The following is a 120,726-nucleotide window of genomic DNA, read 5'->3' on the forward strand; positions in this document are numbered from 1 at the left end:
TAATACAAAATTTAAATACACTGTCAATAGAAAAAAAAACAAGTTGGTGCCTTTGTTTTGTTTTTTGTGTTGTTAGGAGTAGGTAGTAGAAGCGCCGCCCATAATATCTCAGCATTGTTTTAAGATTGACTGGTAGAGAAAAACCTAAGAAAAACTTCCATTACAGAAGGTCGTTTCTCAAAAAGTTGGCACCGCCAGGTTATAATTTATGTTTTTCAAAAATTATGCATTTTCGCATTTTTTTTTATTGAGATCGTTAAAAGGCAACTTAAAGTATTAGAAAATGTGGAAGGGAAGCAATTCCTTCAATTAGTTTAGAAGATATAGGCGTTTGAAAATTCAGGTGAATGACATCAAGGACAGGTGAAAGATATTTTTATTTTTCAGGTTATCGATAGTAGAAGCAGGTTATCGAGAAATAAGTACAAATTCCACTGAAAATAGTGACAGGTTATCGAGAGGCTCCATTAACCTGTGTCTGTTGCAGTTTACCTGGTTTCTTGTCATCATTCACCTGAACTGAGTGTCATTCACCTGTCCATCACATCATTTTCAATGCCTTCTAAAAATAATCGAAAAATGTGTCATTTTCTATAAAAAGGGACCTTATTGTCCACTGTGAATAAGTAAACATTCAAACTTGCTGTCACCCTGGCAGTACCTAGTGGAACTCAGGTTTGGTGCAACGTAGGCACATGCTGTTTTGGTCATCCAACTCGTCTTGATGAGCACTTGGGAGAGCAGTACCCAAGATAGCGCTGATGCTGGACCATCGCAGTACCTAGTGGAACTCAGGTTTGGTATAACTTAGGCACACGCTATTTTGGTAATCCAACACGTCTTGATGAGCACTTGGAAGAGCAGTACCCAAGATAGAGCTGATGCTGAACCCTCGCAGTACCTAGTGGAACTCAGGTTTGGTGCAACATAGACACACGCTGTTTTGGTCATCCAACACGTCTTGATGAGCACTTGGAAGAGCAGTACCCAAGATAGAGCTGATGATGAACCCTCGCAGTACCTAGTGGAACTCAGGTTTAGTGCAACATAGACACACGCTGTTTTGGTCATTCGACACGTCTTGATGAGCACTTGGGAGAGCAGTACCCAAGATAGAGCTGATGCTGAACCCTCACAGTACCTACTGGAACTTAGGTTTGATGCAACATAGACACACGCTGTTTTGGTTATTCGACACGTCTTGATGAGGACTTGGGAGGGCAGTACCCAAGATAGAGCTGATGCTGAACCCTCGCAGTACCTAGTGGAACTCAGGTTTGGTGCAACATAGACACACGCTGTTTTGGTCATTCGACACGTCTTGATGAGCACTCGGGAGAGCAGTACCCAAGATAGAGCTGATGCTGAACCCTCACAGTACCTACTGGAACTTAGGTTTGATGCAACATAGACACACGCTGTTTTGGTCATTCGACACGTCTTGATGAGGACTTGGGAGGACAGTACCCAAAATAGAGCTGATGCTGAACTCTCGCAGTACCTAGTGGAACTCAGGTTTGGTGCAACATAGACACACGCTGTTTTGGTCATCCAACATGTCTTCATGAGCACTTGGAAAAGCGGTACCCAAGATAGAGCTGATGCTGAACCCTCGCAGTACCTAGTGGAACTCAGGTTTGGTGCAACATAGACACACGCTGTTTTGGTCATCCAATACGTCTTGATGAGCACTTGGAAGAGCAGTACCCAAGATAGAGCTGATGATGAACCCTCGCAGTACCTAGTGGAACTCAGGTTTGGTGCAACATAGACACACGCTGTTTTGGTCATTCGACACGTCTTGATGAGGACTTGGGAGGGCAGTACCCAAGATAGAGCTGATGCTGAACGAGCGCAGTACAAGTGGAATAGACTTGGTGCATCATAGGCATACGCTGTTTGGTCATACAACACGTCCTTGGAGAGCAGTAGGTACCCTAGATAGAGAAATTATATTCTTGCGGATCGTGTAGTTTCTGATTTAATACAAAATTGAAGAAACTTGATCTTAAAATTCTTCCCGCCGTGTACCGATATGTGTATGTGGGTCCGGGTCCCAGCCCCAGTCCCAGTCCAAGTCGAAATCGTAATCGCCAAACGTGTACTATGCGTCATTGAAGAGTTCTGTTCTGATCATCATCAGCAGTTCCACTTCATCAAATGCGACAGTTTTTAATGAAAATGCTTGATTTTCTAATGAAAATCCAAAAGTCTCTATACGCATGCCTTTAAGATTTGAGGAGTTCCCTCGATTCCTCATGGATCCCATCATCAGAACTCGAGATTGACAAAAATGTGGCTTAAAAACTTAACTTGCTTAACAAACATAACGAAGATGACAAATCTACAAACGTGAACTATGCGTCGTTGAAGAGTTACGTTCTGATCTTCATCAGCAGTTCCACTTCATCAAATGTCACTTTTCTGAATGTATATGCTTGATTTGTAAATGAAAACACAAAAATCACTATATGTATGCCTTTAAGATTTGAGGAGTTCCCTCGATTCTTCATGGATCCCATTATCAGAACTGACCTCTCTCTCTCATCTCAACACACAATAAAAGAATTGAGCATGTTTTCACCTTTGTACAAAATATTTTAATAGATCTAAAACTAAAAACCCTCATAAGGTACCTTTTCCCATGGGATGTCACAAATCTACTTAATCACTGTTTGAGTATATGTAACGTGGATTTAAAATAGTTATCGTTCACCTGTCATATGGCAAGTGAATGACGCTTCATTCACCTGCTATTGCATCATTCACCTGACTTTTTTGGACAGGTTAACGAGACGTAAGACAAAAGTACACAAATTTGAATAATATACAGCTTTAACAGACAGGATAGTTTTTATTCCTAAATTAACACACAAAAGCGATATTACCGCTATACAATTATATAGATACGAGTATTAGTTGTGGTATCAGTGACATTAACCTGACGCAAAATCTCATCCACCTGGCAGTTTTAGCCAGGTGAACGATATGCAGGTGATGGGGAAAATGGCAGTTATATCGCGAATACACAAAATGTATTAGCTTGATGAACTCCATACTTAGGCATATAAAACTAAACTATTGATTACGTTACATATCTTAATAGTAATGCGATAGGTTACCCAATTAGCAAGATATCCACGCCAGGATAAAGAGTACTTACCCATTACAAACTCCAATTTCCGATACTTTGTCGTCTGTGTTTTATTTGCGGAGCACAATAACCACGTCTTCGTCCTACCAGGAGATAGCTGATGACTGACGCCTTCGGTTCGTGCGGAGTGAGACGGGAAAGGTGCGGTGGGGGTTATACAATCGTCGTGAACGTGACGCGACAGATTAATGTCAAAAATTGCCTTGGACAAACTTTGAAGCCGAATAACTTAAAATATAAGCATAATATTGTTATGCGATAGTAATACTTTAAAACTTAAGGATATATGTTAATAAAATCCGGCAATGACGTTAAATTAAGTCAATAATTTATGTGGTTTTCATAGCTCGAAACATCAGTACCTCGCGTTGGGACACGACAGGTTAGCGGATAAACGTAGTTACAATATTTTTTTTTGTAATCAATATTTATTAAATCTTTTTCAAAGTATTAGGCCTTTGTGTAAAAAGTCTCTCTAAATATGTGTTTTAAATTTTATATATAAAAATTATACATAATGAAAAAAAAGTTCTAACATAAACCTATTGACAGGTGGCGGTGCCAACTTTTTGAGAAACGACCAGAAAAACTTATCGTCCAAAAGGCGGATTTAATGTCAAACGGCATTCTCAACCAGTCAATCTTAAAAGCAATGCTGAGAGATTCTAGGCAGCGCTACTACCTACGCCTAACAACATAGAAAACAAAACAAAGCTTGAATAGAATAGAATAGAACAGATTTATTTGTATTAATTGTTGTTGTTGTGTTGTGTTTGTGTTGTTGTCGATCTTCTCTATTTACTAGCCACTGGTTCTATCCATGTTTACCTGCAGAACCGATTGTAAGTTATAATTTATAATCTACATTGTACCTACAGACTTTAATGAGACTTGTAAAAGACTTGCGAAGTGAATCGTTTCAGTCTTGGGCACAGAGTAAAGAAAATAGCGGAACTACCAAATTAGGTTTTGTGGAGTGAGTGGAGACCATTTCAGGAAGGCTTTATAACCAATCTATGTCAGTGTTGTTATTAGTTAAGTTTAAATTAAGCGTTTTTGAATAAACCATCTTCTATTCTATTCTAGGTACCTACTTACCACGCTAGACCGGGCCGTATCCGAGCCGAGGCATCCGACATTCATTTTCTATGATGGCTGATCGCTGATCACGTGGTGCTTTCCATAGAAAAAGAAGCGTTGAAACTATCCTTAAGGCGTACAGCTATAGTTCGGTAAACGTACTGGTGCTCGACCCGGTCCAGGGTCCAGAGTCTGAGGGGCTAGCGCGAAAACCGAACTTCACAAATTGTGACATCTTTCTCTGTCACTCTAATTACGCCTTCATTGGAGTAAAAGAGAAAAATAGCCCCTCTGCACATGTCATCTTGAAACTTGAGGCATTGTCAATAGAGGTGACAGCAGGGTGTCATCTATTGGGCATGTCGAGCACTATAGTTTGTTTTTTTGTGCATTAGAAAGAAGGTAAACAATCTTGACGTCTCTTTTTGTTAAAAAATATAGGAAAACGCTTTAAAAATTAGTTTATATTACTTATGAAAGCAAAATAATGTAAAAGATCGTAGGTATATGATTTATATTTCTAGCATATTTGCTGTGCTAATTTTTCAATAGTGGTTTATAATAAAAAGACATGTCAACATCGCTTACCTTCATTCTAATGCTAAAAAAACAAAGTATAGTAAGTACGTCTACCTTAAATGGATATAAATAAAAGTCAACTCCGCCCCCATCAGTACCCCGTGGTGCTGACCACAGGTAAACTTAACAAAGAAGTAACTTTTGAACACTCTCGTAAAATTAGAGAAGACAAACAAAGCTATTCGCTGACTATGGAGTTTTGAGATTTGTGAGATCTGTTTTTATATAACTTTAAAAATGGAAATTGCTGTCCATCCAACGAGAGCCCGTACCATGAATCACTGACAGTGTCAACACTGACATAAACGCCATCGAGAACGTAATTTACTTTCTATACATCTCGTTCGCACTAATATGCGAGTACGAGCGAGATGCATAGAAAGTAAATTACGTTCTCGATGGCGTTTATGTCAGTGCCAAACTGATGGTAGCCGTAGAGGTAACGCTGCCAGTCTTCTGGGCACCATGTACCACATGACAGCGACCTGGGAAGCATTTTTTGTTTATAAGTTTATTTATAAGATTATTTTAAGTTTTATAATACATGTAGTTTAGTTTTATTGTTTATTATAGTTTGTCGTTTTAATAAATATACATATTTTTGTACTTTAACTTTTCTGTTATAAAGTTCTACCTAATCGTAAAGGTACCCTGACTTTGGTACCGTGAAAACCGAAATTCGTTCCAATTTTACACAGTATTGGAAAGGAGGCGAATTATTTAGGCCTTTTATGAGATTGATATTGACATATCGGTTCTGTGTATAAAATATCTCTTGACATTTATCAAGGAATTACCGATTTATTACATGATTTCACGAGCAATTTATGCATAAAATATAACCGGCTTCGTTAAGCGTGGATTTCAATCATGGATTCCATTGAACTTTTATTACTATAGTTTGTCAAAGGACTGTCTCATTTCAAACATAGGCAGAGAGAATCATATTATCTTTGTCTTACACTAGTACTAGCACCCAAAAGAAAAGGATGAGTATAGTTTTTTGAAGTGAACACTTCTTTAGCGGCGATGTGCACTTTTTGAGGTGGGGAAAAATGTTAAACTCGCGACAGATCACGTGACCGTAAGACGGACACGTGACCTGATCTAAAGTTACATATAATTGAGTTTTTCTTTATTGATTTAAATGCCATCTAGTGAGTTTCCCTCTAACTGGTATGAATATAACTCGAGTACTAACAGTGATGTGCTTAGGGGTTTCAAGTAATGCGACGAAATAACGCTAGATGGCGTTAACCTCAATTATACAGACATTTTGCACTAGTCATTGAGTTTTCACTTCTGCCGGCACTCCCGGAGTGCAACCCGTTGTTTTTTTTGTTTTTGGTTTGACCAACTATATTTTGCGCCATGAGTTATTGTTGATTTGACAGCAAACCATAGAAGCGGAGCGTGAGTCTCGCGACCTAAACGCGTAAGAGCCACGAATTTTACGGCGCTTACGACGTTTTGATCGCGCGGTACAGGTTGCGATTGCGACAATTTCATTGATTAGTAATTTAATTATTAATTATAGCAAAGACATTATGTAAACGTAACTCCGTATAATATTAATAAAGTCTAAGGAAAAACGTGACCCGGAAATCAAGAAAAAGTCATTCTTGGATAGATGGCGCCACACCTATGGCGTTGACCGTTTGATATTTAACAATTTTAACACATACCTAGGTATCAGTGAAAGAACAACAACAACATTATATAAAAATAATAAAATCATTTATCCATATTTTATACGTTTTCATTTTGAGTTTTAGTCGTGTTTCGATAGATGGCAGTAAATTTACTGTGACTACAAAATTTACTATGACAGGACCCCTCTATATACTATCTATTCTCTTTATCTATAGTAATGGCTAATTCCGTCATAGTGTTCCGGACGTTTGTATTTTAGTTTGGCTAGTTCCATTTCATAACTTTGACGATAAACAGGAAATTCCACCTCACCCCGTAGTCCCTCGTAATTGGGGTGAGATGGGATTTCATACAAAGGTAATTTTGGAAGATTGGGTGATAGATTTTTTTTATATGATGAGTATTATAGCCTGACCAGTAATATATGATAATTGTCAAGAGGGCGCTGTTATTCTCATGTATAGGGTGACAATTCAGTGTAGTATGAAAAAATTAGTTCCAGTGAAATTCCGCAACATGGCGCACCCTCAATAGATCCTGGTTCACCTATACTATAGCTCCATTTTAAATTAGAATACATTATTTTTGTAGCAGTAGCCTTAAAATCCCTTCTCACCCCCTTTCATCCCTTCTCTCCCCATTCATAACCCAGTTAACTCTCCCCGCGAACCCTACTCACCCCATTTTACGGTACTTTGCAAAGTAAAGGATGATGTGTCCGGGCCGGGCCGGAGCTTACGGAGCTTCGTTTTCTTTCAAGCATCACATAATCACTTGTCATATTTTGTCTAAGAAAAGTAAGCGCCGGATCCCGGAAGCTCCGGCCCGGACACGGCCCGGTCTAATGTGAGTCATCCTTAAAGAGTAAGGTACAACGAAAAGGAAGTGGTGAATATTAAATTATGTTCCATATTAAATGAATTTCGGGAAAACTCATTGGTAAGATTCCGGAATCCACCGGTATCCGGTTTGAAAAGTTTCAATATTACGAGTACGACCACATTCGGTTACCCCAACTTCGCTTTATTTTTCAGACCCGCTAGCACAGGGCAGACACGCCATAGGTACATCAAAAATCATTTGCGTTTATATGTGTGCACGGCACGTCTGTACACGCGTCATTGTGTATGTGTGGGTAAGTCGCAGTACCGTAAAATGGGGTGAGTAGGTGCAAAACTGACATTCAAACCTCGATAACATTTTATTTTTACATATGCAAACTGAATGGTGTATATAATAAGTGTTCCGGAAGTTTGTATTTTCGTTTTTATTTTATTTTGGGTAGTTCCATTTCATAACTTTGACGATAAACAGGAAAACCCACCTCACCCCGTAGTCCCTCGTATTTGGGGTGAGTTGGGTTTTCATACAAAGGTGATTTTGGAAGATTGTTGGATCGATTTTTTTTTATTATGAGTATTACTATACCTCCAATTTAAATTGGAATGCATTGTTTTTGTGGCAGTAGACTTAAAAAACCATCTCACCCCCCTTTCAAACCTTCTCTCCCCATTCATAACCCAACTGTCCCCGCGAAGCCTACTCACCTCATTTTACGGTACTGAGAGCACGCCATAAGTCCGGCAGATTCATGTCGCGGGGCGAGGTAATGCGAGTCGGGGCGGGGCGGTGCGTGGCCGTTCTGTATGATAATACTATTACTTATTCTGTGCCCCTAGTGTAAATTTTATTCGATAGCGTGACGAGCGCTCGCTTTTGCGTGTGTCTATTTTGGTATGGGATTTTTAACAGCGCGCAAGCGGGACGTTTTGGAATCAAACTCCCATACTAAATGACACCTAACGCAAACGCGTACGTCACATCACGCTATCTAGTGAAATTTACACTAGGGGTATAAATGACCGTTCCAACTGAACATCTAGCGACCTTCACCAAGGAGGAGTTTTGGCCGAAGGGTGTCAAGTTTCGGCGGTTCCGCGGCCGGTTCCCTGACACTGCGGGGTTGCGTAATGCATCGCAATCATAATGTGATTTGTTAGTGTTTAGTTATATTTTTATAATATGTATGCTAGTTTTAAGGTATTTATGTATCGGCCACTAGTTGCCTGAAATAAAGATTTCATTCATTCATTCATAAATTCAAATTCAAAGTGTATTAAGACGGAAGTGGAGGACTCGCGCAAAATCGCCTTTTCATACAAACGTAGTCCTCATTTCCCTCTCTGGATATTAAAATAATTGATAATATTTTGACACTATTGGACCACAGCTATGCTCAACTACGTTTGATTTTTTTTCGAATTTTCAATCATTATAACAGTCAGGAGCATTAAAAGACAATTAAAAATTGTATGAAATCTGAAATAGATGTCATATATTAAAGAAAAAGTGACGAAGCCCTCCAGTGGTGAAGGCCGGATTCGAACCAGCGTCTTTAGCAATCCGGGCTAACGCCTTGAACCCCTTGGCCACCCCGCCACGGTGGAACCCGTCCCAATTTCTCGACTATATGCCATCTTACTAAGACTAGGCGTCTTTGACTCTAAGGGCAGATTTGTATGAAATCTGTTTTTCGCTCCTAATGTTTACAATTAAAAATCTAAACAACAACCAAAAGCGACCTTATGCCTTTAAGCGATCTCTTCCAATACTACTATACCATACATATATAGTTAATTACAATAAAGCATAATGAGCGTATGTAGAGGGTGTTGTGTCAAGAAGCATTCGGTCCGCGCCGCGGGGCGCCATGGGAAGTGGCGGCGGCACAGGGGAGGCGTGGAGTCGGCAAAAATATCACTACATAGTTTAAAACAAAGTCGCTTCCCGCTGTTTGTCTATCTGTATGTATGCTTAGATCTTTTAAACTACGCAACGGATTTTCATGCGGTTTAAAATAGATAGAGTGATTCAAGAGGAAGGTTTACGTATAATTTGTTAACCCGTGCACAGCCGGGGCTGGTCGCTAGTAATAAATAAAAGTTAAAAAATATAGGCGCGAAGCGTTATCGTCCCATAGAAAATTTGAATTTCGCGCTTCTTTTTAGTAACAAACTTGTTTTACCGGCTATAAATACAATTTAGAGAACAAATCAAATTGTTTTTATTAAATATTTTGATTTGTATTTCTAAAATTTTAATACTCGTTGCAACCGATAGGTTGTTTGAACTTGTTTATATGTGTATCAGTATGTTATAGCTTCCAAACCTATAAACAATTTGTACTTTTATAGTGCCGTCATATGACACAAACAAATGCATCATCATCATCTTTCTCGTGTCGCGTTAAAAAGACGCCAATGAGTGACGTAAAAATGTTAAATGAAACATTCGTCAACAGTTCAGAACCTTGAGTAATCCCTAATTAAACGGGAATTTCCTAGGTGGACAGTTGCGTGAGAATTTTCTTATGAAAGTTTCCAGAAATTTTCAGAAATTTGGACAATGTTTCGCAGCTGGCACATTGCTATCTGCAAGCCGGAAACGGCCCATAGAGCCACATTACCGCGTAGCCCTGCAAAGAAAATCTGTCTACTATTATGACTATAGTTCATTTTTTATAGCATTAGAAAAAAGGTAAACAATCTGGACATGTCTTTTTATTGAAAAATGCTTTTTAAAAATCAGTAACTATTGCTTATGAAAGCAAAAGATTGTAAATGATCGTATATATGATTTATAATTGTCACATATTTGCCGTAATTATTTTACAAAAGTTGTTTTTCAATAAAAACACACGTCAAGATCGCGTAGTCTTTTTCCACTGCTAAAATAACGAACTATAGCCGTGGTCAGGGGCCCGTTTCTCAATAGTTTGTAACTTCTAATACGAGTGGAAGTCCCGTTCTAACAAAAGCTGTCAAAAAGTGACATCCGCGTATTACAAGTTACAAACTTTTGAGAAACGGGCCCCAAGTCAAAAAGTCTGGCACATTTCCTAAAAGGTCAACTAATATTGAATTACGTTTCATTAATCCCACGCATGACGTAAACTAAGTCGTCTCCGTGCCTTCCCTGTTCCTCCAGCCCTATATAACGGCGGGCAGGCGTCCGCGCTGCATTCGGTCGCAGTCACTCTGGTAAGCGTCACTCCTTATAATAACTTAGCCTTAGTTTTTCGTAGAATAAGTCGTCTCCGTGCCTTCCCTGTTCCCCGAGCCCTATATAACGGCGGGCAGGCGTCCGCGCTGCATTCGGTCGCAGTCGCTCGGGTAAGTACGCTTCTTATACTTTGTTTTTTTTTTAGCAAAGGCGTATACAGCCGTGTTAGATTTTATAGATAAGGATTTTGGATTTTTGCGATATATTCCTTTATATTTATAATTAATTTTGAATTTATTGAGCAAATTTCGTTAATAATACTCGTACCCCCTTAAAAAAATGTCTAAATTAATTAATAGACTACAAATGAACTAATCAAAAAGATCTCCGCGAGCTGTACCGGGTGCAAATGTGTCCATCACACTGGCCGCGTTGCCACGTTGGATAGCGATGGCAGCAGAGGTCCTCTTCCTAATCCGATAATAAGAATTATATAGGTCTAATAAACGCATTTAATTTCATTTCAAGAAATGGTCAAGTGTCAAAATGGAAAAATAATTTCTAAATGCATTTATTTAATTAAAAACTAAATTAATATTAAATAAAACTACTTGAAAATCAAATTCATATTTAATTTAAACTATATATATTAAAACTAGCAGTCTAAATGAAATAAAATAGGAAAACTAGGTACCTACCTCCTACACTTACGAATATAGGTTTGATTTTTGGCCTTTTTGTTTTATCATTAAAATTAAATAATTAAAAATTATATTGTGTAATAAAAATTGTAATTAATATAGATATGAAACGCAGAGTGACGTGGTTTCAAACGTATTGAAAAATCCGATAATAAGTATATTTAAAAAAAATATTGCGTTTTAAAAAATCTGTCATTCATACATTTTGGTAAATCTCATTCCAATGTTTGCTGATGTTTTTTTGCGATTTCGGGGTTGGCCCATAGTAAAAGTTGTTTAGTATGACCCACATATTCACCCCGCAGTTTATTGTGAATCATAACAGTTACACCCTGTATAAAAACTATATCACAAGTATTACAACTGAAAAATCAAAAGTGAAATTTGCAATCGCGTATTTTACGCAGTATTTTAAAGTTCTACAAAGTTCATTATAATTGCCCCACAAGTGTTGTTATTTATCGCCTACAAATTCTATAAAAACTATTTTATTCTCATTGGAATCCTAGATAACATTACTCGTAACTTTGCCCATACACGATGTCAGAATAATTCAAAATGGCGCGGAAGTTACAGAGATATCAAACTAACTTTTCCATTTTTCTGTAACGAATGTAGTTAGGAATTCCGTGAAATGTATGCGCTATTCATTAAAATATCGTCGAAATATACATATACAGAGTGTTGCCTAGTAACACGAGCAAATAATTAAAACATATATTATAGGTACTCCTCAAACTATAAAACGGTTGTTAAACTACTTTTAAAAATGATGAGTTACTAATGTGTTGCAGAAAGTTTTTTGACATATATTTGTATTGCATAATGTTACTTGGCAAAAATGTCGTTTGGCAGAATTACTTCGCATAGTATCATTTAGCATACAATCACTTCGCAGAGTTTTATAATCCAGAACCATATTATGGCATAGGTACTGTTGATAATCATAATAGTATTTTTTAAGAATATTGATTTCGCAGATAAATGTATTGCATACTATTTTGGTGGCATAAAGCTATCAAGTTTAATTAAAGGTGATGTTATAAATGGTTTTAATTGACTTACCAATGTGCTGCAGTACCTAGTAATCTAATAATATAATCTATATATAATCTGTTTTTATGGCAGTTGATCTTACTTTTCTGGTAGCCGTTCGTTATAGTAGGAGGTTGCAGCTCTAACCTAACCTAACCTATTTTTCTGACAGCCATTCGTTTTTGTAGGAAGTCGCAGCTCTAACCTAACCTAATCTATTTTTCTGACAGCCATTCGTTTTTGTAGGAGGTCGCAGCTCTAACCTAACCCAACCAATTTTTCTGACAGCCATTCGTTTTTGTAGGAGGTCGCAATTCTAACATAACCTAACCTTCTTTTCTGGCACACGACCAATTTTGTTGGAGTCGCAGTTCTTACTTAACTTAACTTAAAAACTTAACTAAGTGGGTTAACACGTCAAAAAATCATTATACCATAATAAGTTTAATAAGAGTATGCTGCAGGATGGTTATGGACCATAACCATCCTGCAGCAGTTATGGTACATAAAATTATGCTAAATGAAAGTCGGCAACAGTAATCTTCTGCTTAATGATACGCTGCAAAATGTATTGTATGCGTAATGTATGCGTAGTAAATAGTAATGCCAAGTAATAGTTATGCGAAATTATCATTCGGCTAAAAGTGTTTCTGCGATACATGTTATGCGAGATGTATTTCTGACAAACAATATTATGCCAGATGAGGGGAACCCAAAAATTATGAATCCTTCGGACTTCCTCTTTTTCATACAAAATAAATATTGCCTTGAATGTACGCTAACATGACATCAGTGTGTTTGACATTGCTTGTCACGCTTCAAACATAATAAAATTTGCAATACATTGCGTCTTAGAATAAACTTTAAAGTGTAATAAAAATCAAAACAAAGTTATTTTTAAAAGTTGCTGAACAAATGTTGGTCAGTTTGAGGAGTACAGCCTACAGTTTAATCTATTGCTCCTGTTACAGGAAGCAGCCTGTATAACTAGCCAATGCCCGCGTCTTCGTGTGCGTGTAATTAGTGTTAAGAGATAATTTCGAGCATAATATATTATGATTAATTGCTTACACCAATTAACAAGCAATTCATAAATTTTCTCATTTCCACCGCCATTCCGACATAAAAACTATCCTATGTCCCTCCCCGGGACTGAAACTATATATATGTACGTATCAAATTTATGCTAAATCCGTTCAGCGATTTAAGTGTGAAGAGGTAACACGCCGACAGACAGACAGACAGACATACACATTTTCGCGTTAATAATTTTATTTTCACCTCAGCAGCTCGAACAAGGGTACTTTGATTCTTAAAAACAGTGAGCAAAATCGCATTTTGCTCACTGAGTGAGACAAAATGACATTCAAGTGACCTTTATTGTCAAATGTCATTTCAACATGCGGGGTCTAATAAAAGTTCGAAATACTTGGGTTCTATTATCTCTGTCCCTTTCACACTGTTAGCAAAGAAACAGACAAAAAAAAGTTAAAACGACATTCAACGGTATATTCACGGTTTATAATAGACCCCTGAAAAACTTCAGACCGCATCGTTCCAAACCACGTACGAGTATGAATTCTTAATAATTAATAAATAAAAATAATGTTTAAGATTTCATAAAACCTGATAAAATACTATATTTTAGGTATTTTATTGTACAATTAAAATAACGAACTCAAAAAATACACAGATCATCACGCAAAATTAATTATTTTACTTTTAAGAATTTCTACCATAGTTGACAAATAGTACGTATCCGCAATTCGGACCGTATCTTACAAAGATTTTTTTTGTTGTCAAAGTTGGCGATTGAAGTGTCAGTTAATGTTTGTTATTTCTATATTATTTTACTGGAATTTATTATTACGTTTTGTTTTTGTGTTCCATTGCGGTAATTAAACTTAATTGTTTGTATATCTTAAGAAAACATGAGTGCAGGTATTAAGTGATGAAGAAGGATTACATTTTTCAAGTTGTCTAATAGGTATGTTCTCACTGCGCTGAGGTGAAAAATGTTGTGTACTACACGAGATCAAAGTTATTTACATCTCGTGCGCTTTTGAGTCCCTTACTACGCTCAAGATTCTAAATTAGATTCACTCGCTACGCTCGTGAATCTATTATAGAATCTTTCGCTTGCACGGGACTCAAAATAAGCACTCGAAGAAATATCAAACTTTGATCACTTGTTGTACAAATAACTATATGGATGTAGACCAAAGTCTCTGGATATTTCTGACTTCGAAAACGGACCGTATGAATATGACTAACACTTATCTAAATTCTAAAACCTTTATAAATTTTCGATAAATCGCTACTTATTTCTATGCAGGCCGCGTAGCCAACGTGCCAATAGCTTACGCTCCGTAGCGATCGAAACGTAACTGTCACTGTCACACTAATAAGGAAGAGTGATCGAGAGACACAAAGCGTTTCGTTATCGAAGCGATAGCTTTTGTCAACTTGGCTAGGCCGGTAGTTTATCAAGTTTATGGCAGAGAATGAGTAAAATTTATTAATTTAAAATATACCTATTAGGGGTTTCATGATACGTTTATAATTATTTTTTATCATTTTACCTCATTTTTCCCTTTTACTGTATTTTTCAATGAAATAAATTATCATATTTTTACCTCATAAACTCTGAAATAAAACTTGTTTAAAATGTTGCTTGTCAAATACCTATTTTATACTAAAATTATATTGCCGTGGTTTATTATTATATGCCTAAAACTTTTAAAGCCTACGTAAGCTTAGAAAGTTTTTGAAGGATTACTATAGAAATCCCTGTTTGGAGTGACCTATGTCCTTCTTAAATAACTAGTAAATAAATAAATAAATATGGGGACATCTTACACAGATCAACCTAGCCCCAAACTAAGCAAAGCTTGTACTATGGGTGCTAGGCGACGATATACATACTTATATACATAGAAAACACCATAACTCAGGAACAAATTATTATTATTATTATTATTTATTCAGGTAATTACAACACAATATCTAATCTTAATTACAAAAGTATCGGTAAACCAGTAAGGTTTGTCTCGATACTCCATCCGCGGTAGATTTTATACAACAATAGAATATCATATCTTTTAACTTAAGAAACTACTTACATTCATAACATGCTCAACTTAATCTATCATTTAAATTACAACAACCGACACCACTGCACTGAGCGCTAAATAAATAACATTTTTCCTTATCCTATTGTTCTGCCGACCGGCCGCTCTGGCCGGACCGGACTGCACTCGCCTGGGCACAGGATGCTCCAATTTTGTTTGAGTATTTAATTATTTTATTACGTACCTATAGTTAACTAATAACCCTACCAATGATTTCAAATTTTGTAGTTTAATATTTGAAATTAATTACTATTATTACTTATACAATAATATAAATACCTATAAGTGCGAAGTTGACTCTGCCTGTCGGTCTGTCTGTCAAGTCATCACGCTCTAACCACTGAACCGATTTTGATGAAATTTGATATGGAAGCTATAATTCTTAGGAAGCGAAGGGTGGGGGGGGGGGGATGCAATACGAAAGTACTAATTCTAATTCTACAACTAATTTTCTTACAGCTGATTCAATAATGCTCTTTTAAGGTAGTTTGTAATATTGTTAGGTGCTGTAAATATCTGTGCTCATCACACAAATAAATGCCCTTACCGGGATTCGAACCCGGGACCATCGCCTTCACAGGCAGGTTCACTACCCACTAGGCCAGACTGATGGTCGTGGCTCTGTGAGCTGTTGATCCCGAGAGCATAGTTTACACTGTATGACTCCGCCATTTTGAAAAAAAAATCGGTAAAATATACCAAAGCTTTACGTTTCATGTTGAATTAGCTTTACTTTATCCCCGTGCGTCAAGCCTTTAGACAGCTAACATGTCTGACATGTTAGTTCTTTTGAGGTTTCATCGTAAACTTGTCAAGACTTGTCTGTCTTGTCACTACATGTCACAGGGAAAAATACGTTGAGAAAATTTTTACTGCGGCATTCGTTGATAGTTTTAACAAACGTTTGCGCGGTTTGCGTTTTTTTATTTATTTAAACTTTATTGCACGATAAAAATTGTACAAATGGCGGACTTAATGCCTTCAGGCATTCTCTACCAGTCAACCAATATGAGTCAAACAGATTGTATCACAGCAAGGAGAGTACCTATTTTGAAGATTAGTTAAAACTACAGATGTAGTGCATAATTATTTTCTATCGTATTTTCACGGAAATTGTATGTGCAAAGTTTCATTACAATCCAACACGTAGTTTTAAAATGAGAACGAAGCTCTGTTTGTATGGGAAGGTGAAATTCGGCCGAGCTTGCTGCGGACTCTTAACAAAACATCCAAAATACAAAAGGTACTTAATAAATAAATATTTAAAAGGTCCCCGTGATCTTTAATATTCACTTACGAGACCTTAGGGGAAAATGGGAAATGCATCTCATATAGTATGCTGTTTCAAGTCAAACGTCAAACAGAATAGAAAGATGCTAATTTAAGCCGATTATACAGGGTGATACAAATGGGTCAGTAAGGGAAACTATCATAAGTATCAATCCATCAAATATTCTTTGTGTTGTCGAAATACAAGGATACCGGACAAGTGCGAGTCGGACTCGCCCACCGGGTTACGTACTTTTTAGTATTTGTTGTTATAGCGGCAACAGAAATACATCATCTGTGACAATTTCAACTGTCTAACTATCACGATATATCACTGGCGACAGACAGATAAACGGACGGACAGACAGACGGAGAGAGGAGTCTTATTAATAGGGCACCCTTTGGGTACGGAACCCTAAAAACTACAGACAGTTTGCGTCATTAAGACGATAGTGGACAACAGCTTTTCCACATAAACATATAGCCCTCATTTTGCTCTATGGATATTAATATCATGGAAAATATTATTATGAGTATTTATTATATTTATGTTTTATTTTATTACATGTTTTCTCTAAATTGTATTGTATTTAGGTCGGTACATTTGTTATTTAAATGTTTCTTTAATTTATTCAGAGACCATACTTTTATATCCGCAACGCAGGCTTCGTCAGGTAAACACAATGTTTCTTTGTAAATTATATTTAAGGTATATTTTTTAATAAGCAACTTTTAAATTGGGTACTTTCCTATACTAAAATAAATTATTTCAGACCGTGCACGAAATAAAGCACCCGATAATTATTAGAAAAACATAGATAGCAGTTATTTTTAAACACAATTTCTATTTAATAAATCGGATGGAAGTATAAAAAGTTGGTGAGTTGACCGTGACGTCACTACACACGTTTTCATATAAATTCCATATTAGCAAATCGTTTTGACAGTTCTAAAAAAGAAGCTGATTTGACTAGTAGGGAAAAGTAGCCAATTACTTATTTACATTTTGACTGCATTTCACTGGTTTAAAACTGGGTTTTAAAAAAACACTATAACATAACTTTAAACAATAGAAGAATACAATAGTGAACTTTGGCATCGCTTTTCAAAGGAAAATAGTTAAACTAATTCAAATAGGCATTTAGTCGTCTTACTTAAAACGGCAGAAACGATCCAAAGGGACAAACGGTCTATTTATTCACAAAACACATGTCCTTTATATATTAACTTACCACAATTTGACCCCTATATTCATTGTATATCTGCTTGATCAGAGGCCAGACTATGCTGGTTTTTATAGTTTAAAGATAATATTTAGAGACCAAAAGGTTGGGCACTCGTAATATGTCTGAAACTTACATCTTACATTAGCATAGTGTTAGTGTAACCTGCCTTCATATTTAGTTACATACATTAAATAATTAATTATGTAGTTTTTAGGATAAGCATATTGTAATTTGAATTAATAAATAAATTAATAATCAATTATTTCAGGCATAAATGGCATAACCCATGTAATTAATGTTTTAGTAACAGAAATGGTATGTATTTCATTTTCATGCGGTTTTCACGTATCAATAGAGTGATCCTTGAAAAGGTTTAGTTGTAAAATTTGTAGCAACAAATTATACACCTAAACCTTTTTGAAGTGAAAACTTCTTTAGCGCCGCTGGGCACTTTTTGAGGTGGTGAAAAAATGATTAAACTCGAGACAGCGTAAGGCGATCACGTGGCCGTAAGGGGCGTAAGGTTTAGATGGCCACTCATAATATAGATGGCATTTAAATCAATAAAGAAAAACTCAATGTTATTTGACATTTATGTTGCGGACTCCTTTTCAAGACTCTTTACCTATGTTCAAATAATTTGACGTTGTCATGGCAGTATGTAAATAAACATGTCAATGAAAAAGTGTGATCTTATTTGAGAATGATAATAATATATAATAAATAAATATAATATACCTCCGCTAAACGTATGTATCGTGTTACCGGGCGTCGGTAACATAGTGAGGTGAGTTTTCACTTCTATCGGCACTCCTGGAGCTTTGCTTTGGTTGCTTGTTTTGTCTAACCCGTGCGAAGCCGGGGCGGGTCGCTAGTTTCACATATTCCACACACAGAATTTACGTCAATGTTGTTTAACATTTAAAAAGCACAATTTTCCATCTTCGTCCCGTTGTTGGTTTTCCATTCTCTCATTTTTACCGAGATTTAAATTAAAAGATCGAGACATAATAACATTATCATAACATACCTACATATGTGAGATTTCTGTGTACTTAGTAGAATAGTGTATTATTATACTTAGTATAGAGGCTGTTTTTGTCGCCTGCAATATTTTCGGGCAGAATACTGGTCGGAGTGGTCGGGTTAATACTGAGCAACTTTTACTATAGGACCGACTCCAAAATTGCGAAAAAAAAACAGCATTAGACCAGCCGAGAAAATTTCAACTAAGAGCTATCACGGTTCATGAGATACAGCCTGGTGACAGACAGATGGACAGACGACAGTGGAGCCCTCTTACAAGGGTCCCGTTTTTGTGACCTTAAAGGTCACTTAAGGTAATAAGCTAGTAGGAATTACCAGTGTCATCGCGTCACATCATTGCGTCATAAACCCACAATAAACGAATTTTGGGAGGCGGGCGCGGTTTATTACTATTGTCAGGACTGATTAGTATTACATTACGAGTAGTAGAAATGAGAATTCTGCGTAGGGCAATAAAATGATGGTTTTTTCATTGACAATCATGATATACTTCCTCCGTGTCTTAAATAAATAAATAATACATACATACATACATATAATCACGCCTATTTCCCGGAGGGGTAGGCAGAGACCACGGATTTCCACTTGCTACGATCCTGACATACCTCTTTCGCTTCCGTTACTTTCATAACATTCCTCATACACGCTCGCCGGTTTAGGATGCTCTTGACCTGGCCTTTCTTCAGGATTTCCCCGATCTGATCGGAGAAAGTCCGCCGAGGTCTGCCCCTTCCAATAAATAATATATAAATACTTAAATAAATATTATAGGACATTCTTACACACTGACTAATTGTAAGTCCCACAGTAAGCTCAAGAAGGCTTGTGTTGTGGGTACACAGACAACGATATATATAATATACAAATACATAAATAATTAAATACATAAGATAACACCCAAGACTCGGGAACAAATATATGTGGTCAACACACAAATAAATGCCCTTACCGGGATTCGAACCCAGGACCGCAGCTTCACAGGCAGTCGTCTAAAGTCGTCCAGTGTCTTTGGTTTTATAAAGGATGACTCACGCTAGACCGAGCCGGGTCCGGGCCGGAGCTTTCGGCGCTTCTTTTTATATGGAAAGCACCACGTGATCACCGATTAGCCGTCATAGAAAATGACATGTCGGACGCCTCGGCCCGGGCCCGGTCCGGTCTAGCGTGTCATCCTTGGTGGTGCAGAATGCCTTAAGGCATTAAGTCTGCCATTTGTAAAATTTGAATATCGTGCAATCTATATATATAAAACAAAGTCGTGTCTGTTCCAGCATCCATAACTCGAGAACGGCTGGACCGATTTTCATGGTTTTTGATTTGTTGGATTAGTCTCGGCCATGTCTCGGTCCAGAATAGCAGAATAACTATTAAAAACATCGAAAACATTTACGAAAACAAAATAATTAATGCATGCCTTAAGGCATTAAGTCTGCCATTTATAAAATTTTATATCGTCCAATAAACTATAAAAATAAATAAATAAATCACGGTTCGTGCACGAGTCCGACTCGCACTTGGCCGGTATTTACCATTCTGGCTACGGAACCCTTAAAATTGGCGATTTCTTTGCAGTATCTCCCTTATTGACAACTTGACGGGGGGACAATCATATCGGACCTCACGTAATCGCTATATCTTTTCATTTGTCTTCTGATTTCTAAACGCTTATGAGATTTTTTATTGTGTATAATAAACACAGATCTGTAATGTACAGTCGCCATCAGATACATCGGAGCGGCCGAGGCGCTCAAAAATATCTGAACATGCACTCTAACGCCTAACAACGTAACTTACTTTCCATGCATAGCTCTTACTCGCATATTAGTGCGAGCGAAAAGTATAGAAAGTAAATTACGTTAGCGTATGTCAGTTTTGACACTGTCAGTGACTCATGGTACGGGTACAGATATAAGGTTAAAGGTCATAAAGGATATATATAAGGTTCTAAGTTCCCAGCCTATCTTTCCACAAAAATCAAAATTTTACCGAACATTCTCGTCTCTAACCAAACATTTAAACAATAATCGCGTATCTAAGTTTTAAGTTTACCTCCGAAGTTTCGAGGACGCATTTAAGTCCCGTGTTATTTAAACAATAATCTCCAAAGAATAATTTTAAATAACTTCTTAACGCAATAAAAAACCTACCCAAGCGTTTAATTGTCTAATTTTCAAGACAAAACAAAAAACGTCAAAACTTTCATTAATTCCTAAGTTCATTAGTGCTGGGCCAAACTTGCCCACGGCCCTTAGGGGCCAAATTAACTTGTAAGGTAAATAAGTTAAATACTTAATTAACGTTCTTTATTTGTAAGTTAACTATGCGTTAACTTTTGTAAGTCAATTAGCAAAGGTCGCTTGGACGGTAGTTAAGTTATTTTGAATTGATGAATTTAAGAGTCGTGTTTTCTATATTCTAATTCTATCTACATAGAATAGGGTAATTGACTGTATTTAAAAAATAGTTTTTTGTACAACAAGAGATCAAAGTTTGATATTTCTTCGAGTGCTTATTTTGAGTCCCGTGCAAGCGAAAGATTCTATACTAGATTCTATCAGCAGTGAGAACATATTAGAGAACCCGAAAAATGTATTCCTTCTTCATCACTTACCTCTATTCACTCATGTTTTCTTAAGATATACCAACAATTAAGTTTTCACCTCAGCAGCTAGAACAAGGGTACTTTGCTACTTAAAAACAGTGAGCAAAATCGCATTTTGCTCACTGAGTGAGCAAAGCCGCATTTTGCTCATTTTGTCTCACTTAGTGAGCAAAATGCGATTTTGCTCACTGTTTTTAAGTAGCAAAGTACCCTTGTTCGAGCTGCGGAGGTGAAAAATATTTTACACCAATAAAGCACCAGCAGATTCATTATCATAGAAAAACGTAGACAGCAGTAATTTTTAGACACTATTTCTATTTTACCCGTATAAAATTATAAAGAGTAGGTTATTTGTTGGTGACGTCACATGCTAGTGTTTCATATAAATTCCATAATATCTGGGAGACCGAGATTTGCTCGGAAAACATATAAAAACTCAAAAACCAGCGTTTTCCCTGAGATAAGACCTAGCTAAATCGATTTTTCGCCCCCGAAAACCCCCATATACCAAATTTCATCGAAATCGTTAGAGCCGTTTCCGAGATCGCCGAAATATATATATAAATAAATAAATAAATCAATAAACAAGAATTGCTCGTTTAAAGGTATTAGATAGATTAGATTAGCAAAATCGACTAAAGAAACTGATTTGACTAGTAGTCAAATACCCTTACTACACAGCCTTCTGGGCACACTACCGAGCGACTACGACTTAGGCCAAATGTTTTATTTATAAGTTTTTAATTTAAGTGTTATTATATTTTACAAAAATATTTATAATTCAGTCAACATTTTACTTTTAAGTAGCAATTGTCTGGCGTAGTGGGTAGTGACTGCCTGTGAAGCCGATGTTTCTGGATTCGAATTCCGGTAAGGTCATTTATTTGACTGATCGCTTACGCTCCGTAGCGATCGAAACGCAACTGTCACTGCCGCTTAACAACTAATCCCAAGAATTGGCGAAGGCACTAGGTTTTATGGAAGCGACTGCGACCTTCCTACCCAGAGGGTAAACTAATAGGCCTTATTGATGGGATTAGTCCGGTTTCCTCACGATGTTTTCCTCCACCGAAAAGCGACTGGTAAATATCAAATGATATTTCGTACATAAGTTCCGAATAACTCATTGGTACGAGCCAGGGTTTGACCCCCAACCTCCGGATTGCAAGTCGCACGCTCTTACCGCTACGCTACCAGCGCTTGGCCTTTAAGGTCCACTTGCACCATTCACTAACCCGGGGTTAACCGGTAAACCTAGAGTTATGGTTACCAGTACAATTTGACACTGGGTTAACGGTTTAACCGGTTAACTCCGGGTTAGTGGAATGGTCCAAGTGGCGCTAAGTATTTATACAGGGTGCAATCTTTTACGTGATACAAAATTAGTGTTTCATATACTTCTTCCCACAACTAAGAGGTCTTACAAAAGTCTGGATTGCTAAGTTGCAAGATATCCTCTTTTTTTTCCATATGAATGGTCATCCTACTTCTTTACAAATGAACAAAAAGTTTAGTATCAGTTTTACAGTAAATACTCTAGAGTGATAGGTACCATAATAATTTTAAACAAGTAATTTCGACAACTGTCGACGTGACATGACTTGCCAAAATAATCATCTAACTCAAAAAAATTACCAAGTTTTAAAAATGTCTCCTCCCTATTCTTTTACGCATATTGAGCGTTCGGATATGGTGTCGTTTTATTTTACGACCCATAGTAGGGTGCAAACTCAGATATTGTTCCATGAAAAATATCCGGAACTTCCAATCCCGACACGTCGTCTTATAAACAGTACTGTACATAATTTAAGGACTTATGGCCAGTTTACGGTCCCAGAACAGGTAGAGGACAACGAGCACTGTACGCGGAACCGTTCCGTACTCGAGTACTGGAGTACTTTCACCGCCACCCACAAGCCAGCACAAGGCAAGCCGCGGCTCGATTTGGAACATCCCATTTTTTTATGTGGAAACTGTTGAATGCCCAAGGGAAACATCCCTTCCACTTTCAGCGTGTACAGGATATTGTTCTCGCGGATTACGGCAAAAGGACACAGTTTTGACAATGGCTACTAGGTCACTTACATCTCAACATCTTGTGGTCAGATGAAGCGACCTTTACAAGAATATGATTGTTCAACGTCCACAATGAACACTGGTGGAGTGATGTAAACCCACATGTCACACGCAGAGATGCATTCCAAACTCGCTTTTCGCTTAATGTGTGGGCAGGCATTCTAAATAACTGCGTAATAGGGCCGCATTTTATTGAAGGTACACTAAATGGGCCTAAATACGAGGATCTGCTAAGAAACGTTTTACCAAGATTATTGATGGGAGTTCCTGATGAAAATCTAGAGAACTTACACTTTCAGCAAGACGGAGCTCCTGCACACTTTTCACTACGGGTTCGAAACTACTTAAATCAGGAGTTCCCCGATCGATGGATTGGACGCAATGGCCCCATCGCTTGGCCACCTCGTAGCCCTGATCTCACCCCACTAGACTTCTTTTTATGGGGTGAGATTAAAAGGCAAGTTTACGAGCGAGAATCGCATACTGTCGCAGAGCTTCGCCAAAAAATTATACAGGCGTTTGATGTTGTGAGAGCCAAGGAGTATGTACTTCGCAAACTTAGAGACAATTTAAGACGACGTGCGGAGTTATGCCAGCAGGAAGGTGGTGGACATTTTGAACAGTTATTAAAATACGTTTGAAGTAAACTAGTTTTCATTTTGTAAATAAATGTTGTCTACTTACTTCGTTTATTATTAACAGTCTTTATGTAGAAGTACAATCACCACACGGTAATGTAGATCCACTCGCAAATGTTGATAACTTGGCCGTGTAATGCAATCAGGCATTATCGGTAACGTTTGTGTGTAATCGAGAACGACCGATGGTCCCATGATGTGAAATTTTGACGCTGAAAAACTGATTTACGTAAAAAAATGTCTTTCTCTACGTGAATCCATTTAGGTGACAGATTTGTTTGTTAAACGCTAGATGTCGCTGTCCCCAGTGGAAACTGGGTAACGCTAGTCCCTCCAAGATTTCTTAAGAGAAAATTATTCAAATTGATAAGGCTTTCTTCGAATCGGTAATTAGGTACGGAACTTATCAATCATCAATAACAGTGATAAGATAATTGATAAAACTCGTGAAGTGTCATTGTCATAGAATGTAGGGTGTCCATACTTTGAGTTTGTGATTAAATTATTTGTTAGAAAAATATGAAGTTTTAAATAAGACTAATTTAAACAATTGAATAAATGCATTATATTCTCCAGCATGAGCGGAACTAGATACACTATTTTTGTATCACGTAAAAGATTGCACCCTGTATACTAAAGCTTTCTTCACTTTTCTGAAAGGTTATCCCAGCACCTCCACCACTTTTGTTGCACAAATGGTGGAGCTGCTGGGATATTTTTTATTTAGTTTATTAGGGTTCCATACCAAAGGGTAAAAACTTACTATTACTAAGACTCCGCTGTCCGTCTGTCCATCTGTCCGTCCGTCTATCTGTCAACAGGCTGTATCTCATGAACCGTGATAGCTAGGCAGTTGAAATTTTCACAGATGTATTTCTGTTGCCGTATCTGTTGAGTAATAAAATTCATTGAATTCCACAGATAATCACAGAATTCGCCATGGCTCGCCCTTCGCTGCTCCTGCCTGTGCTCGCACTGCTGCTCATCGACGCCTGCTATTCCGCCAGCGTAAGTTTTTTTATACCACGTCGGTGGCAAACAAGCATACGGCCCAGAAATCCACTCAGCGTTGAAAGCATACACACCTAAATCTTCCTCAAGAATCACTCTATTGATAGATGAAAGCCACATGAAAATCCGTTCAGTAGTTTTTGATTTTATTGCGAACATACAACCACACAAACAGATAGACGCGCCGGGGACTTTGTTTTATAAATAAGGTGTATTGATGACATAGTATTAAATACTATATTAAATTTTAATATGGCAGTGTCTCACGGAAGTTTTACTACAATTTTTTTTATATAAATTTCCTACGATTGCAGATTCCCCGGGGCTTCGACCCTCGGCTGTCTGAGGAGGTGGTGATGGCGCCAAGGAAGAGGCCGTTCTGCAACGCGTTCACTGGTAAGACCCTGGCCTGGAAGGACCCTGTAGACAGTCAAAAAGTAGACGAAAACACCTCGCGTGATTTGTGCACAACCGCCTTGTGCTTAGGGTTGCAAATAGAAAAAAAAACCTGGCACCATGGTTTTTTTTTCTAAATTAGGTTTTTTTTTCAGATGAAGAAAAATATGCCTCAATAATGGTTTTTCGTGATTTATTTATATAAGTAACTTAAAACTAAGTACATTAAAGTATGTCAGTACAGTATCCGGAATCCCTGAATTCCCCGAAGCGGCGACGAGAGGCGTTGGTGTTGCCAACAGTAAATTGCGATAACTACCACTACAGATTTCATTTATGTTGTTATTAATCAAAGTTGTTAAATTAAATTAGTTTAATGGTTAACATAAAGTCTAAAACAAGTAAAACAATCGTATAAAAGTATTAACTGCCTTGCAAATTTTGAGTTTTCATACTTTTGAAAAAAACGTTCTCCAGAAAAAAAAAACGGTTTTTTTTTCATGTTTTTTTTTTCAAGTCAGAAAAAAAACCGTTTTTTTACAACCCTACTTGTGCTTATGAAACACTGGCATATTGTAGCCTAAATACATCAATAAACTATGCACCTACTTCTGTACTGCCCTCTACACTACTCTTACAGTTCAATTCAGCTCCTGTCCTGCCCAAAATCACATACGGTGTCGGGCTATAGACCTAAGGAGGCTGTGCATAAAATCTGAGAGCCAATGAAGCGCGCCATGCTCTGCATCAAGCTTCAAGATCGAATGAGGAATGTTGAGATCCGAAGCACCAAGCCACAAGATTCACACACACACACCACACACACGTCATTGCCAAGCTAAATTCCTGGCTCTTTGGGTGGACAACAATCTCATCGTTGCGAGTCACGTTCTGGATGAGATTAGCTCAGGACCGGGATAAGTGGCGTACTCGAAGACTGGCCACTGGCCTATGCTCAGCAGTGGGCGATAAAAGATTAATTTACTTAATTGAGAAAACAAATTAAAACTATTTTGTTTCGTTTTGTTTTCAGGGTGCGGTCGCAAGAGGTCCCAAGGCTCCCCCGGCATGCCCGTTCAAGAACTGATGAGACAACGACAGGTAGGCTATCCTGCTTTTTTATAGGAGACAAACGAGCGGACGAAGCGCCTGATGGTAAGCAAGTAACGTCACCCATGGACACCTGTAATAGCAGAGGTGCTAGCTAAGTTCTTGATGTTTGTATGGAACAGAGGAAGGATGTGGAGCAGATAAAGATGTGTTCCGCCGAGTTTGTTGCCAGTCCCATATTGGGATATCCTCCTCCAATTGTGGGGGGATTTAAATTTTAAATCTTCTCTAGGCCTCTGCCTAGAGAAGATTTAAAATTTAAATTTAAAGCTACACCGGCTCCAACCCTACACCTCTGTGTAGGGTTGGAGCCGGTGTAGCTTTATTTGACGTTCATAAGCGCATTGTAATAACTTGAATAAACTATCTTTTATCTATCTTCACAAAATGATGTTCATCATATTGCTACATAGAAAGTATATCATGATGAAGTGGTTGTACCACAGAATAACTAATAGTACTACCGTACAGAAAATTCACTCCTTCACAAAAGTCAGGTTTAGGTATAAAATTACACCTATATCGCCGCCTGCAAGCAAAATTGAAACTTATAACCGCGCACGAACCGTGAATCTCCTTTGTGCGCCGCAGTTTTATGACCGAGCTGTGAGTGTCGGCACGGGGTTATCACTTGACAAGTTTTTATACCTATACCCACTGATTTATTGTTTTTAAGATAAATATGTAGGAATTACAAACGTTGATTACGTAAACATACATTTTTTATCCGAAGATAGCATGTCTGATTCTCGCGGAAGTAAGTTTCGAAGCCATTGTGTATTTTCAATTTTGCGCGAGCGCCATGTGACACGACTATCGTGCGCGCCGAGCGGCAGCCCACTACCATACGCCTGTACGATGGGCGCGCCGGCCAAATGTACCTAAACTGCGGAGTGACACCCCCCTGGTTGTACTTACAATAAAAATGTTTGAAAAACTAGTACCGCCTCTTTCTTACAGCCACCACACACTAGCGTATCACCGACGCTCAAAATATGCTAGTGTGGGGTGGACCTTAAAAGTCGATTAATAATTGCTTTGCTACTCGAACCACGAAGACGAATTAATAGACTTGCTCATTAGTGCCCCATCACACGACCGCTTTTTCAACGCGCGTTAAAAAAGCGCTTGAATGTCTGCACGCTAAATTCAATTTAATGACCAAGGCTTAAAGTCGAAAATCCAACACCGCTTCGTAAAAAGCGCCAACGCCATCGTGTGAATAAATACACATGTATCCATTTGTGTCATTCAAACGCTTTTTAACGCGCGTTGGTAAAGCGCTCGTGCGAATGAGGCCTTACAAAACTTTCTACTTTAGCTGTCAAAATTAACATGTATCAAAGCGCCATCTGTTTTCTTGTAGGTTAAATCTTACTTTACTTCCCAAGTATTTAATTCCTGAGGGAACACAGTGAGCTGTGGCGTGTGATTAACTAGATGTCGCTATAGACAACTATAGATAGCTGCCCAACGCCTCATCGTTGTTGTAGATAATGTAGATGGCGCTGTTTATACGTGCTACCCTCACTCACGTATTTGGTTTCATAAACCCACACTCGAATTTTAATACCATTAATTATGTAGCAGTCACATAAACTACTTACTATTAAATACTGTCAAATACCTTATTTTATACATGATCTAGCGACCCGCCCCGGCTTCGCACGGGTTAACAAATTATACATAAACCTTCCTCTTGAATCACTCTATCTATTAAAAAAACCTAATTTTAAAGATCTTTAAGCATACATAGGGACATACAGCGGGAAGCGACTTAGTTTTATACTTATAGTAGTGATACTTACTTTACTCTTTGATGTAGTGATTCGTTTTTTTTTTTTCAGTTTGTCGACGATGAAGCCCTCCCGATACTGGAAACCGAGAACGGGATTGACGACCTGTCCCGCCAGATTGTGTCTGAGGCCAAACTCTGGGAGGCGATCCAAGAGGCCAGCGCAGAAATAGCCAGAAGGAAACAGAAGGAGTTCCAGTAAAGAAGGAAAAATGAGGCGGTTACTGGTATTTTGTGGATTTAGGGGAACTTTGCGCAAATTTATGTAAATTATTATAAAAATTGAATTCGATGCTTTATATTGTGTTTTTGGGTTTGAATGATTAATTTTAGGCATTGAACTATTAATACTTACGTATAGAACCAACCGGCCTAGCCAAGGTGACAATCGCTATCGCTTCGACAACGAAACGCTTTGTGTCTCTTTATCACTCTTCCATATTAGTGCGACAGTGACAGTTGCGTTTCGATCGCTACGCAGCGTAAGCGATTGGCATCTTGGCTACGCGGCCAGCATTCTGAGTTGATGATGTTTGGCAACAAACCATAGAAGCGGAGCGTGAATTTCGCGACCTAAATGCGTAAGCGCCATGAATTTTTCGGCGCTTACGACGTTTTAGTCGCGTGGTACATTGTGATAGCGACAATTTAATTGTTTGGAATAGCATCTCTTTAGTAATAATAACTCAATCATTTTAGGTTGCATTTATAGCCCCCTCCACACTCGTGCGCGAATCGCGAGTATGGAGTCGATTTCGCATATCTGAGACCTTGACTCCACACTCGCGTTAGCGGCTTCGCGCCGCGATTAACGCACGAGTGTACAGGGGGCTTATAGAGTCCGTTGTAAACACTTCACACACCTTACTTAGTTCAGTCCTAACTATTAGTCCTAAATATTAATAAAGTTAGTTCCTAGTTACTGCAGCTGCATTCTGACTGCACTAAGAGAAACCTCACACTAGCGTCTCTCGAGCGTCGGCGTCTAGCCAACTCTGTGGCTGCGGCTCGACGCAACGTTGGTGCAACTGCGCAGCGACGCCATTTTCCATAGCGCTGACTAGACGCCAACGCTCAAAAGACGCTAGTGTGGGAACTCTCAAATTGAGTCTCTTTTTTTATATTTGACTATCGAATTCGACTCAAATAGTACTTGTTGGTCCTAACCCAGTCCGGTTAGGACTAAAAAATAGAATTATTTTTTGGGCATTGGACCAGCGTGGGGACTATATTCCATGAGAGGCCTGTGTCCAGCAGTGGGACATATATAGGCTGGATTATATAATATTATTTTTTAACTCCAGTAGCCGTCTTTTATACGCATGATATAATAATTAACGACTTGGCTGAATGGTTCAAGCAGTGCCGTAGCGTCTTGGCTAGATTTAAAACTATTTGCTATTTTGTTTATGGCAACATTGCTAGCGTTTTTTAAGAGAGATCACACACTCTCGAGCGTCGGCGTCTAGTGAACTCTATGGCTGCTACTCGACGCAACATTGGCGTCTGCGACGCTCAAAAAACGCTAGTGTGGGGGTCCCTCCAAAGATCTCAAAATAGAATAGGTCCTTTTTCTAAGCGTTACATTTTTTTATGTTGGTATTTTTAAGTAAGTTATAATGTATTAAATAAGGCCTAGGAGGTGACATGTTAATTAATTTATCTAAAAGAGTAAGTTTTTCTTCACTTGTAATTACACGGATATAATTATGTATTTGTAATTAAGTCATAAATATTCAGCCAGTAAAACTATAGCAACTTTTAACCTTTTAACCGCCAGCAATTTTTGATCGAGCGTGCTCGTGTCGCCACCGACAGTAATTGTACCATGCAGAGTAAGGTTGGCATAGTTACGGGAGTTATAAATGTGCTGTAAAAACCAAATCAGATCTTTGTCTTATTTATCAGACTGTGGCGAAATGAGCTGGATATGTAATGTCTTATATATCAGACCCTGGCGGTTAAAGGGTTAAAAAATAATTCATAATAAAATATATTTTTTGTGATATTTATTTTAAATAAACCGAGAGCTATATTTGTCCAAAATACCAGTCGTAAGTTAAGAAATATATTAATGTTTGAATTTATAATGAAGAAATAAAAGAATTCTTCTCGACGCAGACTTTTATTTATTTTAAATATTTTTTATTTATTTAGAAGCTGGTTGTAAAGTTATTAAATATATATAAAGACAGGAATATTATTAATTAAAACGGGATCGGGTAGAAATAAGCTTTAAAATTATCACCGCATGTACAATATAATCTTCGAAACGTCGGAGGTAGTTTTAAAGCTTATTTATACGCGATTATGTCCCTATTTAAATTCTATTTTTTTATTCGGTGGACTGAAATGATTTCATACTATGAAATGTCATTTTAATCTACCGAATAAAAAAATAGATTTTAGTTAATATGATAAATCGAAAAAGTTTTAGTTTCAGTATTATGGAATATGTTCATATTTTAAAATCAGAACATTTGTGTATGGCTAACAATGAAAAAATTCTGGTGCAAATTTTCTATTAGAAAGTTCCCATTTAGGTAGGATTATTAGCCAATGTTCTCAACTGTTGATTACGTCATCCTTTAGCGTCTTTTACAAATGTCATAGAAATCGAAACTAACTGTAAGTGTAAGGCCTGAGTGGACGCTCGAAGCGGAGCGTTCGGCGGGGCGTGCAGCGTGGCGTCGGGCTCACAAGTGATTTGAGCAGCGTGCACTAAGGCCGCTACTATACGTTTGCATTTGTTTAAGTGCACGCCGCACGCCCCGCCCCGCTGCACGCCCAACTTGAGCGTCCACTCAGGCCTTACACTAAGAAGGTTTGACAATAAACGTAGAAAAAAATACCGAGAACATTTCATGGGTACCTTGCAATTTTTGAAAATTCTCTTCGGCACATTGCTAGTTTCAGCGTGAAATTGTTTATATTTTTAAATCACATTTAACATTTGTGTATATGGCCAAAAATACAAAGGTTTTTATGTCCATCTATTCCAGCCGTAAATAGACATAAATACCATCAGTTTTATTTACGTCGATTTTAAATTTAAGTATTAGATAGTTAATTGAGCTTTAATTGTAGGTATGATAAAATACATTTTTTACAGAATATTAATATCTTAATATTTAGTAAAATTTCTGTCAAAAATTATAATTGAAATATTAACTAAGTATATACTTTTTTCAAGATAACCTAAAGCATACAAGATTTTAATTAAAAAGATGTCAAAATAAGATCTACAAAAAGTACCTTTTTGACAGAAACTTCATGTACCTATTATAAATTGACAGGGATCTTCCGCCGCCCAAAAATTTTTTGTAAAAAAATTTAAAAAACGAAATTATTAAAAAAAGTTCTTGCTTGCCTGAACAGATTTTGACCAAAATAGGCCAACAATATTAGAGGTATTAGAGGTAATATTATTTATTCACTTATTCAAAAAGTAAATATCTATTCGTTTGTAATATTTTTTATTTAATTTTATGAATTACGATCGTTTAACACCGCTAACAATTTAAGTTATCCAGTTGTGCTTTTTTGTGTTTTTTTACGACGAACTTAAATCATTTTTTGGGCAGCAGAGTATTGCAGCCTAATCAAAACAGCTTAAACCTCATACATTCTAGTATCAACCATATCTTCGAAGGGGTTAGGTTCAAAATCCTTGGACAGCTCTCCGAAGAAGTCGGGTAACGTTTCGACGGCTATGATAGGTAGTTTGGTCTTGTAGGGCGAGTCCATTTTCACCTCCATTCCGCTTGGGGTCCAGAACTGGAAACAAAGTATTTTTTACACACAGAAATAAAAGCCTATGTAGGTATACAATATATATGGGCAACTTTAATAACAAAACTTCCGTGAGACAAAAACATATTTAATATATTAAAAACGGGTCACTCACGTATTTTAAGTCGAAAAACGCTCGACATGTTTCGACTGTTTTGGGTACTACGTCGGTGGACAGTGTGGACGACCCATTAGCGAGTGACGTAGTGAATGTTGTGTGCAACCCATCGTTTGACAATAATGCCATAAATGAGGGTAGTTTCTCGCCCCCCCCTGCCGCCACCGGCGCCTGCGCCGAGTCATCGGGCGCGAAGAGCTGCGGCCCGCAGTCTGCGCCGGTCCGTCACCGTAAACGCAAGCTCCTGATGACACTTCTCGGTACGAAGTGAAACATGTCGAGCGTTTTTCGACTTAAAATACGTGAGTGACCCGTTTTTAATATATTTAATATCTGGGCAACACTGAAAATTCTGAGATAATTGAAGCAGCAAGTCCCAAAATGATTGATTCCGCTTACCTCTGCCTATCTGTCAACTTTGTGATAAGAAGGAACTGGCCGCGTAGACAACATGTCAATCGCTTACGCTCCGTAGCGATCGAAACGCAACTGTCACTGTCGCACTAATAAGAGTGATAGAGAGACACAACGCGTTTCGTTTTCAAAGCGATAGCGATTGTAACCTTGGCTAGGCCGGCTGGGTTGTAATCATTTCAGGGCCGTTAAACTATGCTGGGGCCTCTGGGCACATAAGAATTTGGGGCCCTTTTGGAAAGTAAAGGAAGCTTATTTTTAAACTTATTCTATTTTTTACTTCGATTTATTATGGGTAATCAAATATACTGTTACTTTCTGTCCTTGGGGGCCCCCTGAGGATGGGGGCCCCGTGTGCCCTTATAATAAAGACGGTACTGGTTCAACTGGTTGTAATTACTAATTACCTTGACATGTTCGGGTCCCCGTTTCTTCCTGAGATAATTGAAGCAGCATGCCCTAAAGTGTTTGGTACCGCACGCCTTCACGCATTCGTTGCCGCAAGAGTCGCACGAAAATGTACCCCATACCGTGCTTCCTGGAATAGTAATAGATATTGCACGAAATTCTGTGTAGAGGGCGCCACTTCCACAATCCGTCACAATCTAAGTGTAAGGTCTGAGTGGACGCTCGAAGCGGAGCGTTCGGCGGGGCGTGCAGCGTGGCGTCGGTCTCACAAGTGATTTGAGCAGCGTGCAGCGTGCACTAAGGCCGCTACTATACGCTTGCATTTGTTTAACATGCACGCCGCACGCCCCGCCCCGCTGCACGCCCAACTCGAGCGTCCACTCAGGCCTTACACTAAGGTCTACCGCAAACGAGAGAGTCGAAATATTTTTATCTAACCTAACTCTTGCATATTCGAGCGATAAAGAGGCAGAATTTCATATATATGTCATAAGAATCGAAACTAACTGTATGAAAGTTTGGCAATAAACGTGCGTAAAAGCATACGATTTAAAAACGCTAGTAGGCTACTTCTACTCTACAGCATGCTGTTTTTTGAGTCTAGGCAAGTCTAGGGTACCTGAGGAAGAGGTGGCCTCCTTTTTGTACCTCCTAGAGTCCGCGTGAGACCACGTGGCTAACAGAAAAATACCAAAACTTGAATGATCCATACTTCCATACTAATATTATAAACTAGCAACCCGCCCCGGCTTCGCACGGGTTAACAAATTATGCATAAACCTTCCTCATGAATCACTATTGATAGGTGAAAACCAAAAAAACCGCTTCAAAAAACCGCTTCAAAATCCTAGTTAGTTTAGCTAGTTTTAAAGATACATACATAGGGACAGACAGACAGCGGGAAGTGACTTTGTTTTATACTATGTAGTGATGCGAAAGCCCGGATTTAGAGACCCTAGGACCTTAACACGATGTCTTAATTGCAATTCTGTTGAGGACCTAAACTGAACTGCTAAGGGACGGAGTTATGCGACTTATGTAGCTCCGTCCTTTAGCAATTCAGTTTAGGTCCTAAACAATAAGACATCATGGTAAGGCCCCTGGGCCCCTAAGCACTTGGAATGGCACTTAAAATTTAGGGGGGCCCTTTCTTCCATCTCAAAACGATTGCTAGGTTGCCGAACCTTGGGACCTAGGCGGAAAACCGAAAATGTGACCCGAAAATATTTATAAATACCTATAAACAACTTGCATAGAATAATCCACTCACCGATAAGCATCAAAGACACTATAGCCGTTATTTTAAACATTTTACACTTCCAAGATGGCGTCCGAATTTCAAGATGGCGTCCGAAGCACAGCTGATCGACGAATGATGGCAGGATGTTTACTACCCCTTTTATATGGGGAAAGTTTTTGTTTGAGATGCGTAGGTTGACACAGTAATGGGATTTTGTGGTACTGATGCAAATAATATTTTTATTTGTTGGCATTTGACACTATTTGTGGATTACCTTCGAGTAGCAAAAAGTTATTGGCCGAGCGTTAGCGAAGGTCTCCGTTTCTGGGCAAAAGTGCTTTCGTATGTCCGGATGTTCTCATCCACAGGTCGCAATTCTCAACTGATACCTACTCGTAGAATTTACATTTATGTATCGAATGGTGTAGGGACTGTAGGGTGTAGGCAGTAATTTATTTTCTAATTACAAGATATTGTAATTCGAAAAAAGGGTGTTTAACTGATGAACAGAACGGCTACCCAAGTTTGACACTGACATACGCTAGCGTGTGCGTAACTTACTTTCTATGCATCTCGCTCGTACTCGCATATTAGTACGAGCAAGATGTATAGAAAGTAAGTTACGCAGACGTTATCGAATGTGTCAGTTTGACAATGCTTAGGCAGTCGTGGGTAGTCGTGGTAAGGCGAGTCACCCTACTTAATCAAAAACGTAATTTTTTTATGCACAGATTTTTTGATTGGATTTCGTTTTTATTTATTTGTTTTAAATTATGCTATGTCAATTTAAACGCATGTTATATTTAACCAAAAATATCTGGAAGACCGCTGCTCGCAAAACATATAGAAACTCAAAAATGCGCGTTTTCCCAGAGTTTTCGGGGATCTCGGAAACGGCTCTAACGATTTCGATGAAATTTGCTATATGGGGGTTTTGGGGGGCGAAAAATCGGTCTAGCTAGGTCTTATCTCTGGAAAAACGCGCATTTTTGAGTTTTCAAGAATTACTCGTTTAAAATAAGAGCGTTTTCCAAAAAAAAATACATTTCATTCATGTCTTCAAAATATTGACTTCTTGGGCTCATTTTACTCAGAAGCATTTGTACATTCACGCCTCATACATGAAAAAATGTGTCCCAAAATTTTGTATGAAAAAATATTTTTCCAGTGCGTCACGTTCATACAAATAAAAAAAAATCCATATAAAATGTGACGATCTGGAAAGGAAATCTTGGGACACATTTTTTCATGTAGTCGTATGAGGCGTGAATGTACAAATGATTCTGAGTAAAATGAGCCCAAGAAGTCAATATATTTTGTAGACATGAATGAAATGTACATTTTTTTGGAAAACGCTCATAAGATAAGAGACATGTCCCATCCACAACATCGCAAGGCCACCCTAATAACCTAAGACTATCAATAAATTATAATGTTTTAAAACTTATCCTATAAAAATTTAAATTCAATTTACAAACGCGTGTTCCGAGTTCTTAACGTTAGTCTATTTATGGAGAAAAGCACAGTTTATGATAGTCTATAAGGTATCTTCTTCTTCCTCGCGTTGTCCCGGCATTTTGCCACGGCTCATGGGAGCCTGGGGTCCGCTTGGCAACTAATCCCAGTAATTGGCGTGGGCACTAGTTTTTACAAAAGCGACTGCCATCTGACCTTCCAACCCAGAGGGTAAACTAGGCCCGTATTGGGATTAATCCGGTTTCCTCACGATGTTTTCCTTCACCGAAAAGCGACTGGTAAATATCAAATGATATATCGTACATAAGTTCCGAAAAACTAATTGGTACGAGCCGGGGTTCGAACCCGCGACCTCCGGATTGCAAGTCGCACGCTCTTACCGCTAGGCCACCAGCGCCAGTCTATAAGGTATATGTAAGGTAAACGTACTAGTGCTCGACATACTAATGCCCAATAGATGACACCCTGCTGTCACCTCTATTGACAATTACTTAAGTTCCAAGATGACATGTATTGGGACCGCGTCGAGCACCGGTACGTTTACCTTAATACGGGCCTTGTTGCCTAAATTAAATTTTTAAATAAATAAATAAATTATATTGTGACTGGAACTGAAAAATTATATAGTCTGACAAGAAATTGTAGAAAATAAATGAGGGCGCCACTTGCTGACGTAACTGTCACATTTTTGACGTAAATTGCTTAAACAAGGCAACAATTTGTTTTTTTTAAATACCCATAGCAAATTATTATTATTTTTAAGCAAAAACTATGCTCACACGAGGCTCACACACTTCACAGTCATTTTACAATTTACAGTTGAATTCTTTAAACAGTGCATTTTAAATGCCATTTTGTCTACCCATAATACTTTACCATTGAAAGCACTTTTGTACTTGACAGTGCTGTAATATGACACTGAGATAGCGAGATGGAAATCATGTGTAAATAATGAGAATAGGTACACTTAGGATGTTAAGTGGCTTCTTCGATATTATTTGTTCTAAGTACCTACGTCATTTCTTTATAGGGGTATAAAGAAATGACATAGGTTTTTTTTTATATTAGACTTTTCTAACCTCAAAACGTGCCTTTGGGAAATAACATTAAGTATATAACTTACTAGCGACCCGCCCCGGCTTCGCACGCGTTAACAATGGTGAAAACCGCATGAAAATATGTTCAGTAGTTTTTGAGTTTATCCCGAACAAACATACACACAGACACACGCGGCGAGGACTTTGTTTTATAAGGTGTAGGTAGTGATAATTCGTAAAAGTAGATTTTTTAAATAAAAGTAAGTTTTTTTTAATAAAATAAGTAAGTTTAAGCGGGATCTATATCTGAATCCTTAAAGTCTTTTCTCCTATCTTTGCATTCCCTAATATTGTTTGTCATAATGATCAGTTGTCCTAACACTAAAAACCCTAATTTTGGTTTCCCTGTGGGTTTCCCTAATGATTGATTGCTTATCCTGATGTTATTAAGCATATTTTCTTTTTTGCGAGGGTCGCAGTTCTAACCCTAATCTAACCCACTTTTGTGGCAGCAAGTTCTAAAACCTAACTATTTTTCAGAACCTTTACATTATGGAAAATAATCGTTATGACAATTGATCGTTAGGGCATGTGCCCATTAGGACAAACCAGTTAGGGAAAGTGACTTTAGTTTAAGACCCCCCCCCCCCCAACCCAAAGACTGAACCCGTATGTTCTTAGCCGGATTTCTTAAAAAAAATAGTATTTTAAACATGAATATTTGAGTATTAGATTGGAACTCTTAAACCATGCAATTAATTAATAAGATGCGTTTCCTTAATCCGCACTACTTATACTTACCTACTAAATATACATTAGTAGCTATAGCTAATGACCAAGTCCAATAATACCCATATTACCAGTCGAGGCAGAACCTGTTTGGCCTGCAGACGCCTTGTTTTCATTAACTTTGCAAACAAAACAGTTTTGACCATTTTAAAATCATATTTATCAAAATATGAACGTGTTTATTAAATGTGTTGTGTGTGTTTTGTGTGTGAAATGTGTTTTTGGCTTGAACGAAGGTGAATATGATATTTTTTGTTGTTTTTCCTGTTTTTGTTTGTTTTAATGTGGTTTGTTTAGCGGGATAAACACATAGGTAACTACTTAACATGTTGAAAACATTTAACTATAAGGGTCAAAAACATTTATAGCATGAGGTAAGGTCTTTCCTGTGGACATCATAAAATAAACGAAATTGAAAGCCTAATTTTCTTACTTTGTCCTTATAAGAGTTATAAGCAATGAATCAATGATCCAAATGGTTAACTTTTGTATAACTTTTTTATTATAATAATTATTAGTTATATTACACAGAAAAGCTGAACGTTTTTGACCCATCACTACATAGTATAAAACAAAGTCGCTTCCCGCTGTCTGTCTGTCTGTCTGTGTGTTTAGATCTTTAAAACTACGCAACGGATTTTGATGCGGTTTTTTTAATAGATAGAGTGATTCAAGAGGAAGGTTTATGTATAATTTGTTAACCCGTGCGAAGCCGGGGCGGGTCGCTAGTAAGTAATAGCTAAAGTTGTGAATTCACAAAAAGAAATCGAAAATGTCTAATTAATAAACCATTTACAACAAACAACAATAAACAATAACTGTACTCACTTAAAGTTATAGAAACCTTAAAAAAAGTCCTCCTTAAAAACATCTTTAAACTAAAATATGATTATTTCTTCTCTTTTCCCTATTTTGTAGACTTAAGGCTCATTTAGACGGTGCGAGAACTCGCATGCGAGTTTCATTACATTGCGTCGTTTGATCGGTCGGCTAAATTGATGTAACCTCAATGGTCCGCAATGTAACTAAAATCGTATACGAGTTCGCGCGCCGTCTAAATGAGCCCTTACACGGGTGTGTATAGTCCTTTCGGTTTGATTTATTTATAACCTGTGCATTCTACTTTAAATTGGTTTACTGATGTCAGTAAACAGGAAAACGCTGCAAATAATCTAAAGTGGTGGTACCACTTTAATTAGTACATTTACCTCAAACACAGAAAACTTTAAGATGTCGTGTTGTAAGTACCAAAATAAAAAACCCTACTAATATTTAAAATGCGAAAGTAAACCCTGTCTGTCTGTTTAAGTTTGTTACTTCTTCACGCTGACACGATTAGTAAATATGTTATGGAGCTAGTTTGGAGGAAAGATATATAGGATAGTTTTTACCAATTATCATCTTCGTCATCTCACGCAGACGTAGTCGGGAGCAGAAGCTATGTATTTTTTTACACTCTTTTATTTAGCTTCACTGCGTTATACCTGTTAGATATCTCTTTTGTACCTATCTATGGTGCTTCAAATCTTGTAACTTAAATTTGAACCACTTCCCGGTGTCTGATTGAGCTGAAATTTCCATACCTAAGTATCTGGACTATCTGGAGTGTAAAAACAGAGCTAATACTAATATGCAGACTTTGCTGTGAAATTATTATTTTATTCAGGGCACAGGGCGGAATGATTTTTGATGTATGGCGTCATCAAAAATCATTTGCGTTTATATATGTATGCGCGGCACGTCTGTACACGCGTCATTGTGTATGTGTGGGTAGTCGCTTTACTGAGAGCACGCCAGAAGTCCGCCAGATTCGTGTCGCGGGGCGAGGTAATGCGAGTCGGGGCGGGGCGGTGCGTGGCCGTTCTATATGATAATACTATTACTTATTCTGTGTTCAGGGGATCCCTGCATGGCCAACAATGATGCTGGCGTGTGCAAAATATTAGAGGATTGCGACTACGCCGTCAAGCTGCTAACAATTGACGAAAAGAAACCACCAGTAAGTAATAGTTATTTGTTTTAAAAGAACCCGTACCATTGAGTCACTGACAGTGTCAAAACTGATATATACGCTATCGAGAACGTAATTTACTTTCTATAAATCTCGTTCGCACTAATATGCGGGTACAAGCGAGATGTATAGAAAGTAAATTACGTTCTCGATAGCGTTTATGTCAGTGCCAAACTGTACGGCTACCATCAATTTGGCACTGACATAAACGCCATCGAGAACGTAATTTACTTTCTATACATCTCGCTCGTACTCGCATATTAGTGCGAACGAGATGTGTAGAAAGTAAATTACGTTCTCGATAGCGTATATGTCAGTTTTGACACTGTCAGTGACTCATGGTACGGGCTCTTATGGTAGCCGTAAAGCGGGCAAAGTAGTTGTTTAATCGCTCGTGCTAATATTGATACCCAAGCAAGCGAAAGATTCCAAAATTGAACCACGAGCGTAGCCAATGGGTTTCAAAGCACGAGGGTTAAACAAATTTGCCCCAGAGTGAAACACAAATTTTTTCACCACACTAACTCGAAGAAAATATTAACTGTAACATATCAAACAAAATCAAATCCAAATGAATGTTATTAAACATTTATCATTCAAAATCATAATTTAAAAGTCAATTCTACCAGCGAACGTAAGAAAACAACTAAAAATTTGCATTTGGCTCACATGTGAATAAAATGCAACTTTGCTATCAGTTTTTGAAGTGCAAAGTAAGCCATTCCGAGTGAAAAAATATTTATCATTGAAAATCATAATTTTAAAAGTCATTTCTACCGGCGAACATAAGAAAACAACTCAAAATTTGCATTTGATTACTTTGGCTCACATGTGAAGTAATCAACTTTGCTTTCAGTTTTTGAACAATCAATAATGAAACAAATATTTTTCTCTCAGATGTGCAGATGGAAAGGCAGTACCAGAATCGTGTGCTGCCCCCTCGAAGACCGCTCGTACACCGTCGGGGCATTTCGGAGCTACTTCGGGGGGTCGAACAACGGGGTACTACGGTCGCAGGACATGGTAAAATAGTTTAAATTTAAGCTTAGAATAAATTTAAAACTGGAAAACTTACTGTCTTGGGTGAGACTTGAACTCACGGCCTCTGGATCGATACTCCAGCGCTCTGCCATCTGAGCCACCAAGACCTCATCCATAGCCAGCAAATCTTTCCACCGTCAAATCAGATCAAATTCAAAAATCAAACTCGATCGCAGACGTTTCTGCTTGTTAAAAATAAAAATAAAATAGTTTAAATTTAGCTGCACTCACCAGAACGGCTACTTAAACATCGGGGCATTTCGGAGCTATTTCGAGGGCTCCATACAACGGGGTACTCTGTCACCGAGGACATGTCCCACAACACAAGCCCCCCAACACAAGCATTTTAGTGCTTAATGTGGGTCCTAGTCAATCTGTGTAAGAATGTCCTATACTATTTATTTATTTAAGTATTATTTATTAAGATGCGCTGGTGGTCTAGCGGTAAGAGCGTGCGACTTGCAATCCGGAGGTCGCAGGTTTAAACCCCGGCTCGTACCAATGAGTTTTTCGGAACTTATGTACGAAATATCATTTGATATTTACCAGTCGCTTTACGGTGAAGGAAAACATCGTGAGGAAACCGTACTAATGCCAATAAGGACCTAGTTTACCCTCTGGGTTGGAAGGTCAGATGGCAGTCGCTTTCGTAAAAACTAGTGCCCACGCCGATTCCTGGGATTAGTTGCCAAGCGGACCCCAGGCTCCCATGAGCCGTGGCAAAATGCCGGGACAACGCGCGGAAGATGAAGTATTATTTATTTATAATAATTATCATTAGCTTTCGTTAGCTCAATGCATGCGACATCCTGTATCAGATTGTGTTCCCAGACTTGCCGGTACGACGGGAGCCTGCCCATCCTGTGCTGCCAGAACGTGCCCGAAGCCCCTCCCCCCGCGGAACCAGTTGGCTGCCCCCCCTTGCAACTGCCGCCGGGGGACAGAAACGATATCGCTTTTAAAAGTAAGTTGTCACGGCACGTATATGAGTAGAACACAGAACAAGTAGAATGGCGATGCGAGCAGGGTACGTGTCGCCGCGGGGTTTTGAGCAAACGCTTGCATGCTACTCGCCCGCGCTGACCGAAAATGAAGTAAACATGCCTTTTTGCGCCACAATAACGTTCAGATTAAGAAGCCAGACGTCAAATCTGTCTAAAGGAGGCGTATCCATTCACCACGCACGCAAGTTTTTACTACCGTTGCGCGAGTGTTAGTAAATGTGGAGAGGAACGAGCGGCGACACCGGTTCCGATACTAACTGTGCGCGATAGCCATTCTAACCGCTTTAATGTGTTCTGTGGAATAGAAGCTGAGTAGAAGTCGGCTGGCGGCAATCTACGCTGTGCAGTCCATATGGCTTATGACTGCACATCAACAGGAAACGAGAAAGAAGAAATTAAAAATAAGTTCAACTAAAGTAACGGCTCATTTAGACGGCGCGCGAACTCGTATACGATTTTAGTTACAGTGCGGACCACTGAGGTTACATCAATTCAGCCGACCGATCAAATGACGCAATGTAATGAAACTCGCATGCGAGTTCTCGCACTGTCTAAATGAGCCCTAAGGCTAACGTACCGAAATAAAGAATACAAAGAAACTTTCAAGTGTCAATCAATATGAAAGTCGCTAGGGACCTACTGCCTACACAGAGTACACGGTTATCATCAGTGTTACCTCTCTATCACCCCTATACATCAGTGCGAGCGAGATGTACTGCGATCGAGTTTACGCAGTCGCTAACGTAATCTTCAAGTGTCAACTCATGGTACGGCTCACACTATTGTCACTGTGACAAGGTACGAAATGGTACTGAAATGAAATTCCTTGACCACAGACCACATCACAGTATTCTTTTTCAGAATGCCTAGAGTACCAGCGCTACGTGAACGTGTGTGTGTCGAGCGATTCGAACCCGGACGCGTACGTGAGGGAAGACACGTGTGGCGTTGAGGCATTCGGCGATAGGATCACTGGTGGAACGCCGGCGCAGAGAAACGAATTCCCACACATGGTTAGTAATTAATGAAACTATGCGATATAATCATTTAAAGCAGGGGTCTCCAAACCGCGTGAGGCGTTTCAATCCAGCCCGCGGACAGCTAACGCGGCAGCTCACTCATACATTGCTCACTCCATACATCAGTTTTAGTACCAAAAAGACTATTAGCATCTTATGCTGTTGAGATAAGACTTTCCGGTCGGTGCTACATCTATTGTCAAGTAGCAGTACTGATAGTTCCGCTACTCGATGCTAGATGTAGACACTGAAATTAATAGTCTAACTGATGTATGGAGTGAGCACTCTTGTCTTACTATATTTCTCTATGCCCGCGAGAAAGTTTTTGGAGGTGCAATAGATGTCGCCTACGAAATAACTCTCGTTTTGGTAAGAAAACTGATGTATTGAGTTACCACTTTTTAGGGTTCCGTACCCAAAGGGTAAAAACGGGACCCTATTACTAAGACTCCGCTGTCCGTCCGTCCGTCCGTCCGTCCGTCTGTCACCAGGCTGTATCTCACGAACCGTGATAGCTAGACAGTTGAAATTTTCACAGATGATGTATTTATGTTGCCGCTATAACAACAAATACTAAAAACAGAATAAAATAAAGATTTAAGTGGGGCTCCCATACAACAAACGTGATTATTGACCGAAGTTAAGCAACGTCGGGCGGGGTCAGTATACTTGGATGGGTGACCATTTTTTTTTGCTTGTTTTGCTCTATTTTTTGTTGATGGTGCGGAACCCTCCGTGCGCGAGTCCGACTCGCATTTGGCCGCTTTTTCTTTACTTATATTTCTCTATGATCATATTGTATCTCAATGTTTCTTGTTACAGGCGCTGTTAGGTTGCAGAAACACTGTTAACACCAAGCTGGGACCCGTGGTGTGGGTGGCCGGAGGGACCCTTATTAGTGACAAGTTCATCTTGACCGCGGGACATGTACTCTCACACATAGAATAGTAAGTCACTAAGCGCCGCTGGCACCATCCCACTAACCCGGTATAGGACGGTTCACTAAATGTCAAATGTCGGGAAGTCACCAGTTATAGGAATTAACTATCTGGGAGTATATAAATGATAATCAGGAATACTTAATTAGAACGTGTATTTCTCAGTACACGCCCGGGGAACAACTGAGGAGCAAGTCGCGCGGCGGGCATTCCGTATAGCGCGAGGAAATGCTGACCACGTAATCTGTCCCTATACCCGGGGTTAACAATGGTGTGGAAAGTGGGGTAGGAAAAAATGTACTACTATAACAATTTATTTATTTATTTATTAGTTATTACTATTCGGAGATCCAACAGCTGTTAACATGTTAATAGGTTTTAATAAATGTGATACAATAAGCCAATTACAGGTTCTCACCAGTAAATACAGATTAAGAAAAACAATTGGTGGTTAGCACTATTGCACTACACATTCATTTCAACGCCAAAGGCAGAGTAGTTAATTTTGAATTCGTATTACTATTTATTTACAACAAATAAGCAGGAGTTGAAAATAGAGTTCCGGCAGGCGTGTCTCACTCCGCGATTTCGTCGCTTTGCTACAGGTAGCTAAAAGTACATCCGTTCGGCCCCACTTTTGGGGAAAGCCATAAGCCGCGCGTGGCGCTGTCGCCACCTAGCGGCCATATCTGTGCTGATCGTAACAGACGCGTTTTGTTAGAGAGTGAGTCTTCTGTACTTAGTATTATTATTTATTCTGTGGTTCCGGTTAATCCGGTTGAGCATTAGAGTTTTCGTTTGTCGCGACATCTATTGTCAACTAGCAGTACTGATAAATACCGCTACTTGACGCTAGATGTCGACTACGAAATAATACGCGTTATGGTAAGAAAAATGATGTATGGAGTTACCGCTCTTTCTTTACTTATATTTCTATATGCTATAAGGGGCTACCTGCGATTTTCATCGATTTTTGGCAAGTTTTGAATCGTATCTCCTACTTTTGCACCACAAATAGAATTATAAGACAAACGGCTATCGAGGGCTATGATGCTTTGTCACCAAATCATTAATCATTTATTGCGTGATATGTGAAATACCTGATAAGTGATTAAATTTGGTAAAAAGACGCGAGGATAAAGAGTACAAGTGACTAATGATAGCGTGACATGATTTGAGCTTTTGAAAAATCAATTTTAATCTCGATGACTTAAGGCCTATTTTAAAGAATAGATTACTTAATCACATTCCACCACTTATCTACTTTTGCCATTGACTGATAAAAATCATCCGTGGTTTGAGCTTTTGAAAAATCAATTCTAAACAAGTTTACTTAAAGCGTATTTTAATGAATGACATCCTATCACCACTTATCCACATGTGACGTTGATAGTTAAAAGTTATCCACGGTTAAAGCTTTTGAAGCTTTATTTCTAAGTACTTAGAGTTTATAGTCTTTGAAATAAGCTACATTATCGAATTAAGGTAGAACCGGCTGCAATACTTAATTAACGAAGGCTCATATTTGCTTGTAAATTCATACAAAATTTTAAGGACAGTAGACCTTATTAACCTCAAATACGGTGAATTTTATACGTCAAACCATCTGTCAAAATCAACTAAATTGTAGGCCCTCCCCAAACTTAGCCACCTTACTAAGACAACTGCCAGCCTATTATGGATAGCTTTATCCATCTTTATCCACGTGATAAAATAACTGTCACTGTTTAACACCGTGGGAAAGAAAGTGACGGACACCGTTTTATCACGCTGTCACGTAGACAAGAACGACCATCATATCCGTACTGCTCGATGCGAGTGGCCGTTGCTCTCCGCCTAATAGGTTGCCATGGGTATGCCAACCCCACCACGGTTTCACTGTGGGGAGCAACGGCCACCATGTCTTGAGCTGCTGCCGTTGCGCTGGGAGGTTCCCACGGCACCATGTTCTTAATGACATCGTTAGGAGAGCCTTATTGTCAGAGTTACCTAATATCCCATGTATGCTTGAGCCGCCAGGCTTTAGCCGATCGGACGGCATAAGGCCTGACGGCTAGACCCTGGTGCCGTGTGAAAGAGGTAAGTGCTTACTGTGGGACGCCACGTGCGTCAGTACTTTTGCCGCCCCGCATCTTAGTCGTACAATGCGGTCGGCAGGAGCGGCTGCTGAGCATGCGGCGTCTCTTAAAAACCGGCCAAGTGCGAGTCGGACTCGCGCACGAAGGGTTCCGTACCATTACGGTACGGAACCCTTCGGAACTAAAGGGTTACGGTACGCAAAAAACGGCAACAAAATCACGTTTGTTGTATGGGAGCTCCACTTAAATATTTATTTTATTTTGTTGTTAGTTCTTATTATTTGTTGTTGGCAACAGAAATATATCATCTAAATAGACAGACAGACCGACGGACAGCGGAGTCTTAGTAGTAGGGTCCCGTTTTTCCTGAAACCCTAAAAATATAAATACTCGGCGCTGACCGGGTATTTATTCGTCTCCCTCGGTGTCGAGACTTCGGGATGCTCCGGGAGCTGGGACCTCGCCTGTTTGAAAGGGGCCTTGACCCCCGCTCCGGATTTTTCCTGATGCAAAGACTGTCCATCGCAATCTAAGGCGGTCCTAGGTCCTTGCTACTCGTAAAGTCTGCAGCGATATTGATAGCCCACGCAGTGCAAGTGTTATACTTGGTCAACCAGATAGAGAGAGAACAACAGTAGAAAAAGGCGGCAAATTTGAAAAATGTAGGCGCGAAGGGATATCGTTCCATAGAAAATTTGAATTTCGCGCCTTTTTCTACTGACAAGGTTTGGTTGACCATCTATAGAAAAAAAAATCAGCGATGTCAAATCTGTGACATGATAGATTTTCATTGTCAGTCAGGCTAAAAGTACAATGTAATATTAATTTAAAAATTCATTGCGTAACCTATACCTATAGGAAGAAAACAAACAAATAAATTGCATTAAATATATGCAGAACATGTGAACTATGAGAGTATGGATCACTCCATACGCAGAAGTGATTGATGGCTGAACATATATTCTGAAATTCGGCAACGCTATGAAGAAAAAATCCTTGATCGCCTATTCTCCACAGGTGACACGAGAGGAAATATTGTCTGAAAAAAACTGCAAGAGCTGATTTTATACGCAGATAAAAAAGACGTTAGAGTTTATGGAGACATGACAGAAGACGCGATATGCTGAAGAATATGTTGTCACAAAAGGAGCGACAGTCCGTTTAAATGTAAATATGTTGGAATGACCTTCAACTGGTGTCAGCGAGCTTGCCGTGATACCTTCACGAGCTAATCACAGCGGCGTATGATAAAATCATGGTTGCTACTGTGCGAAACATTTAGGGCGCGTGTACACGGTGCCGCCTCCGCGCCGCTGCCGCGCCGCCGCCGCACCTTCGCGCTATTTACACGAGACGCGTAAAGCCCGCTGCCGCGCCGCCGCTGCGCCGCCGCTGCACCTTCGCGCTATGTACACGAGACAAGTATAGTCCGCCACCGCGCCGCCGCCGCGGGTTTTACGCGTCTCGTGTACATAGCGCGAAGGTGCGGCGGCGGCGCGGAGGCGGCACCGTGTACACGCGCCCTTATGTGTATGGAATCGAAGCTGTTTCCGGCCTAACTCCAATCTGTGGCTAAATGTTTTGGTGCTTGTAGTTTTTAAGTATTCTGAATTAAATAATCTGATTTAAACATAATTAGATTGTTTTTTTAATATTATTAATCTCTCTATTTTCACTTTATTGCACGAAACATAGGACGTTTTGCCAAATGGAATTCTCTACCAGTCAGGCGTAAGGCAAACAGAGATTGGTGTTGGTATGTAGGATATAAAAGCGACCGTATGTCGAACAGGTAATCTGGTTGCTGGCATTACATACATCTTTCGTGCTGGTATTTTATACTGTTAAATCGTACCTATGCTAAAAAAGTGACGAACTCCAAATGTGACGTGAACTCCAAACTCCTCGTTGGGCATATTAAAAGGGTTCCATGTATCCCTTATGGCACGTCGTTGAATTTTTCTTTGTTGATGCTTTTCTTCCATGGCAGCAGCTGCCAAGAAGAAATGATATCTTTGCCATCCCTACAAATAATGTAATGATATTCTTATATAAATACAAATGGAGTTCAAATAGTATATATTATATTTGAAAAAAAAAAAACTATACCGGCCAAGTGCGAGTCCAAAATTGTAGACCCAGTAATTTCGGATATAAAGGTGGGAGGGAGGGACTAATTTTTTGGCTATTTTCTTAAATAACTTCTAACCTATTTATTGTACTTAAAACAATCGCTGGTAGCCTAGCGGTAAGAGCGTGCGACTTGCAATCCAGAGGTCGCGGTTTCAAACCCCGGCTCGTACCAATGAGTTTTTCGGAACTTATGTACGAAATATCATTTGATATTTACCAGTCCCTTTTCGGAGAAGGAAAACATCGTGAGGAAACCGGACTAATCCCAATACGGGCCTAGTTTACCCTCTGGGTTAGAAGGTCAGATGGCAGTCGCTTTCGTAAAAACTAATGCCCACGCCAGTTCCTGGGATTAGCTGCCCAGGCTCCCATGAGCTGTGGCAAAATTCCGGGACAACGCGAGGAAGCCATGTCCGTCTTTGGGTGAGGGGTCACTAATTTACATATGTGTACTAAATTTCAACTTAATTGGTCTAGTCGTTTCCGTGAAAATAGGCTGTGACAGACGGACAGACAGACGCACGAGTGAACCCTAAAAATTGTATTTTTCACCACTTCTATACCATGAGAGCACCTTATCGTGCTCAGTGAGCACCACGATAAATTAATCAAAGGCTAGCCGTCAAAAATCGACTATATGTCTAACTATCCAACAAACGCAGCCATTTACCGTCTATCGCTGTCAAAGTGGACAAAACGGTATGAATGTTATAAAAATGTATAAATCTGGATAAGTGTCTTTTATATCATTTAACTTATCCACTTATCAACTAAGTTTAAGTTGGAAAAGTAGACAAATGACATATTATCCAACGAGCATGTTATGCAGTTAATCGTTTAACGACTATCGCTGTCAAAAGTGGAAAAGACGTCAAATCAATAAAAACTGGATTAAATGTCAGTTTTATCATCATTTATACAACTATATCATTTATACAGTCGACCATCATAGCCCTACAGTTCTTCAATCTTTTATCTCCATTTTTGTCGACCGCATTTTGAACGAAATGAATGCTTATTTTTTTTTTTTTTTTCTTTAAACATTGTCTAAAAAACACTTTTGTTCGTATCTAGTTTGCTATGAAGGATCTTAGATATACGAAATCTACATATTTGGGTTCGTCTTTGAAGTCTCAAAAAACGTGTCGAGGATTTTAATTTTAAACTAATTAACACAAAAGTTATGGCCAGAAAACCAGTTTAATGTTTAATGGCATAAAATTGTTCAACTTTGATGCCAAATATCTCGAAGACTGAACTTTGAAATAAATATGGGATACTATATTGCTTAAAGCTGTTGCTATTAATATGATAAGCTACAAAAACATTAGAAAACTAAAGGATTCAGATCGAAGGTCATTGGCGTGGGGGATCCCCTTAATGAGCTTTACTAATTACTTTAATACTGTTGCAGTGGCCTCCTCCGCTACGCGCTGCTCGGAGCAACCAACAAGTCGGAAGCCCGGGATGGTCTAGTGTTCAACATCATTAGGTTCATACCACACAAACTATATCAGAAGAATGAGAAGCAACATGACATCGCCCTGCTAGAACTTGATAGAAGGTAAACGTGTTTCTATAGGGAATATTATGCGAAAGTCTGCGTAGGGGGGCGCCACTTCCACAATAAGTTACAATCTAAGGGTCTACCGCAAACGAGAGTCGAAATTTTGTTATCTAACCTATCTCTATCACTCTTGCATATTCGAGCGATAAAGAGTTCCGATTTCGCGTTTCCCGGTAGGTCCTTTGTCATCCCTTTGTAAACAAATCGACTTGATGTATCAATATGTCATATTTTATTGTCTGTGAAAACTTGTTTAAAGTACAGTGTGTATAAGTTACTCCGTGGTATACTTACGTCACTAGTGCTGCACTCTGGCGGCGAAACATTGCACTAATACTCCCTATTATTACCTCTGATAATAGCATAGAGAAATAACTAAGCATAGAGTGCTCACTGCATACACCAGTGTTCTTAACAAAACGCGGGTTATTTCGTAGTCGACATCTAGCGTCTGCTACTTGTAGCAGTGCTGATAAATCCGAACGAAAGAAGATTTTCTGCTAATATCATAACCGGATTAACCGGAAATCTATTTTCAACTCCTTCTGCTTGTAATATTAGATGTGAATTGTTGATCAAATTATTCGTCAGTCGCGACATCTAGTGTCAAGTAGCGGTACTGATAAATCCGCTACTTGACGCTAGATGTCGACTACGTAATAACCCACGTTTTAGTAAGAAAACAGATGTATAGAGTGACCACTTTATGCTTACTTATTCCTCTATTCTGTGTTATTGCTTAGACTCCTAGTCTTGCTAAAATATGGTGCTTTTTTCAGGGTAGAGTTCTCAGAGTTCATTCGGCCCGCGTGTCTACCTTCCCCAGCTATACCTATAACTACGGACAGGATCCTAGCTGGATGGGGAAAGACCGGAGAACAGGCTAGCGAGTCACAAGTACTTATGAAGGTACGTACTTAATACGAGTGTCGCGACTGATGAAAAATATATTGCTAATCCAATTTACAACTAATATTACAAGCAGGGGCCTATTTCTCGAACGGTATTAGACTAATATTATTAGTCCACGAACTGTCAAATCGTATGGGTTGCCATGACAACACGCTAATAATATTAGACTAATATCGTTCGAGAAATGGGCCCCAGAAGGAGTTGAAAATAAGAGCCACCCCACATCTAGCGTCTTTCGAGCGTCGGCGTCTACAACTATGGCCGCTGCTCGACGCAACGTTGATGCAACTGCGCAGCGACGTCATTTTCCATAGCGCTGATCAGACGCCGACGCTCGAAAGACGCTAGATGTGGGGTGGCCCTAAGAGTTCCGGTTAATCCAGTTATAATAGCAGCGGAAAATTGTTGAGCATTAGTCTTTTCGTTCGCCGCGACCTCTATTGCCAAGTAGCAGTACTGATAAATCCACTACTTGACGCTAGATGTCGATTACGAAACTAACCCGCGTTTTTGTAAGAAATCTGATTATGGACTATAGCACTCTATGCTTCCTTATTTCTCTATGGTTTTTAGGTGACGGTTCCCGAATATGACTACGAATCTTACTGCAAGCCATTCTTCTCGCAAACAGCAGATCATTTATTTGACAAGGAAACCATGTTGTGTGCTGCAGGCGGTAAAGATGACAATAAAGACTCTTGTCAGGTAAGATGTCAGATTTGTCAGGGTAACCAGTCAGATAACTTATTTGGCAAGGTAACCATGTTGTGTGCTGCAGGCGGTAAGGGTGACAATAAAGACTCTTGTCAGGTAAGATGTCAGATAACTTATTGGACAAGAAAACCATGGTGTTGCGCTGCTGGTGGCAAAGATGATAATAAGGACTCTTGTCAGGTAAGTTATCAGATCTGTCAGGTAGTTTGTTAGATAATTTGCTTGAAAATTACACCATACTGTGCGCCGTCGGAAGCGAAGATTGCAATAAAGATGGAAACAGTTGCAATAAAGATGGAAACAGGTCAGGTAAGAAGTCACATAATTTGTCAGGTATATTTATAATAAGATAATACTCGTAACTAGCATTTGCCCGCGACATCGTCCGCATATAAGTCTAAGCTAATTCTGCAATGACAAGCGACGGCCTGGAGCTCCATCACAAAACTTCGAATCCTTATGAAAATATGGCGTTTTTAGTATGTATGTATGTATGTAGGTATGTCATTGCACATAAACAAGATTACAAAAAACAGAAACAACAGAGTAAAAGATGTAAATGTATGTACAAAGGCGAACTTATCCCTAATAGAGATCTCTTCCAGCTAACCTTTGAGAAAATGAGAGATTGTAGTTATGTTATAACACTTTCTCACTGCGAAGAGTGCCAAGTCATTGCAGTTAGCTTGGTCCAAGTCCAACTCTAGTAATCCCTAAAGCAAGATTGCAGATACATATATTTTGTTTTCTAGGGGGACAGCGGCGGGCCTATGATGGCTTATGCCCGCGACATAAACTGCTCGTACGTGGTGCGCGGTATAGTGTCGTTCGGGCCCCGCTGCGGTGCCGGCGTACCTGGGGTTTACACTAATGTGCAGTATTACATGGCGTGGATACAAAGTGTCGTGTGGCCGAAATAACTTCCAGTGTCGCGTAAATAGTTTAATAAGTACAACTATACAGTGTGTAAATCCAATACGGGTGAATATTTAAACGGTGGTTAGCATAGGACCTAAGAAGTAAATTGAGATAGATTTTGCTTAGAAATACAATGAAAATTTTAACCAAACAAAATCATTCGGCCCGCAATGTAATACACCACACAAGTTACGAACTTTTTAAAGTAACTGTCAACGCTTGTTGGCAGTCACAATAAAAAGCTCGTATCTCGTAATGTCATATCATCTTGTATCTTAATTTTTGCAGTACATTGCTGCTCGGTCGGTAAATTAAAAAATAATAATTACGGGGTCATAATTAAGTCACTTGAAAAAAAAAACAGAATTAATGATTAGACGGATAAATTATTATATCTGGTTTAATTGGAATTGCCGGTATTGGACTTACACACTTTATAGCAATATTCATGTTTAGACTACGTACGAATAAATCGTATTTCAAACAAATTGTTGTTTTTAATAACCCCAGCACATTTATCTTTCTTCTCAATAGGGAATATTAGGCAACTCTGCGTATGGGGCGCCACTTTCACAAACTGTAAACCGTCGTGATGCATTAATATCATATGGGGCATTATCTATAAAAAGGGACCTTATTGTCGATGGCGCTTACGCCGCACAGCGTCGCGCGGCATTGTATTTATATCAGAGCATCGTTAATAATGGCGTAAGCGCCATCGATAATAAGGTCCCTTTTCATAGATAACGTCACATATATATTCGTAACTAATAATTTGTGGAAGCTAGTCAAAAACTGTTTAAGGCATATATATAAGTACTCTATGGTCTATGGTTTGTGCTAATGCTACCTCTAGTGGCAGAACATTGCAGTATTACTTCCTATTCTTTGTTTTGTTTCTCGCTTCTTTCTTTCTCTAACGTGCTTAAACAAGGTCATTAGGTACGCTGTAAGATGACGAGGGACTCCTGTCAGGTAAGATGTGTGATTTATCAGGTAACCTGTCAGATGGTTTGCTTTAAGAAAAAAAGCACTAATGTAAGTAAAACTATGTATTTAACAACATTAAACTTAATTGCATGGAACAAAATCGTGTAAATTCTAAATTTCATCATTAATATTATTTTTTCAATACCCTTTTGATAAAATACCATTCCATTCATACAATTTCAACCAAAAGACATAATTTTAGCGAGTTACATATAAAAAAAACTTATATTGACAGTTATACCTACTGACAGTTACAACACTGTCTGCCTCGGCAAATGAAGTGACAGATATAAAAAAACCGGACAAGTGGGAGTCGGATTCGCCCACATAAAATGTATGTACCTAAGTTTATTATTTAAAACATATTTGGTAAATGGGTAAAAATTCCGTTGTCTTGTTTCTGACCACTCTGTCACGCTTCTATTTTTGTCTTTTATCAAATAAATAAAAAAAGTTGAGTTCCATTGCATGTCTTTCTAGCTATAGATTATAATTCACATGAGAAAAATTAAAAAATGACTTTCACCACATACAAAAAACTGCACTCCGTCACATTTTTTGGGGACAAACACAAGACAACGAAAATAATTTTGATCCGGATCACAGTGCTGTGTGTGTGTGTGTGTGTGTAAAACACTTTACCTATTTCACCAAAAAAAATCAACCATTCATCGTTTAAGTACATAGAAATTTTAGTAAACATACATTATTTATACACTTATGTCCTCATTTACCACTTACACACTTAGGGCCCTGGGTCTGTTTGGCAACTCAATCCCAAAAATTGGTTTTAATAAAAAAATCTAAATTATCTGTGATACTTAATAAACGAACCCCTAGAGCTAGACGGTATTTTCCACATTGACATTACATATTAATTAGGGTCTCTGCTCGAGATTTCTCGTACTCGAGACAACTCGAGAATTTTGGCTTCATTGGAGACGAGAAAAAAATACCGGAACTCGAGAATTCTCGATCATAGTGATGTAGAAATACGTAACAAAAATGAAAATCTTTCAAACAGACCAAAATTAGAATTTTGTGCAGTAAAAACTATTTTGTTTCTTTAATTTACCAAAATTTTACGGTGTAAATTTAAAAGTAGAAAAAAGAGGATTTCAAATCTCACCCAAGACAGTAACTTTTCTACATTTAAATTTATTCTATGCTTAATAGCATCGATCGCAGACGTTTCTGCTTGTTAAAAATTCAAAATATTACGATATATAAATGACTCGAGAAATTGCGCTCGAGAAATCTCGTAACTCGAGATATAAAATGGGTCGAGAATTCAGAAACCGTATTAATATTGTATTTTTTTATCATTTTACCCTAACTGGTAAAAAAAATTAAGAACCATACCTTACTTTAATTTCTTAAATATTTACACCATCATCTGTTCAAGGAACTCTTTCTTGATTTTCTTGTCTTTCTCGTGCCGTTTGGAATGTAGGACCAGCTTACTCCGCGTCAGGAACCTCTTTTTACACACCTGGTTAACAAAAAAGTTATGTTACGCGGGCATAGTTAATGTATAGTCAGCTTAGCACCCCTGCTTACAAATATGTAAATAATAAAACAACGGGTTGCACTCAGGGAGTGCCGGCAGAAGTGATAACTCAATGCCTAGTCCAAAATGCACTATGTATAATTGAGGTTAACGCCATGTAGCGTTAGCGTTAATTACTTGAAACCCCTGAGCACATCACTGTTAGTACTCGAGTTATATTAATACCAGTTAAAGCGAAACTCACTAGATGGCATTTAAATCAATAAAGAAAAACTCAATGACATTACATGTAACAGTTTTTCATGTAACGTCATTGAGTTTTTCTTTATTGATTTAAATGCCATCTAAATGAGTGGCCATTTAAATCTTACGGTCACGTGATCGTCTTACGCTGTCTCGAGTTTAACATTTTTTCCCCACCTCAAAAAGTGCACAGCGCCGCTAAAGAAGTTTTCACTTCAAAAAATAATAATTATAGAACATTCTTACACAGATTGACAAAGTCCCACAGTAAGCTCAAGAAGGCTTGTGTTGTGGGTACTCAGACAACGATATATATAATATACAAATACATAAATACATAGAAAACACCCATGACTCAGGAACAAATATCTGTGCTTATCACACAAATACATGCCCTTACCAGGATTCGAACCCAGGACCGCGGCTTCGCTGACCAGTCGTCCAGAGAAGTATTTTAAATATCCATACTAAAGTTATAAAAGCGATAGTGTGTCTGTCTGTGTGTTAAATCTTCACGCTTAAACCGCTGAACCGATTTAGTTGAAATTTGGTATAGAGATAGTTTGAGTTCCGGGGAAGGACACAGAATAGTTTTTATGCCTGTAATCATCCCTAAACTGAGTGAATAGGGAGAGGAAATTAAATAATTAATAGGGAGTATTACTGCAATATTTTTCCGCCAGAGTGCAGCACTAGTGACTTAAGTATACCATAGAGTAACTTATACATACTGTGCCTTAAACTGTTTTTTCACAGACAATCAAATATGACATTGATACATCAAGGCGGTTTGTTTACAAAGGGTCTACCGGGAAACGCGAAATCGAAACTCAGCTATCTGCCTCTTTATCGCTCGAATATGCAGGAGTGATAGAGGGGTTAGATAACAAAATGTCGACTCTCTCGTTTGCAGTAGACCCTTAGATTGTTTACTTGTTGTCGGAGTGTCGCCCCCTACGCAGACTTTCGCGTAATATTCCCTATTGCGTGACAATTTGTGTAAGCATGTGCTCAAATTGAATGATTTCCATTAGAGTTTATCCCATATGGGATAGTATGGTCCAATATGGTTCCAATATGATTTGGAACACCGGTAGCCGTTTAAGTAGTACTCTTACAATATATGTCGCTAGGGCCTCCCTAAGGCTCATATATGGTGGAAATATTCACTGTAACGGGTAAGGTCTTGGTAGCTCAGATGGCAGAGCACCGGGCTAGCGATCCGGTCGTCATGGATTCAAGTCCCACCCAAGACGATTTCCGTGAGAATACGATGGGAAATAATTATTCACTACATCTGTAAGCTCTTAAGACTAGAAATGCCCCGAATATTGATTTTGGCCGAATACCGAATATTCGGCATGACATGCCAACATTTTGAGTCACAATTATTATGAAAACTGATCGCTGACAAAGCTCAAAGTTAGATGACGTTAGCTAAGATATATTTTAGTTGAACAGCATTAATGAATAGAGTCAAACAAAACAGACTCATGATAAAAACAAAATGTTTTTTAATCAACAAATGCTCAAAAAAGGGTCTACGTATTTAACAACTTTCCAAGAACACATTCTAAATGAATATTGTGTTTGGTTATTTTTATTGTGCAATTTTTCTTTTTAAGTAGGTGCAACCGATATTCGGTATTCGGCCGAATAGTAGGCAACATTCGGCCGAATACCGAATATTCGGCAAAGTGGCCGAATAGGCCGAATACCGAATAGTTGCCGAATATCCGTGGCATCTCTACTTAAGACTCACCTGGCACTCGTGTGGTTTCTCCCCCGAATGCATCTTTAGGTGCATGACCAGATTATTTTTCTGCACAAAACTCTTGCAGCATATTTCGCACTCGTGTGGTTTGTCCCCCGTGTGTATCTTCTCGTGGCGGTCCAGGTCGGCTTTCCTGTAGAACGACGCGCCACACTCGACGCAGTTGAAGTTTTTTATGCCTGTAAAGATGCAAAAATTTATGGTTTCACTTTTTACATTTCATACTACTTATCTAAAGCTGGTCAAGCAAATCTTGTCAGTAAAAAAAGGCGCGAAATTCAAATTTTCTATGGGACGATATCCCTTCGCGTCTACATTTTTCAAATTTGCCGCCTTTTTCTACTGACAAGATCTGCTTGACCAGCTATAATATCAAAGAGAATTTGAAATAGAGGCGGATTGTCAAAGTAAATTTTATTATGTAGCCACACTAAATTCACTGCCATCTTTTGACAAAAGATTAAAACTGTTAGAACGCCATTTGACTTTGACCCTTATTCTTTCACTGATATGTGTTAATTTGTTAAATATTGAAATTAACGCCATCTACCCGAGAGTAGGCCAACGGTATGGTGCAATCTTTTCGATCAATGGCGCCAGATGAGCCGTGGCAAAAATAACTGTAGGAAGATGATTCAGCAAAGAATAAGTATAATACAAAATGGCAAAAATGTGTACCCTATACCGTGAATAGAGTAACCTCACTCCGCTGCGATGCCTGCGCTATATGGTAACAGCGCAATGCACTAGTAACAGAGGGCTAGAGCGCAACACACTAGTAACAGAGAGCGACCCACTAGTAACACAGAGCGACGCATTAGTAACAGAGAGTGACGCATTAGTAACAGAGCGCGATTCACTAGTAACTGAGGGCTATGTGCTAGTAACAGAGCGCGACACACTAGTAACACAGCGCGACGCATTAGTAACAGAGCACGATTCACTAGTAACTGAGGGCTATGTGCTAGTAACAGAGCGCGACACACTAGTAACACAGCGCGACGCATTAGTAACAGAGCGCGATTCACTAGTACCTTACAGAGCGCGACGCACTAGTAACTAAGTAACTAGTAATAATGTATACCTTGATGCGTGAGTGCATGGATACTAAGATTCCGAGCTGTGTGTAAGTTTTGCCACATGTGGTACACATATACGGCCGTTCCCCCGTGTGTGTTCACTTATGTTTCTTTAGCTCACAGCCGGTTTAACAGATTTCTATACTGTGTCAATAGACAAAGGAAGTAGCTAGTTTTAGAGCGCAACGCACTAGTAACAGAAAGCGACGCACTAGTAACAAGCGACGCAAAAGTAACACAGCGCGACGCATTAGTAACAGATCGCGATTCACTAGTAACAGAGGGCGACGCATTAGTATCTACGTAAGTAACTAGTAGTAATGTATACCTTGATGCGTCAGTGCGTGGATACTAAATAAGATGGCCGAGCTGTGTGTAAGTTTTGCCACATGTGGTACAGTCGGCCAAAAATGTGGTCTACCACCCTACGGTTGAGGTTCGTTTGAACGTCATGACTTCATGAGACAACAAGGTCGTTTTGACATGAATGTCAGTGACAATAGGGATGATGACACATGTTGAATTTTATAACAAAATCTATTAAAATAGATAGCAAACGAGCAATTTATCACAATAATGTGGATATTAAAATAAAATATTGAAAAATTACAAAAATACACGACCTGAAAGTTTCAAAATTTAAGTTTTTTTTAACTTCCAAAAACGATAAAAGTAAGGGTACCATTCGATTCCTTACATTTCATCCAAAAAAATATTGTATAGCAACTATATACATAAACGCAATATTTCACCGACAAAAACGCAATTTTCTTGTTTTGTCCATACCAAGTCCATACTACAAAATGGGCTCTCAGAGACCTTGACGTCACGTTCCCTTGCCGTTTTGTATAGGGCGTTTCGCAAGTGAAGTGCGACTGTCGGCCTTTGACTACAATTTCTGACTTTTGTGTTACTTTAATGCAATGGCTCCCATATAGACATTTGATCCTTAAAAGAAACCCGATCGATTGATACCATAAATGAAAATTAGTCATGTAGCCTATTGTCAACCTTAGCGATCGTTTGATGTCGCAGAAACTTTTGTCAAAACTGGTAGACCACTTTCTTGGCCCACTGTACACATAAGCAGCCGTTCCCCGGTGTGTGTTCGCTTATGTTTCTTCAGCACATAGCCAATTTAAGGGATTTCTATACGGTGTCAATAGACAAAGGAAGTAGCTAGTTTTAGAGCGCGACGCACTAGTAACACAGCGCGACGCATTAGTAACAGATCGCGATTCACTAGTAACAGAGGGCGACGCACTAGTATCTACGTAAGTAACTAGTAGTAATGTATACCTTGATGCGTCAGTGCGTAGATACTAAGATGGCCGAGCTGTGTGTAAGTTTTGCCACATGTGGTACAGTCGGCCAAAAATGTGGTCTACCACCCTACGGTTGAGGTTCGTTTGAACGTCATGAGACAACAAGGTCGTTTTGACATGAATGTCAGTGACAATTGTCAACCTTAGCCATCGTTAGATGTCGCAGAAATTTTTGTCAAAACTGGTAGACCACTTTCTTGGCCCACTGTACACATATACAGCCGTTCCCCGGTGTGTGTTCGCTTATGTTTCTTCAGCACATAGCCAGTTTAAGGGATTTCTATATGGTGTCAATAGATAAGGGAAGTAGCTAGTTTTAGAGTGCGACGCACTAGTAACACAGCGCGACGCATTAGTAACAGAGCGCGACGCATTAGTAACAGAGCGTGATTCTCTAGTAACAGTCACTAGTATCTAAGTATGTAACTAGTAGTAATGTATACCTTGATGCGTCAGTGCGTGGATACTAAGATGGCCGAGCTGTGTGTAAGTTTTGCCACATGTGGTACACATATACGGCCGTTCCCCGGTGTGTGTTCGCTTATGTTTTTTTAGCTCGTATCCTGTTTGGAAGATCTTGTCACAGTCTTCACAAGGATGAGGGGATTTCTTCACAAACCGCCGGCGACGTTTTCTGAAAAGTAAATAAATATAGTGGCAATTCTTCATACAATCATAACGTAAAGTGTCATTCTATGGAACTTGCTATGTAAACAAACGTCACTAGTCAATAGGGAATATTACGCAAAAGTCTGCGTGGCGCCACTCCCACAACAAGTCACAATCTAAGGGTCTACCGCAAACGAGAGAGTCGAAATTTTGTTATCTAACCTCTCTATCACTCTTGCATATTAGAGCGATGAAGAGGCAGATAGCTGAATTTCGATTTCGCGTTTGCCGGTAGGTCCTTCGTAAACAAACCGCCTTAATGTATCGATGTCATATTTGATTGTCTGTGAAAACTTGTCAAAAAACAGTTTAAGGTCTTATGTATAAGTTATTCTATGGTACACTTACGTCGCTAGTACAGCACTCTGGCGGCAAAACTTTGCAGTAATACTCCCTATTGACATTTATAGACAATTTAATTTAATATGGGGGTTTGTTTCTATAGTTAGCAAGTTCCATAGAATGACACTTTAAGGCTTAATGTGCATAATCAGTTTCAATCTAATTAGAACCTTTCATAAACCAAATAATGTAGCATTTATTAATTCCATTGCTTTCACAAGAAAATCTTAATTCATCCCAATTCACTAATCATCATCAATCTTCCTCGCGTTGTCCCGGCATTTTGCCACGGCTCATGGGAGCCTGGGGTCCGCTTGGCAACTAATCCCAGTAATTGGCGTGGGCACTAGAAAAGCGACTGGTAAATATCAAATGATATTTCGTACATAAGTTCCGAAAAACTCATTGGTACGAGCCGGGGTTCGAACCCGCGACCTCCGGATTGCAAGTCGCACGCTCTTACTGCTAGGCCACCAGCGCTCACTATACAATATTCAAATTAGAATTAAGGCGAGGTATGCCCGGGGAAAATTTTCAGATTCTGTCAAATTACCCCATTTCACACACACGCACACTTCACGCACACTACCTCACTTTACTGGGACAGGTCAGTGACCCAAGCTGTTTTTTTTTAAGATGCAGATGAGAGCATTTTGAGTTTAGTGTTAACCATTGGCCTTTTTAGAGGAACATGAACTGTAAAAGCGTTCCATTGAAAGAAGAAAGAGAAACAATACATTTTATCTTGCTTTCCTTGTCTGTTAATGTCAAACGTGACGTACTTAAATGTAAATAATCTAATTCATTTGATTGTTGTTGAGATGCGCATTGCGCATACTAAATAAACCGAATAAATACGGAAGTCTTCAGATGTAGGTAATACGTTATTTAGGTACCAACTGTATTCTGTCCGGCTTTCGATAAGGCGCAAAATCAATTCAATGACAATTTCAATGAACTCATAATTATGTGTATTCCGATGATGTTATTATTATATATGACTTACCTTAGCTTCAAATTGTATATACTATTATTTAGTTATTAATACAGTCACCTGCAATAATATGTTACACAACGAAAGACCTCAATAATATCTGACACGACCTTATTTGTAGAGCCATAAGAGCGTGTCACATATTCTTGCGGCCTTCAAAGAGATAGATATCTACACCTTTGGGTTCAATTGGCGTAAAGGACAGTTTGACGAAAATGAGTTATACAGTTTTTTTCAGAATTCTAAGCGTTCTGCATAGTTAAAATTTCGATACCTCGAGAAAAGTTGCTTTTACGACCCAATTTTTACACTATGAGCTTGCAAAAACAGCTTAGCTCAAGGGGCGTAAATGACCAGTTAGTTATAAATTATAAGTTCAAAGATAGTATCGTAAAGGTTATTAATTACACAATAATCAAATTAATTAACAAAATTATAATAAAAACAATATAAGTAGGTATATTAAAATTAAAATCAATAACAATAAGTAAAAAATATAATATTAAAAATTAAAACTAATAATACATAAAAACAGTCAGTTAGACGCCCTGTGCAGCAAATCCCAGTGTAGCTGGAAAGGGCCGTCTAGGCGCTCTGCCACCGTCTGAAGGAGGCTATTCGGGCTGCCGCGCAGGCGCCTCACCAAGGACGCAACGCGCTTGCGCATTATGGCATGGAAGCCATCCGTACGTCTCTCGCAAAACATCCCCGATGCACTGCAATGGCGCGGCAGCCCCAACAGCATCCTAAAGCTATTATTATATTAGACGCGTAGGGCGCTGAGAGCCCGTTTAGTGTAGTTGATCCATAGGCTGCAGTTAATTTGTGGCTTAGTAGTTTTTAGTACATTACCGTAACTTGACCCCCTAGGAAACTATTGATACTGGATAGGAATGGAATCGATTGGCATCCAAAAATAGCATGTGAAAAATAAAAGTTTTTATTGTCATACAAATTGTCTGGGAAAAGTTTTCCTTGCTTTTTGGGATTTTTCTAGCCGGATTTTTTCTCTGATTGCATACAAGCTTTTGATTCTCAATAGGAATGGGATCGATTGGCATCAAAAAAAGGTTTGTCAAAAAATTCCTTTTTTTCGCACCCTGTATGTTTTTTCCAAAATCTGTAAAAGCCAATCTTCATTAATTTGAAATCGAAGAAAGGTCTTCTAAGACCGTTTCCTCGTAGCAGCACGGGATCTGGTAGCTGCCCTCACTGACCTAAAAAGAAAATCCACCCTGTATAAGGCGGCTAGCATTAAGCACTGGGATATTTAGTTTACCGTCTTCATTAACATGACTACCGTGACTAGTAACTAATACACCCCGAATTTGGAATAAAATAGTCTGAGAATGTCACTTACGACCCCCTACTAAACAAGATACACTAAATTACCAAAAAATCTATGGGTGTAAAAGACATTCATAGTGTTTTTGACCAATTGTAAAGGACATTGAGTAACTTCTTTCGTATTTAATTCATACAATGGCCGCTAATTCAGGGTAAAGTTACTAAAATTTTGAGTACTTTTCTAATACACATCAAAAATGTAGCTTCATAAACAACAAAAATATTATATAAATATCAACATTTAAAAAAAATCGCTGTTTTTCGCGTCTTATGAAAACTAAAATTTTGTCCTTTACGCCAACTGAACCCAAAGGTATCGATACTATTCCAGGTGACTGTACCTAGCTAATAAGAAAAAATTGCATGCTTCTACAAGTGAACTGTACGCATCCAGAATTACTACATACCTATCCATCACTACATTTTTGCAAATAAACATTTCTTTATCTTTATTAATAAATAAAGTCCTGGCAGGGTGGAATTGGTGGGTGGAAAATAGGTATTTTATACATGTAGAAATGTAACCTACCTACTTACTTACTGTATATATTAGGATTGCACATAAATTTGATATACATAGAATGTTGCACTATGCGGGGACTGATTTAGCTACGGTGTAAGCAGTACGGTACCGCTTTTTACACGACTGCCCAAACAAAAAGAGTGTATTGTTTTCAGCGTTCATGTTTGTATGTATTTATTACTAAAGTAAAAAGTAAACTAATCTGAAAAAAAATCTTAAAATTACGCAAACATTGTATATGCATTTATTTGGTACCTAGTAAATTTGTATAATACTGTTTATATGTATCCAAACAACCACAAACACAAACCAGACCGCACCGGTATTGGCTTGTAAGCCTCGTAGGTAAGTATATCTCGGTCTCAAAAGCCGCAAAAACTCGCTAGGACTGAGGCTAGACCATAGCCGCTTATTTTTTCTTGGTTAACCGCAACAAAATAGGCCGTAAAAATGTCATCATATAAAGCTGTAGTACCATGTTCCCGACTATCGGGTCGTCCGGCCTGGGAACGAAATCATAAAATACCCGATAGTCGGGTTATCGGCACTGAATGTTAATAGGTAATATTTGAAGAACAAAAGTTCTCTAACATAAATACAAAATCACAAAATTGTCATCTGTCATCACAGTTCATTGACGTACAGAAGTCACGTAGGAACGTTTTTAAAATGACGCTATATTAATACCAGCATAATGAAAATTAATTCCAATCAGTAAAAATGAGTCTTCAAACTTTTTTCATTTTAAGCGGGATTTCAAGGAGCAAAATACTTAAATTATATTGTAATCGTATTGTTTTAAGATAGTTTACTGCGTTTTTCAACCATTATGCCCCGTAAATAACAGCAAATCAAATTTAAAATGAGACTCGAGCTCCACGTGATGATAATTATTTACCCTATTTCTTTTAATGCAAACTGTCTACTGGTATACTTTTTCGTATACGTACATGATTTATTTGTCAAGAGTAAGCTGTCATGGAGCTCCAAAGCGCGATGCGTCCGCCTTCGTCCGAGGCCAGCGGCCATCTGAATCAAAGAAGTTGCGTGCACGGGACCGCTGATATCATGTCTTTGAATATATTTATTTAATGTTCATTTAAAAAAAAAGGAATCACTGAGTTCCATCAAGAATAAGATTGCGCGTTATTAGAAGCAAATTTCATATCTTTATCTTTTGTGCCAAAATTGTTACGAATATTTCAAGTCCGTTTTAGACCTATGTTCGTGATTGTTTTCTATCGAGCGAAAGTCAAAAACTTAGGGTTCGAATCGTTGAGTTCCCTAGAAAAAGGCCTCAAGATTGCTTATACAACTCATGGCAGCTGTACGGTGATCCAAAAAAGCGCTACGAATATTTTAAAACTCCGTTTTCTGAACTCACTTCACCTTAAGAATATTTTTTGGATCTTACGGTGTTAAGTAACTAAATAAGTAAACATTCTTTATTGCACCAATAACAACAGATTTTACACACTCCAGTGAGATGTGAGATTCGAACTCACGACTCTAGATCACTAGCCCATCGCTCTGCCAACTGAGCTACCGAGACCTCTCTTGATAACAGCGAATCTTTCCGCCACATCACTCGTATGCCTTAGGGAGGCGCCTAGCGACATCTAGCGAGCTTTTTATCAAAAAAATATACAAACGAACTTGCAAGGGACTTGGTAAACACCAATGACAATCCGAGTAGGCTGAAAAGGTGGCAAATACTGCGGCTAGACCAGAGGCACTAAGTGGTAGAAGATAAATTATATCAAAGTCAAGAGAGAGTATTTAATGGAATACCTCTCAAAACCCTCAAAAAAAGACATAACAGCTGATTATGGCTAAAACAGCCGATTGCAGATAAAATGAAAAAAAAAAACCGGCCAAGTGCGAGTCGGACTCGCGCACGGAGGGTTCCGCACCATCAACAAAAAATAGAGCAAAACAAGCAAAAAAACGGTCACCCATCCAAGTACTGACCCCGCCCGACGTTGCTTAACTTCGGTCAAAAATCACGTTTGTTGTATGGGAGCCCCACTTAAATCTTTATTTTATTCTGTTTTTAGTATTTGTTGTTATAGCGGCAACAGAAATACATCATCTCTGAAAATTTCAACTGTCTAGCTATCACGGTTTGTGAGATACAAGCCTGGTGACGGACGGACGGACGGACGGACGGACGGACGGACGGACGGACGGACGGACGGACAGCGGAGTCTTAGTAATAGGGTCCCGTTTTTACCCTTTGGGTACGGAACCCTAAAAACAATATTTTGAATCAGCTTACTTTTGTGGCTCCCCATTGTAATCTGTGTCATCGTCTGAGATGAGGATGACCTCCGGTTTGATCACTATCTCCTCGACTGCTAAGCCTGGCTCCATTGCTATCGGTACTCTGAAAACAATCATTTATTAAATAAGCAACTAAGATCGAATTATGAAATCATTTATAATGCGACTAGCGACCCGCCCCGGCTTTGCACGGGTTAACAAATTATACATAAACCTTCCTCTTGAATCACTCTATCTATTAAAAAAACCGCATCAAAATCCGTTGCGTAGTTTTAAAGAGCTAAGCATACAGACAGACAGCGGGAAGCGACTTTGTTTTATACTATGTAGTGATGAAGCAACTAAAATCTAATTATGAAATCATTTAATTTTATCCTCGTGCCGCCCACCGTACAAAATTATAGCCAAGGAAGTTTGAATCTTGTTGTATTTTCAGTTGGGTTGAATTTCATTTGTTCGAAAATTTTACGAGACAAGTGAAATGCTACTTTGTTTTTAATTAAGGTTGACATTCCAACGAAACTGAGTGTACATCCTAATATACATTGGGCGGCACAAGGTTATATGAGATAGTGTAGGCTTATGAGGACAGTATTTATCATATTGCAAATATCTGTATTTTTTGCCCTGTACACTCTTGGCAACAGTCACATTTTTTTTTTTAAATCTTAATTTTTAAAGGGGTATTGTCACACAGTGACTATGTCACCCCTGTAGTGAGATCAAGTAATAAGGTAGAACCGTAGCATTACTTACACCACTACATTATCTTTAAGTACAGGTTACACATCATCCTGGCCTCGTCCGATAGAGGCGATGCCAGGACGACGTTGCAACTCCCTAAGTTGGTAGTTTTGATAAATGTCATGTCAACAGTCACAAATGAGCTACGAGCGGTCAAGTTGAGCTAAAGCGAGGCCAGAAGGGTCGCTGAAGATAGGAAGGAGTGGCGCGAGCTTGTGAAGGCCCTTTGCACCTCGGAAGTGCCATAGGACAACAACAACAACAATAAATGTTTAATTTTTCTCTATGTTAAATCTAAATAATTATATATGTATTATATTTATATAAATCTAAAATCAAGTATGGAAAACATGTTTCAAGCCTTAATTTAATACTTATGGCCAACAAGTAGAATGAATTGTTTTTTATTAGCTTACTCCCACTACTTAAATCATTGAAGCTTACATTTTGAAAACATATAGTCGCAGGCAGAGGCTTGTATTGAATATAATGTTCGTATCAACTGACAATGATCTTGTAAATGTATGGTCGTCATCATACATGTTGAAGTCCGTTTTATTTAATTACCAAAGTAAAAATAAACTTTTTTTTATAGCGCCAAGTGCCATAAGGTACCTTTTGCCGTGGAACGTCACATATTATTATAATAGCTAATATTTAGCTTTCTAGCATATAAACACAGCCACTAAGCTAAACAATAAACTACAATAAATCAATAAACTTAGATTACCAGTTACCAAAATTGGTAATAAACGCCTGCCACGAAAAAACAACCATGTTAATAGCAATATGAAAAAAACTTCCATGTTTTTTTATAATTATTTGCGTACTTACAAGGTCAACCACTTAATATAAATCGTTCCAATAGCAGCGATAACACAGAAATTAGGTATATCGGTTCTAAACTTTGTTTAAAGAGCAGAATTTAACTTGTAATTCTTGTTTCCAAGTTTATTTTGATTTCTTCAAAAGAAAAATTCGATAATTTGCTGTCATGATCATGTCAAGTGGACAGATTTTGTTGCCATGTAAAATTTATAGCAATCTACTAAATTGGAACAGGGAACAATTATAGTGTGTCAAAGTCAAAGGTCTGTTTGATTTCAAACATAGACAGAGAGAATCATACTATCTTTGTCTTACACTAGTACTAACAGCCAAAAGAAAAGGATGAGTATAGTTTTTTTGTTCCTTTTTACTGACAAGATTTGGTTGACCCAGTATATTAAAATTGATATTTTATACTTGGTCAACCAAATCTTGTCAGTAAAAAAGGCGCGTAATTCAAATTTTCTATAGAACGATATCCCTTCGCGCCTACATTTTTCAAATTTGCCGCCTTTTTCTACTGACAAGATTTGGTTGACCATCTATACTTACTAATTTCTTCAAAAACTTACGAACTGATTTTTGAGAGGTGAAAATATACTTGGTCAACCAGATCTTGACAGTAGAAAAAGGCGGCAAATTTGAAAAATGTAGGCGCGAAGGGATATCGTTCCATAGAAAATTTGAATTTCGCGCCTTTTTTTACTGTCAAGATTTGGTTGACCAGCTATATATAGTCCGTCAACCAAATCTTGTCAGTAGCAATGTAAAGCAAACTAAAGTAGGGCAACACTCAAAGAGCAGTATTGCGCTAAGAAAAGCAGCAATGTACATCGAACCAAAAGATTTTTTTTTCCGCTGAGCGCGCCCTGCGTACGTCAATTCAAATTGTCACTCGCGGTTTATTGAAAAAATTTGAAACATGGACGGACAATTTAAAAGCGATGTTAAAACAATGTTAATCAAAATGATGAACAAATTTGAACTATCGTAGTGCTTATATTCTCTTTGTTCCCTATCTATGTCTTATAAGTTTACTAAAATAAAATCATATCAAAATGCAGATAATTAGATAGTGCATATATTTGTTATTTACAATATAATATGCCACTTGTTAATGTAAATTAGTGTACTCTTCTGGATGAATATGACATACCTGTGTAATTTTTTTGATTGGTATAGGTATATTGTACAATAGGATTACATATTAAAAATAAAACAACTGATATTTGGGTGTTTATTTAATTTAAAGGTAAATAAGATAAGGGTCACTTTAGCTTACACTATAATTCAGGTCATTAATTGAAAAAATATAATGAAGTTACCAATGTTACCGGGTCACTTCAACCAAGCATAATACTCTGTAGTATTGTATTCTATTACATCTTTGTAAATAGTCACAACTGATTGCTGAAAATATTAGACATGTGGGCCTATGGACGGTTTCCAGGACACAATTTATGGTCTTGTTGGATAGATTTAGGCATACGTTTTAATTTTATTTATGCCTTTTAACCCTAAAACAAAAAAACTGAACATAATCTTAAAAGTTCGAAAGAGTTCTTCCAGTATGTACTTGTCATAACCTCAATTTTTAGTCATGTTTACCATCAACGAGCATGATTGTACATTGTAGGCCCCTTAGCTTTGCTCATTCTTATTTAATGTATTGGTAATGTATTTAATGGTGACAGCAGAAATATCTCTTGAAACAGAAACGATTCAGAATGAAAACCAAATGAAAACAAATAAGGTGACGGCTGTCATTCACGATCCCATCACGATCCACATTCCACAGATAAAACACAGATGACACGCATTTTGGAATTATTCGAACACAGTGTTGCTAACCCGCGATTTTTCAAATTTGCCGCCTTTTACTACTGACAAGATTTGGTTGACGGACTTTAATACATTTATCTTTAACTTTTTTTAACCCTGTCGAAACATAAATACAAATCTACTAGTTTTATTCATGTGCTACAATTTTCTCCGAAGTAGTAGGATTCTATAAAGCTGGCAGCACCTAATTTGCGTTTTGATATTGCACTGAATGTGACTTAAGTAATATTTATGTACGGAACTACTGTGTTTTTAACAACAAATTGTATTCGGAAATGCCGATAAATCAGGGATTACTATATAAATAATTCAACAAACGAAAAAGGATTGAGATTAATAATTCGTTTCAATCTTTTCATTGGAATATTTTATTATTTGTAGTATAAGGTGGCTCTAATAATGTAAATAATGTAAAAGGTTAAATAAGAATTAAACATCGAAAAGTCAATAAAACACATAAAACATTAATCACAAGTGGCCTTCTCTAAAGGCAGTCCAACTAAATTAAAATGTAATCCTACACTCTGCAATCAAATGAATGTTTTGACGTATCCAATTTGGTAGCATATAACGTAATCGGGTCAACCATGATGTCATATCATTAGCTTAATTTTAAAAGTGACGTACCATTTCTACACGAAATTCGGTAGACCGAGCACCTATTTATTGTATTTAGTTATTTTTGTTCGTCTAATAGTGTTTAAAAATGTCGTACTTTCAATCGAGATACACCGGTAAGTGAGTTTTTTATTCGTTTTGTGTATTCTTACGTGAAGGTTAAATAACCAATTGTTTTCTTGTTTATTTAGGTGATTACCGGTTGTCATGGTTATTAAATGTGTTTAATCAATTACTTAATGCAAATATTTAACAAGAAATGTGATAATTTAACCTAATATTTGCATTTGTATTGCAGATTAATTTTATTTACTTACGCATTTTTTAAAAATATTTATGACTTTTTGAGACTACCTTCAAATATCGTGTATTTTTTTTCAAAAATAAATACGACACGTAATAAAATAAATACCTAAAGTCATAGTTACTCTTTTTTATTGATTAATTATTTAATTATATTAACATGTAGGTAGTGCATTAAAAAAAACAAGTGCATAATGCCCGTATTTATTATTTATTCTGTTTTCTGTTATTACCATGAAACGAACCAGCTGTAAAAGGGTGACGTCACCATAGATGACGTTCGTTGATATCAAAAAGTTGTACCTACCGACCTATACATTGTTCACCATATCACAATGGATTAAGGTTCATAATCGTAAACAGATCTTCGATTGTTTTGAATTAAAAATATTTAGGTACAATCCTAGAATTGGTACCTACACAATTTTTTCTACTGTAGATTTATTTTTTCATGCGAAAACAATGTCTGTAGGTATTGTATTTTTTTTAATTAACAATAAAATATATGCAGATTATGTAAAATACTAGCATATCCCTTACACCATTAAAAATCAAGTTTAGTGTAATACCTACTTAAACGGGCAGGTAGTTCACATCGATAAACGGCACAGTGTAGAAGTGACGTAACCGAAGAAACGCGAAAACTCCTTGACCTGAAACGTATTTGGTTTGTTTATGTTACTAGGTAACTGCATGCCCCAGTGCAGTCGTTAAACCGTTTCTAGCGCAAAGCTCTTGATTCAAGAGACGAGGGACTTAAGGCTCTTGAGAAATTTGTTTGAGCAATATATATTTTTAATGCATGCTAAAATGAGTTGATCAGTTTGACTGTATTTTTTTCCTAAATACTTAAAGACAAACATTTCGACAAAAATAAAACACGATTACTAGGTGTTTAACATTTATAATAAGTACACAATTAACGAATGTTTAATCTTAATCGTTGCAGGAGGTCTTTGGAGGTTTATTATAAATACTGGAAGGCACTTTAGTTTGTTAATACATTATTTATTATTTAATTCACAAACACAACATTTCATGACGGCTTTTGGAAGTAGAGTAATTGACATTCTCAAGTTTGAATTAAACATCATTCAAACTTGAGGTTCTGTATTCAAATTAAATGTGTCAAGCCAGTGTCGATTGCATATACACCCTCTACATACCAACACACCCCCTCAATCGACTCTGCTTGAAGCATTAATTTACAGCGCTATTCTTTAGTTAAGACAATATTCCAATAAATAATTTCATATAAGTACAATAACCAGAAAAGAACATAACACATCCTGTATATTTCCCTCATATTACATCACCCTGTATATTTCCCACATATTACATCACCCTGTATATTTCCCACATATTACATACATGTAATCCCCATTCAACAAATACATTACAGTAAATTCTCATTCAACAAGATAAGTACTCAAATATTCCTCCACTCGATACGTCACCACAAATTATCTATAATAAACGTTTTATTCTTCCACTCTTTAATAAATCCTTTATTCTCCTGCTCGACTCATCAACAATAATCCTCTTCTATATTTCCTTTATACTCCCACTCGATTCTTCCATACTAATCATATTATATAAAATAAAATCTTTATTCACCGACTCAACTCTTCAACATCACTAATAATCTATACCTAATAACAATTCTAATACCAATTATAAAATATTAAAATACAGACTTAGAAACAAAAAAAAAACTCAAGGATATTTATCAGAAACGATGTAAAATGTACCTATTAAAGAGAATGTTACTCTTCTTCTTTTTATTTTTTTTGTGATGGATGAGGTTAAATAATGATTCAGTTACACTTTCTACACTTACACCCCCTTAAGTGAATCATTATTAAGCACCCCCTCAATTTTGAATACATTTTGTTTCTAGAATCCTTGATCCTCAAGTTTTCTTTCAATAAGTACATATTTCTGTATTATAATATAAAAGTTTACACACCCTATAAAAAAAACTTACATACTACGATATAATATAAAAGAAAAACCCCGACATTTATTCAAAATAGTTATTAACGTTCACTTTAGCCCGCACTTATACTACATTGTCTACACTCAATAGCTCACATTATCACTAAAACACTAATCTTCGTTGACATTTTTCAAATTTTACAGCTGGTAAACTTTTCGTTAGTATATCAGCCAGCTGTGATCCAGTTGGACAGTATTTTACTGTAATCTGATTCTCGTCGATTTTCTCCTTTAGATAATAGTATTTTACGTCTATATGTTTGCTTCTTTTTCCCATGATTCCTTTCTTCATAAGCCAAATCGCAGACTGATTATCCACTCTCATCTCAACTTCGAGTTTTTCTTTGGTTATCTCATAGATCAGATCCCTTACGAACAGTAGTTCCTTACAACATTCTGCTGCTGCTATAAATTCTGCTTCTGTACTGCTTAATGCGACTACTGATTGTTTTCTTGAGCTCCATGCCACTGGTCCACCATTCAGCCAAATCACAAAACCAGAAGTGCTGCGTCTAGTGTCTGGATCTCCCGCAAAATCCGAATCACAATAACCCCTGAGAACTTTATCATCTTTACTAAAGTGAATCCCTTTTTCTGCTGAACCTTTAAGGAATCGCAAAATTGTTTTAGCATTGTTTAAATCATTTAAATTTGGAGAATTTTGATGCCTCGAACAATAACCTACGTGAAAACTAATGTCTGGTCGCGTTTTATTCGAGAGATATAACAATGACCCTATCATCTCGCGGTAAAGCTCATGAGACTTTGTATCAACTTTAACAGATGGATGTTCTTCTATCATAATCGTTGGGCATTTACATTCTTTTGCATTTTCAAGATTAAATTTTTTTATGATTTTCTCACTATATGTCTTCTGAAAAATTTTAATCCCCTTCTTATCTTGCTTTATATCCAAACCTATATAATTAGTTACTTCATCTAAAATTCTTAGTTCGAAGGATTTTTGAATTGTATCTATTATATGCAATAGATCTTCTTCTCTTTCTCCGAGTACTAATCCGTCATCGACATATACTGCAAGGATAATTTTCCTTTCACCTTCCATGACAAAGATGCATTGATCAAGTTTCATTTGTTTAAAACCCATCTTTGTTAAGAACTCTGTAAACTTGATATTCCACATTAGTGGAGCTTGTTTTAAACCATACAAGCTCTTGTTTAGTTTGCATACTTTGCCTTCTTTGTCACTGTAGCCTTTAGGCACCTTCATATATATACATTCCTTCAAGTCTCCATGTAAAAAGGCCGTTTTCACATCAAACTGCTTCATCTTTAGACCTTTCGCTGCCGCAATTGATAATAGAATTCTTAAAGAAGTAGTATTGACTACCGGACTATATGTCTCATCATAATCTATTTTGTACTTTTGTTGAAAGCCCCTTGCAACTAGTCTGGCTTTATACCTACCATCAGACTTGACAGTAAAAATCCACTTGCTAGTAACTAATTTCCTTCCTTTTGCTTCTTGTTCATCCACAAATGACCACGTCTTATTTTCTTCAAGTGATTTAATTTCTTCTTCTATAGCTTGTTTCCATTTGTCCTTTTCTTTTGATTCTATTGCCTCCTCGTAGGTCAACATCGATGCTTCAGTGTCATAATTCATTAAATAATCTTTATATCTATCGGGTAGTCTACGTTCTCTGGCAGGCTGAACTCTTCTATTTTCATTATTATCACTATCATTATTTCGATTACGATTACTTTCAACTCGATTTTCAACTAGTTCAGTATCAACAGGTTCTTCATTTCCATCATAGTATTCTTCATTACTTTCTTCTTCTTCTACTTCTCGGTTTGTTTCACTTTCATTTATTTCAACTTCATTTGTTTCATTTTTTATTTGTTTCATTGCCATTTGTTTCGAATTCATTTGTTTCTACTTCATTTGTTTCATCTTCATTTGTTCCACCTTCAATTGTTCCACCTTCAATTGTTTCACCTTCAATTGTTTCACCTTCATTTGTTTCGTCTTCATTTGTTTCGTCTTCACTTGTTTCACTACTCAATCTTCTCAAATGAATATCGCCTTCTCGAACACTCTCCATATTTCTACTACTCATTCTTTTTCTTAACATTTCACCTTCTCGACCTTCATTATTGTTGACTCTACCACCTTGATTTTCTTCCTGTCTATTAACTTCTTTATTTCGTGTTGTGCCTTCCCTAACCGTCTCTTCATTCTCTTCGAATATCTTCCAAAGACCTCTAATGCTTTCATCATTTTCTTCATTTAGATATATACCTTGCTCGTCTTCATTTATTCTTACATCCCTGGCTCTTACAATTGTTTTCGTTTCACCCACCCATATTTTGTAACCATTTCTGATATAGCCAATCAGAATTCCTTTATTACATCTAACTTCTAACTTTCGTACACCTGAGTTTATTTTATAATAGGCTGTTGAACCAAATCTTCTTATATGCGATACATTTGGTTTGAAGCCAAACCACATCTCAGCTGGAGTTTTGTCTTTACCTTCGGTGGGGCTTCTATTTATTAGGAAGCTGGCAGTTGTAAGTGCTTCGCCCCATAGATAGTTTGGAACACGGCCATCGAATATTAATGCTCTAGTTCTTTCTAACAGGGTTCTATTCAGTCTCTCCGCTTTTCCATTCAGTTGCGGCGTGTAGGGTATTGTTAGATCTAGAATTATTCCTTTAGAGTTGCACCAAGACATTAGATTATTGTTCGAGTATTCGCGTCCATTATCGCATCTTATTTTTTTCACTTTTGAATTGAAATGATTTTCCGCTAAAGTCACAAACTGTTTTATTTTGTCAAAGGCTTCACTTTTAAAAGTAATTAAATAAACGACACAAAAATGTGTAAAGTCATCTAGGAAAGTAATAAAATATTTTTTGTTATCCCAAGTGGGAGTTTCTATTGGACCGCAAACATCCGTATGAATTATTTCCAAAGGGAATTTAGCTTGAATTCTATTGTTTTTGAAAGGTTTTCTAGTCATTTTCGCTTTGACACATATTTCACAAAAATGTTCTTGATTTGCCCCCCCAATTTTAATACCGTTTACCAATTTAGCTAGACGCGGCACATCCGATACGTGACCGAGCCGGCGATGCCAGATATCGACATTCTCGGAGAACAATACCTCTCGAACGATATTTGCAGAAAATTCTGTTTCATAGAGACCGTTTCTAGTTTTATAACCAGTAAGAATAATATTATTATGTTTCTTTACAGATACCTTATTTCCAGCGAAGAGTACAGATGCACCGTGATCAGTGATTGAACTTACAGATATCAGGTTTCTAGAAATTGCAGGAACATATAGTACATCTTCCAGTTCAAAACCATTTGTGTTGACTGTACCTATTGCTTGAGCGACGAGGTTCTCTGCATTGGCACATCTTATATCTACATTTATATTTTCTGTGGAATTTATGATATCATCACATTCAAAACATGTGGGAAGAAGCACCTGAATCAATTATAGCTCTAGTACTAGTCGTGTGTTTTATTTGTTCACTCACCAGGCTGAACGTACGGCAAAATCTTTCAATGTGTCCCTTCCTATTACATTTCCTGCATATTTTTGTAGAAAAACATTCACTGGAAGTGTGTCCACTTTTATTGCAAATGGTGCACTTTTAATTAAAGCAGAATCTCGCAATATGACCTGGCTGATTACAGTTAAAACACTTCTTTTCATTACTTTTCATGGCCTCTTCTGTTTGTGGATGTATTTCTGAGGGACTACTATCAAATAGCTTAAGTTCTTTTTGAATACGTTCAATGAGAGTATGTATGGTTTGATCAGATTTTGGAGTTACCTCCCATACAGTTCTAAAGAAATTTAAATTAGCTGGTAAGATTGTTAAAATATTTTGTATAAGCATGTCATCATTTATTTTATTTGTGGTAGACTGTAGTTCGAAACACATATTTTGAAGTTTGCTAATATCCTGAAGTATATCTCCGCTGAATTTATAGTTGTAGAATTCAATTACCTTTAGGTGGCTGTCTTTTTCCACTTTGTAATTAAAGACAACATCTAACTTATCGAAGATATCCTTTGTAGTTGAGCAATTAATAACATAATGTAAGATATTCTCATCTATTGATTTTAAAATAAAATATTTAGCCTTTGCGGCTTTACCTTTATCTTCGCTGTCTTCTCCAACTCCTTTGGCGTCCAGAAATAATTTTGCTAATTTACGCCACGTAGGATAGGAGGAATTTAAATTCAATTTGTTTAGGCAATCCATATTTTCCATCATTTAAAATTACGAACGGTATACTGAAACGTCAGACTGGTTGCTAGCCTTATTTTGTAAACAACTCCGTTGCTAGGCTTATCTTCTGAAATATTTGTGTACGAAAGCGACGAAAGCTGAATCGTTTTCCTGAAACACTAAAATTAAAGTCCGTCAACCAAATCTTGTCAGTAGTAAAAGGCGGCAAATTTGAAAAATCGCGGGTTAGCAACACTGTGTTCAAATAATTCCAAAACGCGTGTCATCTGTGTTTTATCTGTGGAATGTGGATCGTGAATGACAGCCGTCACCTTATTTGTTTTCATTTGGTTTTCATTCTGAATCGTTTCTGTTTCAAGAGATATTTCTGCTGTCACCATTAAATACCAATACATTCAATAAGAATAAGCAAAGCTAAGGGGCCTACAATGTACAATCATGCTCGTTGATGGTAAACATTACTGAAACAAACAAACAAGTACTGGAAGAACTCTTTCGAACTTTTAAGATTGTGTTCAGTTTTTTTGTTTTAGGGTTAAAAGGCATAAATAAAATTAAAACGTATGCCTAAATCTATCCAACAAGACCATAAATTGTGTCCTGGAAACCGTCCATAGGCCCACATGTCTAATATTTTCAGCAATCGGTTGTGACTATTTACAAAGGTAAACCTTTTAAACAGTATTAAGAGCCTTGATTATATCGCCGTTCTTTCGCAATATCTACCTAATCCATACATGTTTGTTGCAGGATTCAATCTTGCCCAATATAAGGCGTTCGTAGTAGGTAGTATCTCTTCAGACAATACTTACCTATGGCGGTTTATGTACGTGTACAACGCAACCAAGTCGAAAAGTGACCCTTATCTTATTTACCTTTAAATTAAATAAACACCCAAATATCAGTTGTTTTATTTTTAATATGTATATTGTACAATATATACCAATCAAAAAAAATACACAGGTATGTCATATTCATCCAGAACAGTACACTAATTTACATTATCAAGTGGCATATTATATTATAAATAACAAATATATGCACTATCTAATTATCTGCATTTTGATATGATTTTATTTTAGTAAACTTAGAAGACATAGATAGGGAACAAATAGAATATAAGCACTACGATAGAGAGTTGTTTTTGATATCTTCAAATTTGTTCATCATTTTGATTAACATTGTTTTAACATCGCTTTTAAATTGTCCGTCCATGTTTTAATTTTTTTCAATAAACCGCGAGTGACAATTTGAATTGACGTACGCAGGGCGCGCTCAGCGGAAAAAAAAACTGTTGGTTCGATGTACATTGCTGCTTTTCTTAGCGCAATACTGCTCTTTGAGTGTTGCCCTACTTCAGTTTGCTTTACATTGCTACTGACAAGATTTGGTTGACGGACTATACTTATTTTACTTTATCTTGTGGGCTCCATAACCTCTTAATCGTTGCAGGAGGTCTTTGGAGGTTTATTATAAATACTGGAAGGCACTTTAGTTTGTTAATACATTATTTATTATTTAATTCACAAACACAACATTTCATGACGGCTTTTGGAAGTAGAGTAATTGACATTCTCAAGTTTGAATTAAACATCATTCAAACTTGAGCTTCTGTATTCAAATTAAATGTGTCAAGCCAGTGTCGATTGCATATACACCCTCTACATACCAACATTTAATAATAATTATGTATGAGGTTTCCCCTAACTTTACACCTGCCATTTAAACAAATCGTCCTTTATCTTTATACACAAACAAGCGTAAAATTTTCGTTAAAAGACTTTGATTTGGTCATCTTTCTCGTCTTTTAGTTATGTTAAATGTTGTCAGGACCTTGTAAGTATAGGTCTTACGTCATTCTATACAGTTATGCTTGAGGCCGCCACACCACTGTTTTAATGTGGAGCTTGATAGCAAGGGACTGGAACTGCGTTTGTAATGTTAAAGTAAATTTTTATAAGTTCTCTCTCATCGTGTTTACGTTTTACGTAGATCCATTAAAACAAGTAGAGTGCCTACTTTTTAAGTAGTGTTAAGTAGGTATCTTATCTCGCCGTGGCACTAATTGTATGGATGTAAAGAGTAGACACTCATTACATTAAAAGATAATCAATATGTGCCTCAAAAGAGGTTTTGCTGTAAATACTATCTATAAATAAAATATGTACTATAATACTATAAATCATTATAGTCCCGGGGAAGTAAATGATTATATAATAGAGAGGGGCGTGCGGTAAAACCCGATAAGTCGTGCAAATGGGTTTTTGAAATTAGAACTGTATGTGACGTGCGTAGACGCCGTAGAGTTCTTATAAGTGACAAAATATCTAGACATCGAGTTTGACCGCTCACCCCTCGATAGAATCTGAAGAGTAGCGACGGACTCTTAAACGCGAGGTGCAAAAAAACTAGTCTCGTGTATCACATACAACTATAAAACATATTATAAAACGTGTATGTAGATAATACTAGCTTACGGTAACCGCACATCAAGTGCACTGCATTACGAAATTTATGACACTCGAATGTATTTCCAGTTCTCGACCCATTTAGCGGACTATCCGCACAATTTCGACATCAGTGTTTAGTTCAATGGTTTATTAGACTTGTTTACTGATGTCGGTTATGATTATGAGTAGAATAACTCAATAAATAGTAGAATAAGGTTCCGTAATCGGACTTTTGTAGCACGGTTAGTGAGTCAAACACAAAACTACTTATGTTCGCGTCTTTCCTGTAGACATACACAAAAGTTAAGGGTTATTTAGGTTAATTTTATTATTTAACCCTTATCCCCATAAGCCGTATGATAAAATCATTACCTACATTCCCATCATAAGCTGTTAAATAAAATATAAATGACACGGGATTTTCGAACAATTCAAACGTAGTGTTACTAACCCGCGAATTTTCAAATTTGCCGCCTTTTTCTACTGACAAGATTTGCTTGACCAACTTATTATATAGTTGGTCAAACCAACTTGTCAGTAAATAAGAACAAAAATAACTATACCCCTCTTTTTCTTTAAGGTGCTAGTACTAGTGTAAGACACAGACAGTATGATTCTCTCTGTCTATGTTTGAAATGAGACAGTCTTAAACTATATTTCCATTTGTATTTCCCAGGTTCAAGCCCACCCCCGCCTTTAGGCGACAAGCTGCGCCTCTACCATGTAGACATGAACCCATACGGGCACAGAGTCCTTCTCATTCTGGAGGCTAAGAGGACTAAATACGAGGTTTACAAGCTGGATCCACTGAGGCTGCCTGATTGGTTCCGAACTGCTAACCCTAGATGTAAGTAGTATCCTACTATGAGTCGACTATGCTAAGTTTTCATGTCCTACGTCAAGTATGGAGTTTATAGGGACATGTATGCGTTACTGCCAAGTATGTGTAAAGTTAGCGTGGTCAGAGTTTAAAATTATTTCTTTATATTATTGCAAAAATCTTAATAAATCCTAGATTAGTTATCCGTCGACGTTGCAAGGTTTTCATTCTAAAAAAAAAACATTATAAAGCATACTTGCTAAAAATTACATTAATACTTAGTAACGACGTTGTTAGAGTAGTTCTAGCTGATTCACTTTTATGATTGAAAAATTGTATTGCTTTTTTGAAACAACTTATGTTTTTCTGCGTGTACGCAAATAATATTGACCCTAGGCAGCCAGATCCTTAATTATTAAATTATAACAAAAATCTAATTTAATTTTTGTTGTTGATACTTCGAAAGATCAAACCTTCAAGAAAAGAGCATACTCCCATCTTTAATACCTCAACTTGCAATCCCTCTGGTTTTAGAGGTGTCCATAGACGACAGTAACTGCTTACCATCAGGAGATTCGTCTACTCGTTTGCCTCCTATATAAAATAATATTTTTCACCACACCAGCTTGGAAAGGCTTACACTTCAAAAACTGATAGCAAAGTTGCATTTTATTCACATGTGAGGCAAAGTAATCAAAAGCAAATTTTGAGTTGTTTTCTTATGTATGCTGGTAGAATTGACTTTTAAATGATGATTTTGGATGATAAATATTTAATAGCATACATTTGGATTTGATTTGGTTTGATTTTGTTTGATATTTTACATTTAATATTTGCTTCGGGTTGGTGTGGTGAAAATTTTTGTGTTTCACTCGGGGGCAAATTTTGTTTAACCCTCGTGCTTTGACAGCCTCCCAACGCTCAAGATTCCATTTTTCGAATCTTTCGCTTGCTCGGGTATCAATAGTAGCACGAGCGGTTAAACAACAACTTTGCCCCTTGTAAAACAAATAACTATATATTTCAGTGAAAATACCTGTGCTGGAAATCCCAACGGATCAAGGAGACAAGTTCCTGTTCGAGAGTGTGGTGATATGTGACTACTTGGACGAGAAGTACGGACGGGGGCAGTTGCATTCCCGGGACCCGTACGTGAAGGCGCAGGACAGACTGCTGATCGAGAGGTTTAATGAGGTAATATTTTGCAGTTTTTCAGGCTCTGGATTTGCCTTTATTAAAAAAAATGTTTGAAGGCAGCTGTATTCCGTACAAAAATTTATCGGAGGTGCGCAATCGGGATATTACTGATTTGGCACATCAGTGGCGGTAGCACGGTCGCATTTTTACCACTTGTCACCATGCCTGTCACGTTCTAACAAGTGTGTAAGTGCGAAAGTGACGGGCATTGTGACAGACGATAAAAATGGCACCATGCTGCGCCCACAGGTCTATTTACCGGACATATATACCTAATGTTGGAAAATGTTGCCCTCTATATGGTAGGTAGGCTTGAGTAGCTTAGATAGTAGCGAAGTGAACAGGTACAAAGAGGTGATCCAGAGTCGTTCGTATTTCGTCAGAGGTAATGATTTTTTTAACTACATTGGGAATATTTCTAAAGTTAAATGTCTTTATTTTTCAGCTTATAAAAGGCAGCTTAGAGTGCTTCGACACAAACTTCACCTACGGCAGTGAACAGATCGTGCAAACCTTGGATATCTTTGAAAAAGAACTCACTTCGAGAGGTATGATAACTATATTTTTGGTTCTTAACTATAGGTAGTTATACACATTTATGAAATTCTTCTGTTCTTATTAGGTATGTTTTTGAATTGAGACACTGCAAGCTCGCTTTACCTGGTTTGGTAACACAGAAAGTTACTCTGTGGGTATTAACTAACTTAAGTTTCCGTAGGTTCAAAGAGCGGAGTTTTTGAAAAATCGTACTGTTTTTTTAGACAAATACGGTTGCCTAAAATTTAATTACCAACTTAATTAGCGTAATTTGAGGAGGAGTCCATTCGAATCCAGATTTTTTGACTTTCGGTCGATAGAAAAAAATTACGAACACAGATCTAAAATACACTTTAAAAATTTGTAATAATTTATGCACAACACCTAAAAATGTGAAAAATGTCTAAATATTGTGTCTATGTCTACTAAATTCTAAAAATTGCTTCAGTCATAGTGGGAGAACAACACGAACCTACGGGGCCTTAAGTTCCACGAACTGGAAGCACACGCAATTCGTACAAAATGTATGAGAAGTCAAAAACCTCCTCTGGCATTTTTTATACATACCTGCGACTCAATGGACTCCTCAATTTCTGATGATGGAAACGTTATTTTTAAAACTGTTTCAGGTACAAATTATTTCGGTGGAGACCGGCCCGGTATGCTAGACTACATGATCTGGCCGTGGGTGGAGCGCCTGTATCTACTGCGATGCATCAACGAGAAAAAGTTCGACGAGAAACGAACGCTGTTCCCCAACTTTGTGAGTACAATCCATACTAATAATTACATTATAAATGCGAAAGTGTGTCTGTCTGTCTGTCTTTCTGTCGGTCTGTTACCTCTTCACGCTTAAACCACTGAACGGATTTTGTTTGAATTTGGCATAGAGATACTTTGAGTCCCGGGAAAGGACATAGGATAGGATTTATGTCGGAAGTCATCCCTAAGAAGGGTGAAAAGGGGGGTGGAAATGAGAAAATTAATGAATTGCCTGTTGATTGGTGTAAGCAATGCTCAAATTGAAGGATTGCTATTACGTTTTATCCAGGCGCTATTCTTACTCTAGCTGATGTTACTGATTCCACGCAGACGAAGTCGCGGCAAGAACTAATATTATATAATCTGTGGTCGCGGGCAAAAGCTAGTACAAGCATAAAGGTGACGTTTTACGGGAAAAGGTACCGTATGGCGGCTGGCGCTTACGTCGCATGCGGACCACAAAGAGCGTTATTTATCAGTTATCACCGTCTGTCAAATTTACCAAGCCTTTGATAAGGCTGCGTTTCCACCAGAGATGTGCGAGGATGCGTAGCGAGAGATGTATGTATGTATGTATAAACTCTTTATTGTACAAAACACAAATTTATGGCACAGGATAGGCAGTACAAAGGCGAACTTATACCTTTAAGGGATGTGTTTGTTACGAGTAATAATCAATAGAAAATTGCTGACTAGAACTGCGAAATAAAGTGATTGGTTCTTAATAAATATATCCCTCGCAGCGCAACCTCGCACATCTCTGGTGTAAACGCAGCGTAACACCTACTGAAAAGCATACCTTCATTATAACCATTTTTTTTTTCAGGCCGATTGGGGCGACCAAATGCAGTTAGATGAAGTGGTGAAAAAACATGCCAACTCTCCAGCCGAGTATTTCGATTACTACAAGCACGCTAGGACACATTCGATGGGATATTATCTTTAAGAAAATAAACTTCAAAGCATAGAGAAAGACACGAACATTTCACTATATCCTCCTATAGTTCGTTTTTTTTAGCATTAGAAATAAGGTAAACAATCATGACGTGTTTTTTTATTGAAAAACACGTTTTAAAAATGTATAATGGCAAATATGTAACAATTATGAATCTAATATGATCATTTATATTCTTCTGCTTTCATAAGTAATAGTTACTGATTTTTAAAAACCGTTTTTCAATTAAAAGACATGTCAAGATCGCTTACCTTCCTTCTAATGCTAAAAAAAACGAACTATAAGGCCCGGCCATACAAACGGAACATCCAAAAATTGCCACTGAAATTTGAACCTAAATTGTAGGAAATACAATTTGAAAATTGAACGAAACATAGCAAAAGCGACTCTGTTCCAATTGAACATGGTTTAAATTACATCGAACTGAATAGGTACTATAGGTAGAACCTTGGGCCTTAGGAGGATAATAGTATCTATTCATGAGTGAAAATCTAGGATCTTTTATTCAAGCTGTTTCATCTAAGGTAAGGGTGGTATTCCAATGTGTATTACGTTAAAGTGCAATGCGTATCACGTTTTGCTTAATGAGAGAGTGAGACGCAATGCACATTGTACCATGATATTGGACAGATAAAATACTACCCTTAGTGTAAGGCCTGAGTGGACGCTCGAGTTGGGCGTGCAGCGGGGCGGGGCGTGCGGCGTGCATGTTAAACAAATGCAAGCGTATAGGAGCGGCCTTAGTGCACGCTGCTCACATCACGCGTGAACCCGACGCCACGCTGCACGCCCCGCCGAACGCTCCGCTTCGAGCGTCCACTCAGGCCTTACACTTAGACATGATATCAAAGCTTAAATAAAAGATCCTTATATTTGGCACAAATTAATCGAAATATGAAAGTTATTTTATAAAGGAGTTTGCACGTACGCTTCAGGATATGATTATACGGGCTTCAGCTAATATTTTAGTAAAATGTATGTGACTTTTCGTTTGGGGATAGAGAGAAATATATACTTCGGTCTTAGAAGTATTTTTTTCAATAAAAGCGCTTATTTATGTATCACAAGCTATATTTTTGCAAAAAATTTAGTCAATATTAAGGTTTTTTTTGGGGCTTCTCTAGCCTCCAGCACGTCAAATATAAAAATATTTGAGTTTTAATCTGCACTTAAAATGTAAATAAGCGCATAGGCAAAATAAAATAAGTATAATGATTTTGTACGAAGCACGAAAACTAACTTGAAAAAATATTTTTTTTTGAGTTATGTCTTTTTACCATTTGACCTCACAGTATATTGAATAATGAAACTCAGCAGATGCAGTCATTTATTTTAGTATTTTATTTTATCATAGAACACGGGTTTGCGATTTTTGAAGATTTTGGTTTTGTTTATTTTTCTTACATTATTTTATTGTTATAGTTATTTTTGGTCCGTCCTTTTAGTTACTTCTATAAAATATATATTTTTTGATGTTGCCGTTAAGTTATTAAATAGGTATAAAACATATCAAACAAATCATAAGCTTGTTGCAAAACATTAATAGGTATTTTGTTATTATACTACCTACCTGGCCTACCTGCAGCGTCCTTACCTAGGTAGGTAGATGGTAGGTAGCGCATAATCTATAGCATTTTGTTGCATTTAAAAACAGCAAAATTACATATATGATGGTATTGTACTTAATATTTATTTCATAAATTGGTGAGTATGGTATTAAAATACCTTGTAGATCTGTTTAAAAATTAATACTCTTTTGGTCATAAAAAATATTGTATTTTAAGAATGTTTGGCGTCAAAATTAGGCATATTTTTAATATAATAGTTTGAAGGTTTAATTAAAGGTGAACAAATCATTCTTTCGATATTTTTGCTTTTAAATTAATCACAAAGATAGCTGCAATTTAGTGCCTATTTGTAACTAAAGTAAAATTGTGTGTAATTGTATACCATACCTATAATTTTTTATACTTATATGTTGTTCATTTCTGTAAAGATAGCGGTTAGATTAAGAATAAATAAAAACATTATTACCAAATTTCATTTATTCCATTTTCTATAACCTTTATTTTAAATATTAATTTAAATTTACTTTAACGTTCTAACCTTTTTTCAATCCAGAAATTTAAAAAAAAAATTGTAAGATTTCCGCTACTACGAGCAGTATCAAAACGCAAATATTCGTTCAGAAATTGTAGTTTACAATTTGAAATGCTTTTTGCATACGTGTGATACTGATTTCCGAACGAACTCTAAATGTCACGTCAGTATGTGCGTCAATATCAATAAACATACTCCGCAAAATAATTTGCGAAATTAAATATAAGGCAAAACGTAACTAGAAAACCAAAGAAAATGCCGCTTATACGTTCAGCGAGCTTAAACTTATTTGTAGAAATCAGTGTCCGCATAGCTTTGCTTTCAGCTTTTTGGTAAGTAACGTCCATATGTTACGAAGCAATGATAATCGTATGTAAACATTATTTTATAAATGAAATAAGATACTAAACCACGTAAACAATGTTTTCCCGATTAATATAAGATCTAATCATGATCTTCAAGTTTTACTTTTATTCAAAATCTGTGTTGATATTCTAATTTAATCCATTCAACATGTGGATACAATTAAAGGTCTTATCACCAACCGTTATCAGCCGTAATTAAATTGTATTACGCCTTTAATCCTTAAGTATCGCTTAATCATGAAGATAAAGCATTGTAATCGATAAACGGCTTTATAGTAAATGCAGGAAAAGAAATAGAAATGGTTTATTTGGTGTACAAGCTTAACCTATAATACAAATATTCTACTTGATACAAGACACCAAAATGGATGCCACTCAGCATATGCCGATGACTATCGTCCTTAGCCATGAAGCTGGTTTTCAGGGCAACCAATTTAAATTAAAAACACAAATAATATATAATAAAGCAAATACCTATTCATTTGGTTTCTACCCAAATTTACCAGACTTGATTTACAGCTACATGGAATCCATGTCACCATATTTCCGCGTCATCCAGCCAGCAGACCTGGAGTCCTCACTAAAGTACCCGCGACACGAGTCCTTCGTGCCCGGACATATGTTGTGGTCTATAGTGCTGGCGGTGCCTTGCCTACTCTCGATCATAGCGTGGGCTGTGTGCAATGACTGCAATGATGCCTTAGAGGTACATATATGATGTTTACTACAGATCTAGGGTCCTCACTAAAGTACCCGTGACACGAGTCCTTCGTGCCCGGACATATGCTGTGGTCTATAGTGTTAGCGGTGCCTTGCCTGCTCTCGATCATAACGTGGGCTGTCTGCAATGATGTTTTAGAGTTACAGATCTATTGGTAACATAGACTTTTTGCCTCTTTCTAGCAGTAGAATTTCTACTGGTAGAAGTAGAATGAATTAAGTACTATGTTTAACCTCCTGAGACTAAATGTGACGTTCCACGGCAAAAGGTACCTTATGGCACTTGGCGCTTACGTCGCATAGCGCCGCAATAATAATAGCGCGCGGCGGCGGAGCGGCGTTAATAATAGCGTAAGCGCCAACGGCCATAAGGTACCTTTATCCGTGGGACGTCACAAATGTACATTATAATGTACATATTCGTGCAATCTAATTTGAACCTTTCCTGAACCAAATAAAGTAGCATTTCTATTGCTTTCATATTCATTGCTTTTTAAAACAAACGAAATTCGTTCTAATTTACTGATAGAATAAGGTTCAAATTAAAAATTTGGAAAGATTTATACGGTGGGTCTTACGAGGTTAAAATAGCGTTTTTTTTTCTATTTCAGTTCCTTTTGGCGTGGTCGCTTGCTCTGGGCATGAATGGGGTCACTACAAACATGGTTAAACTAATAGCAGGTATGCCTTATTGAAGTTTTACTAGTGACCGCTCCGCTTTCGCACGGGTTACACAAAACCTGAAACCAATTATACACCTAAACCTTCCTCAAGGTGAACACTGGATGAAAATCCGTTGATTAGTTTTTGAGTTTATCGCGAAAATACCTTATTAGGATTAGTCTGTTTCCTCACGATTTTTTCACCGAAAAGCGACTGATAAATATTAAATGATATGTCATACATAAGTTCCGAAAAACTCATTACGAGACGAACCTGCGACCTCCGGGATAAAAGTCGGACGCTCCTACCAGCGCTATATTTGTTTTTACCCCCTTGTAAGGCCTGAGTGGACGCTCGAGTTGGGCGTGCAGCGGGGCGGGGCGTGCGGCGTGCATGTTAAACAAATGCAAGCGTATAGGAGCGGCCTTAGTGCACGCTGCTCACATCACGCGTGAGCCCACAGCCACAGTCCACTCAGACCTTACACTTAGGCAGAAAGAGGGGTGTTATATGTTTGCCGCCAATGTCTGTCTGTGTGCCTGACTGTGGCATCGTAACTCTCCAACAGATAGATCGTTTTCGATGCGGTTTTTAACGTGAAAGCGAGTTTCTTTGCGGTGGTTCTTAGCAATGTTTGATAAAAAATAATCCAGATTCCAAAATGATGCAAGACATTTTTGGCATAAAATGGATTTTTATATTGTACGGCGTAGATTTTTTATTTTAATAGTATGTCAGGGGTGTTTAACATCAGTATTATCTACAGGGCGACCGCGTCCGGACTTTTTCTACCGCTGCTTCCCGGACGGTATCGAGACGATGGACTTGCAGTGCACCGGCGACCCGGACGAGATAATGGACGGACGGAAGTCGTTCCCGAGCGGACATAGCAGCTGTGAGTATTATTTATTTACTGACCGTTTCTTTTATTTTTTGCCATTTTTATATATTGTGACCTTTTTTTCCACTACTGTGTTATTTCTAGTCAAAATCGCGAGCGCTTTTCATCCTTATAGGAGAAAAAAAGTGCCTGGACAATGCAATCATTCAATTTGCGCATTGATTACTTCAATTATTAGGCAATTAATTAACTCTTTCAAATCCACCCCCCTTTGCACTCTCTTCAGGGATGATTTCCGACATAAAAACTATCCTATGTCCTTCCCCGGGGCTCATACTACTACTATGCCAAATTTCAACTTAATCAGTTTAGCTGTTTAAGCGTGAAGCGGTAATAGACAGCCAGACAGACACACTTTCGCATATATAATATTAGTATGGATTTAGTTTATAATATTTTTTTTTGGCTGCGAGACTTGCATTTTTCACCGAGTGAGCGCTATGCGCGAGCGAAGCATCTCTATTTAAACTTGGACAAAAGCGTTTCGAATATATGTATGTGCCTATATTCTTTATTGTATTGAAAAACAAATACGAGAAACACATTACAAAGAGAATGAAACACAATAAAGGCGAACGAATTTTTGTCGACTCAATATATATTTTCAAAATGACGGAGCCATGCAGTTTCGCGAGGTCTACAGTTTACAGAGCCAGTAGTGTACTTAATACGTTACGTTTCTTATTGGATATTTAAGACGCAAGAGCAAAAGGTACCACTTTATCGCTTACCATAACATAAGGACGTAATTTGCTTGTATCATACGATTAATCTGCCAGAGCGTCCTTATGGCAAGCGACAATGTGGCACTTTTTAGGGTTCCGTAGCCAAATGCCAAAAAACGGAACCCTTATGGATTCGTCATGTCTGTCTGTCTGTCCGTCTGTCTGTCCGTCCGTATGTCACAGCCACTTTTTTCCGAAACTATAAGAACTATACTGTTGAAACTTGGTAAGTAGATGTATTCTGTGAACCGCATTAAGATTTTCATACTAAAATAGAAAACAAACAATAAATTTTGGGGGTCCCCCATACTTAGAACTGAAACTCAAAAATTTTTTTTTCATCAAATCCATACGTGTGGGGTATCTATGGATAGGTCTTCAAAATGATGTTGAGGTTTCTAATATCATTTTTTTCTAAACTGAATAGTTTGCGCGAGAGACACTTCCAAAGTGGTAAAATGTGTGTCCCCCCCCTGTAACTTCTAAAATAAGAGAATGATAAAACAAAAAAAAATATATGATGTACATTACCATGCAAACTTCCACCGAAAATCGGTTTGAACGAGATCTAGTAAGTAGTTTTTTTTCATACGTCATAAATCCCCTAAATACGGAACCCTTCATGGGCGAGTCCGACTCGCACTTGGCCGATTCTTTCTTGAAAACGACACATTTTATCTCTGTTGCAGTATCGTTTTGCTCGCTTGGCGCGGGCAGCCTGTGGCTATGTGGGCGACTGCGCGTGCTGTCGCGGCGGCGCGGCGGCGCGCGACTCGTGCTGTGCGCGGCGCCGCTCGCACTCGCCGCCTGCGTGGCGCTGAGTCGCAGCTGCGATTACCACCATCACTGGGAAGGTGAGTACTTTATTTTATACTAGCGACCCGCCCCGGGTTAACAAATTATACAGGTTTTTTAATTCAATTCAATTCTTTATTTTTCAATTTAGGCATTAATATAATGCACTTATGAATGTCAAAAAAGTACAGTTGTACAGAATTCAAATTAAACATTACAAAAAATCACAACATACATTAAATACATAGCCATTAGGAACACATAACGTTATTGGTATACATTGTACTTACAAAATAAAGAATTATAAATAAAATCAATTTCAATTATTTAACAAATTAAATATTTCAATTAATCTAAAACATACATTAAGTACATAGCCATTAAAAAAGCCAATTATTTAACCCTTACTTGATTTGTCACTTAAGTACATTTTCCATACATCTCGATCTGTGATGTAGTCCGTAACTTTATAATATGCCCTAGCAATGAGTGCTCGTTTTACAACGGTTTTAAATTTTGCATCCGTGAGCTCACAAATTTCTAAAGGTATTTTGTTGTAGAACTTTGTACAATTTCCCAAGAAGGTCTTTTTTGTTTTTACAAGTCTATAGGAAGAAACTTTAAGCTTACCCGAATTTCTGGTAACCTTTGGTTTATCAGCGTTTGTTGGAAAATTGTACAAATTTCTTCTGACATACATTATTACCTCAAAGATATATAGGGACGGCAGCGTTAAAATGTCAATTCTCTTAAAAAAATCTCTCAGTGACTCCCGCGCCCTTAAGTTATATATTGCTCTTATTGCTCGTTTTTGCAGTACAAATATTGTTTCTATATCGGCAGCAGAACCCCACAGTACAATACCGTATGACATTAGGCTATTAAAGTAGGCGAAGTAAACCAATCGTGCCGTCTCTACATTAGTTATCTGTCTCATTTTTCTAACTGCAAAAGCAGCTGAACTCAACCTACTAACTTTGGTTTCCTCAAGAATCACTCTATCGATAGGTGAAAACCGCATCAAAATCCGTTGCGTAGTTTTAAAGATCTAAGCATACATAGGGACAGACAGCGGGAAGCGACTTTGTCATATATAGAAAAAACCGGCCAAGTGCGAGTCGGACTCGCGCACGAAGGGTTCCGTACCATGATGCAAAAAAAAAACACTTTGGTTGTAAAAAAGCTGTAAAATAAATGCATTTGTAGGTATCTGTATTTTTGTATGGGAGCCCCACTTAAATATGTATTTTATTTTGTTTTTAGTATTTGTTGTTATAGCGGCAACAGAAATACGTCATCTGTGAAAATTTCAACTGTCTAGCTATCACGGATCATGCGTTACAGCCTGGTGACAGACAGACAGACGGACGGACAGCGCAGTCTCGTTTAAATATAGTAAATCTACACTAAACGTCGGTTTCCGTTTCCGCTCGCTGCCTTTCTTAAAAACAAAAACTCTACACAACCCTGTGAAGTTACTCTTGTACTGTACCATTTTTGCACTTTACATGTCATAAAATAGTATTTTATACAATCGTGATATAATGGAGAGCTTTTCAGTCGAGTACCGTGTTTAGGCAACGAAGCTTGCTGAGTTGCCTAAGGAAGGTACGAGATTGAAAAGCTTGATTATATCACTATTGTATACAATACTTTTTCTACGAGCCAACAAAAAAAAATACTTAAAACTAGTAGAAGAATCATATATGTAGGTAAAAAAACCAAAAGTATACAGCTAAGATGCGCGAGCAGCCGCGATACCTTCATACTCGTACGCGACCCGGCCCCGCGCCCCGCGCCTCCGGCCGGTTGGTCAACCACACCTTCTCGTAACTCATGAGGCCCTGGTACGAGGCCAGGCGAGCTGTAATTGGTCAATTTCATTATAGTTGACTAAACTGTATCGAAATGAATATTATAGTTGCCTAAACAGTATCTAAATGAATATTATAGTTGAGTTGGGGTCCCATAGTGAAAAAAGTATGCGATTTCACTTTGGTATACGAAGTCTTAATTCAAGCATTGCAGTCAACGAGTAGAAAAATAATTGTTATTAACCACAATCTTATTTTTCAGACATCCTAGTTGGTTCAGTCCTCGGCTTCACAACAGCACTCGTCTGCTACCGGCAATACTACAACCCGCTGTCCTCAGACCTCGCCGGGGTCCCGTACATAGCGTCCAACACCGAGCTAGCGCAGTACGTGAACGGGACAGATAGCCCGAGTAAAGAGCGAGACGAAAACACACCGCTGCTGAAAAAGGTAGACAAATGGATATAGTTTATGTTCTGACTTGGCCTGGGATTCGTTTTATAGGTTTTCGGGGTTAAATGCACGAAAACCTAGAAAACGACTTTCGAATTTGGGCTACAAGACCCTTTTTGACTTTGGCCGGGAGTCGTTTTCTTGGTTTTCTAATTCCGAATTTGCCCTATATAAAAACCCTTAAGTCTTCAAAAATAAATAATTTATCTTTCAAACTGACAGCTAAGTGTGACATATCGTAAATGGGACAGACATCCCCAGTAAAGAGCGGGACGAAAACACACCGCTTCTGAAAAAGGGATATAGTTTATGTTTTGACTTTGGCCAAGAGTCGTTTTCTAGGTTTTCGGTGATTTTTACATTGCGTAAAGTCGGAATATATATATAAAAAAGTTATATGTGACATATCTTTAACAGTTTAACGGCTGAATTTGGTTAAAAAAAACATTCCTTAACTATTAAATGTATTAAAGCGGCCAATCTGTTTATATTACATATGTGTCGTATCCAAGTGAAAAGTCCCACTTTGCCGCTTGCCATAAGGACGCGTTTACATGTTATTCGTATAAAGATACAAGCAAATCTCGACCTTATGGTAAGCGACAAAGTTAGACCTTTTACTAGACTTCGACACATTTATACGTATTCGTTTTTCGTGTCTATTGTAACGTGTTTTTGGGTTAAATAACTTCGCAAAGGTAATCAAGAGGATCTGGCGGCCTAGCCAAGGTGACAATCGCTATCGCTTCGCCATCGAATCGCTTAGTGTGTCTCTGTCACGCTTCCATATTAATGTGACAGTGACAGTTGCGTTTCGTTCGCTACGGAGCGTTAGCGAATGGCATGTTGTCTACGGGGCCTGGCGGCCTAGCCAAGGTGACAATCGCTATCGCTTCGCCATCGAATCGCTTAGTGTGTCTCTGTCACGCTTCCATATTAATGTGACAGTGACAGTTGCGTTTCGTTCGCTACGGAGCGTTAGCGAATGGCATGTTGTCTACGGGGCCTGGCGGCCTAGCCAAGGTGACAATCGCTATCGCTTCGCCATCGAATCGCTTAGTGTGTCTCTGTCACGCTTCCATATTAATGTGACAGTGACAGTTGCGTTTCGTTCGTTACGGAGCGTTAGCGATTTAATTGGCATGTTGTCTACGGGGCCTGGCGGCCTAGCCAAGGTGACAATCGCTATCGCTTCGCCATCGAATCGCTTAGTGTGTCTCTGTCACGCTTCCATATTAATGTGACAGTGACAGTTGCGTTTCGTTCGTTACGGAGCGTTAGCGATTTAATTGGCATGTTGTCTACGGGGCCTGGCGGCCTAGCCAAGGTGACAATCGCTATCGCTTCGCCATCGAATCGCTTAGTGTGTCTCTGTCACGCTTCCATATTAATGTGACAGTGACAGTTGCGTTTTGTTCGTTACGGAGCGTTAACAAATGGCATGTTGTCTACGGGGCCTGAATCAGGCACTTTATGATGTGAATTTTGAAGTTTAAATACCTGATAAAAATCCTCACGCTTCTGCGGAGTATTATTTAATGCTAAACAACAGTATTTTTTACAATTTAAATTACTAAGCGCCGCGCCATCCCAATAACCCGGGGTTAACCGGTTAAACCTGGAGTTACCATGGCTACCAGTGCAATTAGACACTGGGTTAACGGGTTAACCCTGGGTTAGTGGGATGGAGCAAGCGGCGCTCAGTGTTACTGTTGTAGTATTTAATAATTCAGTGATCAGTTGTTTATTGTAAAATACTTACGCTTAAATAAATTATATATTAGCTTTAGTGGGCAAAGTATACCTACTTTGGCAAAGTTGCCATTGTTTGATATACCTATACTAGCTAGCACTTAAATATATATTAGAAATAACTAAAAAACTATTAATTTGTTACCTTTGGGTAAGAGAACAACATAATATTTATTTAAAAATAAAATTCAAAAATTTAAACCTACTTGTAAATGGCACGTGTTGTGTCATTAAAAAAGACAAAAAAATAAAATAATATTTATATTATAGTGAATGTTATTAAAATTCTGCTTTAGAAACCAGTGTTATTTTTTATTTTAATAATGTTATATAATAATTTTAATAGCCAACGAAGAAGTTATTATATGTACTATAGTACGGCACTTCTGAGGTGAACTTTTCGCTTCAAACCGTAATCTTTCAAACAAAGGCCATTGTCTCTATTATCGCAAAAGCGCTTGCTCCCGACTTGGCACGTGCCAGTACAACATTCATATTGAAAAACAACCGGTATCGTCATAGTATTAAGGTTCAAATTTAATGTCACTGATATTCTAGATATTACGTTTTGGTAGTGTAGGACGATAAACCGCCCCGAAGCGATACGGCGCTCATATTATTTTGATACTTAGTGTGGTGTTAAAAATGAAACGCGGTTATTTATTATATTGTTTTATTTAAATTATTAGCTTGCGGTGGTAAATGTAATAATTTACAAAGGTGCAGCTGCAAGCATTGTTATTTTTTCTTATCTTTAAAATAACGATACTGTGAAATTAGCACCTCTGATGTGATGCCGACGCATAGTAACAATAAAAACACTGATAAGGTAAACGTGGAGCTTTGAAGCGTACAGCTTTTCTAACAAAACGTCACGTGTCAACGGTCAGAAGAAAGGTCGGTTATAATATAAGAAAGAAATTGATTATATCTGATTTTTTATGACACGATTTTATCTAGTAGTACGTATAACTGTTTATATACCTACACGGAAAAATTTTGATTATACCTATGTTAAACTTATTAATCTTAAATTTACATTGTTACCTTAGATTTTGTTATATAACAAATATACAACGCTTTATCATAAATAACCGTGTTTCATTTTTAACACCACACTAAGTATCAAAATAATATGAGTGCCGTATCGCTTCGGGGCGGTCTATCGTCCTACACTACCAAAACGTAATATATAGAATATCAGTGACATTAAATTTGAACCTTAATACTATGACGATACCGGTTGTTTTTCAATATGAATGTTGTACTGGCACGTGCCAAGTCGGGAGCAAGCGCTTTTGCGATAATAGAGACAATGGCCTTTGTTTGAAAGATTACGGTTTGAAGCGAAAAGTTCACCTCAGAAGAGCCGTACTATACGTATGTTGCTTAGCAGAGGCTAGTTGTTAAAATTGTGTTTTAGATATTGTACCAAAATATATTTAGAATATACATATAATCATGTATGAAATACCTTAAATATATATTAGCATTTCAAAATTCAAAATTACCGATATTTGAAATGAACATTTGTAACCAAATCTGAGTCCATTGAAATATATACGTCATGTCGATAAATAACATCAAATTCACAAAGCATAATAGTACCTTACGATACAAGTGCGAAAACAAGGAAATTCGCACATGTATCGTACGTTATACAGTAGGTACATATACCCTTTAAATTCTCGACATAGGCACGTAAAGTGCTACTTTACCGCACTAGTGCGGTAAAGTAGCACCATATGTACCTACTGTAAAATAAATAAGAGATCTCAAATCGTAAAGTCATCCGATATATCTTGTGATAATATTTATATGTGACGTTATCGATGAAAAGGGACCTTATTGTCGATGGCGCTTACGCCATTATTAACGATGCTCCGATATAAATATACACAATGCCGCGCGACGCTGTACGGCGTAAGCGCCATCGACAATAAGGTCCCTTTTCATAGATAATGCCCCATATTGTTTTATTTTTATTTTTAGAGTCCACAAGTCAATTTATTATATTTGTTAATATTTGTTGTTATTCTTATATGTATGTTGTACCAAAACAACTACTTATCATTTTAATAGAGGGTATTCTCATACTAGTCAAATCAATTTCTTTTTTAGAACTGTCAAAACGATCGCTAATATGGAATTTATATGAAAACATTACATCGTGACGTCACGGTCAACTCACCTACTATTTATATTTCTATCCGATTTATTAAATAAAACTTGTGCTTAAAAATAACTGCTATCTATGTTTTTATAATATTTATCTGGTGCTTTATTTCATGCATGGTGTGAAATAATTTATTTTAAATATAGTCAAATACCCTATTGTTACAATCATATGCATAATGTAGGATATTAAAAATATTAGACATTATTTTCAATATTTAATAAAGTCCCAGTTCCTTTATGCATAATATGAAATGATACCATATAAAGGAAGGACACTCAGCACAAGGAATTTTGTAAATTGACCCCCTGTTTCTATCTCTGTCGCACGCGCATAATTATATTCCTGTCCCGCTCATGAGAAACGGGCGGTCAATGACGCTGTGTGAGTGGGATAGCTATATAATTATGCGCGTGCAAAAGAGATAGGAACAGACGCGTCAATGTACGGAATTCCTCGTGCGAAGCGTCTTTACTTTAGCTTAAGTGATGTTAATGTATTAATTGCATTTTAAAATAAGTATAATAATATTTCAGAGTTAATATGGCTGTTTTAAGTTTAATAATTGTTGTAGCTTATGTACCTACTTATAAGTAGGGCCGTTAAGGTTTGTTACGCCGTTATTTTGGGGGTTTTCAGAAAAAAGGTACCATTTTTTTTCGAAAAACTAAAATCTGTTGGGTTATTTCGACTTAGAAGCACGAGGAAAACTTACGTAAAAAATTGTGTCCCCAGTTTTTCATACAAATGTTGGGTGTCAGTTTTGTGACGGTCCATACAAAATGTATGTGACATTGCGTCACGAAACTTTGATCCTGCGGTCTTTTTTTTAATTTTTAAATCGTTATCACTCGTGATTCTGAGTAGATACTTATAACCCAAAAGTTGATAGTTTAAAAAAAAGGAAACGGTAGGTCCACTTTTTTCTGAAAATACTGTTTTATTAAAGTTTTTTTTTAAGTAGAATGGATGTATGAATAAATGTATACAATTTATAATATAATATATATTTATTTACAGTTTTTGACGTGATACAAATGTTACCTATAGGTATTTAATTTTGTCGTGGACATAACCATTTAATTATGCTTTTTTAAAGGCATGTATTTTTAGTGTTTATGAATTGTGCAATAGATATTAAGTATACAGCAGTGGTTCCTAACCTTTTCAGTCCGGTTACCCCTATGACTAGCTAGGGAACCTGATTTTACCCCTCCTCCCAATGGTAATAAAAAAATAAAACGTGTACGTTTGTTGTATTGTTATATTAGGTTAGCTTATTACCCCCGTAAAATACCAGTTTTACCCCCACGGGGGTAATTACCCCCAGGTTAGGAACCACTGGTATACAGGGTGCTTCCTGTAACAGGAGCAATAAATTAAACTAAAGGCTGTACACCTCAAACTGACCAACATTTGTTCAGCAACTTTTAAAAATTATGAATCCTTTAGACTTCCTCTTTTTCATACAAAATAAATATTGCCTTCAATGTACGCTGACATCAGTGTGTTTGACGTTGCTTGTCACTCTTTAAGTAAACATAACAAAATTTGCAATACATTGCGTCTTAGAATAAACTTTAAAGTGTAATAAAAATCAAAACATGAGTTATTTTCAAAAGTTGCTGAACAAATGTTGGTCAGTTTGAGGAGTACAGCCTACAGTTTAATTTATTGCTCCTGTTACAGGAAGCATCCTGTATAGTATACAAATTATTGTTAAGGTAACAGAGCCCATTAATGTACAAATAACCTCCATTCATTTATATTTTAAAGCTTCCATAGTTATTTACACTTTTTCTAAAAACACACCGTTGCTTATCATGAATATGGCACAAAATGAAATGCCATTCGATTTTAAATTTTACCAGTAAAAGAAAGTATACTCTATAATATTTATTTATTTATTTGTATTTTTCTTAGTGTAAGGCCTGAGTGGACGCTCGAAGCGGAGCGTTCGGCGGGGCGTGCAGCGTGGCTGTGGGCTCACGCGTGATGTGAGCAGCGTGCACTAAGGCCGCTCCTATACGCTTGCATTTGTTTAACATGCACGCCGCACGCCCCGCCCCGCTGCACGCCCAACTCGAGCGTCCACTCAGGCCTTACACTTAGTCTTCATTGGATGAAAGTTATTTTTCCATGTAGTATAATTTTTATTTCCATTTAAAATGTACAGTCGCCATCAGATATATCGGAGCGGCCGTGGCGCTCACAAATATCTGAACACGCCTCTATTGTCAAGGCGTTAAGAGTGCGTGTTCAGATATTTTCGGGCGCCCTGGCCGCTCCGATATATCTGATGGCGACTGTATGTTTCTATCTATATAAAAAATATTACAAATTGTAATCAAAATGAGTTGATCTGGGTATCAGACTTTTTGTTCGATATAAGTAGCCTACCTAATGAATATTAAATACTTTTATTATTGTTAATAAAAAATACATTTATTAAATCAAACTAATGAATTAAGATTACAATTTAAAATTATAAATTTAAAAAGACAAACCGCTTCCTGCCGTTTCTGGTGCAAAGGTGCCCATGATGCTCGCAGCATTGCCACGGACAGCCTTTGCACGAAGAACGACTCGGAGCGGGGGCCTCATCCCCTTTCTGTCTTTTTTTTATTGTTAATTGGTTTTTAGCAAAAATTATATGGGCTTGGATTGTACTAGATGTATTTAAAGTGTGATTTTACTGTAAGAATCATGAATCCTATTAGGGTTTGCTCCCGGGAAATACCGGTACCGAAAGTACCGGGAATTCCCGGGATTTAGAGCCAAGCAAAGAACCGGGATTTCAAAATTAAAATCCCGGTACTCCCGGGATTTTCGGGACTAAAATTTTCGGTACAATATTTGCCTGCTTTCTGTTACTTAGCATGAAATATCATGTTTTATAAAGAAAATAAATATATTTTATCAATCTAAGGCTGTTGGTAATACTTTTACGGCTGACCACTACATTAAAATAAATAAAAAAAAAGGCAATGGGTTTGACAATGCCGACAATATAAAATTGCGTAATTTCATACTTTAAGTTAAGGGCATAAATATTTGTACGATAAATAAATGTATACGAACAATTAGTTATTTCATATTTGTATACTAACTAGAAGCAAAAATAGAGACAATTTTGTAATTAATAAAATACTACTTTTAGTGCTTTTAATTCAAATTCAAACACGGTATAAGAAACTCACATATGATAATGATATTTTAAATGAATTAATAATTCTGGCTGAATAATTTCTTGATTTGTCGTATTGATAGTTCTGTTATTATATGTTCGAAGGTCCACAGCCCATTTTGAACACATGCAAAAATTATCATTTTTTTTTTATCCTTTTTCACAAAACGTCTAGCGTCTTACATATTGAAAAAAAAATTATGATATTACTGAGCCACAATTCAGTTTTTGCCAATCAACAAAGATAGTAAAAATACTGTGCTACTTTTTTATTGTTTTAAGAAAGATTCGTGGTCGTTTTACGCTTTTTTTTACTGAAAATTGATGTGAAAACTGATTTTTGAAGGCAGTCCCGAAAGTACCGAAAATACCGGGAAATCCCGGTTCCATTTTTGCCCGGTACCGAAAATCCCGGTTCTTTTAAACAGTACCGGTTCTGCAATCCCTAAATCCTATGCATTAAATATGATTAAATGTGCAGTTCATACAAATTGTGTTTTGTCTCTAAAATACTCTAAATCCGTTATATGTGACGTTATCTATGAAAAGGGACCTTATTGTCGATGGCGCTAACGCCATTATTAACGATGCTCCGACATAAATACAATGCGCGACGCTGTGCGGCGTAAGCGCCATCGACAATAAGGTTCCTTTTCATAGATAAATATGTACGGCCGCAAGCCGGTCGACTGCTCCCGGCTCCGGTCGGATTTCATCCATACATACAGCCATACATACAGCTTGGCTCGCTTCTGCCATACATACAGCTTGGCAAAAAAGAGTAGAAATTAAAAAGTGACAACACTGTAGTGTCGTCGTTTTCTTATATAAATTGGTTTGAACTACACTGTTGCCACTTTTTAGGGTTCCGTAGCCAAATGGCAAAAAACGGAACCCTTATAGATTCGTCATGTCTGTCTGTCTGTCCGTCCGTGTCACAGCCACTTTTTTCCGAAACTATAAGAGCTATACTGTTGAAACTTGGTAAGTAGATGTATTCTGTGAACCGCATTAAGATTTTCACACAAAAATAGAAAAAAAAACAATAAATTTTGGGGATTCCCCATACTTAAAACTGAAACTCAAAAAATTTTTTTTCATTAAGCCCATACGTGTGGGGTATCTATGGATAGGTTTTCAAAAATGATGTTGAGGTTTCTAATATCATTTTTTTCTAAACTGAATAGTTTGCGCGAGAGACACTTCCGAAGTGGTAAAATGTATGTTCCCCCCCTGTAACTTCTAAAATAAGAGAATGATAAAACTAAAAATAATATATGATGTACATTACCATGCAAACTTCCACCGAAAATTGGTTTGAACGAGATCTAGTAAGTAGTTTTTTTTTAATACGTCATAAATCCCCTAAATACGGAACCCTTCATGGGCGGATCCGACTCGCACTTGGCCGCTTTTTTAATTTCTACTCCTTTTTGCCAAGCTGTAATGTGTAGGCACATTGAAAATGCGCTCCGGCGCGGCCCGACTCCAGCCGGTCGGTGGGAATGGTATAATAGGCGACTGATGATGGAGACAGGAGGTGGCCATGGGAACTCTGATAAAACAACGCAAAAATAATTGTGTTTGGGGCTGTTAGAATTGTCTCGATGAGTATTAGTGTAAGGCCTGAGTGGACGCTCGAGTTGGGCGTGCACTCGTGCAGCGGGGCGGGGCGTGCGACGTGCATGTTAAACAAATGCAAGCGTATAGGAGCGGCCTTAGTGCACGCTGCTCAAATTACTTGTGAGCCCGACGCCACGCTGCACGCCCCGCCGAACGCTCCGCTTCGAGCGTCCACTCAGGCCTTACACTTAGTTGCCTGTGGAAAGAAAAGTACAATCAGCTATAAATAAGCTTGTCTTGTAGGTACCAAAATTTTTTTTTCCAAAAACTTATTCACTTATCTTTATTATTACTAGAGACAAACCAAAGAAAGTCTGCAGCGCAATAATTTGACATCGAATTAAAAAACTACATATGGCAATGTTTTTTAAGCAGTCAGTAAACGTCATGCACTATGGTATGTGTTTGTCAAAATCGTTTAAATATTCATTGTGTTTTGTGATGAACGGAATAAACATGGTGAAACCTTACAAAACCGGCGTGCGGGAGTTATTTTTCCGCATGACGAATAATTTTACACTTGTAAAAAGTCAGCACGAGGCGATTCAAGCTGAAAAACGACAATGTTTACAAAATTTGGAGTTGATGACGGGTAAGTGGAATGAAACATCTTAATACTTCACCATATGTACCTACTTAGATAATATAATATTGGTTTAGACTAAGGTTTCACAGCAAATTGAACACACCTAATAGGTATAGGCGTACTTATGAACTTCCTCTAACATTTCGAGAAACTCATTGGTACTAGTCGGGTTTTGACTTGGAGGATATAATCAAACGGAGACGCCATGTCTGTAATTTTCTGTACAAAACAGTCTGCCGATTTTTGCGTTGGAGGGGAACGTCAAATGTATGCGTAACGTAAAAATAGCCATGTCAGATAAACGTCAGTCCATACATTGTGTATGACCATTGGCCGCCTATTTTCAACAGAGGGGAAAGCCTGTTAATGGCTACTCCGTTTAGTTGTATCCTCCAAGGGTTTTGAGCTCGAACCCACAACCTCCATGCTTATGCTCACGGCATGGGTACCTACTAGTTAAAGCTAAAATTAATTTTTAATATATGTTTATTGTTTTAATGGTTTATTTCGTTTTTCCGAAAACTTTAGTTCGCAAATTGCGGGCAATTTCTCTGTCAATCTAATTACGCCTTAATGGGAGTAAAAAAGAAAGATGCTCGCATATTGAGAACTTCGGTGTTCGCGGTAGGCCCTCTGTACCTATTTACCGCCGTCGCGGATATTACAAAAGCTTATTAATTTTGATGAAGCCAAATGTCACATTCTCCCAATATTATTTATCAATATTAGTATATGTCTACATATTAATAGCGACATCTATTGTTGGAATGAAATTTATTTTACCATAAAAATTAAGCTGTGCATACAGCTTAATTTTTTCATAGACGGTAAATATGGTAGAAATTTCACAAGTGTAATAAATCAAAGTCCTCGGTACAATCATTTACTTTTAATTTACTCCAACTACTTACTTCTACGTACACTCTTAAACAATCTTAAGTTCACAAGCAGTAACCTTCGTGCCAAATTTAGTGTTACTCGTTCCAGCGCCAAGCGAGAATGAATCTTCCACCCCATGGTACGTTATATTTATACTTTTCTATCATTAGAATTGGCGGGTAGGAGAGAAGGGTCATTTTCGCGAGTACCGACAGATTAATTAACAAATATTCGGGTAAACACTGATCATATTTTCAATCACTACCCACTGAATGCCATTAGTTAAACCTAACTTACACTAAATAATTATGATTTATTCTCAAAATCTTATGAAATATCACACTCGGCCATCCAACTGCGTGCTACCTCCGGTGCACGATCAACAATAATATCACACTCGGCCGTGTTGCCTAATTCCTTTCCAATCCTATTTTAGATAACAGTAGTCTGTTTATACAATACCAATACTCTTCATTGTACACCTGATTACAATAAAATAATACAAAGAATTACAGCAACTCAAATAGAGGTAAACTACAAACGGTAATTTCGCTAAAAATAATTTAAACAATTATTTAATTTATTCATGGTAGCAGGTATTGCAGATGTAAATGTTACTTATTTATTCTTCAGACTAATATTAATGTTACTTAAAAAGGGATATTTAAAGACTTATTTACACTACAAACCATGAAAAGGTTCACGAAATATATGTACATTAATAATAAAAAAAAAGAAAGAGGTCTATTAACCACACTATCGACCCCTTTACTTCACAACATCATAAATCCTCAAACGATTAGTCATTTTAGCTACATAATCATCATACTGACCCCTTTACTTTACAACATCATAAATCCTCAAACGATTAGTCATTTTAGCTACATAATCATCATACTTGTGACTCTTATGAGTTGACCAGCGCATTATCGATTGGCTGATTATGATGTTTACCTTAATTACACGTAGGATTATAGACACATTACTATCGGCAAGTACCTATAGAATAAACCCAAATTTATTGCATTGATTTTAGTACTGTAAAACACTTTTCTTCAATTAAGTTCTCTGACAAACATGGTGCGATCACCAACATTTAGTCTGATACATTAAAATAGAAATAATGAAACAAACTTTCACAGCATTTAGCAATTATCATCGATAATAAAATTAACTAATCTCTTTATATGGTCGTGATTAAATTTACTACGTTCAAATTTTAGACATAGGAACTGTTTTATGGAAATAATGTTTTAGAAGCTACGTAATTACATTAACGGCTTAATTAGGCATAATGTAATTAACAGTTGTAATTATCTAACGTTTTCTCTCTGAAATCAAATTAATTTGGTCACTTACGTACATCATTGTAACCCTTCAAGGGTGTACGATTACAATACTAGCTACAAACTTGATGATGTGAGCGTGGCCTTGACTCCCGCGGTCCTTCTTCGTAAGAGTCATCAGAGAGAAGCCACCCGCGTCAGCGCCTCCTGTGGTGACGACATCTGTCTTTAGGCACCTCACGCTCGGCTGTCGCAGTGTTTCGCGTCATCTGTCCACCGTCGCTGACCTCATTTTTCCCTGTAATTAAATTTCAGTGCGCTGCATGATTGGTTGTTAAAATATTTTTTTTTTTTCACCCTGCACAGCATACCAATGCTTTACCGTGTTTAAATTTAGCACTTGTACATATCTACTTATATGTACTTATAGGCACTTACTTCAATCAATCAATTTTCCTTCCCATAACATACATGTATAAACATATATTAATCAAATTTAGCACATCATTATTGTTTGACGGTTACTCACTCTCTAATTTACACTAATTGTACCTACCTACCTATAGCGGCTATAGCATATCACCTACACAAGGAAAGTGATTCTTTAGACTCATTGATCAGACTATTTATAAACTTTCTGAACTTTCTGAACTTTCTGAACTTTCTGAACTTCCTGAACTTTTCTGAACTTTCTGAACTTTCTGAACTTTCTGAACTTTCTGAACTTTCTAAACTTTCTGAACTTTCTGAACTTTCTGAACTTTCTGAACTTTTTGACTCTGAACTTTTTGACTGAACTTTTTGACTCTGAACTTATTGAACTTATTGAACTTATTGAACTTATTGAACTTATTGAACTTATTGAACTCTTTGAACTCTTTGAACTCTTTGAACTCTTTGAATGCATTGAACTCATTGAACTCTTTGAACTATTTGAACTATTTGAACTCTTTGAACTCTTTGAACTCTTTGAACTAAGCTCGTACAAAATACTACATCCGTGGACTCTGGCAGCACACCTACATGTCCGCACTCATAACAGCACATCTACATGGCTGTAGACTTTCTAGCTGCGCACTACATGACCGCACTCATAAACAGCACATCTACATGGCTGTAGACTTTCTAGCTGCGCACTACATGACCGCACTCATAAACAGCACACCTACATGGCTGCACTCATAAACAGCGCACCTACATGGCTCGACATATAATCTAACTAAATAATCAAAGCGAGCACACATAAATTGGCTCATTAGACATTGGGTCTAGCTATAACATACCACCTCCAAATCTACATGGTACCAGTAACATATTGGTCTTAGTATCCATTTGCAATGAACTCAATAACAAATCTCATGTGGTTTGTTTGTCCTGTTCCCAATGATACCTACCATACAAAACATATATATTTTTATTTTATTTATCCAAACCACTTATCATAGGATCAAGCTCTAGTGTACGCAGTATAATATTAAATATACGTAGGTAATAACGTGGCAACTAGATCGTTCTTCGCGTACTCAGGTAATGAAACATCAGGTTCACGAACAACATAGCACTTACAAGGTAACTAGCCATTAAATCTGGTTTTTAGGGTACCGCCTACACGATATGTTCCCATAGGTCATATACACAGACAACAGTTGTTTATCAATCAGCGCTAGAACAGGTAGCTCTATTATTTAATAAAGCTGGAGCATTACAGACCGCGCGCGTCGTGAGCATAACCCGCCACCAACTCAATATTCTTACAGCCGGTGACCGAAACAATAAAAATTGTAAGGCAACTCAAAAATAAAAATAGTCTTGGAGTCGACGAAATGCCGCCCGTTCTTATAAAGTTAGCACAGCCACTGACAAAACTGATTAACCAGTTATTTAATCAAGGAATATTCCCGGACTTACTTAAAATATACATTATTAAACCCATATTTACAAACGGTGACGTAATCAATCCAAACCAATATCGTCCTATCGCACTCTTACCCGACCTTATCTTAATAAATCGAGTCTAAGACAACTTTTTCGTAAAGTGCAGCATTTTATCGTTTACCTTTTTTTTATCAATACATACAGAACATCTAGACAATAGAACACATAATTTAGGATTTTTGCTAGCCATGACATAAGCGTATGAAAAAATATCACACGAAATCTTACTCTGTAGATTGTACGGGATGGGAATACGCGGCACTGCGTATAATTGGTTCAAACCAAATCGTACCTCGGAAACCGTAAGCAATGCGTCTAAGTAGACCACGTTGATAAGGAGGAATTAAAAACTGTGACATCAAAATCGCGTCATATTATTTGCTTAATACCTACTTCAGGGAAGCGTTGGTGGATGCCTACTATTTCAGACATATACCTGTTAAAGACCTGCCAAAAATACTTAACACAGACACAACCTGCGTTATGTTTGCTGACAAAGCCTCTCTATTGTTTAGTAGCAATAACAACTCCGAATGTAGGTCACAACTTCAGAACATTTTTAGTTCCGTACCGAAATGCGTCGGTGAACATAACTCAGAAATTAACTTGAAAAAGACCAAAATCATATAACCCACCCACAAAAATAAACCATTGGAACTAAGTTAAACACTGCATCATGTAATATTAAAGAGGTCGCGGTATTCAATTTGTTAAGTATAGCCATAGATGCGGGCATGAATTAGAAGATCCATATACAAAATATTAAAACGAAATAGTGGAAATTTGTATATGCTTAACATACAGAGAAAGAATACACTTCGAGTATTCATTATCTGCATACTACGCGTACACATGGCTTCGGTACGCTGTAGTCCTTTGTGGTGATAGTGTCGAGGCTGAACAACTTTCTATAATGCAGAAAAAGTGTATTCTAATTATGACGAATGTGCGTAAAGCAGATAGCTGCCGTCCGTACCTTGTTCGTTACAAACTATTAACACTGCCCTGCATCTATATTTTGCAAGCTGCTCTTTTTGTTCGCGAAAACCCTCATTTATTTGAACAAAAACAGGATAAGCAAACTATCTATCACGAACTTGCAATTGTGTAGAAATGGTCCACATTATTGCACTCTGGGTGCTAGAGGATACCGAGGTTCTTACCAATCTTAGGCAGGGATGCGTTGAGGGCGGAGAAATGAAAGTCGTGTCCTCCAAATTTATGCAGCTTTATATTTTATATATAAAGCATACAGAATCTTTCGTCAGTTGATAAAAATATGTTGATGATTATTTAGATAACTTAGGATATGTATATCTAAGAGGACGACACAAATTACTTAAATAAGATGGCTTCTAGATCAGAGCAGAAATCGGAATGAATGAGTACATGTGTGTGACAGCTAGCCATAGATAATTAATTCACCAAAGAGTATTAAGCTGTGTACATATTAAGACGTTTTTGTAAGGCATAATCTTCAATACTTCCCCTTGACTTCAAAAACTTAATATGAAAAGGTTACAACTATGCTCTATATTACATCATTTTTAAACATTACACGACATTAAACATAAGTTGCAAACATATCACAGTCCTTATCCTTATTACATGCCTATTACAAAACATATTCATAACAACTAGCAAAACATATTTATCACAGTCTTATTACATGCCTATCACAGTTCATAACATGCCTACAAAAATATTACATACATTACAGTTCAATATCACAGTTAGTATCCAAAATGCAACAGTACCTACTAGCAAAACAAAAAAAAATTAACAAGGCCTAACACATAAATGATGCCTAAACATACAATGTTGTTTTGAATTTAAACACTTTGTTAGTACATCTGCAATCATTTTCTCTGTACATAGATATTTAACAGTCATAAAACCTTTCTGAACTAAATCCTTAATAAAATGATAGCGCACATCAATGTGTTTTGTTCTTTTGTGACTAATATCTTTATTTTCAATAATTCTGTGAGCACTCTGATTATCGTTATACACAATGATATGCACCTTTACATCTGGTAATAATTCAGTTAAAAGTTGCTTTACAAAACAGAGATCTTTGGATACATCAGCTATAGACATGTATTCACTTTCAGTTGAGCTAAGGGAAACTGATTGTTGCTTCCTAGATTCCCAATGAATTACATTCGATCCAAGTTTAATTACAAACCCTGTATATGATTTCCTATCGTAACAATCATTGGCCCAATCGGCGTCGGTATATGCATTTAATACCAATTGATCACTTTTTACATAATGTAAACCGTAATTAATTGTGCCAGCCAGATACCTAAGCAAACGTTTAGCAGCTAACCAATGCGTTTTTCCAAAGCAGTTATTAAACTGACTCAGTTGGCTACAGGTAAATGCAATATCAGGACGAGTACAAACAGACAGGTACATGAGGGAGCCTATCAACTCTCTATACTTATATTGCTCGTCCTGCAAGGTGACATTTTCTTTCAGTAACTTATTATTGAGAACCATAGGAGTGGACACTGGCTTACAATCTAACATGTTAAATCTTTTTAAAATATTTTTGATGTAAACCGACTGATCTAAAGTCAGTGTTCCAATTTTCCTATCCCGAGTAACACGGATGCCAAGATAATTCTGGATTGGACCCAGATTTTTAATATCAAATTCTGATTCTAATAACTTTAATAATTTATTTTTACATTGGCTATCCTTGGGGTAAAATAAATAACAGTCATCTACATAGAGAGCAATAATTATAAAATCATTATGTGTCTTCATGGTATATACACAAGGTTCACTTTTGCATTGCATAAAACCATTATCACTTAAGACCTTGTGTATACGCGCATTCCACATACGGCTAGACTGTTTTAGTCCATAAATACTCTTTTGCAAGAGACAAACCTTATCATTATTTGAACTAAAACCTTCTGGCTGCTCCATGTAAATAACTTCATCTAAATTGCCATTTAAAAATGCTGTGGTTACGTCTACGTGATCAATATTGAGATCAAGCTCATTTGCCAGGCTAAACAATATCCTAATTGTCGAGTGGCGAACGACTGGGCTGTAAGTATCATGAAAATCTATACCTTCTTTTTGAGTGAAACCTCTCGCTACCAAGCGAGCTTTATAACGAACGAAATTACCAGCCGCGTCGTTCTTCACTTTAAAAACCCATTTGCACTTGACAATATTGGTATTTTTCGGCCTGTCAACCAACTTCCACACTTTATTTGACATTAAAGAGTCATACTCATCTTTCATAGCCTTGTGCCACTCAGTGGCATTAGGACTAGACATGGCCTCTTTAAATGAAGTTGGTTCCGAATCAGTGGTGGCCGTTAGCGACCAATCCGTATCACAGTACCTTTTAGGGAGTACAGACCGAGTACTACGCACAGGACGCCCTGCAGATGTCGACGGCGGGGCAGGTGTCTGCGTCACAGCTTCCCCTGGAGCAGAGCCCGCGCCCGGTGACCTGTCCGCCTCACCAGCTGGACTGTCAGCGAGGGAGTCATCCTCGCTCACCGTGCAGTAGTTTTCGTCTCCCGAACCTGGAAATGTTAACGAATAATCATGTTCATTTTGTATATAACTGAAATCGTTACTATCATTCACGACATTCTCATTCATGGTACTATCATTCCCATCAGAATGGTTAACCTTGGCAATATCGCTTTTGCCCCTTGTGTTACTCTCATTCACACAAACATCCCCAACATTACTCTCATTCATGTTGGCAACATCAGGATCAGCACTCGCACCAGTGCTGCCTGTGTCTGACACAGTACTATCATTCCTGTTCCCTAAAGCTGTCACAGTACTCTCATTCCTGCTCCCTGAAGCTGTCGCAGTACTCTCATTCCTGCTACATACAGTGCTACTCTCATTCACACAATTATCAATATCATTATCTGTAAAATTAAATTCATTAAGAAATTCAAAATTAAAATTGATATTATTAATGTCATTCCGATTAAAATTGTAAAACCTTTGCTCTAAGAATTCAACATCCCTGGATATAATAACCTTACTAGGGTCATCACAGTCAGCCAATCTGTAGCCCTTAGAGGTTTCTGAATATCCAACAAACACATAGGGCTTACACTTTGCATCCAGCTTCTTTCGCTTTACATCCTGTACCTTAGCATATGCCATGCATCCAAAAACGCGCAGGTGACTGAGGTCCAGCTTCGACCCAGTCCACACCTCCTCCGGAATCCTGCCATCCAAGGCTGCTGTGGGAGACCTGTTTTTAAGGTATATGGCAGTTGTCACTGCCTCTCCCCAGAAGCGGCGGTCCAGACCTGAATGCTGTAGCATGCACCTAGTTTTATTCATTAAATTGCGGTTAAGGCGTTCTGCCACCGCATTTTGCTGAGGACAATATGGTACAGTAGTTTGATGCACAATCCCTTTACTTTTAAAAAACATTGAAAGCTTAGTGTTTATGAATTCTTTACCATTATCAGATCTAACACAACGTACAGGTAAGCCTCGCTGCCTCTCTACCATGGTTACAAACTCTATGAAACGGTCACTCACCTCTGATTTTCTCTTCAAAAGGAACCCGAAGGACTTTCTTGAGTAGTGATCCGTGATTGTCAGGAGATATCTCGCGCCACCCAAGCTGACAGGGAGCGGACCACACACATCAGTGTGGATCAGGGCTAGGGGCTGGTCAACAGTTGTGCTGGAGGCCTTGGGAAATGGTTTGGAAGGCAGCTTGCCCTCCAAACAAGGCACGCACTTGTCAGCCTGCTGATTCTGTAATTGAAAAAGGTTAGGCACCCTATCCCTAATACTATTCAGATCTTTAGTGTTGATATGTCCTAATCGATAGTGCAAAAGCTCCTCATCAGTTACTGCGGAGCTCAAGGCTTCTTGCCTCTGCAAGGACCTTGAACTCTCCCATTTGCGCGAATCACTATCCCTAAACAACCAATAAGTACCATTTACTAACTCAGCTGCTGCTATACGTTTACCCTTGACATCTATATCACATCCATCTTTATGAAACGTCACAACATGATCATTTTTAATTAATTCACTTACTGAAATTAAATTATTTAAGCAATCTGGCACGTACATAACATTTTTTAAGAGTAATTTTCCATCTACAAGGACATCACCTTTACCAAAACATTTCATTTTATGTTTACTAGCCGCTATTATATAACTAGTACCTGGTTTGAAGCTAATAAAGTAGTCCTTTTTATTAAAAATGTTCACTGACGCGCCTGAATCTACACACATCACATCGCTGGGAACAACCGCCAGAGCCGTTGCAGAAAGAGCCTGCTCCACAAACATCGGAGAGCCCCTCCGTTCTCGTTTCCTCTTGAAGCAATTCTTCTTCATATGACCCGGTTTCTTGCAATAATGACACCTGGACTGCGTCCTTTTCATTGATGCAAGTGCAGTTCCCTCATCCGACGATGTCCTCCTGGACTCCTCCTGCAGAAGCCTAGCACGTACCACTTCACTGGTCAGCGTACTTGTCAAGTTCATGGTCTCCAGGTTGGACACGAGGGAATCATACTCCGAAGAAAGCCCGCTGAGCAGTATTTCCGCAACCTCCTTGTCTTCAATAGTCTTGCCGATGTCAGCCAATTGTTGGACTAGCGTAGTTGTCGCTTCAATGTACTCTGACATAGTGGAGAACGTACCGTAATCGATCCGATGAAGTTGTCGTAGGAGTAAAACTCGACGAACCAAGCCGGAGTCTTCGAATACGTCCGCTAAGCATTTCCAAGCGTCTTTGGCAGTCTTGGCATTTCTCACATATTGGTACATACACGGCTTGATATAGAGGCAGATTCGGGCAAGCGCACGCTGGTCACGAACGTCGCCTGCTGTCGGCCCGTTTTCCACAATTTCCCATAATCCGTCATGCATGAGCGCCATGCGGACGGCGAACTTCCATGAGAAATAGTTCTGGGGGCCGGCCAAACGTTCAATCTGCGTCCCGGAGACAGGAGTCACGTTGCACGTGTTTGTCTCGGACATAGTGTGTAGGTTATGTTGTGACTTACTGATTTGTGTCTTCTCTTCTCCGCCTTCCTCTTTCTCGGCCTTTTTGCTGGGACCGTATAACCTATTGCACTCTGGGTGCTAGAGGATACCGAGGTTCTTACCAATCTTAGGCAGGGATGCGTTGAGGGCGGAGAAATGAAAGTCGTGTCCTCCAAATTTATGCAGCTTTATATTTTATATATAAAGCATACAGAATCTTTCGTCAGTTGATAAAAATATGTTGATGATTATTTAGATAACTTAGGATATGTATATCTAAGAGGACGACACAAATTACTTAAATAAGATGGCTTCTAGATCAGAGCAGAAATCGGAATGAATGAGTACATGTGTGTGACAGCTAGCCATAGATAATTAATTCACCAAAGAGTATTAAGCTGTGTACATATTAAGACGTTTTTGTAAGGCATAATCTTCAATACACATTACACATGTATCTTAATAACTAATAAAATTTCATACCTAATTAAGCAACAGAACCTCCATGCGATCTAGAAAACTAAATTACAAAAATGATAACTAGATAATTGTTACATATTTACCGTAACTTCTTTTTAAAATGTGTTTTTCAATTAAAAGCCACATCCAGATAACTATAATCTTTAAAAACATTATTTTGTAATGTATGTGACATAAACTTTCTTGTAATTGTATCATATCTTAATGTATTACTAATTTAGGAAACTTTATAGATTTGTTAGTACGCATGATGATTAATTAATTCTATTTTATAATGACGTCATAGATTGATTTACTGAACTGTATCACAGGACGTCATGGACCGACCTACTGATCTGTATGCAACACCTTAATTATAATAAAATATATGTACATGACTTATCAATCAATAACTGAAATGGACATTTCCACGCAATACTTTATCAAGGTGTCGATCTTTGGGGTACAGCTGCTGATCGCGATAGACTGCTCAGAATGCAAAAACGTGCCCTTTGTATAATTGATGGCAAACCCACTGACTATCCTGCACAATCTCTATTTAAAACACAAAATATTAACTACTAAGTGCTTACTGTAGTCGCCCAGCTCGCAGGTTGCCTGTCCTGCTCGCTCCTAAATACCGGCTCACGAAGTCGCGTAAGTCGTTCAAGATCATGAACCAACAATTTATAATTCAGTGCCGACTGGCATAAAGGAATCAAAAGTGACAACAATTCAACAAAAACTGAAATCATTACTTCTAGAACACGCTTATTACCTACTCAATTGACGAATTTATATTATCTATGCAAAACGATCACCGATTCCAACACCTCGTATTGAATGGGGTTCGAAGTCCTAAGGGTTGCCTCCCATTATTAATTACTTAATTACCTACTATATCATTTTAACTTAAATTGAATGACATTGCAAAATGTAATTATTTTACCAATAAAAATCTGTATAGCAAAGACATTAGGGTCTGACTATGGTACACCACCTACATGGTGACTAACTTCATGCTAACTACACTATTACCCACCTACATAGGTAACTAGACATTCGATTTGTTGCTATCCAACCACCTACATGGCACTCATACATAGGTACTAATGACAACGTGTCAGCATTTATTCATTTCAGAAACCAATCAAAGGCGTTATCATGTATGGCTTTACTTATTAGATCATTTAGCTCATACTATGTAAATAGATTAAGTTCAGTATTCGAAAGTCACGTAAGTATATAATATACATCATGTAAACACTTTCAATTTAACGACGGCATAACAACCGAGCACTTCTGTATATTTCTTCACAATATGGGCTATTTAAATTTAAAACCACTCTGTTAAATAATACTTCCTTTAATGACACTAAAGTTACTTGCCTATAACCGTACACGTACAATTATACATGTTTGTATCTTGATTGCTAACGGATTCATTAAATATTTATCCAAATCGTATTCATCGTATTCAATTTTACTATAATCGCGATCACGTATCATCGTATATGCCTATGCTCGGCAAAACATCGACATTACACAAATAAATAACCTACTACTACACTGTACACACGAATTGTAAGTAAGTATTCAAATTCTAAGACACTTGTAACCACGGTCTTATCTTATAACATGGATCTTGTAAAAAAATAAGGTTCACTCGCTCAATGCCTGTATCGATTTCGATTACCAGCAGAATTCTAAATTATGTAATAAGTCTGCATTTGTTATTTTAACTAGACCATGATCGCGTATTTACACATTCTTAATTAGATTTTGAGATTACAAGCATTACAACTTAAAACTTACTACCATAACGTCTGAGTATATAAAACATGTATATATATACTAGGTACTCACACGTTCTAGTCCTTCTGTGGGCGCCGTCGATCCCCGCTTCCGACTTGTAATAAATCAAAGTCCTCGGTACAATCATTTACTTTTAATTTACTCCAACTACTTCTACGTACACTCTTAAACAATCTTAAGTTCACAAGTAGTAACCTTCGTGCCAAATTTAGTGTTACTCGTTCCAGCGCCAAGCGAGAATGAATCTTCCACCCCATGGTACGTTATATTTATACTTTTCTATCATTAGAATTGGCGGGTAGGAGAGAAGGGTCATTTTCGCGAGTACCGACAGATTAATTAACAAATATTCGGGTAAACACTGATCATATTTTCAATCACTACCCACTGAATGCCATTAGTTAAACCTAACTTACACTAAATAATTATGATTTATTCTCAAAATCTTATGAAATATCACACAAGTATCAAGACTATTTAATCCATTTTCTGTGGTGTTGTCGCATACTGATTTTTAAAAACTACTTTTAATCTAGCGCTGCAGACTTTCTTTGGTTTGTCTCTATATCTTGGGTAAATTGCAGAAAAATTTACGTGCCTAGGTAATTAAGGACTTGCAATCAAGCGCTCTTACGGTAATTAATCTTATTAATTATCAACGGTAGGTAATACCTACTTATTTCAACATTAGTAAGTTTACAGCGTACCTACGCCAATAGGTACACGGTACGTTCAAAAAACTACTTAACTAGGTATAACATATATATGGTCCTTAACTAGAAGTACGTATTTTTTAGGGTTCCGTACCCAAAGGGTAAAAACGGGACCCTATTACTAAGACTCCGCTGTCCGTCCGTCCGTCTGTCACCAGGCTGTATCTCACGAACCGTGATAGCTAGACAGTTCAAATTTTCACAGATGATGTATTTCTGTTGCCGCTATAACAACAAATACTAAAAACAGAAAAAAATAAAGATTTAAGTGGGGCTCCCATACAACAAACGTGATTTTTGACCGAAGTTAAGCAACGTCGGGCGAGGTCAGTACTTGGATGGGTGACCGTTTTTTTGCTTGTTTTGCTCTATTTTTTGTTGATGGTGCGGAACCCTCCGTGCGCGAGTCCGACTCGCACTTGGCCGGTTTTTTTTATAAGCACGTACCTTTTACATAACACACACAATAGTAGTAGTGTGTCTTCTGTACACACACACAGTTTGTCAATAAAGTGTTTCTATTCTATTCTATATTATAGTCTAACTTGGCGGGCGTTAGGGTCGGCAACTCGCATGTAACACCTCTGGAGTTGCAGGCGTCCATGGGCTACGGAGACTGCTTACCATCAGGCGGGCCGTATGCTTGTTTGCCACCGACGTAATATAAAAATCATTAGGTTTAGACCTCCAAATCCAGGTTATTAGTCTGGTTTCCAAAACTTTGTATTTCACTCGTAGCAGTTTGTTTAAAACCCTCGCAGCGCAGAATTCCACTATTCGAACCACTCGCTACTGCCCTAGCTCAATTTTAGTCTCAATATTGGTACGAGGGCGTTTTTTTTTGTTGTCCCCTACACTTGTTTTTTCAAATTTGGGATTTTTTATGTTATTTCTACTCAGAATCACGAGCTCTTTCTATCCTAATAGGAGAAAAAAAGTGTCCTAAAATTTCCATACATTTTTCGATCTTTCCATTTCGCGACCGCCATACAAAGTCTATGAAAAATGGTGACGGAATGGAAATAAAAACCTTAGGACACTTTTTTTCTCCTATTAGGATAGAAAGAGCTCGTGATTCTGAGTAGAAATAACATAAAAAATCCCAAATTTGAAAAAAAAGTGTAGGGGACAACAAAAAAAAACGCCCACGAGTGGTTAAACAACTTTGCCCCCTTGTAAACCATAGGTACTAATATTATCAATGCGAAAGTGTGTCTATCTGTGAAGAGTCACGCTTAAACCGCTGAACCGATTTGGACATAATTTGGTATGGAGATAATTTGGGCCCCGAGAAAGGACATAGGGTAGTTTATTTTTATCAATAATCATCATCATCATAATTCCACACAAACGAAGTCGGGGGCAGACGGTAGTAAGTAATATTGCAGGATAAAATAAAACGATTGATATATAAAAAACTATCATTCCTTATAATCCTTATATTATCCACACATTACATACAGAAATAATTACATTCAATTCACATTAATATCACAAATTCAATATTTTAAGCAAGCAGGTGCCCTTTTCTCAAAAGCTTGTAACTTGTAATACAAGTGGAAGTCCCTTTCTAACAAAACCTGTCAAAAAGTGACATCCGCTTGTACAGGGTGGCCAACTTAGAGGTATACAACTTTTTTTTGCCGCCATTTTATTTTGGCGGTAAATATGACAGTTATTGCATGAAAATTAGTTTGTGTAGATAGGCAAATGTATTATGGAGCGTTTTACGACGGAACAACGTGTTTTAATCATTAAAAACAATAGAAACATTAAAAATAACGTTTCCCGGTCGATTAATTTCGAGAAACGGCGACATTGACTGGCCCCCAAGATCGCCTGATTTAACAGCTCCTGACTTTTTTTCTGTGGGGCTATCTAAAGGGACGTGTCTATGCTAATAGGCCAACGAACCTTCAGCAATTAAAACAAAATATTCGAAACACTGTCGCTGAGATAACGCCAGAAATGTGTGAAAAAGTGATGAAAAACGCGAGGAAAAGGGTTCGCATCTGCCATGCTGCTAGAGGTGGACATTTGTCTGACATTATTTTCCATGTGTAATTGCTGACCCTACATATTATATTTAACAAGGAATACTTAATATTTTTTATGTTTTATAGAATAAATTTTCAAAAATAAAGTGTATACCTCTTATTTGGCCACCCTGTATTACAAATTATTTGCCTTATAGGCCACCAAACGAAGGAATTACAGCGGAAATAATACGTGTATAAGCAAATTTGGGCATAGTTGTAGGAAATGTTGTAAATAACAAAGACAGTAAAAGTACCGGGGGGTAGGGGTGAAGATAACGGGTAGGGGGGGTTTTAAGGTCCCTTTTTATATTTTTTTATAGTGTTTCGTAGATAACTCTGAAACGGAAAACGGTGGCCCGTAGCAAAAATTTTCTAATACATAAGTAATCGACATAAAATTTTCTACAAAAAAGATTCAGTGCACTTTTTTGCTAGGATCAATATTTTAAAATATATTAAAGTGGGAAAGTTCCCTACGTATAATTTGTTCTACGGTCGTTTTTTTTTTAGTTTTTCGTAAATAACTCGTAAACGGTAGCCTACAGCAAAAATTTATCTTTTACATAAATAATCTATTTGAGATTCCTTATAAAATAAATCCTACTTTTTTCGCTAGAATCAATATAAAAAAATATATTAAAAACGAAAAAGTGTAGGTACTGAATCTTTTTTTATATTAAAGCATTCTCCGCAGTCCGTGCGTTGCTCTTAATCAATTGAGCTACGGAAGTCTACCAGGACTAGTGATGTGCCGTTACCGTAAATTACGAGAACAGAGAGAATCGTCGGGTAACTTTCGCGGTAACGTTCTCCGTACGGGTAATTATCGAGAAAGTGTTCTAAGTTTAAATTTTTTTAAACTTTTTTTTACAGAATTGATTCTTATTTAGGTAATACAATCTGTATAGAAATTTTCAAAATAATCTGGCAAGAGGAACTAGTTTATTACCAAAATTACCGTAAATTACCGCCGTAAATTACGGGCAATCTTCCCCGCGAATGTTCTCGGGTAATTTTTCTAAGAGAAATTTTAACTTTTATCAATGAATTCAATGATGTATGTAATTAGATGTTAGAGATTAAATACACAATAATATTACATTATTTTACTACTTAATGTTTAATAAGTTTCATTTGATGTGCGAATTAAGTGTTTTTAATGAAAGTAGGTTGAATCAAACTTGCATAACGAAAAATAAAGTGAGTTCTTTATTATTTTAGCTTAAATGTATAAAATTCATCTCATAGTTATGACAGTGATTTTAAATACCTAATTCAAAATGTTGTGTAATCTAAAAAACATTATCTTATACCTTTAAACGAGCAATTCTTATATATTTATTTATATATATTTCGGGGATCTCGGAAACGGTTCTAACGATTTCGATGAAATTTGCTATATGGGGGTTTTCAGGGGCGAAGAATCGACCTAGCTAGGTCTTATTTCTGGGAAAACGCTGATTTTTGAGCTTTTATATGTTTTCCGAGCAAAGCGGCTCGGTCTCCCAGATATTATATTTCAATGTCATATGTAAGCAAGCATTGATGTGTATGGTAAAGTTTGATTTGTAATGACTTCCATTACAACAAGTGTGTTTTAAGATACAATTTTATTACGTCGCGTGTTTATTTTAAGTTAAGTAGGCTGTTATATTGTAAACAGGTAAACGCTTATCAGCTGGGTTTGCAATGTACCCAGTTACCGCAGTAAAAATAAAACACGTGGAAAGTGCATTTTTGTACTGTGTGGGTACTAACGGATTAAAATAGTTCCTGATGGCCCTCAAGATCCTGCATTTATAGCGCTCGACTTTTCTATGTCCTGTTAGTTGTCTCGATAGCGCAATGAGCACGTAAGAGGATCTTTCAGAGTGGTCCTTTATTTATGACAAACTAAGAGAAGGCTTAGGATGGTCCGGTCCGGCCACATGAAACGTTTAATAGTTTGCCAGTTAAATCTCTTAAACATCCCTACAAAACACGAAGTCCTCACAGTCTGCAGCCATTCATGCCCTTCAGGGCATGCTAAACCTTCCGTCGCTTCACCTGTACACATACAGCAAGAGGCCATCCCCCTCAGCGGACATCCCCAAACAGACAGTGAGTCGGACTCTGGAACCTTCTCAGAAGACCTGAACGTGTCCATTACCACTCCGCTAGGAGCCCATAACTCATATTCCAAGCTGAGTGCATGGGCATCATCAATGCGGCGACTGCAAGGAGGGTAGTAGGATTCTCCATCCACATACTATCCGACAGTAGAGCACTCTTAATCGCCCTGAGCCATATAATTACATCAAACCGCATCAGGTGCGGAGGCGATTGGCCCGGAAACGATTCTCCCGATCCACTTTAGCAAGGTACGCTCACTGCTGCTAGAACGTACAAAGAAACAGCACACTGGCTAAACCAGGCTGGAGGCCGAAAGGCCTGGTATCAATGAAAGACTCACGAAGTCGCTCTTTCAGGATCCAGCAGGAGGAAGGGTGACCATTCCTCTTGAGGGGTTGGGTTGGCTGGACTAGCCCCCACCCCCCCGTCATGAAAAAAAGGCGCCCGTCGTCGAGTTACGGAAATCTGCCCGCGCTACAATACAATACAATATCCTCACAACATTCCTGGGAAGACGAAGACCTCCCGGCACATGGTAGTTCAATATCAAGAGGGAGATGAAAGCCCAGAACCTAAACCCTATGGTAACATTGGTAACTCAGAATAAAGCGGTTTGTCTCCGCCGCCGTACATATAAGCCCAAATAGAGGTGGGACTAATATAAGGAGAAATAAGACTAGAAATTATTATACCAATCAACCACATGTCAGATAGCATAAAAATAATAATAACACAGAATAATAATAATGTAAAAAACATTTAAATGCTTTAAAACCACAAAACTTGTAAGCAAAATTCAATCCTAATTTAATATACTTCATGGGTAAGTTACCGTAAATTCTCGGTAATTTACGGTAATTTTCACTAATGAGAATTACGGTAAGTGCGTAATTTCTCGGCGGCACATCACTAACCAGGACATCGCAAATCAGGGATGTAACGGATGTGGTTTTATCGGAACCGAAAGCGGAACCAGATGTTTTAAATTTAGTTTATCGGAACCAGAAACGGAATCGGAACCAGAACCGGAGCCTGAGTCAGTTCTATCAGTAGGTATACATTAACAACACAACACATACGAATAGGTACTTTAAATTCGAAAACACGGATAAACCAGAATATCTAATTACTCCAGCACGTGGCAAGCCTGGTATAAACCTGTTTATTTTTGATGTACACCGCTCATATCCCGCTGCCGCGCTAATCATTGACATCCGATATAACTTCCGTTTCAAAAATAACGGAACCGGAACAGAAACGGATGTGTAATACCAAACGGAAGTTCCGACTTAACGGAAACGGAGCTCTGTAACATCCCTGTCGCAAATCTTTCCATCCCTTCCTTTATGCATACACGCCATAAGGGTGGCGTATAGCGACATCTACCGAAAATGAGATGTAATCGTTATCTCATCCTCATTGGGTATTTCATGGAGGATAGGCGGAGGCCGTTCCCCGGCCACTACATGTTAGTCCAGGTCCTTAATCCCTGTCCGGCGCCCGTTCACCTCGCTGAGGTCCTTCAGGAGATCTGCCTTTGTCCGCCAGCCGCTCATTTTGGCACTTATTTACAGATGAAATCCACTTAAGCGTAAAACACTTCATCTTCAAGGCCGGATCTTAATATTCAGTCACTTAATATCGGGCAAGAAATGACTAGAATGTTATAACGTCATTGTTTATAAAATACCAATAAAATAATATATTAAAAGGAAACGAAATTCTATTTGCCTTTTTGGAAGACCGTTTGCAAGATTTCCTTTTGGTGTTTTGACTTGTTCTTCCTGACTAGTTTGTGATTCAGGTTGCACAGTCTTGATATTTGCGTTAGCCGTTTCATTGCGTTCTGGAACATGTTTTATACTTTTGCTCTTAAACACAATTATATTATTAAATGTTGGTGTTTCTTGTTTAGTTTCGCAAGTAATTGCGTTGATTTTGTCTTCTTGTGAATCTTTAGCACTTTTTGTTTTAAATATATTATTATAAAACGTTGGTAGTCCATCCTGTTTTATTCCGCTTGATGAGGCTTCCGTAGCTCAATTGGTTAAGAGCAACGCACGGATTGCGGAGGATGCGGGTTCAAGTCCTGCCGGAAGCGTAACTAGTTCCATTTTTTCCTTTAATATAAAATTTGGAATATCGCTCGCAGACGAAACTGCTTGATAAAAAAAATTGAATCTTTTTTGTAGAAAACTTTATGTAAATTACTTATGTATTAGAACATTTTTTGCTACGGGCCACCGTTTAACCTGTAAAATCAGCGGCAGAAGTCGCTAAGCGCCAGCCAGGGTTGAGTGAGCCACTAACCCGGGGTTAACCGGTTAAACCATGAGTTACCATAACACCGGGGTTAGTGGCTAACTCTGGCTGGCGCAAGTGGCCCTAACCTAATTTTAAAATGGAACGAATGTTGAATTAATGGAACAGCGGTGAAAAAGAATTAAGATAAGGAATTATAAATTTTAAATTACGGTAAGTATAATGTTTATAAACACACGAAGTTTTGTGTGAGGCCTATCGTTGCAATTCTTATAACAGTTATAACTAACGGAACAATAGCACAGAATAAATAATAGTACTAAGTACAGAAGACTCACTCTCTAACAAAACGCGTCTGTTACGATCACCACAGATATGGCCGCTAGGTGGCGACAGCGCCACGCGCGGCTAATGGCTTTCCCTAAAATTGGGGCCGAACGGATGTACTTTTAGCTACCTGTAGCAAAGCGACGAAGTCGCGGAGTGAGCCACGCCTGACAATAGTTATTTTACGTACTTATAGCCGGTCAAACTAAATACTTTGTCAGTAGAAAAAGCGCCTACATTTTTAGAATCTGCCGCTTTTTCTACTGACGGAAATGTCTTGACAGACTATACTAAAAGCTGAATGATCGAGGCTTTCAATTCGACCATGAGTTGCGAGGAAAATACACTGAAAATCAGACTAGGGCACATATGGTAATAATTATAATTATGAGTTTAATGATTTTTAACAATATTCTTTGGAACACTGACATAAGCGAAATTTATTATACAACTATGTAGTTAATTAAAATTATTTTGAAAAATAGCCAAATATGTCAAATAGCCAAGCCGCATGTTATCATATAATAAAAGTACATAC

General features: G+C 37.7%; 6 protein-coding genes across 6 annotated transcripts; 4 read left to right on the forward strand and 2 right to left on the reverse strand.

Annotated features, from left to right (window-relative positions):
• Window positions 1-25,113: 25,113 nt before the first annotated feature.
• LOC134659542 (cardioactive peptide) lies at window positions 25,114-28,737 on the forward strand. The gene is made up of 4 exons (XM_063515208.1): window positions 25,114-25,201; window positions 25,519-25,600; window positions 26,634-26,701; window positions 28,558-28,737. The coding sequence occupies exons 1-4, from the start codon at window positions 25,133-25,135 to the stop codon at window positions 28,705-28,707; spliced, it is 369 nt and encodes a 122-aa protein (XP_063371278.1). The 5' UTR covers window positions 25,114-25,132; the 3' UTR covers window positions 28,708-28,737.
• A 3,353-nt stretch (window positions 28,738-32,090) lies between these two features.
• LOC134659544 (uncharacterized) lies at window positions 32,091-34,547 on the reverse strand. Its single transcript, XM_063515210.1, has 3 exons — window positions 34,508-34,547; window positions 33,237-33,367; window positions 32,091-32,282 (listed from the first exon to the last, which is right to left on the reverse strand). Exons 1-3 carry the CDS (start codon window positions 34,545-34,547, stop codon window positions 32,118-32,120), a joined length of 336 nt encoding a protein of 111 aa, XP_063371280.1. The 3' UTR covers window positions 32,091-32,117.
• A 3,329-nt stretch (window positions 34,548-37,876) lies between these two features.
• On the forward strand, window positions 37,877-52,138 carry LOC134659520 (venom protease-like). The gene is made up of 10 exons (XM_063515183.1): window positions 37,877-38,015; window positions 39,678-39,778; window positions 40,688-40,813; window positions 41,663-41,795; window positions 42,697-42,848; window positions 43,677-43,801; window positions 49,418-49,567; window positions 50,350-50,479; window positions 51,056-51,187; window positions 51,949-52,138. The coding sequence occupies exons 1-10, from the start codon at window positions 37,949-37,951 to the stop codon at window positions 52,114-52,116; spliced, it is 1,284 nt and encodes a 427-aa protein (XP_063371253.1). The 5' UTR covers window positions 37,877-37,948; the 3' UTR covers window positions 52,117-52,138.
• Window positions 52,139-54,471: 2,333 nt separating this feature from the next.
• Window positions 54,472-65,294, reverse strand: LOC134659500 (gastrula zinc finger protein XlCGF49.1-like). The gene is made up of 4 exons (XM_063515144.1): window positions 65,189-65,294; window positions 59,479-59,669; window positions 56,620-56,810; window positions 54,472-54,596 (listed from the first exon to the last, which is right to left on the reverse strand). The coding sequence occupies exons 1-4, from the start codon at window positions 65,281-65,283 to the stop codon at window positions 54,489-54,491; spliced, it is 585 nt and encodes a 194-aa protein (XP_063371214.1). The 5' UTR covers window positions 65,284-65,294; the 3' UTR covers window positions 54,472-54,488.
• A 3,839-nt stretch (window positions 65,295-69,133) lies between these two features.
• Window positions 69,134-82,513, forward strand: LOC134659533 (pyrimidodiazepine synthase-like). The gene is made up of 6 exons (XM_063515198.1): window positions 69,134-69,341; window positions 78,892-79,062; window positions 80,063-80,229; window positions 80,678-80,780; window positions 81,399-81,532; window positions 82,358-82,513. Exons 1-6 carry the CDS (start codon window positions 69,314-69,316, stop codon window positions 82,475-82,477), a joined length of 723 nt encoding a protein of 240 aa, XP_063371268.1. The 5' UTR covers window positions 69,134-69,313; the 3' UTR covers window positions 82,478-82,513.
• Window positions 82,514-84,720: 2,207 nt separating this feature from the next.
• On the forward strand, window positions 84,721-91,094 carry LOC134659532 (phospholipid phosphatase 5). Its single transcript, XM_063515197.1, has 6 exons — window positions 84,721-84,918; window positions 85,471-85,657; window positions 86,283-86,352; window positions 87,101-87,229; window positions 88,650-88,814; window positions 90,832-91,094. The coding sequence occupies exons 1-6, from the start codon at window positions 84,842-84,844 to the stop codon at window positions 91,035-91,037; spliced, it is 834 nt and encodes a 277-aa protein (XP_063371267.1). The 5' UTR covers window positions 84,721-84,841; the 3' UTR covers window positions 91,038-91,094.
• The last annotated feature ends 29,632 nt before the right edge of the window (window positions 91,095-120,726 follow it).

The sequence above is a fragment of the Cydia amplana genome, chromosome 25 (assembly GCF_948474715.1).
Source record: "Cydia amplana chromosome 25, ilCydAmpl1.1, whole genome shotgun sequence".
Classification (NCBI taxonomy): domain Eukaryota; kingdom Metazoa; phylum Arthropoda; class Insecta; order Lepidoptera; family Tortricidae; genus Cydia; species Cydia amplana.

What these genes read in the sequence shown, in the direction of transcription:
- LOC134659542 (XM_063515208.1), top strand. Translation starts at nt 25,133, where the DNA reads ATGGCTCGCCCTTCGCTGCTCCTGCCTGTGCTCGCACTGCTGCTCATC. An exon ending in ACGCCTGCTATTCCGCCAGC is followed by an intron (nt 25,202 to 25,518) that starts GTAAGTTTTTTT and finishes CTACGATTGCAG; the next exon opens with ATTCCCCGGGGCTTCGACCC. An exon ending in AACTGATGAGACAACGACAG is followed by an intron (nt 26,702 to 28,557) that starts GTAGGCTATCCT and finishes TTTTTTTTTCAG; the next exon opens with TTTGTCGACGATGAAGCCCT.
- LOC134659544 (XM_063515210.1), bottom strand. Translation starts at nt 34,547, where the DNA reads ATGTTTAAAATAACGGCTATAGTGTCTTTGATGCTTATCG. An exon ending in AGTGTCTTTGATGCTTATCG is followed by an intron (nt 33,368 to 34,507) that starts GTGAGTGGATTA and finishes TTACTATTCCAG; the next exon opens with GAAGCACGGTATGGGGTACA. An exon ending in GGGGACCCGAACATGTCAAG is followed by an intron (nt 32,283 to 33,236) that starts GTAATTAGTAAT and finishes CTTTGTTTCCAG; the next exon opens with TTCTGGACCCCAAGCGGAAT.
- LOC134659520 (XM_063515183.1), top strand. Translation starts at nt 37,949, where the DNA reads ATGAACGTGTTTATTAAATGTGTTGTGTGTGTTTTGTGTGTGAAATGT. An exon ending in TGTTTTTGGCTTGAACGAAG is followed by an intron (nt 38,016 to 39,677) that starts GTGAATATGATA and finishes TTCTGTGTTCAG; the next exon opens with GGGATCCCTGCATGGCCAAC. An exon ending in AGTCACAAGTACTTATGAAG is followed by an intron (nt 50,480 to 51,055) that starts GTACGTACTTAA and finishes TATGGTTTTTAG; the next exon opens with GTGACGGTTCCCGAATATGA.
- LOC134659500 (XM_063515144.1), bottom strand. Translation starts at nt 65,283, where the DNA reads ATGGAGCCAGGCTTAGCAGTCGAGGAGATAGTGATCAAACCGGAGGTC. An exon ending in CCACGCACTGACGCATCAAG is followed by an intron (nt 56,811 to 59,478) that starts GTATACATTACT and finishes GCATCTTTACAG; the next exon opens with GCATAAAAAACTTCAACTGC. An exon ending in AGAAACCACACGAGTGCCAG is followed by an intron (nt 54,597 to 56,619) that starts GTGAGTCTTAAG and finishes TTTGTTAACCAG; the next exon opens with GTGTGTAAAAAGAGGTTCCT.
- LOC134659533 (XM_063515198.1), top strand. Translation starts at nt 69,314, where the DNA reads ATGTCGTACTTTCAATCGAGATACACCG. An exon ending in CTTTCAATCGAGATACACCG is followed by an intron (nt 69,342 to 78,891) that starts GTAAGTGAGTTT and finishes TGTATTTCCCAG; the next exon opens with GTTCAAGCCCACCCCCGCCT. An exon ending in AAAAGAACTCACTTCGAGAG is followed by an intron (nt 80,781 to 81,398) that starts GTATGATAACTA and finishes AAACTGTTTCAG; the next exon opens with GTACAAATTATTTCGGTGGA.
- LOC134659532 (XM_063515197.1), top strand. Translation starts at nt 84,842, where the DNA reads ATGCCGCTTATACGTTCAGCGAGCTTAAACTTATTTGTAGAAATCAGT. An exon ending in ACTGCAATGATGCCTTAGAG is followed by an intron (nt 85,658 to 86,282) that starts GTACATATATGA and finishes TTTCTATTTCAG; the next exon opens with TTCCTTTTGGCGTGGTCGCT. An exon ending in CCCGAGCGGACATAGCAGCT is followed by an intron (nt 87,230 to 88,649) that starts GTGAGTATTATT and finishes TCTCTGTTGCAG; the next exon opens with TATCGTTTTGCTCGCTTGGC.